The following is a 144179-nucleotide window of genomic DNA, read 5'->3' as shown; positions in this document are numbered from 1 at the left end:
AGACTACTTTACCCCGTAACTTAGCTTGATTCAAGCCCATGGCCCAATCCAAAGGCCCAAAAGTCTAATGATGGACCAAGGCCTAACTATGGCCCAATTTGTTCAATCTAGTCCAACATGTCTCATTCTAAGGGCCCAATATTATACAACCATCTAGGCCTAAACTATGGCCCAATTTTCTAAATTGGGTCCAATCCTTCATATGGTCCTTACCCTAAAGCCCAACTAATTACTCTAGTCCGTTTTATTATTCTCGAAGGGTCCATTAATAATCCGATTACCAAAGCCCAATTGAAAGGCCAAACACAAGGCCCAAGTGAAAATAGGATTTCACATAAAATGGCGATTAGGGTTAAGTGTTTCTTACTTAACCCATTAAGGACTTAATCCATTAAGTCCATCACTCTTCTAAATAAATCATATGGTGTGATTGGGCTTAACACACAATTCCATTCCAGTGGCCCAAAAGTGGGTCCCGATAGGCCCAAGCCCGTAAATCCAATATTAGGGTTTTCTAAACCCTAATTAGGGTTTCCAATCCCCAATAGGCCCAATAGCTAGGTCCTTAAGCCCATTAGGGTTTCCTAAGGTCAATTAGGGTCCATTAGACCCATTAGACACATGTTTGGGCTTTAATGTCAGTAAGGGCTTTATTAGGCCAAATAGGGTTTCACTAAGCCCAATAAGGCTTCTTTGGGCCCATTAGGGTTTCTTAGCCCCTTTGACCAACCATCTAAACAAGTCAAAACACCATCAAAGCACACCGCCACCTGACACGGCAGCCGGTGGCGGCAGAAGGCGGCCGCCACCACCTCACGGTGGTGGTTAGGGATTCGTTCTCATTATTTCATTTCCAATTACATTTTACAAGGCTAAATCTCAAGATAACACACACACACACACACTAAACAAAATAAGCACACACAAGCAGCACATGGTGGCAGCCACCACCTCTCGGTGGTGGTGGCGGCTTTTCCCAAGAAACCTGGCTAAACAAAACCCCCACTAAACTGAAATGAACACACACAAGCACTCTTTGCTTGGAACAATAACACAGCCACCCACCTGGTGGCGCTTGGCGATGACAGAACCACGGAGATGCGGCAGCAGGAGTGATTTTGCGAATACAACCACCACCTCACGATGGTGGCGGCGGTTCTTTTGTTTCACAGCCGAGAAGCACACTCCCACACGAACGTACTTGGAGAACGGCGGCAGAACAACAACGTAACAATAGAGCCTATGCAAATGAATCTACACCGGATTCAACCTTCTTTTCTGATGGAGAGAGGTGGTCGGATGCAGCCCGATCGTGACGAACACTTGGTGATGGCGCTGGCGGTCATGAACTGTCGTGCAGCGGCTGGAGAAACAGAGGAACATCAGCTACAACAAGCGCAACCCAATTCTATGAACATGACATCAGGAAACCGACTCTCCCTCCTTGTCGGCAGTGAGATGGCGACGGTGCTTCGGGTGGTCTTCTGTTTTAACGACGGCGGTGACAACCTTTACGGAAGTGGTGGAGCGGCGCTGGAAATCAAGAGAGGGAAGGTGGCGGCTGGACATCACAGCTAGGGTTAGGGTTGGACGGGTGACCCGTATCCCATTGACCCATATCCCATTCAAACTTATGCCCAAATATCCATTTCTAGTCCTTCCCCATCCATTCTTTTTCAAATGAAGTCCAAAACTTACACTTCATCCCCTGCCTCCATAATATCTATTCAATTTGAATCCAAAATTAACCAAACCACCCTCAACCTCCATAATACATTACGAACTAGTTCGAGGATTACATTTATCAATTTATTTAAATAAACGGGGCGTTACAGGCTGCCACCCTCTACCACCGTCTGCCTCCACAAGGTGGTTGTGTGTGTAATTATTGGATGTTTATTTTTGGCTATTGTGTGTATTATTGTAATGTGTAATTGGAATAATCAAGAAAACCTATAACCACCACCTTAAGGTGGTGGCTATCGCCTCCTGCTGCCACCGGCTGCCGTGTTGGGTGGCAGTGTGCCTCGTTTAGGATATTTGGACAAAGTGGGCCCACTAAAACCCTAATGGGCCCAATGAAGCCCTAACTAGCCTAAAAGCCAAACCATTTGATTAATATGCTAGTATTGGGTTGGAAACCCTAATTTTGGTATTTATCGAGACTGCATCAGAATTAATTAATAAACTTACAATATTAAATTATAATCATTGGCAAATTAACCTAAGGCAATAATGGACTTAATGGATTAAGTCCTTAATGGGTTAAGTAGGAAAACATAACCCTAATTGTCATTTCATGTGAAAACCCTAATTTCACTTGGGCTTTGATTTGGGCCTTCCTATTGGGCCTTGGTGGTTGGACAATTGATGGGCTATCTCAGAACAAGTAAATGGACCAAAATAATTGGATGAGTTTTAGGGTAAGGCCCATGTGAAGGACTTGGGCCCAATTTGGAAAATTAGGCCATAAGTGGGCCATTACTGGGCCTTTATGATTATGAGATATTGGGCCATTGGTATACCATTAGTTTGGACTAGAGTTAATGGATGGGCCTTAAGGAAAGACCATGTAGAGGTCTGACCCAATTTGGAAAATTAGGCCATATGTTGGACTTTGGCCCATTACATGACTATTGGGCCTTTGGAGTGTGGGTTGGACCTTGGGCTTGGAACTCAATTATTAATTGGATTTTTTTTATGTTGGCAGTTCGAATTATCTATTTGTTGTTTTTTTTGTTCGGACTATCCATATGTTGTTTTTTTCGTTTCGACTATCCCTATATTATTTTTTCATCCGGATTATGCATATGTTATTTCTTCGTCTGTAGTGTTATTAGTGTTATTGAGTTACTTTTTTTGTGGACTATCGTTGTGTTATTTTCTTTAGTCAGATTATCCCTAAGTCATTTTTTTGTTCCAACTATGCAGATGTTATTTTTTTGTTCAGACTAACCATGGTTGCCATTGTAGCAAAAGTTGGGTGTTTGGCAATGGCTTCTCGGAGGTTCTAGTTGATATAGATGATAGAAACTGTTGTGTGCAGCAGGTGGCTACGGGTTATTATGGTGATTTTTCGGTGGAAAGAAGATGTGATGTTGGTGAAGTAAGTCATAGAGGATGGTTGTGGTTCTCAATATAGCATGGAATGGGTGTTAATAGAGATGTAGGTGATCGTGTTGCTCATGCTTTTCTCTAGTGTAGAATCTAGTGCTGCCCTCGCATGCCTTTTATAAAGTCTGAATCCTCGGACTACGCTGGGTGTACCGAGGCATTACACTGGGCGTAGTTCGGATCAGGCTTCCAGGTGGCGAAGTCTCGATGGAGCGACGTGGACGAAGCTGGACATAGCAATGAAACTGTATACGGGGCGTACTTCTAGGTACGTTGGGCGTACCCTTGGATAGGACCGAATGACTCCTCGGTTTCAGATATTATCCGAATTAAAATTTATATATTTTAATTATTTAAAAACTTCTTAAATTCATTTCTTCCTCATACGTGTTCTGTTTTCAACGTTCTTTATATCCTCGCATAGGTGAGACTATACTCTACAACTTTCGTTTAGACTTCGTCGACTAATTTTGAATTTATTTTTATTATTTATTTTTAGTAGGCCGTTTCCGTCTGTCTTTTTACTGTTGCACTATCATTGACGAGATCTTGCATTCTTGTTTTGATTGTTTCGGCTAAAAACCGCTCGATCTCAAATCGAGTGTTCGGGTTGCATACTGTTAAGTTGAAACTTCGGAAAATCATATATTCCTCATACGAAGTCAGATTTGGATGATCTTTTTATGCACACTCTCGGTTTAACGAACTCTACGACTTTCGTTTAGATCACTAAGACTAAATATCGCTCTATCATAAATTCACATTTTACATCATTCGGCGTTGCCGGTTCCGTCGCGAAACTTCGACAGGTCATAACTTCTTCGTTATAACTCGGATCTCGGCATTCTTTATATCTTCGGAATCCTTGTTTCGACCACTACAACTTTATGTAAACATATCGGGTTTATCTCACATTTTAATTTTGACGCTTATTTTTATTCTTAATTCAATTAAATCACACAATTAAGCAATAAACACATAAAAACACAATTCATATTTATAACTTCAAAAAGAGTTACAAAGGTTAACCTAGACTATTACATATACAATAATGCCTAGCCTGGAAACGCGGGCGTTACAATTCTCTCCCCCTTAGGATGATTCCGTCCCCGGAATCACACATCAACAAACAAATGCGAATAGCGACTTAACATGTCACTCTCCGTCTCCCAAGTGAGGTTTGGCCCATTCGTATGCTTCTAACGAACAAGCACTAATTTCACCATCTTGCGTCGAAGTTTCTTAGTCTTTCGGTGAACAATTGCCTCAGGTTCTTCAATTAACCTCTTATTTTAATCCAATCTTAAATCAGAAATTGGAATTATGTCGGGAACTGAAGATGCCTTTGGATCAATCGAAATATCAAACAATGACTATGAATAAGAACAAGAGAGATTCACGAAGAAAAACTTTCACTAAGAGAGATAATCTCACAAAGAGATTATCGTGTGCACAAAGCGATGATTAGGGTTTGTGAAAGGCGTGTCCATTCACAAACCTATACAAGATAATATATACTGCTATTCTAGACGATCCCTACAATTCAGGGATACGCTAGCTAATAAATCAAGATAACTAAGGAAACAGGATAAATACAAGATTTGTTACAACGTACTGAATACACTAAACTATTACAAACTGAACTGCTGATTCGCTGATGCTGACGCTGCGACATACGCTGACGCTGAGTCTGTTTTAAACATTATCGTATTTCAAGGCTTGACCTTTCAATCTCCCCTAATATGATGATGTTCAAAACAAAATAAATTAAGACACCTCTGGAAAGGAATTCTTCATACTCAGCTTCAGCTTCAATTTTAACTGGCCAGTAAGGACTGTCCAGCAACTCCTGTCTTCTGTTCAGCAGCTCCATTGCGATAAGAATGTGAAATTCTCCTGATAGATCTTGATGAATCATGCACATTTTCCTTAAGCCAACAAGGTGAGTGGTGGGAGCTTTTGGGATCTCAAAAGTGCGCTGAAAGCACATCCTCCTGTTTTTATCGAGGTAGAACATTCCGTGTTCAGGAGCTGAGATGAATTGATGCTGAACCGGATCAACACCGAGAGGAAGAGAATTATTAATCACATCAGCACCGAAGTCTAAAACCAGTACTTCTTCACCATCAACATGAAACTTGGTCCTTCGAGATCTAGGAACTGACGACCTTTGGCCTTGATGCTGAGGTCGTTCTTTAGGAACAAGATCTAAACGCTGAACTTTCTTGATCAGTAGATGAAGAGCACAAATCAGTTTGGAAGAGTGAGCTGAGGTTTGCTTGGATGCTAGATCGAGCAGTTCCATCCATTCCGAATACCCATATCTGATCAGTTCATCTCTTTTGACAACTTCAGAATATGAATGCTGAGGACCTTGACGAGTAATCAGCAACGTAAGGATTTTCTCGTTTCAAGGTTTGGAAGCTTTGACCTTGATGATCTTGTCACCATACATTCGCCGATCGAAAACATCTTCAAATCTCCGTCGATCAATCCGGTCAAGAACACTGTCAGCCTTAGGCTTACTAGGGCCAGTAGGAGGTTGAGAAGACTGAGCCTTGGACTGAAATTCCAGGAACTTCTGCATCTGAGCTTCAAACGATCCCTTGGCCTGAAGTTTGTGCTGAATAAGGGATTCATCAGCTTGAGCAATGTTCTTTAGAAGCTGAGCTCGATTGGCTTCATCAAGAATTTGTTTGACTTGGTCAGGGGACATGTTCCATTCAGTGACAAGGTTTGAAATACTGACAATGGACTTGGGTTTCTTCACAGTTGAAGAAGTATCAGTTTGAGAATGGTCCAAGTCAGTATCTGCTACCTTTCGCTTTCGAGACAACGGATGAGATTCTTCACTGGCAACGTCCGAATCCTCTCCTTGGACCGGAATGATGGGATCAGCAATATCATCAGCTAGTATCGGATGAGATTCTTCAAGGTCATCTGAGCTTTGTTGCTGAACTGGAATGAGAGGATCAATGAAGTTCATGTCAAGAATTTGACATTCGTCATCAGGTTCATCATGCTCACTATCTTCAAACAACTTTTCAGTAGCTGCTGGACTATTATGCCCTGCAGAATCAGATTCACGAACGGGAACAGGGTTGGGAGATTCATGCTGAATGGTAGTGTTGTCAGCAGCATGTTCAGTGTCTTTCTCATTTGGTTCACCATCAGCATGAGCGTTTGGTTCACCATCAGCATGATCATCAGCGTCAGCATCATCATCAGTATCTCCCCCTTTTTGAACATCATCAGAGTTGGGACTAGCGGGAGGAGTAAGGAAGAGAACCTCCTTGATTTGTTGAACATCAGCCTCAATTCGAAGCAGACGCTGAATCATGTCCCGAGTCAGTGACATCAGTTCAGAAAATGCTGAAGCTGGAATTTGAACCATTGAGGTACTTGGTGCAACTGGAGAGCTAAGATGCATCCTTGGAGAGAAATGGTGAGTGGCCGGTGATTGATGCTCCCCCTGAGACTGATGCTCCCCTTGAGACTGATGCTCCCCCTGAGATGGATGCTCCCCCTGAGGCATCGAATCCTGTGGTGCTGAGAAGGCTTTGCCAGAGTCTGAGAGGATGTGATGAGACAGTTAAGGGGAGAAATGATCCCCATCATGATGCTCCACCTCTTGATCAGCATGATCCGTATGAGTACCATCAGCACCTCCTTCATCAGTGTCAGCGGTGAGAGAAGGCACAGTGTATGGATTGGCAATCCATTCTCTCATCCGATCGGAGATTCCAATGTCGGTATCTAAAGGATCATCCTGATACATACGAACTGACATTCGAGGACATTGGATTGGATTCCCAGAGTGAGAAAAGTAGTCAGCAACGAAAAACTTGTCGAATACCAGGGCAATCCAGCGTGGAAAGGGAACATGATCAGCACGTACATTTGCACGTAGAAGCTGAACAAGCTGATCAAAGAATAGTGCCCCATAATCCAACCTTTTGTTGAGAAGAAGAGAGCAGACAACTTGTTGCTCATAATTGCTCAGTTGATCACCACTGCGAGACTTGTGACCCACACACTTGCATAAGGCACCAGTGAAAAACTTCCAGCCTGGGGTCATGCACTGACGCAAAATAAGAGCTGAGCGAGTTCGAGCCTTTGAATGATCATAGCCCAGTTGATTAAACATGCGTTTACATCTTTCAATGGTAGGAGGTTCAGAAAAGGGTTCGAAAATCGGTAACCTTAACGCAGCACTGAGTAATTCTGGGGTGATGAAGACAGAGTGTCTGCCATGGCCAATGGTTCCGGTGATGGCATTGTTTTCTTCATTAACTGTTGCAGTATAGTAGAACTCACACACTTGTTCTGGGAAGAACTCGGACGGTACATCACTGATTGCATATCGAAGGCGGCAAGAGGCCAAGAAATTGACGAAATCATCGAGTCCAAGACCTCGATGAACCTCTGGAATGTCAGGGTTGAAGACGACATTGGTTGCCTTGATGTGAATTGGAAGTGGGGGAGAGTTTGGGGCAGGAATGACTCTTCGAGAGGTTGAGGAGTATGTGAACAGAGATGCTGCCATTGGAGAGTATTTGAGAATTCTAGGGTTTTTGAGAGAAGTTCAAGGTTTTGGAAGGAAAAATTAAACCAAAGGAGAAAGAGATTTAAATATGGAATGAAAAAGGGGGTTTTTAAAAGGTAATGATTATCTTCATTAAAAGGTGATGATTATCTTCTGACCTGCTTGATTATCGTCATTAAGGATAACGGCGCATTGTAACAACCTGTCAGAGTAGAATATAGCCGTTGGATAAAAGAGCCGTTGACTGAAGGTGAAACGTCAATCAGTGTTTGCGGAAGCGCTGAGCTCAGTGTCACAAAAGTTACATGCTGAAGATATTTCTCCGTCAATTCAAGGTACAGCTTGCTTATTCAGGGCTAGCAAGGAGAGTGGTGCGTGTAATAGATACTAGTTACATTATCTAACCATCGGCATAGAGTTTTGTGACTTCATCAGTGAGTGGTTTAACTTACTGAATCATTAGACACCGAATAAGAGGAGGGTAAAGAATGGATTGTTGCGTGTGATAAACCTTGGTGTTTTGGTCTAACCATCGGCAAAGATTTTTAGACTCTCATCAGCGTGTGTTTTTTGCACACTGAATCACAGAATCAGTGTAAGATTGGGAAGAAGGGATAGTTGCGTGTGATAGATCTTGGTGTTTTGATCTAACCATCGGCAAAGATTTTTAGATTCTCATCAGTGTGTGTTTTGGCATACTGAATCACAGAGTCAGTGTAAGATTGGTAAGAAGGGGTAGTTGCGTGTGATAGATCTTGGTGTTTTGATCTAACCATCGGCAAAGAGAGTCAAGTTGTTATCAGTGTATGGTTTAATACAGTGAATCATGTAACTTTTATTTAGAAGATTTGAGGAAGAGATAGAGATAAAAAAATTCAAACCAAGGTGCGCAGTAGCAAATATCATCAGTATGTCATCATCAGCACAATGTACATCAGCTTATAAGACAAAATCAAACATTAGTAAATTAAACATCAAAATTAATTACAAGGAAATCATTCCCAGCTCTCCAATAATGTAAGCAGTTGATTGAGAATCCAGTGCCTTTGTAAAGATATCAGCAAGTTGTTCCGAAGTCTTGACATGTTCAAGAACAACTTTTCCTTTTTCAACGTTATCTCTGATGAAGTGATGTCTGATCTTGATATGCTTTGTCTTTGAGTGCTGAATAGGATTTTGTGTCATCTGAATGGCACTGGTGTTGTCACAATAAATGGGAGTCTTTGAGAACTTGAACCCATAGTCAAGAAGCTGATTTTGAATCCATAAGAGCTGAGCACAACATCTCCCAGCGGCAACATACTCAGCTTCGGCAGTTGAGATAGCAACTGATGTTTGCTTCTTGCTAGACCAGCTTATGAGACGGTTGCCAAGGAAGTGACATCCACCAAATGTACTCTTTTTGTCTAAATTGCATCCTGCATAATCTGAGTCAGTGTATCCATAAAGTTCAAATGCTGAGTCGCGAGGATACCACAGTGCAAGGTTTTGAGTTCCCTTTAAGTATCGAAAAATACGTTTGACAGCAATGAGGTGAGATTCCTTGGGATTAGCTTGGAATCGAGCACAGAGAATGGTTCCAAACATGATATCAGGACGACTTGTTGTGAGATATAAGAGAGATCCAATCATTCCTCGATACAGAGAGTGATTGACATCAGTTCCAGTTGGATCAGCATGTAGCTTATCAGTCTTAGATACTGGGGTAGAGGCTGGTTTGCAGTCACTGAGAGAATACTTAACAAGCAGGTCAGAAATATATTTACTTTGACAAATGGAAATACCTGTCTTTTGTTGCTGAACCTCAATACCTAAGAAAAAGGTCATCTTTCCCATCATGCTCATTTCGAACCTTTGAGAGATGATCTCTGCAAATTCCTTGCTCAGTGTCTCATTTGGAGAGCCAAAAATAATGTCATCGACATAAATTTGAACAAGAACCATATCTGAGCCTTTGTTTTTGATGAAGAGAGTGTTGTCGATTGCTTCTCGTCTGTATCCATTTTCAAGCAGATACGATGTCAGCGTCTCATACCAAGCCCTGGGAGCTTGCTTCAGTCCATAAACAACTTTGTCTAACCGGTACACGTAATCAGGATGATCTTTGTCCACAAAGCCTGGGGGCTGATTTAGGAACACTTCTTCCTCTAACACACCATGAAGGAAAGCTGTTTTCACATCCATCTGATAGACAATGAAGTTCATGTAGGATGCGTATGCGAGAAACAGCCTGATAGCTTCAATGCGAGCAACTGGGGCAAAAGTTTCCCCGTAGTCGATGGATTCAATTTGAGTAAACCCTTGGGCTACAAGCCTTGCCTTGTTGCAAGTAATGATTCCATCTTTATCAACCTTGTTACGATAGACCCAGCGAGTTCCAGTGATAGTCTTTCCGGATGGTCTTGGGACAAGAGTCCAAACTTTGTGCCTTTCAAACTCATTCAGTTCTTCTTGCATGGCTTTGATCCAATCAGCATCTTGAAGAGCTGTGTGTACCTTATCAGGTAAGATCATTGAAACAAAGTTAACATACATGCAAAAGTTATTAAGTACACTAGATCTGGTTCGGACACCATCATGAATATTCCCTATAATTCGATCATCAGGATGATCTCGATGTTCAATGACTGATGCTGATTCCGGAGAGATAGACACTGACACATTATCAGTTTCAGGAGAGTTTTTAGCTTCAAGGGTTTCATCAGCGTCTAATGAGTTATCTGCTGATGTGGCTGCAGTATCTTGATTCAAGGGACAAGGAACTGGAATGATAGGGTCAGAAGAATCGGACTTCTCCTCAGCACAAGGTGATTCATCGAATGGACAAGAGAGAAGCTCTTGAAAGATAAAAGGAGAATGAGTGACTTTTTCATCAGTGTATGATTCCTCATCAAACTTCACATGAATGGATTCTTCAACACATTGCCTGTTTACATGAAAAACATGAAAAGCCTTTGAAATAGATGAGTACCCAACAAAAATACCTTTATCAGCCTTAGGTTCAAACTTGGATCTTGGGTCACGCTGATTTAGAATATAGCAAACACATCCGAACACATGAAAAAAAGATACGTCTGGTTTTCGATCTTTCAACATTTCATAGGGAGTCTTCTTGTGAATCCTGTGAATTAGAGATCGATTCTGAGTAAAACATGCTGTATTGACAGCTTCAGCCCAAAACGTCATAGGAAGACCAGCATGGATCATCAAGGTCCTTCCTGCCTCAATCAGTGTTCTATTTCTTCATTCAACAACACCATTTTGTTGAGGAGTACGTGGAGCTGAGAAGTTTTGTCCAATTCCTTTATGATCACAAAATTCTTCAAGAGTTGAGTTTCGGAACTCAGTGCCATGATCACTTCTTAGTTGCTTAACTTTAAGACTTGTCAGTGTCTCATTTTTACGAATTAGTGAGATGATTTCCTGTGCAGCATGACTTTACTTCTTCAAGAAAATTACCCATGTAAATCGAGTGAACTCATCAACGACTACTAGAGTATACTTATTTCCACCTAGAGAACGAACAGGAATAGGTCCAAACAAGTCCATGTGGAGTAGATGAAGAGGGACTGATATACTGGAACATGACTTGGGTTTGAAGGAGGACTTGGTTTGTTTTCCTTGTTCACACGCTGAACACATCTTGTCTTTCACAACGCTGAATTTTGGGAGCCCTCTAACAAGATCTTGATTGGATATCTTGGATAGATTCTTGAAGTTCAGATGAGAAAACCTTTTGTGCCAAATCCAGCTAAGATTCGTCTGAGACTTTGTAAAGAAACATTGCATCAGTGCCTTGTCACTTGAGAACATGTCAAGAACATAGATATCATCTTTTCTACTTGCTGAGAGTACGATGTTCTTGTCAGTGTTTACAACTCTGCCTTCTTTCTTTGTAAAGTGAACTTCATAGTTAGCATCACACAATTGACTGATGGAAATAAGGTTGTGTTTGAGACCCTTAACATATGAAACGTTTTGGAAAACCACGTTATTGCATTTGATGTTTCCATGTCCCTTAGTGAACCCCTTTCCATTGTCTCCATAAGTAACTGCAGGACCAGTTTTCTTAACATAATCTTCCAGGAGAGACTTTGATCCTGTCATATGCCTTGAGCAACCACTGTCTAAGTACCAAAGATGCTCCTGACCCTACAGTGCCGAGAAACTAGTTAGAACACACTGACCCATTCGAAGATGGGTCATTCACAAAGTTATTTGATAATAAATTATAACACTCCTTAGGAAGACAGTTTAAAGAGTTTAACTTAAGAGTCCATTTTTCATTCCTAACTTTAATATTTTCAGCTCTTGAGGATGATTTATCAAAAGAACATTCACTGATCTTGTGAGAGGAGTCACCACATCTGTAACATACTCTAGTTCCAAAGTTCTTCTTGGTGAGCAAATTTTTTGATTTAACACATTTTGACACGTAAGATTCACCAATAGAGCCTTGTGTCCTTTTGTTCATCACTGAGTCACTACTGAGTTCAGTGTCAGAAGGAAATTGATCAGTGTTAGGAGATGAACTATCAGTATCTGATTTTGACTCATTCACAGATGGGTTGCAGTCAGGGAAGTGCTTGAGTTGTTCATGAACAACATGAAACACTCCATTAGAGATAGGAAAAGCAATAATATTCTCAGTTAGAGGGGTTGGTCTAACAAGATGCGCAGGATAAGAGGTAGGATCAATTCCGGTAATTTTAACATTACACTCAGTGATACCATCAGAATTAATAGTACAATATTCATCAATTAAACTTTGATTAATAAAAGAGTTACTGACAAACTTATTTTTGAAATTATTTTTCATCTCATTCATGGAATAGACCTCAGATTCCTTTTCTTGTGATTTAAAAACTTTTTCAGCTTCTGCAAAATTACCCCCAAGAATTTTTTTCACAAGAATGTGGAATTTGAGCTGAAATAATATAATTGGCATTCTTATGAGATTTTGCCCAAGTGTGAAGCACAGTTTGTTCTTTGACCAAAAGACTTTTAACATCGTCAATTTCAGCAGACAAGGATGAATTTGACAATCTAGTAACTCTAAGATTTTCCTGAGTGGACTCAATAATGCTATTTTTTATGGATATATCAGTTTCAAGAAGATCAATTTGATTTTGCAAATTTCTTATGGTTTGATTCTTCTTAGAATTAATGACACCCAAATACTCAAACATTTTGATTTTTTCATTCATTGAATAGGAAACAAAGTTTTTAACCTGGTACATTGAAGAAGAGTCAATGTTGTGCTTCCTGGAATTTTCAGCATCAGACATATCAGTGTCAAAAGTACTTTTGTCTTTATCGGGAAAATCCGGGTCCTCTATTTTGACCATGAGACACTTGACTTCATCATCTGATGACTCTTCATCAGTTTTCCATTTTTCTTCTTCAGCTACAAGCACTTTATGTTCCAAATTTTCAGCTTTCAGCTTCTCAATCAGCTTGTTGTACTTCTGCTTCCAGTATTCATCTGAGCCTTGTTTCTTTTGTTTACAATCCTTTGCAAAATGATCAGTGCTCCCACAGTTAAAGCACTGAGCCTTCTCTTTCTTATCAGCACCATGCCTTTTATCAGCTCCTGACCCTTTTGAGAACTTTCCACCAATCTTCTTTTGAAACTTTGAGAAGTTTCGACCTGATTTTTCAAAAGTTTTCACAATCAAGGCTGCACTAGCAACAACCTTTTCAAGATCATCAGTGTCAGTTTTAGATGAATCAGTGTCTGAATCACTTTCAGTGTCTGAGTCAGCCACCAGCTTTTTGTTGGAGAACAAGGCTACAGAAGATTCACGCTGAGAATCCTTCATCAGTTCCTTTCTTTGAAGCTTGGATTCTTCATAGTATCGAAGATTCCCATAGAGACTTTGTAAGTCCATAGAGTTGATCTTCTCACTGTTTTTCAGCACATCAACATGATTCTCCCAACCTGCACCTAGAGAGTCCAAAAACTTTTGCACTAGAACAGTTCTATGCTTCAACTGATCTAGTCTCCGAAGATCGCTAACAAGAGTATTGAATCTGTTAAAAGTTTGAGTCAAGGTTTCACCTTTCTTAGCAAAAAAATGTTCATACCTTCGGTTAAGATCATTTATTTGAGTAGCCTTGACTTCTTCAGTTCCTTCAAAAGATACAGTCAGCGTATCCATAATCTCCTTTGCTGAGATGCAATTTTGAACCAGCCCAAAGATGTTGTATGGCAATGAGTAGCTGATAGCGGCACGAGCACGAACATCCAAACCATGTTTTCTCTTGTCGTCTGCCGTCCAGTTTTCTTTTGGAGTTTTCTTCATAGTGCCATCAGGAACATTGTTTTTAAGAGGCTGATACATCGGAACATAAGGACCTTTTTCAACGATGTCCAACATGTCTTCATCAACAGACTCCAAGGCATACAGAGCCTTTATTTTCCACATAGCAAAGTTAGTTTCATCGAAGGGAGGGATTTTAGCAGAAGGATGATTTGACGAGTTTGATGAAGAAGAAGATGAAGCCATTTGTTTGATAAAAGAAACCTGCTCTGATACCCATTGAAGATGCCTTTGGATCAATCGAAATATCAAACAATGAATATGAATAAGAACAAGAGAGATTCACGAAGAAAAACTTTCACTAAGAGAGATAATCTCACAAAGAGATTATCGTGTGCACAAAGCGACGATTAGGGTTTGTGAAAGGCGTGTCCATTCACAAACTGATGTGTGTAAAACCAACTAGTTTTAATCCTACTAACTTAAATACAAAGTCAAACACACGAAAGGCAGTGTACCTATCGATTAGCAGTTTAGTTCAGGTAAGTAGGGTATCGAACACAGGGAACGGTAAACAATTAAAATAAATGCTAATATTATCTAAATAAAACAATTAATAGAAAAGGGGTTTTCTCTAGTTTTGCAAGACTAGAGACTTAAAGAAACTAATTCAACTAAATAACTAAAGCAACAACTACTTCACCAAATTTGGATAAAATGTTTCTATTTAGGTTCAACCAATTCACTCCTATGGTTATTTGGATTTACGTTGTATTAATTGCTATTGGTTACCAATTATAATGGTTAGGTTCATGTTCATTACTCCTAACCCTTAGACAATTAACTAATTTAAGCAGTGATCAAGTGTTTAAACTAATTAATTCCCTAGATTAACGATTTGGATTAAATAAGATTTGTAATGGTTAATTAAGTTATCAATTCAATTAACCTCTTGTTGATGGTTTCTCAAACAAGCTCACACATTAATCTTCCTATTTTCTTATTAATCTTAGTTTCATAATCATTACTTCTAAGCATATGTTTTAGCATTCACATAGACATATGAGGTTAACAATTAAGTGATGTTCATGCAACCTAATTGCCTTCCAATTAACAGAAAATAGTAGTGATTAACACATAAGGTTCTTTAACAAACTTAATTTAACAAATCACCAATAGACAATTAACCAAAATTCAATAATTAAACCATAGGAGTTCTTTGGTATTCCCCAAACAGAAACAAAAACGAGTTTAGCTCATAGTTGCAGTAGAAACAAGTAAAGAAACAAAGTTTATGAAAGCAAACATGTTTAATTCCTAAGTCTAAGTGGTAGAATTAACCTAATTGCTTGAATTCTTCCAACTCTTGAAGCTTAGGGTTCTTCAACACCTTCTGAACCTTTTAGTCGCAGCTAATCCTCTAAAATTTGCCAGGAATGCCTTCCCATGGGATAAGGAGTCGTCTTTTATAGATATCCCAAAACAGAGGGTACTCGGCGAGTAGCAGAATCAACTCGCCGAGTAGGTCCATACTTATCCGTCTTGAATTAGCAGTCGTATTTATCTTCTGGCATATCGTCGTGCACTCGCCGAGTAGGGTCGATCTACTCGCCGAGTAGAACTCCTTCTTTCACTCTTTAATCTTCACTTGCTTTCCTTTTCTCCTTTTTGCCTCCAAGCATATCTTTTGGACTGAAAACACAATTCACAACATTTTAAGTACCTTTTGTCCACATTATTCTCATAATTAATCAAAAATAACTAAGAATATATGTTAAATAATTAACTAATTATGCACATATCAAAATACCCCACACTTGACTTTTGCTTGCCCCCAAGCAAAACTAAATTTTAAACACATTAAAATCACATTAATAACTCCAATCCAACCCAGCCATTATGCCAAGACCGCAACGCATGCATTTGTGTCTAAAATTCCTAAAAACCCCCCATACTTCAAATACTCACAATCCTCATAAACATTCGCCCACTCACCCTGAACTATGCTCATTTTATGCAACCCTCCGAATCCATCCTCAGAAAATCTCTTTACCCTCAAGGTATTTTTAATTGAGCAACCCAAGCATACATAATCTAGATAATTACAATTTATGATACCACATTGGAGCTCTTTGGAATTCTTCACTTCTTTGACATTTGATCTTTAATTTCTTTGAATTCACCACCTTGTTGTTTGATTTTTGGTATATTCAACTTTTTGAATCTTCGGAATTTTGATCTTTTGATCTTCACTTTAATTGCTCCAAAATTCTTACAACTTTTCTTGCAATTCTCTTTTTTTTTTTTTTTTTTTTTTTTTACATGTACCTCACTTTTTTTTCACTCAAATCCTACATGCTTAAGCAGGGGCGCTCAATCTCAACCTTTATTGGCTAATGATAAAAATCTTCCTGGATACATTTCAGGTTTAGGCTGCTAAACATATTGCATCCCTCAGGCTGAGCAAGGTCGTGTTTTTGTCTCATGATTTCACTGAAATAAGGAAGCCACAAATGCACTAGAACGTGTATAGGCTCAACTAAACATTTGGGTTGTCATGCAATTATTAACACAACTTTAATATGGAATCCTAATTTTTACCAAAAATTTTTAATTTAAGACCTAAGCATTTTTGATATGCAAATTTTTTTTAAAAATTAGCCTAAATTAAGATTCTAAGTGTTCTAAGATGTGACTAACCCCCTACCCCACACTTATTTTATGCAATGCCCTCATTGCATATTATAACAACTAAAAATGCAAATAGAGAGAAAGTTGGAACAAACTCCCCTGGGGTAGCAGTCGCTAGGTTGACACTCTCTTCTTCAACTCCTTCTTCTAGTGACTTTAACCATGGGAACAGCTCATCCATGGCACGGGCGTCATACGTCTCGTGTGGTTGATAGCTCGAAAACTCCAAGGAAAAAGGGTTATTGCACAATCCTCAGTAGTAATTCATAAAGAGTGTATGAATGGCGCAGAAAAACTAGCCAGAACAAATCAGAAACTCCTCTTGCAGCAAGCTACTCGGCGAGTAGGTGATCAAACTCGGCGAGTAGAACTCGATTGGCAAAGTAGTTCGTGCAAAAGCAGATGTACTCGCCGAGTAGTGTTAGTGCACTCGACGAGTAGAGCTTATATTTCCAGAGTTTTATGAACCGCTGTCTCTCTTTACGCTAGTGTTGACATGGAAACATAAATGTACTCTCCCGTGAACTTCCTAAGCAGCAACACTTCAATAAACTCTCGATTCGTACGGACTCAATCCTAGGAACAAGACTCCATAATCACTCATAAAGACTCTCATTCCTCTCTTGACCCTTCCTAAATAGCATGCTTCCTAGCTTCAATACCTGAAAAGAAAACTAAAAGTAACACTAATATTCCAACCACATAGCCAAATTCAACATGTCCACAATTATCTTAAAGCAAACATCAAAAATAAATTCCTAAATTACCCTAATAAACTAGAAGTTTAGAAAGAAAAAGAAAAGAAAACTCTAATGACGGGTTGCCTCCCGCAAGCGCTTCTTTTTGTGCGAGTCTTTAGCTGGACTCTCAACTTAATAAACTTCCAATGAACTCAAGGCCAATCCATCCGTTGCATTGAATATCTTCTTTGGTGGACCAATTTGTAAAATTTGGCTATTTGCTTCAAAAATTGGCCAAACGAGCTTCAATTCATATAACCCAAGAATCTTGATAAGGGTTGGAACCGGTTGGATACTAATAAAAAATGGATCGTGCTTCAGAACATTCTCCAAAGTTGGAGTTGTCACCCCATGCTTCGAAACACAAACCGGAAGAACAGGGGACCATGTCGTGGTAATGGTCAAACCACAACTTGGTTCCTGCAATTCAGCTTGTTCTTGTTCTTCGTCTGACCTCTCTGCTAGCAACCTTTGCAGCTCCTCCAAGTCTCTTTCTGGATTAAATTCATCATCTTGTAACTCTAGCTCTTGTGACTCGGATTGTTCTTGTTCGTTAGACAAGATGTTATCTAACCATCTATCAAATTTCTTCAAATCTTCATCCGAGTCATATTCCTCATCTTCCTGCTCAATTTCCTGTATTACTTCCTCAAGAAAAGCATCAAAAGCATCGAGATTTGGAAAATACATACTAAATAAAAATAAAAAATTAAACTAAATAAAAAAATTAATCAACAAAAAAAATAAATAATAACAATTAGCAAATAAAATTAACTATTTAGAACCGTTCCCCGGCAACGGCGCCAAAAACTTGATGTGTGTAAAACCAACTAGTTTTAATCCTACTAACTTAAATACAAAGTCAAACACACGAAAGGCAGTGTACCTATCGATTAGCAGTTTAGTTCAGGTAAGTAGGGTATCGAACACAGGGAACGGTAAACAATTAAAATAAATGCTAATATTATCTAAATAAAACAATTAATAGAAAAGGGGTTTTCTCTAGTTTTGCAAGACTAGAGACTTAAAGAAACTAATTCAACTAAATAACTAAAGCAACAACTACTTCACCAAATTTGGATAAAATGTTTCTATTTAGGTTCAACCAATTCACTCCTATGGTTATTTGGATTTACGTTGTATTAATTGCTATTGGTTACCAATTATAATGGTTAGGTTCATGTTCATTACTCCTAACCCTTAGACAATTAACTAATTTAAGCAGTGATCAAGTGTTTAAACTAATTAATTCCCTAGATTAACGATTTGGATTAAATAAGATTTGTAATGGTTAATTAAGTTATCAATTCAATTAACCTCTTGTTGATGGTTTCTCAAACAAGCTCACACATTAATCTTCCTATTTTCTTATTAATCTTAGTTTCATAATCATTACTTCTAAGCATATGTTTTAGCATTCACATAGACATATGAGGTTAACAATTAAGTGATGTTCATGCAACCTAATTGCCTTCCAATTAACAGAAAATAGTAGTGATTAACACATAAGGTTCTTTAACAAACTTAATTTAACAAATCACCAATAGACAATTAACCAAAATTCAATAATTAAACCATAGGAGTTCTTTGGTATTCCCCAAACAGAAACAAAAACGAGTTTAGCTCATAGTTGCAGTAGAAACAAGTAAAGAAACAAAGTTTATGAAAGCAAACATGTTTAATTCCTAAGTCTAAGTGGTAGAATTAACCTAATTGCTTGAATTCTTCCAACTCTTGAAGCTTAGGGTTCTTCAACACCTTCTGAACCTTTTAGTCGCAGCTAATCCTCTAAAATTTGCCAGGAATGCCTTCCCATGGGATAAGGAGTCGTCTTTTATAGATATCCCAAAACAGAGGGTACTCGGCGAGTAGCAGAATCAACTCGCCGAGTAGGTCCATACTTATCCGTCTTGAATTAGCAGTCGTATTTATCTTCTGGCATATCGTCGTGCACTCGCCGAGTAGGGTCGATCTACTCGCCGAGTAGAACTCCTTCTTTCACTCTTTAATCTTCACTTGCTTTCCTTTTCTCCTTTTTGCCTCCAAGCATATCTTTTGGACTGAAAACACAATTCACAACATTTTAAGTACCTTTTGTCCACATTATTCTCATAATTAATCAAAAATAACTAAGAATATATGTTAAATAATTAACTAATTATGCACATATCACAAACCTATACAAGATAATATATACTGCTATTCTAGACGATCCCTACAATTCAGGGATACGCTAGCTAATAAATCAAGATAACTAAGGAAACAAGATAAATACAAGATTTGTTACAACGTACTGAATACACTAAACTATTACAAACTGAACTGCTGATTCGCTGATGCTGACGCTGAGACATACGCTGACGCTGAGTCTGTTTTAAACATTATCATATTTCAAGGCTTGACCTTTCAGGAACTTCTCCCGTGAATTTCCTCAGACAACACACATGAAATGTGTTATGAATACTATTAAGTTCTTCTGGTAGTTCGAGCTTGTAAGCTTGGTTGCCAATCCTCTAAAGAACTTTAAACGGTCCAATAAACCTTGGACTCAACTTTCCGCTTTTACCAAATCTTATAAGTCCCTTCCACGGCGAGACTTTAAGCAAAACCGAATCTCCCACTTCAAAATTCATCGGTCTTCGCTTCTTGTCAACATAGCTCTTTTGACGATCCTGAGCGGCTAACATTCTTTCCCTGATTATTTTCAGCTTTTCAGCGGTTTGATGGACCATCTCTGGTCCCATAAACAGCTTTTCCCCAGCCTCAAGCCAACAAGATGGCGTACGACACTTCTGTCTGTACAAAGCTTGATAAGGTGTCATCTTTATGCTCCAGTGGAAACTATTATCGTAGGAAAATTCTAGCAAAGGTAAATGTTCATCCCAGTTACCTACGAATTTCAGGGTACATGCTCTAAGCATATCTTTAAGTGTTTGTATCGTTCTTTCACTCTGACCATCAGTTTGTGGATGGTAAGCTGTACTTAAACACAACTTGGTACCCATTTCCTCTTGTATACTTTTCCAAAATCATGATGTGAAACAACTATCACAATCTGATACAATTGTTAGAGGAACACCGTGAACTCTCACAATTTCCTTCACGTAAGCATTTGCAAGCTTATCCATAGACAATTTTTCATTGGCTGCTATGAAGTGTGCAATCTTGGTGAAACGATCCATGACCACCCAAATCATGTCGTGACTGCTCTTTGTCCTGGGTAGTTTAGTGACAAAATCCATTGCGATGTCTTCCCATTTACCCATAGGTACATGCAAAGGTTCTAAAATCCTATATGGTTTCTAATGTTGTGACTTAACCCTCGCACAAGTCACACACTCGGCCACATACTTTGCTATATCAAGCTTCATCGTCGGCCACCAGTAATAGGGTTTCAGGTCCCTATACATTTTAGTGCTACCGAGATGAATCGAGTACATGGTTTTGTGAGCTTCTTCCATCAGCAGATCTCTTACTCCTCTTGTCTTAGGTACCCAAATTTGATCTTGGAATACCTTCAGTCCGTGACTATTTATACTGAACACTAACACTTTTCCCAAACGTTCTCCTTTTCGGTCATTCTTTTCTGAAGCTTCTTCTTGAGCTTTCTTTATACTCTCCACAATTGTCGAGACAACTTCTATTCTCAATCCCCTTGGCCTTTTTCTTTTAACATTGACTTTCCGACTGAGAGCATCGGCAACAACATTAGCTTTACTGGGGTGGTAAAGTATCTCACAGTCGTAGTCCTTAAGTAATTCTAGCCAGCGTCGTAGCCTCATATTCAATTCTTTCTGATTAAAGAGATATTGGAGACTCTTATGATCAGTGAAAAGCTTTCACTTAATGCCATAGAGGTAATGCCTCCATATTTTTAGTGCAAATATTACCGCGGCTAGCTCCAAATCATGAGTGGGGTAGTTCTTTTTGTGCACTTTAAACTGTCAAGACGCATATGCTATCACATTTTCTATCTAGGTCAAAACACAACCCAACCCAACACCTGACGCATCACTATAAACAGCGAAGTCTTCAACTCCATTGGGTAGAGAAAGAATCGGTGCCTCGCATAGCTTCTTCTTTAGCAACTCGAATGCTTCCTTATGTTTATCACTCCAAGCATAAGTAGCTCCTTTGTGGGTCAAAGTTATTAATGGAGTAGCGATCTTTGTGGGACTTTTCGGTTGTTCCCATTTCATCACAGCTTCGATGTTTGCTGGATCAACCATGATTCCTTCTTGGTTGACCACATGACCTAAGAATTGGACTTCTCGAATCCAAAAATCATATTCGGAGAACTTTGCATACAACTTCTCCTTCTTCAAAACTTCTGACACTTCTCGCAAGTGTCTGCCATGCTCCTCTTGGCTTTTCAAGTAAATCAGAATGTCATCTATGAACACTATCACAGATTTATCAAGGAACAGATTACAAACCCTGTTCATTAAATCCATGAATGCTGCTGGAGCATTGGTTAGTCCAAACGACATAACCAAGAACTCGTAGTGTCCATATCGTGTTCTGAATGTAGTCTTCTCTATATCCTGCTCTCTTACTTTCAGCTAATCATATCCTGACCTCAATTCGATCTTTGAAAAATAACTTGAACCTTGTAGTTGATCGAACAGGTCATCAATCCTCGGCAATTGATATCTATTCTTTATTGTTGCCTTGTTCAACTCTCTGTAATCGATGCACATTCGCATACTTCCATCTTTCTTCTTCACGAATAACACCGGAGCTCCCAAGGGTGATGAACTAGGTCTAATGAAACCGTTGTCCAACAACTCAAGAAGTTGCATCATCAGCTCCTTCATCTCCGTTGGTGCTAATCAATATGGTGCTTTTGCTATTGGCGTGGTTCCTCGTAACAATTCTATTCCGAACTCCACTTGTCTAACAAGTGGTAATCGAGGAAGATCTTCGGGAAATACTTCCGGATAATCACACACCACTGTAATGCTCTGCATCTCCTTCTTTTCCTTCTTAGCATCGATTACGAATGCTAGATACGATGTACATCCCTTGGCTAAACACTTTTTGGCTTTCATTAGCGAAATGATTCCATAATTCACTCTGCGTTTGTCCCCATACAGCATAAAGGACTCTTTCCCTGGCGGGTTTACTTTCACTATCTTCTTTCTGCACAATATATGGGCATCATTGGCGATAAGCCAATCCATTCCCAACACGATGTCGAAACCATTTAGTTCTATAGGCAATAATTCCTCGTGGAACTTATTCCTATTCAAGTCAATGAAGATACTTTTCATGCGATGGCTAACAGGTACAAACTTGCCACTAGCAACTTCGACTAATAAATCATTATCTAGTCTATCAATATGCAAAGCTAGTTTTCTACCAAACACATGCGAAATAAAGGAGTAGCTGGCTCTAGAATCAAACGAAATTTGAGCAGGTAATTCGTTTACGAGAAAGGTACCTAAAGCGACATCAGCTTCATCCTTTGCAACCTCAAGTGTCATCTGGAAGGCTCTCGCTTTCAGCTTTGGTGGAATGTTGGGTTTTGCTGCCTCTTTCTTTTTCGGACAGTCTTTCAAAATGTGCCCCTCCTCATTACATCCAAAGCACATCCTTTTGTTGGACGGACACTCGTTGGCATAATGTCCCGTTTTTCCACTTGTAGCAACTTACCTCCTCACTACATTTCCAAAGTGCTTTTTCTTGCACTTCTCACACCATTTCGCTTCGCCTCCTTTTCCTCCAAACTTCTTCGAATTAGACTTCGAAAATTTAATTTTCTTATTGGAACTTGAAGTTCCTTCAAATTTTCTTCTTTCGCCAACCTCAACCTTGCTGGCAGTTCTCCCCTTTATCATATCCTAAACAGACTTAGCAACCCAAATAGCCGCCTCTAGAATAAGTGCCTGACATACTGGCACTGCGTACTCCCATGGGAGTCCCTTTGCGTATCGGTCAACTTTTGTCAGCTCGCCCGGGACGATGCGCAAAGCAAACTCCATCTTGTTTGTGAAAGAACTTGTGTATTCTTCAATTGACATGTTGTCTTTCGTCAATGTTAGAAACTTGTTCTCCAATTCCAACAGATTTTGAGCCGAACAGAACTTGCGCTTGAATTGTACCAAAAATTCTGCCCAAGTCAATTGCAGTGGCTCGTTAGGGCTTAGGGTTTTCCCCAGAGTGTTCCACCAATGAACAGCTCCACCCCTGAACTAACGTACAACAAACGTAGTCTGCAACTTGCCTCTGCAACCACATCTCATGAAGGCTAGCTCCATTTCCGATATCCAATCCATGACTCCGATCGGATCCTCTTTTCCAGTGAAGGTCGATGGTTTGCAAGTCAGAAAGTCCTTGTACTTGCATCCCATTCTATCATTCCTTCCATCCTGGTTGTTTTGCCTAATTATCGGTGGGTTGTCTTGACCAACAAATCCACTGAAGTTTCCTCCTTTCGAGTACCCTTCATTTAATTCGGGCTCTTCCACTTGAATTGACAGTTCTTCACGAATTTGTTGAAGCAACCGCCTGGTCTCCTCCATCTGTTGATCCAACATTGTTTGAATCATCATTTGTCCACCAGCCATTGTCATTGGTGCAGGTGCTGCTGCTACAACAGGTATTTGCTCAATCACTGGTGGTTGAGGCTGTTGATTCCTGCTTTTGTTTGCGTTTCTAACTCCGCTTCTAGTTCTTGCCATTCTTGATCTATACACCAAATAAGGTGAAATTAGATCCTCATCCACGATAGATATTACAATCCTCCATATCACTCCGAAACATTTACATGCTAGTTCTAATATCGTAGACGTACGCTTAGAATCCTAAACACATAAGGTTTCTCGATCTGGTCGGCAACAGACCATATATCAGAACAAATAATATCATATATGGTAACACATAACATTTAGCACATAAAAGCATATTAGGCAGCTTTCCTAATATATACTAGTGCTCGTATCTAAAATATAATAGACACACATCTCACAATCTTCACTTAGCATTCTAAGTTTAAGTCTAGAAATCCTACAAATTTCTAGTTTGCTTAAACTAATGCTCTGATACCAACTGTGACATCCCCAAAACTCACGGCCAGAAAAGACCGGTTTAATTTATGTGTTTTAAAATAATTTCAGAGTAATCCTTTGATTAAAAGAGTTGCAGAATTTGTTCCCAAAACGAAATATGATAAAAATAAGATTTACCAAAGCATTTCTTAAAGAAATGTATTTTCATTATATAACAAAACTCGGGATTTCATGTTCCGATAAACAGACCAAAAGCATAAACATTTCAATACAGACCTTACAACAGTTATTTACAACAATAGGTCTATAATCCAAAATATCCTGACAAATCATCCAAATTATGCTCTGACACCACTACCTGTAATACAAACAAAACTGAGTGGGTCAGGCTTGGGTGCCTGGTGAGCATATTGGGTTTTCAACCCATAATAAATAATTAATTTAATTTCATCAACCAACAATAACCCAATTACCCATTCCCGTTATCCTCACTTTACGTCCCTAAAACAACTAACACAAGGGACCTAGTCTAAGAATATTTCATCGGGGCAACAACATATGCTTCGGGGGTTTCCCAACAATATATGTCAAATAAGGCAACCATGAGGGGGATGGAGTACAACGAATGAACACCCAAGTTCATTAACACCTACAGGTGGCGAGCTTGCTAGCGTTCCACAGGACTGTCTAGAAAAGTCTGTGGTCGTCATCTAAACTCCACTAGATGACTGAATTAAAAACAACATCGAGGCCTCTCTTCATTTTAACACACACCAACTATCTACCTATGCTTTACCCAACACTTTGTAGATAAATAAATATATATATATATATATATATATATATATATATATATATATATATATATATATATATATACAACATAAAACATGTATAAAACATTTGACAATACTCACTTCAAATAACACATAACATATAAACACATAACACATATTTTATAGAGAATACTTTGTATTTATGTGTTAGAAGAAAGTAACTACACACTCACTTGATTAGAAGATGATCGGACAACACTACGGCTTGTAATGGTAGTATTCTTCGGTGAAACCAGGTGATCTCTACAAAAACCAGGCTTCTCGCGGGCAGAGCTTCGGCTCGGGAATTTTACTTCTCGCGATCTTCTGGGCATCGGGACTTGCTTCGGGTCTCGGGAATGATACCGAGGCTTTGGGATATTTGTTACACGAGAATTGAGGTAAAATAGGAGAGAGAGAGAGAAAGAGAGAAGAGAAAATGAGCAACAAGGCCGGCTGCCCTCGCATGCCTTTTATTGAGTCTGAATCCTCGGGCTACGCTGGGTGTACCGAGGCATTATGCTGGGCGTAGTTCGGATCAGGCTTCCAGGTGGAGAAGTCTCGGTGGAGCGACGTGGACGAAGCTGAACCGAGCAATGCAGCTATACGCGGGGTGTACCCTTCGGATAGGACTGAATGACTCATCGGTTTCGGATATTATCTGAATTAAAATTTATATATTTCAATTATTTAAAAACTTCTGAAATTCATATCTTCCTCATACGAGTTCCGTTTTCGATGTTGTTTATATCCTCGTGTAGGTGAGACTACACTCTACAACTTTCGTTTAGACTCCGTCAGCTAATTTTGATTTAGTTTTATTATTTATTTTTAGTAGGCCGGGACAGGAAAACTCCGTTATAAATTCATAACTTCTTCGTCTGACTTCCATTTGCGTCTGTCTTTTTACCGTTACACTATCATTGACGAGATCTTGCATTCTCATTTAGATTGTTTCGGCTAAAAACCGCTCGATCTCAAATCGAGTGTTCAGGCTGCATACTGCTAAGTCGAAACTTCAGAAAATCATATATTCCTCATACGAAGTCAGATTTGGACGATATTTTTATGCACGCTCTCGGTTTAACGAACTCTACGACTTTTGTTTAGATCACTAAGAATAAATATCGCTCTATCATAAATTCACATTTTATGTCATTCGGCGTTGCCGGTTCCGTCGCGAAACTTCGACAGGTCATAACTTCTTCGTTATAACTCGGATCTCGACATTCTTTATATCTCTGGAATCCTTGTTTCGACCACTACAACTTTATGTAAAGATATCGGGTTTATCTCACATTTTAATTTTGACACTTATTTTTATTCTTAATTCAATTAAATCACACAATTAAGCAATAAACACATAATTCACATAATTCATCTTTATTACTTCAACAATAATGCCTAGCCTGGAAATGTGGGCATTACATCGGAAATGGAAGCAGATGGTTGTTGAGGATGCTTTCATAGTAGAGGCACGAATAAAGTCAAGACCACAAATATGCAGTCTCCATCCTTGATCAGAAATTTTTCCCGATTAAAGAGAGCCTAACCAGAAGCAGAAAAGAGAAGCGGAAAGAAATCAGAACATGTGGGTTTTGATTTGGCTTGCTCACAGCAGGTAAAAGAAAATAGAAAAAGCAGGAGCTTTGTTTTCTTGACTGGTGGAAGAGGACTCTCGATAGGAATAGGTTAGATCGGAAAAGGTTGAGACTATCATAAACAAGACAAGGTGATGATTCCGGCGGTAGGTTGTGGGTATGTCACCGGAAAATGGAGAGAGTTACCGAAGATGCGTGAGAAAACGAAAAGAAAAGATCCGTCAAAGCAGGTGGCTTTGGGTTTGTTTCGTTTTGCAGGTGAAAGAAGACGGGAAAAGCGGGTTGCTTTGTTTTCTTGATAGGTGGAAGAAAGCTCTCGTTTCACAGAAGTCTTAAGTGAAAATGGATTCTGTGTGGTGACAAACAACAACCGGGTATGGAGGACTTTGGACGTGACCGAGGTGAAGGTCGGGTGTACGGGAAAAGTCGGGATTGGATAAAGACTTTGGAACAGACCGAGGTGGAAGTCAGGTGTCCGGGAAAGGTCTTGAATCGAGATGAAAAGAGGGTGATTAAAGACTGCTGTGAACAACCGATTAAGGGGGTGATTGTTGGGTTAATCGGTTGATTTAACGGGTCATGGTTCGGATCTAGTTCATGATCCAGGAGTGTTTGATTGAGTCATGCTAAAATAAAGGGATTATACCCATGTTTTAGAAGGTGCACAACAGAAAACGTCAAGTTTGACCAAGTTTATTGGAGATAACGAGATGTGCATGTGCATGTTTAGTATAAATAGGTGTCTTATTTCTTTTGTTCTGCATCTCTATTTTTATTGAATTGAGAAGCTTTCTCCCAACAAGTTTACTTTCAGATACATACGTGAGTAGTGTGTGTTGTGTGTGTTTATTGTTAAGGACATGTGCCAACATATAGTCTATAAATATGCTATCAATAGAAGCATTGATTATCATCTCCAAGACCTATAGATAAGAGGCGCAGCATAACATGGACACATCGCCTGAAGATTTGCATAAGGGGGCTCGATTACCTTCACTGGGGTCTTAAGGAGCACGAAAGAGTTATACATAGAAATGGAAAGAGTGCTAACATATTGTTAGATGAGATTTTGGTTGCAAAAGTTTGTGATTTCGGCTTGTCAAAATTGGTACCAAAAATCAGCCAAATACCCAACAGTACACTAACACCAAGGTTGCGGGGAATCGCTTTTATCTGGATCTTACCTACTATGAAAGTGGCATCCTCAGCAAAGAACCAGATGTATACTTATTTGGGGTGGTACTGTTTGAAATCCTGAGTGGGGTGTTGGTTTATTCTAAATGGAACATTGGAGATGACAGACCTCGTGCTCTCATGAATTTTGTGCGACAATACCATGAAAACGAACCAGAAAAGTTAATTGATCCATTTATAAGAGATCAGATTGATAGTCTTTCTTTTAATACTTTCACAGATATTGCATATCAATGCATTAAGTTTAAGTTTAAAGGAGCGTCCTCCGACAAACACAATCATCGAGAGGATTAGAGAAGCATTGATTATTCAAGTAAGTATTTTTCTTTTTATATCTAGTTTCATACAGAAGAGTGGAAGGTTATCATGGTTCATAAAACATGATAAGTTGCCTTGAATGTTCTTGGTTATGGGTACTGTTTGCTTTCAAGCAAATACTCATTTGGCCTCAAGATAAACTTAAAGATAGTTTGGGTCCATTGTGTCAATTCATTTGTTATGCATCTGTTGTACACTTGTACTTAGTATCAACCTTTCCTTGTTTGATATTGGATTTGGCTTACATTGTTGATATAATATGATATGCATGAGAATTTTGATGCTTTTATTAAGTTTGTTACATTAGACATGGGATTCAGTCATGGTATACCTATCACAACTTTTACCAAATACAAATACATTCTCCATTGGAAATATCTTGAAGCTGAAAAAACAAACATCTTTAAACGGCTTATTCAGATTTATATTTCAGCAAGTGAGGTACTTCCTCTAGTAAGTAGAAATCAAGGGCGTCAACTATTCATTAACCTAGTGATGTTGACTCTAAGAAAGATACCAAGACTTTGTTTGGAGTTAATTACTTATTCAATAATTTGTATTTTAAAGTTAAAAGATGAAAATATTTATGTAACACTCTTTTGCACAATGGTAAAAGAAGTCATGGATAACAAAATAGAACGCAAAAAACACTTGCAAAATGCCATACCACATTTAACTCAGAGGCAAACCTATTCAATAAAGATCTTAAATGGCCCAATTAATTTGGAAATGTAACTGTAAATAGTTCCAACTGATATTGATAATATTTAATTGTGAGGGGCACACATATAGTTATAGAAACTAATAGACTTGTTTTGAAAAAAAAAAAATATCATTTCAAGGGCTTTTATGAAACATTTTTAAACTATATATATTCTCTAAACTAATAACCTTCGTGGCCATTTCTTAAATTTTATGCCAATGTACTAAATTAAAACATGATAGGATGCATACGTTTTCTCTCCCACTCTTATTCTTTGACTTGACACTTTCATCTATTTTCAGATTCTAAGCATCCAACAGATGTATAGAATATCTAGTTTTTATTGGGATGATGAATTCGATACAAGCTCTGTATCTGAAGATGTAAGTGTTGTAAACTAACAAGTGAAATACATATAACTACTAGGGTTTCATATTATTATCAAAGAGAAGTACAAAAACAATGAAAAGGAAAGACATAATATATATACAAGCTAATTAGGGTTTCCTAGCGAAAAGGCCCAATCATAAAACCCAATACAAAATAAAGCCCAAAATCTTATTAGGCTAACATCCCCCTTCAAACTCACAATGCAACAACAATAAGCATTGAGAGTTTGTCAGACAGAAAATGGAATCGAGGAGTAGTCAACGACTTCGTAAGAATATCAGCAATCTGCAAAGAGGAAGGAACATAAGGAAGGGAGATAGTGCCCTTTTGGAGATGATGACATGTGAAATGACAGTCAATCTCAATGTGCTTTGTGTGCTCATGAAACACTGAATTCTTGGCAATCATTATCGCACTCTCGTTATTACAATACAAAGGGGTAGGCTGAGAGATGTGAACACCCATATCTTCAAGAAGCCATCTCAACCAAACTATCTCACAAGTGGCGATAGTCATGGATCGATACTCAGATTTTGTAGAAGATCGAGAAACAACATCTTGTTTCTTGCTTTTCCATGATATCAATGAATCTCCAAGAAAAAAACAATACACAGTAGTGGACCTACGATCATAAATATCACTATCCCAATTTGCATCACTGTAGGCACGCAACTCAAGAGAGGATGAAGAAGAAAACATCAAAGTGCGGAACTAATTACCACGTAAATATATCAAAATACGAAGAACATCTCCCCAATGAACAGTAGTAGGAGCAGTGACAAACTGGCTAACCACATGAACTGCATGAGCAATATCCGGTCTAGTGATAGTCAGGTAAACCAAACTCCTAACAATGGTACGATAAAGACTTGGATCTGATAATGGGACACCATCAGTTTGAGAGTACTTTGCATTACTTTCGATAGGCGTATCAATTGTTCGATTATCCGTGAGTAAAGCATGTTCAAACAAATCTGAAATATACTTCGTTTGAGATAAAAGATGACCCTTTGGAGATTGAGAAACTTCAATCCCCAAGAAATAACGAAGTAATCCCAAGTCTCTCATACCAAAACGGTGAGCCAAATCACGCTTTAAAGACTCTATACCATCATGATCATCACCAGTAATAATCATGCCATCGACGTATAAGGAAAGAATAATCCGACCTACATTCGTACATCGAATAAATAGAGCTGAATCATGGTTACTTGGTTGAAAACCAAGAGAAGTAATAAATTTAGAAAATTGCTCAAACCAAGCACGAGGGGCTTGTTTGAGGCCATATAGAGCCTTCCGAAGTCGACAAACTTCACCTGGTCGATGAGCAATACCAGGGGGAGCAGACATGTATACTTCTTCATGAAGATCACCATTCAAGAAAGCATTCTTGACATCCATTTAGTAAATCTTCCATTGGCGAATCGAAGAAACTGCAATCAAGGTGCGAACAGTCGTCATTTTTGCAACAGGAGCAAACGTCTCCTCATAATCCATACCATACTTTTGCGCGTACCCTTTCGCAACAAGTCTGGTTTTATAACGCTCAATGGATCCATCAGACTTTGTTTTGATTTTATAAACCCAACGACAACCTATCGTGTGTTTTCCAGGTGGAAGCGGAACCAGGTCCCATGCATGAGTCTGATAAAGAGCTGCAAGTTCCTCAGCCATAGCGGTCTGCCAAAGGGGATCAGAAATGGACTCTTTATAGGATGTTGGCTCAGAGAGACAATGTACATTAGCAATAAAAGAGGCAAAAGCCGGTGAGTAAGAGGAATAGACAAATTCAGGAAGCTTTGTGACCTTCTTATTACGATAAGGTCTCGATGGAGAGGGCTCTTGATGATTTACAGGCAGAGGATCAACGATAGGTGTTGGATCAGCAGCAAGTGGTGGATCAGTGGCATGTGGTGGATCATCAATGTCAATGCTAAACGGATCAATAGTACGAAGCTCCTCTCGGGTGGCATCATGTGACTGAACAGGAATGCTATAGAATGGAATATGCTCCAAAAAGGTGACATTGCGAGATACATACAGTTTCTGATTTGAAGGATCATAGCACCGATAACCTTTCTGACCAATACCATATCCCAGAAAAACACAAAGAGCTAATTTTGAAGACAACTTATCTCTCTCTACATGAGGCTTCAAGACAAAACATGTACACCCAAACACTCGTAATGAAGACTAATCTGGGAGTTGTCCAAACAACATTTCATAAGGAGACTTCCCCGAAGGGTAAGCAGTACGAATGCGATTAATAACATAAGTAGCGGTATGAACAGCTTCTCCCCAAAACTGTAACGCCCGGGTTTCAGGGCTAAGCATTTTTGTCAATTTAATAGTCTAGGTCAACTCTTGTAACTCTTTTTGAAGTAATAAAGATGAAATATTTGAGTATTATGTGAATTATGTGCTTATAATTTAATTATAAATGTATAATTAATAAATAATAAAAATAAACGTCAAAATTAAAGTATAAGATAATCCCGATATCTCTACATAAAGTTGTAGAATATGTCTCAAGGTTTCCGTACATATAAAGAATGCCGAAATCCGAGTTATAACGAAGAAGTTATGACCCGTCGAAGTTTTACGGTAAAACCGGCACGGCACCGGGAAGCGTAAATAGTGAATTTACGATAGAGCAAGATTTAGCCTTAGCAATCTAAACGAAAGTCGTAGAATATGTTAAACTAAGAACATCGATAAAAAGAACGCCCAAATCTGACTTCGTATGAAGAAGTTATGATTTTTCGAAGTTTCGGAATAGCAGTGTACAACCCGAAATTCGAATATTAGATCAAGCGGTTTTTAGCCGACACGACCTGAACGAGAATCGGAGATCTCGTTAAGGGTAGCGTAACGAGAAAAAGATGGGTGAAAACGGATGTCGGATGAAGAAGTTATGAGGATTTAACGGACCAATCGTGTCCTGGCCCGTTAATAATATAAAATTTAAAATCGAGTCAAAATTAGCCGACGGAGTCTAAACGAAAGTTGTAGAGTACGTTCCCACCTTCGCGTGGATATAAAGAACGTCGAAAACGGAGGTCGTACGCGAAAGTTACGAATTTTTAAAGTTGAAGTGTGAAAATGCGAAGTCTATTGCGAGGCTGATGACGTGGCTGCATCTGGGCCGCCCATCGCTGATGAAGGAACGCGCTTCGGATGATGACACCTGCCCTCGCTGTACGCTCCGCGTCCGAATCCAGTACGCCCCGCGTACCCTCGCCCTTATCTCTTCCGGAGTGCTAGCCAGCTGGTCCGAGGTGGCGCTCCTATCCGATGACTACGCCCCGCGTAGGTCCGAGGTACGCCGAGCGTACCGAGGCCTCGCAGGGCTATAAAAAGGGGCCGATTTTCCTTCATTTCTCACACCTTTTTCACTTCTCTCTCTAACTTCTTTCTCTCTCTACAACCCCAAAACACCTCTAAACCCTAGTTAAGCCCCTTAGCACCCTAGGGAAGCCCCGAGGCTCCCGGAGTCCCGAGAAAAAGGAGTTTTTCGGTTTCGAAACGTTGCTCCAATCAAGTCCCGGTTCTCGATAAAAATCGCTGTAAGTGTGCTACGCTTACGCAATTTTTAATATAGCTTTCAAATAATTATAGGAATGTTATTAGGTCCTTAAAATAATTATTTGGGCTATTATTATGAGTTATATCGAGTATTATTAACGCTTAATAATACTCGGACTAATTAATTTGTCGCGGTTATCGTTAAACTAAACCCTAGTGGTATCGATACTAGGTTTTATCAAGGAATATCGTTTTGAGAGTATCGAAGCGCTGTCCGAGTGCTGAGTCACCACCTAATCAGGTGAGTGCATAGTTACTTTCAGCTTACACATAGATATGAAGTATTTTATATAAATTACGTGCTATGTGTGCATATTATCTGAATACTTGCTATCTATGCTGGATGAACATTGTTATACATGTTTTCAATGATTTAAACTGTATATGTATTTTATATCTACGAAAATGTTGGGGTAAAACATGGGTAGATATAATAGCTGATGTGTGATAAAATGATGAGAGGCCTCGATGTTGATGTTGTTGTTTCTGTCATCTAGCGGAGTATGGATGACGACCACGGACTCTTCTAGACAGTCCAGTGGAACACTAGCAGGCTCGCAACCTGTAGGTGTTTGTGAACGACGTGTTCACCAGTGTACTCCATCCCCCACATGGTTGCCTTTAGGACATTTATTGCTGAGGAATCCCCTTAGTAGTAGTGTCCGTCCCGATGATGATCCTTAGGCTAGGTCCCTTATGATAGGTGTTTAGGGACGTAAAGTGAGGATAACGGGAACGGGTAATTGGGTTATTATTGATTGATGAAATTAATAAACTTAATTATTGTGGGTTGAAAACCCTATGTGCTCACCAGGCTCCCAAGCCTGACCCACTCAGTTTTATGTATTACAGGTAGTGGCGCATGAGCATAGATGTGATGTTTTGGACGAGGGATTACGGATATAGGCCTGTAGATATGAAATAATGTAGTAAGGCTTATATTGTACTGTTTATGCTTTTGATCTGTACGAACATGACATCCCAAGTCTTTTAATGAAATACATTTCTATGGAAATGCTTTTGATAAATCTTTATCATATTTTGTTTTGGGACAAATTCCGCAACACTTTCATTTAAAATGTAACTCTGATTTTTAAACAAAGCATAAACAAACCGGTCTTTTCTGGCCGTGATTTTGGGGATGTCACAGTTGGTATCAGAGCATTAGTTTAAGCGAACTAGGAATTTGTAGGATTTCTAGACTTAAACTTAGAATGCTAAGCGATGATTGTGAGGTGTGAGCACTAGCTTATTTTAGGAATTGTGCCTAAAATACTTTTATGTGCTAAATGCTTTATGCATGATATGCTGTTATTTTTTTCGGATCTATGGTCTGTTGCCGACCGGATCTGGAAACCTTATGTGTTTAGGATTTTAAACGTACGACTACGCTATTAGAACTAGCATGTAAACGTTTCGGAGTGATAAGGACGATTTAAAACGTCTCTCCTAAATAAAGATCTGAATTCGCCTTATTCGGTGTATAGATCAAGATGGTAAGGACCCGTAGCGGAAACGTAAACGCAAATGGGAACGGACACCAACCCCCAGTGGTTCAGCAAATACCTATTGTTGAAGAAGTTGCACCTGAGCCAGTTACCATGGCTGGAGTTCAAGCCATGATTCAGGCTATGCTAGCTGAACAAAGGGAAGAAATGAGACGGATGCTCCGCGAGAATAGGAACGACCCTACCATACATGTTGAACCGACGGAGCCAGTTCCCGAGCCATCTGAGGAAGGGAACTACAGCCGTCAAGTGATTCAAATAGGGACTCAAGGTGAACAAAGGGATGGCCCAGAAGGGAGAAACAACAAGGATGGGCGGATGTACAAAAATTTCTTAGGTGCAAAACCACCAAGTCTCTCAGGAAGCCCAAAGCCTGTTGAGATTATGGACTGGATCTCCAAGATGGAGATGGTGTTTGAGAGCTGCGACTGCAATGAGAAGCAGAAGACTGTCTTCGCTGTGAGACAATTGAAAACTGGAGTCTTGAGCTGGTGGAAGCTATTGGCAGATACGATGCCACGAGGAGAAGCCCTGAAAATGTCATGGGATGAGTTCTTGGAACAACTGAAGGCACAGTACTGTTCAGAGATAGACCTGATTGATCTGAACAATGAGTTCCAAAATTTGAAGAAGGGGAGAATGAGCATCGATGACTATGCTGCTGCATTTACGGAAAAGATGAAGTTGTTTCCATACCTAGTGCCAACCGAACTTTCTAAAATTGAGAAATTCGCAAACGGACTGCCGGCTGACTTTGGCCCAACAGTCAAGATGGCAACCACTCTGAAATCAGCTGTTCGAGCAGCTAAGAATGTGGAGACCCAACAAAAGGAAAGGGGTCTGGAAAGGGCTGAGGTCGGTGAGAAACGGAAGTTCGATGGATCCTCGAAGTCCAACAAGAAGAGTAGATTCTCGAAACCTGGTTCGAGAGGAGGAGGATCAGAAACCAAGTGGTGTGACAAGTGCAAGAAGAAACACTTTGGGAAGTGTGATGGAGGGGTCACTTGTTACAAATGCGGAAAGCCTGGGCACTATGCCAATGAATGCACCCTCAACCAGAAGGCCTGTTATGGGTGTAATGAAGAAGGGCACATTTTGAAGGACTGCCCGAAGAAGAAGGAGACAGGAAGACCCAACATACCACCGAAGCCGAAGGCGAGAGCCTTCCAGATGACGCTCGAGGCTGCAAAGGAGGCAGCAGACGTCGCTTCAGGTACCTTTCTTGTAAATGGTTTGCCTGCAAATATACTATTTGATTCCGGAGCCAACTACTCCTTTGTGTCGCATAAATTTGGTGGGAAATTAGCATTGCCTGTAGAAAAACTAGATAATACCCTAATTGTAGAAGTTGCCAGTGGCAAATTCGTACCTGTTAGTAATCATATTAGGAACATCGTCATTGACCTAAACGGAAACGAATTCCACGAAGAGCTATTACCCATAGAGTTAAACGGTTTCGACATCGTTTTGGGTATGGATTGGCTTAGCGCTAACGATGCTGAGATTCAATGCCGAAAGAAGATAGTAAAGGTAAACCCACCCGGAAAAGAATCATTTATGGTGTACGGGGACAAATGCAGAGTGAATTCTGGAATCATCTCCCTGATGAAAGCCAGGAAATGTTTGTCAAAGGGATGTGCATCATACTTGGCATTCGTAATCAATGCCAAGAAGGAGAAGAAAGAGGTGCAGAATATACCGGTTGTGTGTGATTATCCGGAAGTCTTTCCCGAAGATCTTCCCGGATTACCACCTGATAGACAAGTGGAGTTTTGTATAGACTTGTTACCAGGAACAACACCAATAGCAAAGGCACCTTACCGATTAGCACCGACGGAGATGAAGGAGCTCATGACGCAACTTCAGGAGCTGTTGGACAACGGTTTTATTCGACCTAGTTCATCACCCTGGGGAGCTCCGGTGTTATTCGTAAAGAAGAAGGACGGAAGCATTAGGATGTGCATAGACTACCGAGAGCTGAATAAGGCAACGGTAAAGAACAAGTATCCATTGCCGAGGATTGATGACCTATTCGATCAGCTGCAAGGTTCGAGCTACTTCTCAAAGATCGATCTTAGGTCAGGATATCATCAGCTGAAGGTGAGGGAGCAGGATATTGAAAAGACTGCATTCAGAACAAGATATGGACACTATGAGTTCTTGGTTATGTCATTCGGACTAACCAATGTTCCCGCAGCATTCATGGATTTAATGAATAGGGTTTGTAAACCATTCCTCGATAAATCTGTGATAGTGTTCATCGACGACATTCTCATCTACTCGAAAAGCCAAGAGGAGCATGGCAAGCATCTACGGGAAGTATTAGAAGTGTTGAAAAAGGAGAAGCTTTTTGCAAAGTTCTCCAAATGCGACTTTTGGATACGGGAAGTCCAATTCTTGGGTCATGTTGTTAACCAGGAGGGAATAATGGTTGACCCCGCAAAGATCGAGGCTGTAATGAAGTGGGAATGCCCAAAGAGTCCCACGGAAATTCGAAGCTTTCTAGGATTAGCCGGATATTATCGACGATTTATCCAAGGCTTTTCTTCGATAGCTGCTCCATTAACAGCTTTGACTCATAAAGGAGCTATGTATACGTGGAGTGAGAAACACGATGAGGCATTCGAGAAGCTAAAGAAGAAGTTATGTGAAGCACCGATACTTTCTCTACCCGATGGAGTCGAAGATTTCGCGGTTTATAGTGACGCTTCTGGAGTCGGGTTGGGTTGTGTTCTGACCCAAAGAGAAAAGGTGATAGCATACACATCTCGACAATTGAAAGAGCACGAAAAGAACTACCCCACTCATGATCTGGAGTTGGCAGCGGTAGTTTTTGCCTTAAAGATATGGAGGCATTACCTCTACGGCACGAAGTGCAAGCTCTTCACTGATCATAAGAGTCTCCAGTATCTCTTTAATCAGAAGGAGTTGAACATGAGGCAACGACGCTGGCTAGAACTTCTCAAGGACTACGACTGTGAGATACTTTACCACCCAGGTAAAGCAAATATTGTCGCTGATGCTCTCAGTCGGAAAGTCAATCTGGAAAGGAAAAGGCCAAGAGCGTTAAGAATTGAAGTCGTTTCGACGATTGTCGAAAGTATCAGGAAAGCTCAAGAAGAAGCTTTAGAGAAAAATGACCGAAAGGAAGAACGTTTGGGAAGAACGTTAGTGTTCGGTACAAACAGTCGAGGACTGAAGGTATTCCAAGATCGAATTTGGGTACCTAAGACGGGAGGAATAAGAGATCTTCTGATGGAAGAAGCACACAAGACCATGTACTCGATTCATCCCGGTAGCACTAAAATGTATAGGGACCTAAAACCCTACTACTGGTGGCCGACGATGAAGCTCGATGTTGCGAAGTATGTGGCCGAGTGCGTAACATGTGCGAGGGTTAAGGCACAACATCAGAAACCGTATGGGAGTTTAGAACCTTTACCTGTACCCATGGGTAAATGGGAAGACATCACCATGGATTTTGTGACTAAACTGCCCAGGACGAAGAACGGTCACGACATGATTTGGGTAGTCGTGGATCGTTTCACCAAGAGTGCACACTTCATAGCAGCCAACGAGAAGTGGTCTATGGATAAGCTCGCAAATGCTTACATGAAGGAAATTGTAAGACTTCACGGTGTTCCTCTTACGATTGTATCAGATCGTGATAGTCGTTTCACGTCAAGGTTTTGGAGGAGTCTACAAGAGGAGTTGGGTACAAAGTTGTGTTTGAGTACTGCTTACCATCCGCAAACTGATGGCCAGAGCGAAAGAACGATTCAGACACTGGAAGATATGCTGAGAGCATGTACCCTCGAATTCCAAGGAAATTGGGACGAGCACTTACCTCTGGTAGAATTTTCCTACAACAATAGTTTTCACTCGAGCATCAAGATGGCACCTTACCAAGCCTTGTATGGACAAAAGTGTCGTACGCCGTCTTGTTGGCTTGAAGCCGGAGAGAAGCAGTTTATGGGCCCCGAGATAGTCCATGAGACTGCCGAAAAGTTGAAGGTGATTAGGGAAAGAATGTTAGCAGCTCAGGATCGTCAGAAGAGCTATGCTGACAAGAAAAGACGACCGATAACCTTCGAGGTTGGGGATTCTGTTCTGCTTAAAGTCTCACCATGGAAGGGACTTATACGATTTGGGAAACGAGGAAAGTTGAGTCCAAGGTTTATTGGACCGTTCAAAGTTCTTCAGAAGATAGGGAACCAAGCTTACAAGTTGGAATTGCCCGAAGAACTCAATGGTATTCATAACACTTTCCATGTGTGTTATTTGAGGAAATTCACGGGAGATGTTCCCGACATAATTCCAATCTCAGAGTTAAGGATGGATGAGAATAAAAGGCTGATCGAAGAGCCTGAGGCAATTGTTGACCGTAAGACTAAGAAGTTACGACGCAAGATGGTCGACTTGGTGCTAGTCCGATGGAAACATTCGAATGGGCCGAATCTCACTTGGGAAACAGAGGATGACATGATGAGTCGCTATCCACATCTGTTTGCTGATGCATGATTCCGGGACGGAATCATCCTAAGGGGGAGAGAATTGTAACGCCCGGGTTTCAGGGCTAAGCATTTTTGTCAATGTAATAGTCTAGGTCAACTCTTGTAACTCTTTTTGAAGTAATAAAGATGAAATATTTGAGTATTATGTGAATTATGTGCTTATAATTTAATTATAAATGTATAATTAATAAATAATAAAAATAAGCGTCAAAATTAAAGTATAATATAATCCCGATATCTCTACATAAAGTTGTAGAATATGTCTCAAGGTTTCCGTACATATAAAGAATGCCGAAATCCGAGTTATAACGAAGAAGTTATGACCCGTCGAAGTTTTACGGTAAAACCGGCACGACACCGGGAAGCGTAAATAGTGAATTTACGATAGAGCAAGATTTAGCCTTAGCAATCTAAACGAAAGTCGTAGAATATGTTAAACTAAGAACATCGATAAAAAGAACGCCCAAATCTGACTTCGTATGAAGAAGTTATGATTTTTCGAAGTTTCGGAATAGCAGTGTACAGCCCGAAATTCGAATATTAGATCGAGCGGTTTTTAGCCGACACGACCTGAACGAGAATCGGAGATCTCGTTAAGGGTAGCGTAACGAGAAAAAGATGGGTGAAACGGATGTCGGATGAAGAAGTTATGAGGATTTAACGGACCAATCGTGTCCCGGCCCGTTAATAATATAAAATTTAAAATCGAGCCAAAATTAGCCGACGGAGTCTAAACGAAAGTTGTAGAGTACGTTCCCACCTTCGCGTGGATATAAAGAACGTCGAAAACGGAGGTCGTACGCGAAAGTTACGAATTTTTAAAGTTGAAGTGTGAAAATGCGAAGTCTGTTGCGAGGCTGATGACGTGGCTGCATCTGGGCCGCCCATCGCTGATGAAGGAACGCGCTTCGGATGATGACACCTGCCCTCGCTGTACGCTCCGCGTCCGAAGCCAGTACGCCCCGCGTACCCTCGCCCTTATCTCTTCCGGAGTGCTAGCCAGCTGGTCCGAGGTGGCGCTCCTATCCGATGACTACGCCCCGCGTAGGTCCGAGGTACGCCCAGCGTACCGAGGCCTCGCAGGGCTATAAAAAGGGGCCGATTTTCCTTCATTTCTCACACCTTTTTCACTTCTCTCTCTAACTTCTTTCTCTCTCTACAACCCCAAAACACCTCTAAACCCTAGATAAGCCCCTTAGCACCCTAGGGAAGCCCCGAGGCTCCCGGAGTCCCGAGAAAAAGGAGTTTTTCGGTTTCGAAACGTTGCTCCAATCAAGTCCCGGTTCTCGATAAAAATCGCTGTAAGTGTGCTACGCTTACGCAATTTTTAATATAGCTTTCAAATAATTATAGGAATGTTATTAGGTCCTTAAAATAATTATTTGGGCTATTATTATGAGTTATATCGAGTATTATTAACGCTTAATAATACTCGGACTAATTAATTTGTCGCGGTTATCGTTAAACTAAACCCTAGTGGTATCGATACTAGGTTTTATCGAAGGAATATCGTTTTGAGAGTATCGAAGCGCTGTCCGAGTGCTGAGTCACCACCTAATCAGGTGAGTGCATAGTTACTTTCAGCTTACACATAGATATGAAGTATTTTATATAAATTACGTGCTATGTGTGCATATTATCTGAATACTTGCTATCTATGCTGGATGAACATTGTTATACATGTTTTCAATGATTTAAACTGTATATGTATTTTATATCTACGAAAATGTTGGGGTAAAACATGGGTAGATATAATAGCTGATGTGTGATAAAATGATGAGAGGCCTCGATGTTGATGTTTTTGTTTCTGTCATCTAGCGGAGTATGGATGACGACCACGGACTCTTCTAGACAGTCCAGTGGAACACTAGCAGGCTCGCAACCTGTAGGTGTTTGTGAACGACGTGTTCACCGGTGTACTCCATCCCCCACATGGTTGCCTTTAGGACATTTATTGCTGAGGAATCCCCTTAGTAGTAGTGTCCGTCCCGATGATGATCCTTAGGCTAGGTCCTTTATGATAGGTGTTTAGGGACGTAAAGTGAGGATAACGGGAATGGGTAATTGGGTTATTATTGATTGATGAAATTAATAAACTTAATTATTGTGGGTTGAAAACCCTATGTGCTCACCAGGCTCCCAAGCCTGACCCACTCAGTTTTATGTATTATAGGTAGTGGCGCATGAGCATAGATGTGATGTTTTGGACGAGGGATTACGGATATAGGCCTGTAGATATGAAATAATGTAGTAAGGCTTATATTGTACTGTTTATGCTTTTGATCTGTACGAACATGACATCCCAAGTCTTTTAATGAAATACATTTCTATGGAAATGCTTTTGATAAATCTTTATCATATTTTGTTTTGGGACAAATTCCGCAACACTTTCATTTAAAATGTAACTCTGATTTTTAAACAAAGAATAAACAAACCGGTCTTTTCTGGCCGTGATTTTGGGGATGTCACAAAAACATATTGGGAACTTGAGTAGAGAGTAGTTGTCACAACCAGGAAATTCGATGCCTTGTAAACATTTAACAATGATAACAATGTGAACCAACAATGTGAAAGCATGTAGGATGCTTATTCAATAACAACAGAATTCCAGTCAAACACTTCATACAAGCATTGCAAATGGTCAACAAAGAATTGGAAACCTTTGAAATCTCGGTTAAAGTCCATTTTGGACTAGGATTTCCTTATTGGACCTAATTGACCAATAAGCTTCCAATTTGACTACTTTGGACTTAGAACTCTTAAATGGGCTCTAATTGGACACACTTCTATTTATTTTAATATTTTAGTCCATATTGGGCCTAGAATGAAATAAAATACTTTAATGGACCTTATTGGGCCATAACTAACCCAATTAGCCCTAATGGGCCATAAAAATCATTTCTTGATTTACTTTGGGCCAAAAGTTATCTAAATTATCTATAATTTGGGCTTAGGAATTTAAGGGCCCAATCCTTTCCTTTTCCCCCCTCCATTCTCGGCCCAAGCCCAAAAGAAAGGAAGGGTTGACTTTTTGCATGCCACATCATTTTTGTTTGTGGGATAATTAGGTATTACACTTCAAACATCCATACACTTCTCATATTTCCATGCAACCTCACTCTTTATTCTCCTTCTCTTTTCTTCTCTCGACCGAAGACACAAAGAAACACACACACCTCACAATAAAAAAAATTCTCTCTAAATCACTTAAGACACATCTCTTCTTCTTCATCCAAAAATCTCGAATTTTGCTTGTGATTCAAGAGGTTTTCATCAAGTAGTTCACATCTTTGGTAAGTTATCTCTTTGATTCATAACATATCTTCTCCATTTTACCAACAATCTCTCATATCTCATACAAAACTTGTGATCTTGCACCTTAGAAACATCTAAGTTCGAGATCCTCCAAGAAAGCTTGCTAGGATCGAATCTTCTTCATCTTTTCCTTCAAAAACTGAAACCACACTCAAGGTGAGCTTCATACCCCTTTATTTTCGGTTTTCATGAGTTTTATGGGGGAGAATACAAGAAAATGTGTAGATCTATGTGTATGTGTATGCTATGTGTGATTTGATGCATGTATGTGTGTGATTTCATGTGCTTTGTGATAAATATGTTACCAAAAAGGGTGTAAACCCGAGATCTATGACATGAGAAAGGAAACAAACATAATCTAAGCTATTTTTCACAAAACAAGTCAAGAATAATAGCTTATAAGGTCATGATCAACATATTCTAACATAAAACCCATTTTTGGGCTTAAATTGTCAAAAATACAAAACTTGGGACACAAATCGACAAATCATAGTTTCTTGAAGGTCAAAAGGGTCAAAATAGTTTCTATAATCATTTTTCTGAATACAGAATTTTCAAGGGACTTAAAATGTAAATTTTTAGCTTAATGGGCTAATTTTTGGGCTTTTCGGCCCAATAAGCCTAAAAATGCGAAAAAGGATAAATTATAGGGGCTGAAATGAAACTTTTTGTAAAACAGGGGGTAATTAGCATAACCAAATCATTTTATGAGTCAAAAATGCTTTTCACTATCAAAAAGGACCAAAAATGTAAAGTTTATAGATTTTAGGCCAAAACTGTAAAACTTGTGAAAAATGGGTTTCTAACCGAGAAACACCATTCTGGAAGGGCAAAAGCTGTCAACAAAATAAATTTTGGGTTGAAACTGTGTTTTCATCAAATAAATGATACAAAAGTGTCAAGAAAACGTTTTAAGGACTAAAAATGAAATTCTTTTATATAAAAGTACCAAAAGGGTTATTTTTATAAAAGAAGGGTAGTGAAAAGGTCAAATCCCACTTTTAAACAAACTAATTCATTAATACAAAATACAAAACCCACAACTACTGACGATACGAAAAACAAATACACTTTCAACAACAAATATCGTTACAAACGAAGTGATTCGGTCTCGAATCCATACAAAACAACAAGCGTTGAACAAAACCATCTAAATAAATACGCAATAACTACGATAAGCAAGCTTACAAACTTTGGGCTTGGAAGTTTCAAATCATGCTTGTTGGGCCTTGCTAGCCCATTAACATGATCTTTGGGCCCAAAGGGAATATGCTTATGTGCTATTGGGCCTCCTATGACCTGATTTCATGTAAAAGGACTTTTAATGGCTATGATGTGCTATTGGGCCCTAGTGGCCCATTAGTATTGCTAGTGAGGTCAAGAAATCAAATGCGAGTTGGGACAACATGCCTTTCGCATTCCCGACAGCCTAAATAACTCACGGAAATAACGGGACTTCGTACTCCCCTTTTTCCTCGTTTGTTAGGCTTACGAGAAATCAAGGTAAACAGATTTAGGACGTTAATCAAAAGTAATCATGGTTGTTGGATTAAGTGAGTAGTAACGGGCGACGCCTTTAAGGATCGTTCGAAACCTGTAGTTATAAACTAGTCATTTTCTAATGCATGATTATAACGACTCACAAACCCTAATTAATCAAACGCCACGCAAGAAATCAAAATCATTCGTTGTGATGGTATAACAAATTGAGAATTCACTGTATTTTATGTATTGGGGAAAACAGAAGTTCAACATTTTTGATGAGATTAAAACTTAATCTTGAAGATCGATTAGATCTTAAATAGGTAAATAAATATTAAACAGCAAGAACACGAAAACAATAAACAACTCAAGAATGAATCAAACGTGTCGAATGATTATAAAATAACCCTCAGAAGAGCTCGATCAAGAACATCAACTGTAGAGGGTTAGAAGGTTTACAGGAACGATAACGAAAGAACTATGTAATGCTGTCTTCTTGTATCAATCTTATTCTCTAAATCGTTAACCTAATATGCATGCAAGCATATTCTTATATAGTAAACCTAACAGGCTCATGGTTGGACAGGCCCAAACCGGAGTACAAAACAATTGGACTAATAACCGAGCCCAATGACGCAATACTTAAACGAATCTTCAACCCAACAATTTCCCCCTTTGCGTCAATTGGAGCGAGATCTTCACTTGTTACTTGGGCCAGCAGCAGCGGCAGGTACCTTCTTCTTTACAGTCTGAAACAGACGAGAGATAAGAGCAAGTATCGTCTGTCTGAATCTGATGTACCATTGGATCATATCGTTGAAGTATTTGACATCGTCCGATGCATTCTCTTTACACCGATGGATGATCGACAGCACATGCTCAAGACAAGCATTGGTATAAAGATGTTTATCCGCTAAATCAAAGAGACATTTCTGTCCTTCTGCTCTAGTGAACATGACCGAATTACGCTTCGGGTCAATCTTGCCCATCTTCATTTGATTGAGATCACTGGCCGATCCAACAGGAGATATCTTTGGTTTCTTCTTGAAGACTGTGGCTATCTCCTGATCCATCAAGGCGACCTCCATGATGTAACAGACTATCATCCTTTTGAGATGGTCTATAATTGGACCATATTCAGCTTCATTCGTCAAAAGGATGTTATGCAAAACGATCCAATCATGAGGGTTGAGGTTCGGTAGATCTGCTAAGGATATAAGATGTTCGGTTCTTGCAGACCCTCTGATCACCCTGAACCGAACGTTGATGAATCTCCCTTCGGTATACGGCTTTAAAACCCGAACATTAACGATCTTCTGAGCGCTCCATGTTTGGTACTGTGGTTGAGCGGCCTTCAGATAGAATTCGATTAACTCCCTATCGACCTCAGGATTAGGATGAGGGACTTCAAAAATGTTGGAGAAGGCGTGGAAGATAAACGCCTTTCGAGTCAAGGGCATATCGAACTGCGAATCGACAGAATTGTAGCAGTCGAAGGAGATCACCGGTTCTAGCCATAGGATGCTAGGAGTATCTATGGCCTCCTTTATCATTCTCTCCCAAGTCCAAGCAGGGAAAAGAGTCTTCTTGCTCTCAAGGAGATCGTGGGCTTCTTTCTTCTTGCGTTCGGCTTCTTCAGCTTCTCGTGCCACACGAACATTATCATTTTCAACATTGCGACTGTTTTTGCGTTTAAGCAAGTCAGCAATGGTTTCTTTATCATCTTCATCTTCTTCCTCAGCTATTTTCTTTCCTTTATCCTTCACACCCGAACCCGAAGTTTGACCAGTCGGAGGAGGTTCGGTTGTGTGAGCAGCTTTTGAGAAAGGAGGTGGTTTCGATCCGGACTTCACTTCTCCCCCTTGTTTCGGATTGGACACGAAACTAGGTAGCCCTTCAATTTTGCTGAGAAGGTCCATGGCAGGAGTAAGTTTTTCAGCAAGGGTGCGCCTCACCGAATGATTGAGAATCGGATCGTGTGCTTCCAGGATGTTGGATAGGGCAGAGTGTACATCCGAAACACATGTTTTGATAACCTCCCGTTCGGATCGAAGAGTTTCAATCTGTTGCTGATAGTTTGAAAGCTGAGTGCTCTTGACCTTAAGGGTGGTGGTTTTACTTGCCAGAATGTCCATTAACGAGTTTTCGGCAGCGAGATCCTCTTGAAGTTTAGCGAGGCGCTCGTCAATGGAGGCACGAAGGGCCGAGTTGTCGTTGTTGATGGATTGGCGAAGGGTAGCGAACGACTGCAACTCCGTTGAGACGAACGTGGCCAATTGTTGAACGATTGGTTCCAACGTTGTCTTTGTAGCATCAGCGCTCTCCTGTAAGGACTTCAACAGGGAAGAGGCTTCAGAGAATAGTTTATTGACTTTTGCGGTCGCAGCCTCACAAACTCTTGTGGAGGCGTCTATGGCGGCAGTGGCTGAAGCGACGGAATCATGCTGAGCCCTGGAGAAGGCATCAACAATCTTCTGAAGAGCGGCTTCAGAGAGAGAGGACTGAGTGTTGGAGGATGAAGCAAGAAGCAAGTCAACCTTCTCGTTTAGCTCCTTAAGATGCTTCTTTGTTACTGGAGCATCGTCCTCGTCGTCGCTTTGAACCTGAAACGGACTAAAGTAGACCGAATCGAAGGTCAAATTTTCCCCTCCAAGGAAAGGGTTATCTCCATCAGAGGCATGCTCTGGAGATGTTGGGGGTGGGGAAGCTGGGGGTTGTAACAGCCCGGAATTCCAGGTATTGTTATAATTATGATTTTGGGTGTTTTAAGAGGGGACTCGGCGAGTTGGAGCTCAGACTCGCCGAGTAGGATCGCGGATCTGGTCGCAGGTTCGCGACTGGACTCGACGAGTCAGGATATGGACTCAGCGAGTCCGCGCTGTTTAGCGAAACCCTAACCGTCCAGGTTTGGGACATATATAAGGGGCCTTATGGCCGTCATTGTTCACCCTAGTCCTGTGAGTGAAGCCCTAATTCGATTGAGAGCATCTGGAGCAAGGTAGAAGGCCATTATTGATCTTGGAAGTGTTATTTTGCAAAAAGGAGGAGGCTTGGTTAAGGGAACATCAGGAGAAGCCATATTCTGAGAGTTGGGGACACAGAGCAACGTTATTCAGGTAGTATTTCGAGTTGATCCCTTCTATGTTGATGTGCATATGGATTTAGGGTTTATTGAACCCTTTTGTGGCTAGATTGAGTGTTTCCTTAGTCCCCCAAGCGATTGGAACACTATATTGGGACCTTTGGAAGTCCAGAGTGTCCCATGCCTGAGCATTTCGGGAATCAATGGAGGTTTTGGATTGGAATCCTTATGCCTTAGGTCAAAATGTGAATTATGAGTCATGGGGTGTATTATGAGCACCGAAATAAGGACTTTACGTGATGAACCAGTCTAGGAAGGTCAGACCTATGAATTGCCGGAGCAGATCTGACCTCAGAAAGCAGTTTGAGCGGTTGCATGGCATGGACTCGCCGAGTCCGATGAACAGACTCGGCGAGTAGCTTGAAGGTTAACTGGGACTCGCCGAGTTGTTCTTCAGACTCGGCGAGTTGAGTCGGGGTGGCCCCGCGATTCTTTCAGGAGAAACTCGTCGAGTCAAGGGGGATACTCGACGTGTAGAAAGGGAATCTTAGAGAATCGGTGAGTTGAGGGCGAGTGGACTCAGAGTTGTTGAACTCAGCGAGTCTCGGGGTGACTCGGCGAGTTAGATCGCGGATTGAGTGAAGTTCTGATTATGGGGACTCGGCGAGTCATAGGGTTGACTCGGCGAGTAGGGTCAGTCAGGGGTTGACTTTGACCTTGTCTTTGACCAAGGGTTGACCAGTGATTCCAGGGGTATTTTGGTAATTGTTGTTTATTGTTTGAGTTCAGTGCATTGGTGGCTGTCCAGAGGTGGAGATCATATCAGTGATCGGAGCAGCTTGAGCTATATGTTCAGTCGGCAGTTTCAAGGTGAGTTATCCTCACTATATCGCTAGGGTTTATGGCACCAAGGCCAACCTTTTTATCGGATGGAAATCCGGGTAGTTGTCAGTTGTTATGATATGGGTTGGAAGGCGTTATATGTTGTGGGCCGGAAGGCATTACGTGTTGTGGGCCGGAAGGCATTGCTATGTGGACCGGAAGGTCATGGCCTGGAAAGGCGTATGTGTGCATTTAGTATGTTGACTGATTCGTAGGGTGATGTTATGCTAGTGACTGGCTAGGTCGGTATCTTGAATAGAGTAATGCTATGTTATGTGGTCTGTTGATCAATTGCTGACTGTGAACTGTTATATGATTATGTGTTATGCGTATGATTGCTAGACCTGGGGTGTGACCCGGTATGCAGGGTCGTTCTATGTCCTGTTAGGTTATGTATGCTTTTATGCTGATATGTATGCTTATTATGTTATGGGCCGGAAGGCAATATGTTATGGGCCGGAAGGCATTGCGTTATGGGCCGGAAGGCGATATGTTTTGGACCGGAAGGTCGTGGCCTGGAAAGGCGTATATGTGGTTGGTATTTTGGGGGTATCTCACTAAGCTTTCGGGCTTACAGTTGTGGTTTTATGTTTTCAGGTTCTCAGGAGTCTGTGACAAGGCAAAGGCATGATCGTACCGTTCCTCGCGTTGATGTTTTATGATATGAACCTGGGAAAATACTCTGTTAAATAATGTATTGAAAACCTTTTTGTAACAATGTTATTAAAATGAGTGGTTTTTGAAAAGTTTTAATTGTTTTGAAATTTTGGTCGTTACAAGTTGGTATCAGAGCCTTGGTTTGAGTGAATTGGGGGAACATTCGTGTGACTCCAGTCTCAAATCGAGGAGGATTTTAAAAAGAGAAAATTTAAAATGGTTTTCAAATTAAGTAAAGGGAGGACGCGGAGGTACGATTAGCCGGAGCCAGTAAGTAACCCCAAGATACCATACATGATATTGTTTTATTTGAGCTTGATAGAACAGCATGCTAGAGTTAGGGTAGGGATCTTCAGGAATTCATGATAATGCTGCCTGATCTGTGATGCCTGTAGCCTAGGGTCCCTTATGGGAAATTCTCAGTGTTCCTCTAGTGGTGAGGGTTGATAGTTGTTATGCATGTTCTCTAGGGTATTGTGGTAGTACTTCATACAAATATGGGTAGGTGTGGAAGGCAGTATGGGCCCGTACTACTGAAAGCACGGGACCCATACACGTATCAAGGAGACCATGATCTCTAGGGTTGGGTTGCGAGAGTTGGATCCCAGGATTGTGGGGAGTGTCTGAGATTGGTATGGTGTCTTCGGTATGGAGATTTCGAGGCATGATGATAGTGGATCCGGATCAGGATCGGGAGCTGGAGAGCGAGTTCCGGGTGGATCGGTGCCGTCTGAGGTTATCGATCAGACGAGCACGAGCGAGTTGGATGCGAGGATTCGCGAGATCCTACGTGATGGGGTTGCTGCATTGTTCCGGGCTGAGTTGCCGGAATTGTTGGGTCTATCAAGACCGCCATGATTGAGTATTTTGATGAGCGATATGCGGCTCTCGCAGAGACGGCTGCCGCGGCGGCTACAGCGGCAAGGGGAGGAGCTAGTCGGGGTTTTCAGTATCGGGACTTCTATTATACGAAGCCTCCCACATTCGATGGAGTTCAGGACCCGATTGTTGCTATGAGATGGTTATTAGACATGGAGGGCTGTTTCTCCACGAGTTTATGCCCTGCTGATCAGAGGGTGAGGTGTGCTCTGAACCTATTGAGGCTCGGGGCAAAGGATTGGTGGAGATTGACCACGGGGTCATATTTCGATGCGCAGAGGGCTACGGTTTCATGGGATCAGTTCAGAGAGATGTTCAATCCTCGTTATGTTCCACGGGATGAGAGGGAGAGATTGGCTCGGGAGTTCCTTGAGCTGAAGCAGGACTCGGAGTCGGTGACTGAGATCACTAGGATGTGTATTGAGAGGGTGATGTTTTGCCCTAAGTTCGCTTCGGAGCAGGCTCAGATGCCCCGATATCTGAGTATGCCCAAGGGGGATATCAGACAGTTCGTGTCTGCGCAGAGGTGCGAGACCTTGTTGGAGTTACAGGAGGCCGCCATGCGGCGTGAGTTAGAGGTTGAGTTGCAGTTGCGTGAGCTGAGGCAGGCTCCGATGCAGTCGCAGCCGGCGCCGAAACGGTCCAGGACCGTTGATGTTAGAGTGGGGGATCGGAGCGGCCACACCTGTGGGAAGTGTGGGAGGGGTCACACCGGAGTTTGTTGGTCCGGTGGTGCATGCCGCAAGTGCGGAAAGGAGGGGCACTATGCGCGGGAGTGTCGGCAGTCAGTGCCGATTCGGGATTTGAGGATTTGTTATCGTTGTCGGCAGGTTGGACATTTGAGGGTCAATTGTCCACAGCTTTCTGCAGGACCGGTGCAGGCTCTAGCACCGGCCACCTTGAGGAGTTCAGGAGGAGGACAGGATGGAGCGGAGCCCCAAGGGCTCAGGGTCGTGCTTATCAGCTTGCGGCAGAGGGAGTCGGAGCAGTGCCGGAGGCAGCTGCGGGTATGTTGCTTTCTTGATGTCTTGTTATCTTGCGTTTATTGTGGCGTATTGTTTGTGCTGGTATCTTGTGTGGATTTCGATGCGGTATTCGTTGTTTCGTGGGTTTGGCATGGTTATGGATTTGTGTTTCGGGTTTTCGTTTTGGTATCCGTTGTTCCCTGAGGGTTTAATATGATTATAGTTTGGTGTTTTGTGCTATCGCTGGTTATCGTTCGTGAGGGTTATTAGTGGAGATGCGGCATTGGGTTGAGTGTCGGGTAGCATCTACAATCATGGAATGGATAATTGGAGATCGGATTCTTTTGAGCGGATTGATCAGTGAGGAGATGTGTTTTGCTGAGGGTTGTTTATGCTTGTGGGAAGCAGCCAGTGTGTAAGTGTTCTCTTTGTGTAGGGTTGTTTTGGAAGGTCGTTGTTGGCGACTGGTGGTTGTTAGTCAAGGCTTTAAGTGGGGGAGAATTGGAGAATTCTCCGGGAGATCGATGACTATGTGAGGGTGCTTAGCTGTTGGGAATCAGCAGTATTCTGTCAGCTCAGAGTATAGGCTGACAAGAGCGAGTGTCGGGTATGCGGGGCGGGATACAGACCTAGGGCATTTGATTGTGGAGGCCTGGGAGCAGGCCGGGATCAAGTTTGAGTAGGTAACCGGGGTTACGTGATCAGAGTATTTGTATGCTTAATGTACGTGATGGGTTGTACTGCATTAATCCCACGGGATTTATGTTGTGCATGTTTCTAGAGTTGGAACCGGAAGGTTCCCAGAGTTAGAACCTGAGGGGTCGCAGAGTTTGGGTGTACGGACCCACAGAGATATAGCCTCGAGTGGCTAATATGTGTTATGTGAGTCGGTCCAGTCATGCTGGAGACTCTGCTGGTATTGTTGGATCAGTTTGAGATTACGGATTGTGTATGTTGAAGTGTATTTGCAATGGAAGGTCTGGCCCCGGGTAGCGATCTTGTTTAGTTGAGGTAGTGCATGGGCTTGAGAGTCCCTGCGAGGAGAGTCAGAATAAGTGTATTGGATGGATAGCGGACACGCTAAGGGTGGTGTAGCGTCGGGCAAGCACCATGGCATTTGTCGGAGTGACATTGTAGCCGGGTGGATTCCTTGGTAAAGGAAGAGAGAAAGGTAAGAGGTGTGTAACTCCGAGAGGGAGTACAAGTCCACGGAAGTGAAAGTGGCAGAGCAGAGTTATGTTAGAGCAATTCGAGTATGGTTAGCGAGCAGCGTGTTTGCGGCAGTGGATTAGAAGCTCATCCGGTTTGGAATGACCGCTGAGGTCGCGGAGGGAAATCCGCAAGTGTAGAGCCAAAAGGCTAGGAAGGGATGTAGAGAGAGAGTCTTGAACTCTCAGTGTGATTCTGATCAGGGTATGGGGTGTATATTAGTGATTCATTCTGGGAGATGTTTGAGGATATTATCAGTGCGTCAGGTTTTCCCAACCTGAGGGTGTAGGAGCTAGTCCAGCATGAGTATGCGGTTGCAAGAGGGGAACTCGTGAGAGTTGCTCTGAGATTGAGGATGGGTCATTCCGTCATCGCGGAATGGATAGAGTGGAACTCGGATTGGGGATTCGATGGTTCAGGGTTTTCTAGCTCTTATGGGTCGAGTGATTGTTGCGATTTAGAGCAGAGTTGCATCTTGGGTAATTCTCGGTTATTAAGAGTGATGATCAGGGGTACAGTCGATGTCCGGTTCGAGATGGTGATCAGGACACCGTGAAGGAGGGGAATGTATGTTCGAGTTTCGATATTTATGCCTTGAGAGACCTGGGCCGGTTAAGGCCCGGTGGACCGTTGTGGGAATATCCTTGGAGTTGAGTTGCCGTAGGCTTCGAGGGCGAAGCCTAATATAAGTGGGGGAGAATTGTAACAGCCCGGAATTCCAGGTATTGTTATAATTATGATTTTGGATGTTTTAAGAGGGGACTCGGCGAGTTGGAGCTCAGACTCGCCGAGTAGGATCGCGGATCTGGTCGCAGGTTCGCGACTGGACTCGACGAGTCAGGATATGGACTCGGCGAGTCCGCGCTGTTTAGCGAAACCCTAACCGTCCAGGTTTGGGACATATATAAGGGGCCTTATGGCCGTCATTGTTCACCCTAGTCCTGTGAGTGAAGCCCTAATTCGATTGAGAGCATCTGGAGCAAGGTAGAAGGCCATTATTGATCTTGGAAGTGTTATTTTGCAAAAAGGAGGAGGCTTGGTTAAGGGAACATCAGGAGAAGCCTTTTCTGAGAGTTGGGGACACAGAGCAACGTTATTCAGGTAATATTTCGAGTTGATCCCTTCTATGTTGATGTGCATATGGATTTAGGGTTTATTGAACCCTTTTGTGGCTAGATTGAGTGTTTCCTTAGTCCCCCAAGCGATTGGAACACTATATTGGGACCTTTGGAAGTCCAGAGTGTCCCATGCCTGAGCATTTCGGGAATCAATGGAGGTTTTGGATTGGAATCCTTATGCCTTAGGTCAAAATGTGAATTATGAGTCATGGGGTGTATTATGAGCACCGAAATAAGGACTTTACGTGATGAACCAGTCTAGGAAGGTCAGACCTATGAATTTCCGGAGCAGATCTGACCTCAGAAAGCAGTTTGAGCGGTTGCATGGCATGGACTCGCCGAGTCCGATGAACAGACTCGGCGAGTAGCTTGAAGGTTAACTGGGACTCGCCGAGTTGTTCTTCAGACTCGGCGAGTTGAGTCGGGGTGGCCCCGCGATTCTTTCAGGAGAAACTCGTCGAGTCAAGGGGGATACTCGACGTGTAGAAAGGGAATCTTAGAGAATCGGTGAGTTGAGGGCGAGTGGACTCAGAGTTGTTGAACCCGACGAGTCTCGGGATGACTCGGCAAGTTAGATCGCGGATTGAGTGAAGTTCTGATTATGGGGACTCGGCGAGTTATAGGGTTGACTCGGCGAGTAGGGTCAGTCAGGGGTTGACTTTGACCTTGTCTTTGACCAAGGGTTGACCAGTGATTCCAGGGGTATTTTGGTAATTATTGTTTATTGTTTGAGTTCAGTGCATTGGTGGCTGTCCAGAGGTGGAGATCGTATCAGTGATCGGAGCAGCTTGAGCTATCTGTTCAGTCGGCAGTTTCGAGGTGAGTTATCCTCACTATATCGCTAGGGTTTATGGCACCAAGGCCAACCTTTTTATCGGATGGAAATCCGGGTAGTTGTCAGTTGTTATGATATGGGCTGGAAGGCGTTATATGTTGTGGGCCGGAAGACATTACGTGTTGTGGGCCGGAAGGCATTGCTATGTGGACCGGAAGGTCATGGCCTGGAAAGGCGTATGTGTGCATTTAGTATGTTGACTGATTCGTAGGGTGATGTTATGCTAGTGACCGGCTAGGTCGGTATCTTGAATAGAGTAATGCTATGTTATGTGGTATGTTGATCAATTGCTGACTGTGAACTGTTATATGATTATGTGTTATGCATATGATTGCTAGACCTGGGGTGTGACCCGGTATGCAGGGTCGTTCTATGTCCTGTTAGGTTATGTATGCTTTTATGCTGATATGTATGCTTATTATGTTATGGGCCGGAAGGCAATATGTTATGGGCCGGAAGGCAATATGTTATGGGCCGGAAGGCATTGCGTTATGGGCCGGAAGGCGATATGTTTTGGACCAGAAGGTCGTGGCCTGGAAAGGCGTATATGTGGTTGGTATTTTGGGGGTATCTCACTAAGCTTTCGGGCTTACAGTTGTGGTTTTATGTTTTCAGGTTCTCAGGAGTCTGTGACAAGGCAAAGGCATGATCGTACCGTTCCTCGCGTTGATGTTTTATGATATGAACCTGGGAAAATACTCTGTTAAATAATGTATTGAAAACCTTTTTGTAACAACGTTATTAAAATGAGTGGTTTTTGAAAAGTTTTAATTGTTTTGAAATTTTGGTCGTTACAGGGGTGTTATGGGATGTGTAGGTTCAGGTTGTGTGTTGGTAGGGGTAGTTTCGGGTGATGGTTGAGTGTGGGTAGGTTTGGTTGTATGCTGGGTTTCGGTTGTATGAGGAGGTTCGGTTACAGGTGGTGTTTCGGTTGCATCGGTATGAACCCCCGTATCAGATATGTTGGTTGTAACCTTTGCAGTTGTTGTAGTTGTATCTGTGAAAATGGGTGGTGGTATAGGGAAAGAGGTTTTAGGAATGGTGGTAGTGGGGTTTATGGTGGGAATGGAAGTAGGAATTGTTTGAGTAGGAGAGGGAATGGGTGAGACATGAATTTCCATGTCTGGGGTAGGTGATCGGGGTGGGGTGTTGCCTCTAGGAGGGGTTTCGCCTCTTTGAGAGCCGTCCGAACCCGAACTCTCGCCTTCTGAGTCACTCGAAGAGGAAGCGATGACAAGCTTTCGCTTCGGTTGAGTCTTCCGTCTCTTCGGCTACGGGGATTGTGCAGCTTTGGTTGGTTTCCTCTTCCTGGGAGAAGGACCTTTTGTAGCTTTGGTCACTTGCTTCCCTTTATCCGCCTTTTTGCCCCTATTAACAGGCTTGTCAGCATCATGGATGGACTTGAGCATTTCCTGTGTGAGTTCCCTCGGTCCAGACGCCTTGAACTCCTTAATCGTCCGGATGAGCCTGCTGTCAGATGAAACATCGCCGTACATTGTCTCCGGAATGGAGCCAATGAAAGAAAACTTGGATGCATCAGAGACGATGATCTTCGTGGTATGAAAAGTACCAATCGAAGACATCGATGCACCGGCAGCAGTGGGAACATCAAATTTATCCATCGACCATTTTGTGATGAGAGTCCAGAACCGGGCATATGACACCTCAGAATGTCGTGAAGAAGAAGAGAGGCTCTGGATGAGTTGTTTCCAGAGAACAAACCCATAGTCAAGATTGACTCCGTTGTAGACGCCATACATAATCGACAAGAACAGTCGACTAGAACCATCGGATCCTGAGCTCCGTTCAGATAAGCCCTTGAAGAGGACTGTAAACATGTCGTTCCACTGTGGCGGCAAGCAGGATTTTTTAAACTTTGCGACGGAGGGGAGCGCCTCCGTGTACCCCATATTGTAAAACATGTTGTAAAGATGCCCAATCGGAATCGTCTCCGGATTAATTCTTGAAGGGTCAACAGCTAACCCTAGCAGTGTGCCAAATCGTTGTCTAGAAATGGAGGTCTTGTGATCAGAAACCTCGAAGAACACCCTGTCAACTGCTTTATCATAATGTGCAGTCGCATACACCTGGGATAGGAGGTCCATGGGCACAGACTCAACCCTAGAAAGTGCAGGAGCGATTTGTGAGTACTTCAGGCACTCGATGATCGGAGATATATAGGAATCGTATGCCAGAGGGGTTAGGTCAATCACCAAACACTGTTGAGGGCGAATGGGAAGGATGTGTGAGGTGGCATGGACTGAGGATGATTCTGCCATTGTTGAAGGTAGGAAGAAGAAGATGAACAGGAAAGCTTTTGGGAATTTTTGCTCTCTTGGAATTTCGGATGCAGTAAAGAGGTAAATGGGAGTGTAGACTGCCTTTTATAGTGGGTGAAAGGAGAGAGAAAAATCGGTTCAAATCTTCTATGGAAATACGAAAAGGTTTTCCGGAATGACAGATGCGTGACAGTTAAGGCATGCGATGATCACGTAGGAGAGAGAGTGTCAGATTCCTAGGAACACCCCGCCCAACAAGCGTCGTTTCAGAACAAACCGTTTCAAATCCACACGCGCCTTTAAGTGCCAGAGAGGAACCGCTTAAAATTCACACACGCGTCCATTATGTCAGTAAAAGAATGAGCGTTTCAAACTCGCGCACGTCCCTTTTTAACCGCCGTTTGAAATTTAATCATTTGATCTCCCGCCTGAGTCAGCAACCCTTAATCTTATCTTTTAAATGGCATCTTTTGAATTAACTTCCCACGTGGATGATTTTTGACCATAACTCGATAATTAACCACCAGAGCAATAATACAGCCTGTAATTATTAGTACCAGAATTTTGGAAAATCAAAGATTTTCGTGCTAAGAGTGTAAAAAGGAAAAGAAATAAAGCAACTCTTTTTAGGAATAAATGTGATGTCAATAATGACACGAAACAAATGATCCCTGGCACAAATCTCTTCCTTCAAGATCAAGAGAGGCCTTAAAGTGTTTATGTGGTTTCCTGTTGAATGACGATCAAACACTTATTAATAAATGTTGAAAGGCTTCTTTTAATTAGGCTACGTAAGGGTGGCTTTCGCTTTGATTCAGCAGTCCTAATCTTGAAATAAGATAGAAAGTGAACAAAGTACTTGTGAGACCGGTGTAGTCTTTTGAACAAGTAGGTAGGAATTAATTTTAAATTGGCTTGGAAAATATAAAATCTCAAAAAAAAAAATTAAAAATTGGATCCCAAGGGAAGAAATGTTATGGTGTTTAACAATTTCATAGGAATCACACAAAAATAAAAATTTGAGATTTCAGTAAGATACATCCGTCAATTCTTTGGTGAAAACTTGAGCAAATTTATTGTTCACCGTCAATTCAGATTTGGTGTTGAATTTTGGGTTTCACTCAGCTCGTAGTGGCACGAAATTGAGATCATAAACACAGTTGTTGTGTAACCATAAACCTCAGTGGTAATTTCTGAGAGTCTCAAGGGTTACGTTGATGAAGCGAATGTAATGGAGAAATGTAATGGAGATGGTGTAAGAAATTAAAGTACCTCTGCTGCGAAAATAAGGACCAAGCAGAAAACTCTTATCTCATGTGAGAAGAGAGTGAGTTAGCTCATGATTAGAATAAATGGGATAGCCTAATTGGGAAGACAAAGTTTGTTTATACCAAGTCATTAAGGCGATTATTCAGAATCTTATGAGGCTTGGGACACATACAACAGCATGCTTCTAGGGACACTTAAGTAATCCAATAATTTTATCCCCATAAACGAACGAACACATGAATTAAATAAGAAAATATTTTTGGAGTTTTTGATATATAAAAAAATAAATAAGAAAAAATTAAGCAAGAAAAAAACTTAGTAAGAGAAAAAAAACTTTGAAAAAATTTGGAAAACCGAACCCGAACGTTCGGTTGGTTTCGGTTGAGAAAAATTTGAAAAACCGAACCCGAGCGTTTGGTTGGTTTCGGTTTAAGAAAATTTTGAAAAACCAAACCCGAGCGTTCGGTTGGTTTCGGTTAAAGAAAATTTTGGAAAACCGAACCCGAGCGTTCGGTTGGTTTCGGTTTAAGAAAATTTTGGAAAACCGAAACCGAGCGTTCGGTTGGTTTCGATTTTGGAAAATTTTGAGAAACCGAACCCGAACCTTCGGTAGGTCTCGGTTTTGAAAAATTTTGAGAAACCGAACCCGAACCTTCGGTTGGTTTCGGTTTTGGAAAATTTTAGAAAACCAAGGAATTGAGACATGCAATCAGAAAATACTTTTGACAATAAGATAAACAACTTTGTACAAGAAATTTACAACCAAGAAATCTACCATTGTAGTGATGAGCGAGTCAGATGATTTAACCGAACCTGAACGTTCGGTCAATTTCGCTTCTTACGTTTGATGTTGAGAGGTAGTTTGAGGTACTGACTCTGATTCCATCATACCTAGCCCTTGTAAAATTCTGTTGAATGATGCTTCAGGAAGAGCTTTGGTAAAGACGTTAGCCAGTTGATCAGTGATTCGAACAAAGTGTACTTCAACGTTTCCATCTTCCACATGATCTTTGATGAAGTGATACCTCAGTGCTATGTGTTTGGTTTTAGAGTGTTGCACTGGGTTATGACAGATCCTAATTGCACTTTCAGAGTCACAATATAGTGGGATCTTCTTCATATTGAGTCCATAGTCTCGAAGTTGACTTTGGATCCAAATCACTTGGGAGGTGCAGGATGCGGCGGCTATGTATTCAGCTTCGGCAGTAGACAACGACACGCACATTTGTTTCTTTGATTGCCAGCTAACCAACTTCCCGTCAAGGAATTGACAGCCGCCAGTGGTGCTTTTTCTGTCGAGTCCACATCCTCCAAGGTCTGCATCTGAGTAGGCTTGAACGAAGAAGCCTGAGTTGGAAGGATACCATAGACCTAAGCAGGCAGTTCGCTTGAGATATCGTAAAATGTTCTTCACTGCAAGCATGTGAGGTTCGCGTGGGTTTGCCTGAAATCTAGCACAGTAACACATAGAAAACATGATGCCAGGCCTGCTAGCAGTAAGATACATCAGTGAGCCTATCATTTGACGATAGAGCGTGATATCAACAGCCGGTTTGTCTAGGGATGGAGTTAGCTTGGTGCCGAATGCCATTGGGACTTTGACTTTGGAATCTCCCATCATACCAAACTTTGCTAGGAGAGTCTTCGTGTAAGCTTCCTGATTGATAAAGATGCCTTTGGGTCCCTGTCTAATATTTAAACCAAGGAAAAAGTTAATAGGACCCATTGAGCTCATTTCAAATTTAGTCTCCATCAGCTTTTTGAATTCAGCTGTTAGGCTGGGATTCGTTGAGCCAAAGTTGATATCATCGACATAAATTTGAACGATCATAAGGTGGTTACCTTCCTTTTTGCGAAAGAAGGTTGGGTCAACCGAACCTTGTTTGAATTTGGACATCTTTAAGAATTTAGTTAGCGTTTCATACCAGGCTCTCGGAGCTTGTTTGAGTCCATACACAGCTTTATCCAGAATGTAGCAATGATTGGGATACTTTTCGTTCACGAAACCAGGAGGTTGCTCCACATACACTGTTTCTTCGAGTTCTCCATTAAGAAAGGCACACTTGACGTCCATTTGGAAAACTTCAAAGTTTTTGTGGGCAGCATAAGCAAGAAATATTCTTACAAATTCCAGCCTAGCTACAGGAGCGAAAGTCTCTTCATAATCAATCCCTTCCTCCTGACAATATCCTTTTACTACCAGTCGAGCTTTGTTCCATATAACGTTCCCTTCCTTGTCCATTTTATTCCTAAAGACCCATTTGAGACCAACAACCGAGGCATCTGGAGGAGTTGGAATGAGGCGCCAGACTTTGTTCCTTTCAAATTCGTTCAGTTCGTCTTGTATCGCTTGAACCCAATCGGAGTGATCGAGAGCAGTGTTAACTGTCTTCGGTTCAACTTTTGATACGAATGAGTTAAACATGCAAAATTCAACTTTGGAAAATAAGGATGTCTGTTTTTCCTTGAGTTGTGATCGGGTTAGAACCTTTTCAGAAACATCACCAACAACTTGAGAGATAGGATGATCTCTGGTCCATTTGGTAAGAGGAGGATAGTTTGGATCAAAGGTTGGGTCCAGTTCAGCATTGATCATTTCTTCTGGCTCGGATTGGCTTTCGTAGTCGAATGACATATCAGCTTGCTCCCCCTCGATAGATGAGCTTTCTGGAATGCTTTGAGAAACTTGAGGTTTAGAGGTTTCTTGTGGTGCTGGGTTTTCAGGCGTTGATGCACCTTCGGATGGTGAAGAACTTTCCGTTTGAGAAGTACTTTCGGGAGCAGTTGGAGAGCTTGGCTCCCCCTCAACATGTGAGGTCGGCTGAGTTGATGTCGGTTGTTCCTCCCCCTCAACTGAAGCATCGTTTGATGGAGGTTCGTCAGAATTCGATCCTCCTTCGTTCATTCTCCTGGCAGCTTCTTCGACAATTTGCTTTATATGGTCTACCTTGTTGTCTGCTGCGCCTGCTTCTGAGAGAGTAGCTTTCTCTGGTTCGTCAAATAGCTCCATAAACTTCTCGAATAGATTAGCGATCGAGACTGTGACTTGGCCAGTTTGAGGAAAGATTTCCCCAGCTGTGTCTTCTTTGGCCTGTAGCTTTTTAACATAGCTATCGTCGAAAGTCACGTAATAAGCCTCTTCGATTTTTCTCGAACGGTTGTTTAGAACTCTATATGCTTTGGAAGTGAGAGAGTAGCCCAAAAAGATTCCCTCGTCGGCTTTGACATCAAACTTGTTGCGGTGTTCTTTAGAGTTAAAGATGAAACACCGTGAGCCGAACACGTGGAAAAATTTCACATTGGGCTTCCTGTTGTTGAGAATCTCATATGGTGTGAGCGTGAATCGCTTGTTGAGATATGACCTATTCTGTGTAAAACAAGCAGCAGAAATAGCATCAGCCCAAAAATAAAGAGGTAAGGAAGCGAAACTTAGCATGGTTCGGGCAGCTTCACACAAAGATCGGTTTCGTCTTTCGACAATTCCGTTCTGTTGAGGTGTGTAGGGAGCTGAGAAGTTGTGACTTATTCCCTTTTTTGCCAGGAATTCTTCAAATTCTCTATTTTTGAATTCCAGACCATTGTCGCTCCTGATGTTGCGAACGACCTTCTTGAGCTGTACTTCAATCTGCTTGATGAACACTTTCAGCTTATGAGTCGCTTCAAATTTGAGCTTTAGAAAGAACACCCATGTAAACCGCGAAAAGTCATCAACAATAACAAGAATATACTTGCTACCACCGATGCTTTCGATAGATGATGGACCACACAAATCAATATGAAGTAATTCGAGTGGTTCAACAACTTTAGTGTTAATTATAGATGGATGACTTTGACGACTCTGCTTCCCCATTTCACATGCAGCACACAAATGATCTCTGTCGAACTTGAGCAATGGAAGACCTCGAACATGACCTCCAGTGACAAGTTTGTTGATATCTTTAAAGTTGAGATGAGAGAGTCTTCGGTGCCACAACCAGCTTTCATCAGATTGTGCTTTTGACAACAGGCATATAGCTGGGTTTCCTTTGATGGGTTTGAGGTTTAGAGGAAACATTTCACCCTTACGCTCTGATTTGACAATTACTTTCTTTGTCTTCTTCACAATAATTTCAGAACCTTCATCGTCGAATGAGACTTTGAGACCTGTACCTCCAACAAGCTGAGATACACTGATGAGGTTGTGTTGTAGTCCTTCCACGTATGCCACCTTCCTTATAGTAAAATCACCATTAGTAATCATTTTGTATCCCTTTACGGTGCCGAAGGAGTTGTTTCCAAACTTGACGTTGCCACCATTTGAAAGAGACCTGTATTCCCTGAGCTCTTCTTTCCTCCCTGTCATGTGACGCGAGCAGCCACTATCGATGTACCATTCTTCGTCAAACTGCTCGTCACTTATAACCTGCAAAAATTAAGCAGATTTAGGAACCCAAAGTTTCTTGGGTCCATGTGAGCCTTTCACAGGTACAGGAATAGTAAGAGAGATGTCAACAAGATGTGTTCGTTTTATTAGTGTTGTTTCATCTTTCTTTTTGATGGTAAAAACTTTGATTTTATTAGGATTAGGTGTGTTCGGTTTAGATTCCGGTTTGGATGCTGAAACCTTATGTTTGCCTTTTTGTTCAGCTGACGAATGAGATTTTTGAGAACGAACAGAATGAACTTTTGAGTGAGATGGAGATGAATTGGAAGAATTAGAAGAATTAGATGAGTGAGAAGGAGAGGGCTTAGATGACTTTTTGTCTGGAGACTCTAGGTGACCCTTTTGCTTTTGATCATTGGTGGGACTGACCTTAGAGTCTTGATCTCTTTTGATTTCAGAACCGAACCTTTGCTTTCGGTTGGATTCGTTCTCTGTACCGAACCTTTGCTTTCGGTTGGAGTCATCCTCAGAACCGAACCTTTGCTTTCGGTTGGTATTCTTTTCCGAACCGAACCTTGGCTTTCGGTTGTTGTGGCTCTCGTGCTTTTTAACAGGTTTATTCTCAAACTTTAGATTCTTGTCTTGATGTGAGAAATATGCATTCTGGGATTGCCAGAATTGTTTCCTTTTAGAGAGATTCTTCCTGTATCTTTGGTTCCTTTGACGTTTCTGATTCCTCATCTGCTTCGGTTGATGATGGATATTGGCTTTCATTTTCGGTTTCTCTTTGGCTGGTTCACTTTGAACTGTGGAAGTTTCACTTTGAACTGAGGAACTAGAGGGAACGTCTTCTTTTGTCGAACTTCCATTTTCTTGAGGAATGTCTTTCGTACCACTGGTACTTGGCACATCGAAATTATCTGGCTTGTTCAAGGGTTCTGGTATGTATCTACCTTTACTTATCCATGAGGTCCTTTCTGATAAGCCTACCGTTTCATCTGCATTATCGATTGGAGCTGACCAGAAGAACTCATCGCAGCCATCAGCATTGTCTTCGTTTACAATTGTTGTGAGTTCAGCAGTCTGATCTTCGGTTACTCCTGTGACCTTGTACACTTGATTTGGAGTGGTCCTAACCTTTTGATATACAACGGCTTTCTCTGCTAAGATCGGGGACTTTTGTTGGGACAATCGAGCGAACTCCACTGAATTTTATGAAATTAGATTCTTGTGGTTTTCAGGTTCGCTTTTCACAAATTCTGAGCAGTCAACCGTGTCCTCTACAGAAATTTCACTCATATTGTCATCCTCATTAAGCTCAGATGCATTTTCAACATCAATTTTGTTTTCTGAGCTCAAGTTGGCGTTTAAAGAGTCAAATTTTTGTATGGTTTCGGTTCTCAGTTTAAGTCTATCATTTTCATCCAAAAGGTTTTTAAGCATGTCCTTATGGTCCTTGGATTTAATGAAAGATTCTATTTTGTCCAGTCCATACATATAGGTCGGATTGATGTCATCAGATGATATCACACTCTCACAATTATAAGCTTCAGCATCAATTTCATCCTCCTTAAACTCAAGGAAGGGCAAAATCATGCGATGAATCTTTTGTCCTATTTCACAGTCCAAGTGAAGCTGAGTAATATTAGTGTAAAGACGTTTTGCAATCAAACAAAAAACATTTCGCTGTTTTAACAGCTTTAAATTGTCTCTTTGTAAATAAATGTTTTCATCTTTTCTTTTAACTAATTCTGACTCCTTCAACTTGATCCACATGCGCCGTTCCTCACTCTTCGAAGACACCCTGCTTAATTGATCAGTTAGGTTAGAATTGGTGACTCGAGTTTGAGTTAAACTACTATCTAGATGAGAGATTCGTGAATTAACACTTTTTAGTTCTTTTTCATATGAGCATTGTGGTACTTTAAATGAAACAAAAACCGATTGTACCTTCTTGATCAGTTCATCGAGCTCGTTGAACTGCACGCTGAGCGGTTTGGCTGTAAAGCACATATCCTGCTGCTCCTTCGGTTCATTGCTTCCACCATCAGTGTTGTATCCCCTCATCTGAGATACTTCGGACACCATCAAGCACCTTCCTCCACTGCTCTCCTCTTTTGCCACACAAGCCTTTCCATGAGAAGGCTTCCTCACTTCATCGTCTTTAGAGTCTGTTGACCAAACTTCCACGCCACCGAACTCGTCATCAGCAACCGAACCCTGCACAATTAGAGCATTCATGGAAGGGTTAGCGGTAGATTTCTTCTTCCTCATCTCATCAAGCTTTTTCTGCAGCAAACCTTCCTCATCCTTTTCAGCCATCTTTTTGAGGACACAATCCTTAGCATAGTGGTTTTTCCCTCCACAGTAGTAACAGCTTACTCCAGAATCACCTTCTGCCTTCGGTTCCTTCTTAGACTCTTCAACCTTCGGTTCATTGTTAACCTTTTCTGAACTATAACTCCCCTGCCAGTTTCGGTTTTTGTTGCTGGGGAATCTCTTCTTAATGAACCTCTTGGGGTTAGACACCATCATAGCATAACCCTCAGACGTGAGGTCATACTCCTCCAAGTTGAGGTCTTCGTCCTCCATCACAGCTTTACTTTTTGACAGGAGGGCCAGCGAACCTAGGCTTGAGACAACATTCTTTTCCTGCAGCACAATCTTCTCTTGAGACTTGAGAATACCCACCAGTTTCGCCAAAGAATACGATTTAAACTGCTCATGGGCTTTAACTGTAGACACCACTGCTCTCCACTCTGATCTTAGACCATTTAAAAACGTAACCTTCTGCTCGATAAGCTTCCTTTCGATGTCATGTTTGATCATCTTGCTGAGAAGATGATTGAAGCGATCGAACGTTTGGGTCACAGTTTCTTCGGCTCCTTGCCTGAATTCTCCAAACTCAGACAAGAGTAAGGTTTGGATAGAGTGTTCAAGATCCTCTTCTATAGAGTACAATTCACGAAGCCTATCCTAAACTTCCTTTGTCGTCGTGCATGAACTTACTAATCTGAAAGTGTCGAACTGAAGGGCGAATATGATCAATCTTAACGCCTTGATATTGCACTGGAATTTATCTTTTTCATCTTGCGCAATATCTTTGACATCCTTCAGTAGATCATTATACTCCTTTTGAGTTTTAATAATCCTTGAAGTTGCAGAGTGAGAAAACGGTCCATTGATAATTGCTTCCCAGATGAGGTATCCATTATCCTCAGATCCTATAACATAGTCTTCAAAGTGATGCGCCCAGACTTCATAATCATGGGTGTATAGGATGGGAATCTTCGCGGTTGATCCAATGTTGTTGGAAATATTGATGGGATTCGATTGCGACTCGTCCATTATGATCGAATAACCTGTTCAAAGATCAGACTTGTAATAAATCAGATTAAGGCAAAACAATAAATATCAAGATACGTCAATAATGAGATGACGGCTCAATAAATATCAGTAATTGCGGAAAACCCTAATTGAAACCTTTTTCACAGAAAAGAAGTGTATCGATTACACAGCCTCCTGCTCTGATACCAATTGATGAGATTAAAACTTAATCTTGAAGATCGATTAGATCTTAAATAGGTAAATAAAGATTAAACAGCAAGAACACGAAAACAATAAACAACTCAAGAATGAATCAAACGTGTCGAATGATTATAAAATAACCCTCAGAAGAGCTCGATCAAGAACATCAACTGTAGAGGGTTAGAAGGTTTATAGGAACGATAAAGAAAGAACTATGTAATGCTGTCTTCTTGTATCAATCGTATTCTCTAAATCGTTAACCTAATATGCATGCAAGCATATTCTTATATAGTAAACCTAACAGGCTCACGGTTGGACAGGCCCAAACCGGAGTACAAAACAATTGGACTAATAACCGAGCCCAATGACGCAATACTTAAACGAATCTTCAACCCAAAAATTTTCACTTGCGTGATTAATGCTAAGGTTCAACATTTATACATGTTTTAAAAATCAACAAGCATATATTTACGGATCTCCACACTTTTTATAAACAATGATCTTTTCAGAAAATATCGGATTTTCTGGGTTTTACAAACTACACAAAATCATTTTATCACAACATTGCTTATGAACTCACCAACATTTCATATGTTGATGTTTTTCAAAATTAACTTGTATTCTCAGGTAACAGGTAAACCGAATGATAAGTACCAAGTAATATCAGGGTGTTTTGCTTATGATATCTATCAGATAATTATGTTATGAATTTGTAATGTTTAAAGACAAAGTACTGGATGTAAATAATATCAGTTGTATTATTTTAATGCGTGGTGATGATTTATGTTATGATTCATGTATATTCATTGTGATGGTATTCAATTTAAGTCACAAGAGCCCTTGGACATTTCCGTCGTCTGGTTCGGGGGTGTGACAGTAGTAAGGATCTAGCAGTTTCTAGGAGATGTCGATGTTTTCTTTCTGCAATACCATTCTGCTGAGGAGTGTATGTACATGATGATTGACGTATAGTGCCATCAGATGCCAATAATTGTTTAAAATCATTGGAGGTAAATTCTCCTCCCAGATCACACCGAAAACATTTTATGATAGCAGAGTGTTGAGTCTTGACAATGGCTCTGAATTCACTATATATTGTGAAAAAGTCAGACCTGCGCTTCATAAAATAAACCCACGTATAACAAGTGTAATCATCAATGAATGAAACATAATAGTTAGCTCCTGACTTGGAGGTTATCGGAGAGGGACCCCACACATCAGAATGCACAATATCAAATGGAGCAACAGAACGAGTGACACTTTTATTAAACGGTAAAGCATAAAGTTTTCCCAGTTTACAACAACAACAATAAAAAATATCATCAAATTTCAAAGAGCCTAACACACTAGTGGAAACAAAAAAATTATAAACGAGACGCTGAAACATGTCCCAAACGAGAATGCCAAAGATAAAAGGAGACGATGAAGGGTTTAAACGAAAAGATGAAAAATCGACACTAGATGCAGCAACATCAACAACATGTAGCTGCTCCAAGACATAAAGCTCCCCAAGTCTACGACCTATCCCAATCACCCTCCGAGACCGAATGTCCTGTACACAGCAGAATGAATCAGAAAAGAAGACCCAACAACCAGATTTACACAACTGACCGACCGATGCAAGATTCAAAGAAAGTGTAGGAATGTAATACACATCTGCTAAAGATATATAAGGAGTGACAATAGAACCAACACCCTCTATTGACATGGGTGTAGCACTAGTAGACATAACAGAGACAGGTGTACGAGAAGATAATGAAGCGAAAGATGAAAAATGTGGTGACATGTGATGAGATGCACCAGAATCCAATATCCACAAGGATGAAGGAATGCCTGACGTGTTGGATGAAGACAGACCTGAATGAGACATGGAAGCTGACATGGCAGTTGGATTGGTAGCTAAGAATTGTCTGAACTGCTCAACAATCTGTGGATCCAAGGCTGATGGTGGTGTGAAATCTGTTTCATTCTCAACTAAAGGTGTAGCAGCAGCGTACTATGGTGGCCTAAAAGATGAAAAAGAGGGACATGACTGTCCAGAAGACTTGTTCCGCTGTGAAGACTGAGAGTGTGCCGGTGATCTTGTTTGTTGTTGCTACTGATTTCCCTTGCTTGTCAGCAAAGGACAATTTTCCTTCCAATGGTTCTTCTTCTTACAGAAATCACACTCATCAAATGCAACTCTGGGATGATTTTGGTTTGAAGATTGAGGTCGTTGTGAAACAGCAAAGACAACAGGAGTGGCTTTCTTGGGAGCTTTGTCATCATCGAACTTGATACGAGTTTCTTTAGCAATCAACTCGTGAACAACCAAATCAACAGTGGGAAGAGGTGTACGATGCAAGATTGATCCATGCAGACCTTCAAAATCTAAACGTAATTCCATCAAGAACTGAACCAAATGTTGCTCTTCCCTTCTATCAATATAAGGCTTAAAAGCCTTCAACACATCAGGTTCTGTAAGAGCTAATTGATCCCACCCACAAATCCGATATAGCTGCATAAAATTCCTAAACACTGAGATTGTTCTGTTGGAGGGCTCGAATATCAAACTCTAACTAATATTGCTTTGCAAAGTTAGACTGAGTATGCAACCTATCCAAGTTATCCCAAACCTCCTTTGTCGTGTCATACTTCTCCAACTGAGTACCAATAGACTGGATGACAGAATTATTAATCCAAGTAATGATCTTGGAGTTATCAGTCTCCCATGAATACAGTAAGGTTGCATAATTAGCGGCCTTCTCGTTTGTTAGTTTCTTCTTGTCACCTGTAACAATCCCCCACATAGTCTTGCCCTGCAAGAAATTTTTCATAACATAACTCCAATAGACATAGTTTTTGCCATCAAGTTGAATACTAATGGACTGAAGAGAATCATCTCTTGGAGCCATATTTCAATATCAGTCAAATAGTAAATACGAGTAGCAGCAAAAAACGATCAAGATCTCGAAATCAACAAAACCCAAAATTGCAAATGGTGGCAATGAACAGTACACGTGAACAGTATCGATGAATAGTGCGATGAACAGTAGCCGTGAACAGTACTCGTGATGCACAGTAACGTCGATGAACAGTAATCGTCAGGTGAATAGTAACACCGATGAACAGTATCGTCGGTGAACAGTAACGCCGATGAACAGTAATAACGATGAACATTAATCGATGAACAGTAATCGTTGTGAACAGTATCACAATGAACAATAATCGATGAATAGTACTCCGATGAACAGTACTCTGATGAGCAGTAATCGCCGATGAACAGTACTCGCCCAAAAAAAAACGAAAAACTACAGATATTCAACCGAGCTCTGATACCATGTAAACTAACAAGTGAAATACATATAACGGCTAAGGTTTCATATTATTATCAAAGAGAAGTATAAAAACAATGAAAAGGAAAGATATAATATATAGACAAGCTAATTAGGGTTTCCTAGCGAAAAGGCCCAATCATAAAACCCAACACAAAATAAAGCCCAAAATCTTATTAGGCTAACAAGTGCTACATGTGAAATTTCATCTTTAAGGAACTAAAACTATTTTCTTAATATGGTATATATTATATAAATGAATTTCATCCAAAAAGAATGAATTCAAACACAAATTCTTTTAATAACTTTTTCTTTACTAAAAATGTAACACAATGACTCATTGAGTTTTCAAATGCACCTCTCTAATTCCTTCGAATTAGGAAATTTTGCAAATATTAAACCTGCTATACAACTTGCCACGTATCCAGCCTTTGATTTTTTTCTGTACAAGTGAAGATCGGACTTCTAACATTGTATGTTTTGCCAAGGTATATAGCATAATCTTTGCATGTGTGCATTCAAATGTGTAAAGTTAGGACTGTATAAAGTTAGGAGACAAGTGTTAGAAGTTCCCTTTAATTGTATTATATATAATCCTGTAGTTTCAGGACTTGTAAAGTTTTAATTGAACTTATGATAAACTGCTACAACCGATTATATGGAGTCCTTAAATTTTAGGTCTTGTAATGGAACTTATTATGAACTGCTACACCCAATATGGAATAGTTTTTGAGATTGTTTATTGGTTGCATTTGCTGAAAAGTTGATCTTCAGTCCGGATCTTTAGGATTTGTGTTTTTTTCTGCATAGAATAAAATTACAAAATAATGGAATCTACAAGGTAAAGAAATGGATAAGTACCAATTATTGTAGTTATCAAAGTGTCCGAATAACAGAAAATAAGGTTATTGCTATAATTGAACATCAAACATATTGTGATATAGTTCAAAACATGCAAAATTAGATCTTAAATATATGTTTTTGTTTTCATTTGACTATTATGGCCCACTATAACAAGTTACAAAGTTAGATTGTACATGACATTTTATGTAAGTATCCAACTTTATCCATCCAGAGCTGACGTTGTGTCTAAATGGATTTTAAAAAAATGATTTATATTTATTGTTAAAAACAACCCTCCCCCCTTTTTATAACCCATGAATGCCCTTACCGCATGTCATAACAAGCAACTCATCAGCACAAATTTTGAATCAAATTGTTTTCATCATCGATTCCAAAAATTTTGAATCAAATTGTTTTCATCATCGATTCCAAATAGATTAAGTATTAAAAGGTGACGCATGTCATCGGGGGATGATATCGTGATAGATCAAGGGCATAACCGCATAAGAAAACAAAGTGGGTTATGGCGATGTTAAAACTTGCACCTATTTTTTATCAACATGGTGATCGGTGCGGTCGTTTATTTGATCTTCCAATAGTTCGATAAATCCAAAAATTTGTTGTCCTATGAATGTGGTTTCGATCCTTCTGACAATGTCATAAGTCGTATGTTTTATGAATCAAATTGCCTTAATCTTCGTCAACCGGAAAATTTCCAATTGAAAATTTGTTGGGATCTCACTTATATGTAGGTTTGAGCAACCGGTGTGAGATTTTCACCGACAACCGATATTGCTCTAAAAAATGCTTTTTGATTTCATATGTTAGAGTGTAGTCTTCAGGTCCTAACACCAATCGTTGCTTCCTCTAAGAAGACAAATTTTTAGTACAAAGAACAATAGAAAAGGAGTTGGAATGTGGACTTTTTGTAACGCCCGTAGATCCGGGCTAGTCAATTTAGAGATAATAGGGGTTGAAAACGACTTTTTGGCAAAAGATTATTTATAATAAATAATCTTAACCAAGTTTTAGTATATTTTATGAGGTTTCCGTGCATATAAAGAGCGCCGAAATCCGAGTTATAACGAAAAAGTTATGACCCGTCGAAGTTTCGCGACGGAACCGGCACGGCACCGGGAAGCGTAAATAGTGAATTTACGATAGAGAGACTTTTAACCTTAGAAATCTAAACAAAAGTCATAGAAAATGTTAAACCGAGAGTGTCTATAAAAAGAACGCCCAAATTTGACTTCGTATGAGGAAGTTATGATTTTTCTAAGATTTGGCATAGCGATACATGGCCCGAAACTCGAATTTTAGTTCGAGCGGTTTTTGGCTTACGCGACCTAAATGAGAATTTAATATCTCATTAATAGGAACTCAACGACAAAAAGACGGACGAAAACGGAGTCCGTATGTAAAAGTTATGAATTTTATACGGACATTTAACAGTGTAATCACCTCTTACTGTTAAATTTAAGATCAGTCGAGAATTAGCCAACAGAGTAAAAAGGAAAGTTGTAGATTTTAGTTTTACCTACACTTGGATATAAATAACGTCAAAAACGGAGCTCGTATGCGAAAGTTATGGACGAAGCTTAGTCTCTACTTTTCGAGCGCGGCGAATTCGATACAGTTTTGTAAATCCGAGATAGAATGAGAATTAGCCAACGAGGTCTAAATGAAAGTTGTAGTACTCGTAAACACCAACGCATGGATATAAATAACGTCAGAAACGAGCTCGTATGCGAAAGATATGGACGAAGCTTAGTCCCTACTCTTCGTGCGCGATAAATACGATACAGTTTTTGTAAATATGAGATAGAAGGAGAATTAGCCGACAGAGTCTAAATGAAAGTTGTAGTACTCGTAAATACCAATGCGTGGATATAAAGAACGTAGAAAACGGAGCTCGTACGCGAAAGATACGGACGAATCTTGGAGACTAATTTACTATAAAATTCCTATAAATAAGAGATGAACTCTTCATAATTTCTTCACACCATAAGCCTTTCTTTCTCTCTCTAACTTGTCTCTAACCTCCCTAAACCCCTCCCAAGTCTAGGGAACCTCCCTAGCACGAGAAGAAAGCCCCTGAGTGCCTGACGGCTCCGAGAAGAAAAGCTTTCGGCTTGGAAACGCTGCTCCAGCGAAGCCCGGTTTTTAATAAAAACCCGCTGTAAGTGAGCTATAACTATACTATATTTAACATAGCTTTTATTTAATTATAGTAACATTATTAGGACCTTAAAATAATTATTTGGGCTATTATTATGAGTTATATTGAGTGTTATTTAACGCTTATATAATAGTAATAATAGCTAGACTATTAATTAGTCGCGGTTAACGTTAAAAACTAAACCCTAGTGGTATAGATACTAGGTTTTGTCGAGGAAAATTGTTCTGAGATAATGAAGCGCTGTCTGAGTTCGAAATCACCACCTAATCAGGTGAGTGTATGGTCCCTTTCATCTAACACATAGATATGAAGTATTTTATATACATTACGTGCTATGTGTGCATATTATCCAAATACTTGCTGTCTATGATGGATGAATGATTTTATACATGTTTTAAATGATTTAAATATATATTTATTCTATATCTACAAATATGTTGGGATAAAACATGGATAGATGAAATAGTTGGTGTGTGATTAAATAAAATGATGAGAGATAGGTGATGATAATTAGGTGATGGATAGGTGATGACGAATCGGTGATGTAGGATGAAAGATAATATAACCTTGTCCGGCAATTTGGAGATGTAGTCATCTACTAGAGTATAGATGGCGACCACGGACTATTCTAGACAACCCGTGGAAACACCAGCAGACTTATAACCTATAGGTGATCAATTATGAGTCTCGGTGATGTTGTGACTGTATATTCATGTGATGATACTCTAACCCTTACTATGAATTACGAGTTCAGGCGATGTTGTAACTACGTATTCATGCAATGATGCCCTAACCCTTGTTGGGCACGTATTGAGGGAGAATCCCTAAATCAATATTGTTTATGTGATGTAGGCGATGATCCTTAGGGAGAGTCCTTAGGAACAAACATATAAGGAAATGCGATGTAAGGAGATGAAAGGTAAATATGATGAAGGAGACGATCCTTAGGATAAATCCTTAGGGAAGGTACTTAGGAATAACGAAGATAATGGGGATGGGTAATTGGGTTAATCGTTTGATGATTAAACATAATAATTGTATTATTGTGGGTTGAAAACCCTATGTACTCACCAGGTTTCCCAACCTGACCCACTCAGTTTACTTGTATCACAGCTGTCGATGTGAAGTTACATTACACTGGGAGATTAAGGAGATAAAGATCACTAGTGTAAATGAATGTAAGTTCTGTTTATGCTTATGTTTTTGTATTGACGATGACATCCCAAATGTTTTAAAAGGAATAAAAATACATTTCTTTGGAAATGCTCTGATAACGTATTTATCATGTTTTACTGGGAACAAATTTCGCAACCTTTTGATTAAAAGATATACTTTGATTTTTATAAAGCATAAACAAAATCGGTCTTTTTTAGCCGTGAAAATGGGGATGTTACACTTTTTTAGTGAACGAGTTTTGTATTAGGTGCTAGAGGGATGTGTTTGAAGAAGATGAAAGTGCAGTCTATATAGAAAGGAAATAGAGTGGCGATGGGGGACAGTGTCTCCGCTTACCGGTCACCAAAGGAGGACATGAGGTGGTAGACCAAGAGTTTGGTCAAGTTAATAAAAAATTGTTTTTTTAATAATAATAATAATTGATTGACTTAAAAATGTAACGTCTTAAATATATCAATAAAATTTTCATTTTTAAACCATCAACCCATACAAACTTTTGTTTCAAAACAAATCATAGTAAAATATATCTCTCATACATCAGAGTAAAACAATAATAGGTAGTGCAGAAAAAGCCATCAAGGGATGTTGTGCAGTTAAGTCAGACCCTTCCCTTTGGAATTGGAAGTACCTAAAAATATTTAAGCCACAAAACCATAAGCATAAAGCTTAGTAAATTCCCCAAAATATCACATACCATACATATTAGTGGGCCCATCCCTAGGGGTGTATTTCAACCCTATATGAATGCTATGATCTAACCATAGTCTTACAATCACTTCCAGACTATATCCCAACCATAACCTTTTTGCCGTGATCCAACCATGGTCTTCCATGCAAGTCACAAAGACAAACAAGTGATGTGATCCAACCACAGTCTTTCATACATGTGTTGTGATCGAACAATAGTCTTTCATACAAGTTTTGTGATCCAACCATAGTCTTTCATGCAAGAGTCATAAAGACAATCTAGATATCTACACAATATAGTGAGAAGACTCACCTCGCGACATGGTCAACAACTAACAACTCTCACAACCAAAGAACGGGTGCTATACACCTCCTACTAAACCACACAAGGTAAACCCTTAGCCCCCTTTTCAAAACTAGCCAAATGACCAAAAGTCAACTAAGGTCAAAAGTCAACGATTAAAGTCAACTTCAATGAGTTTCCATGTTGTGACATCCCATTGGTCATGTCGTGGAAGAATAATGACAAAATAGACGGGCATCCCCCCAGTCATCACGTCGTGGCGGCCAAAATGCCACATCGTGGAAATCGGGTCTCAATAGCTTGATGGATTAAGCGGGTTTCCTTCGACTCCAAGAGCTCCAAAGCTCAAATCTAGTCCTTTCCAAGGTCTTGATGGATAAAGTTTCTGACTTTATCCATTAAGGCATCCAATAAGTCAAGATCTTTAAACCTAGATCCTTAATAACATGTTAAGGCATAAACTTAACCATTAAGCACTTAATTACCAAAGCTACAAGTCCATAACTTCGAGAGGGACTTCCTACACCTAAATCATCATAAAAATCAGTGCTTTATAGACATGCATATCCAATGAATGTCTCTTCCAAACTAGGTCAAAAACATGAAGAAATTAACTCAAACTTGTTTATGAGACCAAATACACCAAAACACTCTAGATCTGGATCATATAACCCCAAAAGGACCTCAAGGATCCATAAAGTTGCAAACTTTATGAAATCCATTCCATTACATGAAGAAAAAGGGACAATAACCCTAGATCTAGAAGCATGCAACATAAAGTTTGGATTTTGAACACTTACAATGGTCCATAAATTTCTCAAATGAAATATCTAAGCTTGCCAAGAGGTTCTCTACACCACAAGGATCTTCTTCTTCCTTCCAAAAGCACCAAATCACCAAAGTTAAGCTCAAATAGGAAGGAGAGGGTATTAGGGTTTGCTTCAAGGTTCTTGGAGGTGATGGAGGCTGAAAATGATGCCCTAAATCTGAGGTTAGAGGCTTATATATGGAGGAAACCCAAAAATTATGTGCTTGGGCCAAACAGTCGCATGTTGTAACGTCTCAAAAATTATAAGTGAAATTTTTTCTTTAAATCGATAAAAACAACCATTCATTCAATTAGAAATCCCATCAGAGTATAAAAAGATGTCATATAGTCATAAGAGTACAAAACAATTCAAATCATGTGGAACACTAGTGGATGAGGTACAGTCACGTCAAGCTCTTTCCCTTGGAACCGGAAGTACCTGAAACCATAAAAATAAAACCATAAGCACAATGCTTAGTGAGTTCCCTAAATACCTTATAACATACAAACATATCAACTCGAAGCTGCAATGGGTCTATTTCATACTCGCGTCTATTTCACCCTCGAGTCTATTTCAACTCAATCGGTAGTTTTGAACCGAACGAGTCTACTTCACTACCGTACCTATTTCACCCTCGATTTTAGTTCAACTCAATTGGTATTTTTCAACCAAACGGGTATATTTCACCCTCGGGTCTATTTCACTCCACATACAATTAACATACAATCATATCAGTAAGAGTCACAAAGACAACAAGCACATATAGGCATATCAACAAGTGTCACAAAGACATCTATCATCCTACAAACTTATTCTAGTGGGTTGAGATTGGTGACTTTGACCCACGAGTATAGTGAAGAGACTCGCCTAAATCGGTCAACGAATAGATCTTACACACGCCCGTTGGCGCTAAAGTCACTCCTACTAAACATATCCAAAACCAAACCCTAATTAGAAAATAAGGATAAATCCCCAACCTAGAAAGTCCAAACACCAACAAAAATCCTCATTTAGGCAAAAGACCAATTTGCCCATCTAAGTCCTCAACTCTCATAGTTGACCAAAAGTCAAACTGGTCAAAAAGTAAAGGGTCAAACTTTTGTTAACCTACACACTGCGTACATCTCATTCTACTCAGGGCGTAGATTCTTATCTTGAAAACGGGCCAAAATCTGGCTACGCTCAGCGTAGCCCAGATTACGCCATGCGTATAGAGCTGTTAAGTCGTTTTCACGTCAAGCTCTTAATCCGTAGAGAAAAATCATCAAGTGCCCAAATATGGTCCCAATAAATGTCTAGAGTGATAAAATTCATAACTTTATTCCCTTGTATGGCTACATGGAGCTCAAAATCAAACCCTAGCTTTTAACCTCTTCTAATGTCCAAAATCCCTTGCATGGATAAAAGGTAGCAACCAAGATCCAATTTTTATATCCTAAAAACCTTAGAAACAAAAAAAAAATAGCAACCCTAAGGTCTGGAGTAGCTCCTAATCATGAGACTCAAGATTATGGGACAAAATAACATGAAAATTAAGAATCTAATGAGATCCAACACATAGACCAAAAAGATTCAAGCTTTATACCTTCTGGAGTTGAGAAATGCAATGTAGATTCTAGATCCACAAGCTTGGGCTTCAACAATCAACATGCTGGGACTTCTCCTTCTTCAAAATGCACCAAAAACACATAAGAGGTTTAAGATTTGCTCTAAGGGATTAGGGTTTCGAGTTAGATGCTCAAGAGGGTGGAGGCTGGTGATAAGAAGAGCCTCAAGGGGTTAATATCCTTAAATAGTGTTCAAGACTCTGAAATTAAGGTTTGCACCCTTGCGATTATGCCCTGCGTAACATGGGTTATGCCCCGTGTAGGGTAATAAACCCTCGTGTCCATTTAATGAGTTATGCCCTGCATAATTGGCTATCTACGCCCCGCGTAGAGCCAAAATTCTCAAAAATAATAATCTTAAAAAACATGAAGGAATGTACCTAAGAAACGAGTGTTATAAATCTCCCCCACTTGAATCATACTTCGTCCTCAAAGTCTGTTGCTGTAAATAACTTGGGGTAATGCTCAAGTATCTTCTCATCGGGTTCCCATGTCCTCGCGGAACCCTTCCAGTTCTGCCATTTCACCTTAACCAACTCCACTACCTTGTTGAGTAAGGTCTTGGTCTTCTTATCAAGAATCACAACTGGTCTCTCCATATGGTTAATGCGCTCATCCACCGACATATCACCTAAGGAACCATTACGAAATCATTAGCCAGACACTTCCATAGTGTAACATCCGAATTTTCAGGGTTATTATTGTGTAGTTTAATCTTTTGATTAAAGGAGAGACTCGACGAGTTGAGGATCCAACTCGCCGAGTTGAGTCGGGTTTCTCACACGGATTTAATGAGTGGACTCGACGAGTCAGAGGAGGGACTCGCCGAGGAAGTGCTCGGCAGAGAAACCCTAATTTCTCGGGTTTGGGACCTATTTAAAGGTCCTTATGGCCTTCATTTGTGGCCACTACACCCTGAGAAACCATAGAGAGCAGAGAGGAAGCTTGTGGTGCAAGAGGAGGGCTAATTCATCATCCTATGGAGTGTCTTAGCAAGGGGAAGGAAGGATTTTGAGTTGGGTTGTCTTGTGGGGCTCAAATCTTCCATCATTTTGTTCAGAGTTGCTGTGAGAGGAAAGGATTCATGTCCATCTTCGTTTGATTTCATGAATCTAGGGTTTCTTCATGCTTTATTTAGCTTGAATCTAGGGTATGAGAGGTCCCATGGTGAAATGATTCCTAGATCTGGACCTTAAGAGGTCCAGAGAGTCCCTTCCATTCTTCTTTATGCCTTTTCCTTGGAGTTATGAGCTAGGGTTGTCATGATGTGAAGGATTTCACCAAAATAAGCATAGAGAGCCTTGCATGTGTACCAAGATTCAACCTTTTCGTGGTTTTTGGTCATAGGGAAGTCAGATCTATGGATTAGAGGAACGGATCTGACCTTAGAAGGCCAGATGAGTGTTGTCATGGGAGCAACTCGCCGAGTTCATGAGAGGGCTCGACGAGTCTAGTCAGGGTTGCCCCGCGATTCATACCAGGTATAACTCGTCGAGTAAGGGGTTGGCTCGATGTGTCAAGTGAGGCTAGAAGGAGGATTTCGTGGACACGTGTGGACTCGCAGAGTTGCCCATGTGCACTCCACGAGTTGGGTCAAAGTTTGACCGTTGACTTTCGTTGACTTTAGGGTTTTGGTCAAGACTGACTTAAGAGAGTTCAGGGAAGGGTAGAATGGTCTTCTACCCAATCTTTAGAGATGAGACAATGAGAGAGTGTTGATCGGGGATGTTATTTGAATAATAGGAAGAGGCCAGGTCGGGACGTTGAGCACGAGAGTTCATCCGACTTCATTTGAGGTGAGTCTTCTCACTATACTTTACCTAGAGTGGTAACAGAGTTATGTGACAGAGTTATTGTATGCTATCTATGCGATGTGTGGCACTGCATTATTTCTATGTGATTTATGTTGTGTGTATATCAGAGTTAGGACTTGAAGGCCCACAGAGCTAGGACCAGAGGGTCCACAAAGTTAGGTTTAGAGTTATGTGCCAATGTATTTGTATGCTATTTATTTTATGAGATTTATTGTGATATGTGATACGCATGATTCAGAGTTATTAGAGTTAGGACCGTTGGGTCCATAGAGTTAGGGCCAGAGGGTCCACAGAGAGTTGGGACTGGAGGGTCCCATTGAGACACACTGACCAGAGGGTCAACAGAGTTATAGCCTTGAGTGGCTAATATGTGTTAGAGTGGTATTTTGGGGAACTCACTAAGCTTTGTGCTTATAGTGTTTTGTGTTATGTGTTTCAAGTTTTCTCAGGATCATGGGATGGCACCGGCTCGGTTGTACACACCAAAAGAAGCGTTGGTTTTGAGGATCCTGGTCTATTAATTGATTGAACAAAAGAGTCCTGTATTGTAATTTAAACAAAAAGGGAGATTTTTATGAAAAGTGTTAAAAAGATAAACGATTTTAAACGAAATTTTTTTTAAAAAAATTTTCGGTATTACAAGTTGGTATCAGAGCCTTGGTTTGAGGGATTCAGATGCACCTTTGGGTAATCTGGACTCAAACTAAGGAAGTAAGAAGAGTTTTCAAAGAAATGATTTTCTAAAAGTGAATAAGAGTTCAAAGAGAAAGCAAGAAAGAGCAGTGTGTACAATCAGCCAGAGCCCTAACGGTGATTTCCCAAAATACCCTTACTTTTGTATTATGAGATATTTATGATACATTTTATGAGATATTATGCATGCTAGAGACAGTCTAGGTATTTCATATCTTAGGACTAGAGTGGCCTCATTTGTGATGCCTTAGCCTAGGAGTTGTTGTTATATGTGATGTGCTTTTGAGAATGTGATGAGTGAGAGTATTCAGTTGGAATCCTTTTAGGGGATTTAAGTAGAGGAGTAATCTAGGAGAGATGCCTAGATGAGTATTGTGGTGCTTATCGAAAGAATAGTTAGAAACCGCGAGGGGTAGAGTTGCAGAGTTTGGTGGTACTTTCAAGAATGAGCAGAGCAAGCGAAGTTACCACCCAGAGTGAGTTCTATGTATTCTTCGATGCCCGAATGTTGCTTGCTTCGTGCTTTGTGGAACTCTCGATGATGGGAGTCAGCTACCAAGTGAATATGAAGATATTCAGGAGGTAGATGGCTGGCATTTATAGGAGCTCTTCAGCGGCTGATGGCATTTATAGGAGCTCTTCAGCGGCTCATAGCTGAGAGACCTGGAACGTGTTGTGGATCCGACACAGTTCGGCTGGTAAATCTAACTGATATGAAACCTTGCTCACCCAGGTGGGGATCCTGAAAGGACCAAATCAATCTGGGGCCCAACTTGTCCAGATTCCTGAACCGAATGACGCCTTTCCAAGGAAACACATTTCGGAGCACAAAATCCCTGACCTGAAACTCAAGGTCCGAATGATGTATGTCTGAATAACACTTTTGATGGCTCTGTGCCGTCTAAAGTCTCCCATACACCTGTTAAATTAGTTCGGTGGTCTTGAGTACCACTTCGGTACTCCCCATGACTCACTATCCAACCTCGCTCCAACAAATTGGGGTCTGAAACTTCCTCCCATAAAGCGTCTCAAAAGGAGGCCAGTCAATGTTGACGTGATAGCTTTTGTGTAACATCCTCCTCTAGCACGTATCACAATATTGTCCACTTTGGGCTCCCGGCACCAAAACCTCCCAGGTGGTCACTCATCCATGGATTGCTCTCGCTTGGACACTCTTAACTGCAGAGTTCTTATGGGATCTGCTGCCCTCAGGACTTCAAAATGCATTGTGATGCTTACATTTGTAACATCCCCTCTGGCACGTATCACAATATTGTCCGCTTTGGGATCCCGACACAAGGACTTCCCAGGGGGTCACCCATCCTTGTACTACTCTCGCCCAAGCACGCTTAACTGTAGAGTTCTTATGGGATATGTTGCCCTCACGACTTTAAAACGCCTTGTGACAAGGAAGGTATCCACACCCCTTATAAGGCGATGCTTAGTTCTCCTTCCTAGTCGATGTGGGATCAGGTGCAAGCCCACCTTCAGCCCCCCTATTATAGGGTTCAACATCCCTATTTAACACATCGACCCCCTTGGAAGTTTTTGTGCTAGGAGCCCAAAGATGACAATATTATGATACGTAATAGAGGAGGATGTTACAAATGGTATCGGAGCTGGGGCACGGTTCGATGTGTTCGACAGGGACGTCGAACCCTATAATGAGGGTGAAGGTGGGCTTGCACCTGATCCCACATCGACCGGGAAGGAGAACTAAACATCACCTTATAAGGGGTGTGGATACCTTCCTTGTCACACCACGTCTTAAAGTCGTAGGGGCAGCAGATCCCATAAGAAATCTTCAGTTAGGCATGCTCGGGCGAGAGTAGTCCAGGGATGGGTGACCCCATGGGAAGTTTTCGTTTCAGGAGCCCAAAGTGGACAATATTGTGATACGTGCTAGTGGAGGATGTTACATGTTGTTGTAGGATAACTCAGCCAATGGAAGATACGTATCCCAGCTGCCACCAAAATCTAGCACGCATGCCCGGAGCCTATCCTCCAACGTCTAGATAGTCCTCTCGTTCTGACCGTCAGTCTTTGGGTGGAAAGTCATGCTAAAGTGTAGTCATGTACCCAACTCATCGTAGAATTTCTTCCAGAATCTGGAAGTGAATCAAACATCCTTATCCGAAACCACTAATATGGGAACTCCATGACATGTCAAAACCTCTCCGATATAAACATCTGCCAATTTCGCCGCGGAGATGATCTTTTGAATGGGCATAAAATGTGCACTCTTTTTCAATCGATCCACGATAATCGAATCGAATCCAACCCGCACGTCGTCCGTGGTAATTTCATGATGAAGTCCATCATGATCTCTTCCCATTTCCAAACGGGAATACCTAACGACTCCATCTTAATGTGAGGTCATTGATACTTGGCCTTGACTTTCTTGCAAGTCAAGCACACATCCCACTTTATGCAGGGCCACCAATAATCAGGTATGAGGCATTTGTACATCTTTGTCGCACCCAGATAAATAGAAAACTTCGACTTATATGCCTCTTCCATCGGTATCTATTGTGCACCGCCCCAATATGGAACCCAAACCCTCCGATGCAAGGTCGACAATCCTCTACTATTGTAATCAAAAGAGGAGATCTGACCCACAATGCACTCAGTCTTGCGGTGCTCCTCTTTCACGGCCTCGACCTGAGCCTTGCGAATCCGCTCCAACAATAGGCTAATCACATTCATCCTCAAACATAAATCCCGAATAGGTGAGCTATTCACCTTACTACTCAATGCATCGGCCACGTGTTGGCCTTCCCGGGGTGGTATAAAATCTTGTAATCATAGTCCTTCACCACATCAAGCCACCTACGCTACCTCATATTCAGATTTAGCTGATCCATTAAGTACCTCAAGATCTTTTGGTCTGTATAAATGGTGCAACTGACCCCGTAAAGATAATGTCGCCAAATCTTGAGGGGTAGATCATGTGTGGGATAATTCGTCTCATGAGGCTTCAGCTGCCTCGACACACAAGCAATCACATGGTCCCACTGCATAATCACTGCACCCAACCCCGTGATCGAAGCATTACAATAAACTACAAAGTCATCAACGCCCTTGGGTAAGGTTTGAATCAGATCCTTGCATAATATCTGCCTCAAAGTCTCAAATGTCGCCTATTATTCAGGCACCCAAGGGAAGGTAACTGTCTTCTTAATTAACCTGGTCAAAGAAACTACGATATTGTATAAATTCTCAATAAACCTTTGGTAATACCCTTCTAGGCCAAGTAAACTTTGAAAGTCGGATGGAGACCTCGAAACCTCCCACTGCATCACGGCCTCGATCTTAGCCGAATCAACCAATATACCCTTCTGATTAACGAGGTGCCCCAAGAACTGCACCTTGTGTAACCAGAACTCACATTTAGGGAACTTGGCACAAAGCCTATCCTTCATTAAATTCTCCAAAACCTCTCGCAAGTGGTCTTTGAATAGAGAAATATATCATTAATGAAGACCATCACCGACCGATCCATCATCGGCCAATAAACTATATTCATAAGGTCCATGAATGCTTCTGGTGCACTGGTGAGCCCAAAAGGCATCACCACGAACTCGTAATGACCATATCGAGTTTGTAAAGTTGTCTTCTAAACATCCTCATCCCGAACCCTCATCTGCTGGTAGCCTGAACACAAATCAATCTTGGAAAACCAAGAAGCACCCTATAGTTGGTCGAACAAATCATCAATCCTTAGGAGTGGATAACGGTTCTTCACTATTAACTTGTTTAGATCCTTACAGTCGAGTCACGTGTTGTGAGAACCATCCTTCTTCTTCACAAACAGGAACGGTGCTCCTCAAGGTGAACTATTCGTCCTGATAAACCACTTGTCTAACTGATCCTGCAACTGTGTAGACAACTCATGAAACTTAGGTGGTACTAACAGATAGGGTCTCTTGGCTATTAAAGTTGCACCAGGTACCAAATCAATCTGAAAATCGACTTGCCTCTCCAGAGGCAATCCAGGCAGATCCTCAGGAAATACATCGGGATACTTCCGGATGACCAGTACATCATCAACCATCTTCTTTCCCTTATCCCTAGTATCTAACACATAGGCCATGAATCCAAAACAACCCAGCTAAAGATACCTCCTAGCTCTTGCAGTTGAAGAGACGGTTGGTCCACGTTGAGCACCCTCGCCATAAATAACTAGTTCTCTGCCACTTGGGGTTCAAACCCGTACTAACTGGTGCTTGCAGTCAGTCATTGCCCCATTGGGGCCTAACCAATCCATCCACATGATAACTTTTCTCTCATGCAAAGGAATAGGAACCAAATCGTTTGGATACCTCACCTAAAACAACTTAAGAGTACAACCCTAACAAACCCTCGATACTCTCATTGGACGATCGTCGACGATATCCACCTCTAACGGATAATCAAGCTCTCTAGGGGTTTCACCAAGCCTCTTGTTGAGAGCAAGAGATACAAAGGATCGAGTGGTGCCTGGATAAAAAAAAAGAACCAAGGCCGAAACACCATTCACCAAGAACATCCATAAACAACCATATACACATTAAGCATAAACAATAAAACAATAAAATGAAATAAGGAGGAGATACATACCACTAATAACATATGGTGTTGCACGAGCCTCCTTAGCTGTCAGTTGTAAAGCTCGACTCCTCACAACTGGATCCTTTACTTTGGCCCCGACGATCGTCGTTTATCCTCAATGTCACCGGAGCGGGTGTTGCAACCACTCCTATTTGCAAACTTTGACAATCAACCTTCTTATGGCCCCTCTGATTGCAATGGAAGCGAATCAGACTTGAAACCGGGGTGGTGGTAGTATAATCCCTGCTGTAATGACTAGTCTTGTCGCACTTATAATAGCCCGAACCACCCACCCTAAAAACCCCATCGTACGTCATGTCGTACTTCCGTAGCGGCCTCGGCCCTGCTGACCCCTCGATCGATGATTAGAAGTCTTCGGTTTCTTCGTAGGATCCCAACTGTTTGCACCTTCTCTGTCTTCCTCTTCCTGAGGTGCTCCAAGTCAATCTCCCATTCCCGGGCTCTGGGTATCATATCTTCCGATATCTGACAAATTGAAAAATTAAAAACTCCCTGATATCCGCTCTCATCATGTTGTGGAACCGAGTCTTCTTCATATCCCCGTATGTAGCATATTATGGTACCAAATAAGGCTCTCTCCCACAACTTGGCAATGATCTCCGCCAAAGTCTCAATCGTCTGGCATAGGTCTTGGAACTCCCTCACCAGCTGTTACACCTCGATAGTTGCTACAAACTCCGCTTGAAATCGGGTCACAAAGTCAGGCCAGGTCATGGCCTCAATAGTTGGTGCTCCAAGAGTATATCCAACATCCTCCCATTAATCCCGGGCTAGCTCCCTCAAACTGCTTGCAACGAACCTCACCTTCGACCCCTCAGGGCAGAAGCTCGGCATCTGGGCTTTAACTCCCAGGTCATGGAAGTACTTAATTATTGATTTATAGCTTTTAGATGAAGGTCAATATGTAAGACATGGTGGTTACATCGTGAGTGTCCATTGACTAATTGACCTGTGTTTTTGAGTCTCATAACATGAGACTTTGGGTACTCATGATGTGAGAACGGTCTGATGACCAGAACCCTAATATTTTGGGTATTTAATGGAATGAAAGGGCTAGGGTTGCCCATCCTTAGCCTCTCTCACTCTCTTGCCTCCTGAAAATCCTAATATCGACCTACTTGAAGTCCTTAGCCATTTTTGTGACATGGAAGCAATCTTTTATGGTTTTTAAATCATTGAAGTGCAAGAAGACCTTGGTGGAGCAACCTCTAGGCAATCCAGCTTCTACCTCACTTTCTTGCAGAGCTTTTGGACCATTGTAAGTCATAAAGCTCTGACCTTTTTACCTCATGCATGCTAGATCTAAGTTTTAAGCTCCTTTTTTCATGATTGTGAAGGATTTCATGCATGGGATCCATAAAGTTGGCAACTTTATGGATCATTGAGGCATCCTCTGTAGTATAATCTTTGGGTCTGAGTTTTCGAGTAGTTTTAGACTCCAAGCAAGAGTCTTGATCTCATTTTCCCCTCTTTTGTCCTAATGAGTGTTTGAGTCATGCATTTGACATGCATGACTAAAATGATATGATTTTTATCATCCATTAGGTGAGGGAAGGCCCTTTTGAAATTCCTAAGTAATGGCTAAAAGGAATAAGAGCTTAATGCTTAGAGTTGGCCAGTACAGCGCTCACGACGTGAGGATAAGCTTGTCACATTGTGAGAATGCTTGACATCCCGACTTTTTTTCCATATTAAGTCACAATGTGACTTAGAAAATTATCACGATGCGATGTGTGACATCCCCATTTTCATGGCCAGAAAAGACCGGTTTTGTTTATGCTTTATAAAAATCAAAGTACCTCTTTTAATAAAGATGTTCCGGAATTTGTTCCTAGTAAAACATGATAAATACGTTTTCAAAGCATATCCGAAGAAAAGTATTTTTATTCATTTTAAAACCTTTGGGATGTCATCGTCAATATAGAAACATAAGCATAAACAGAACTTACATTCATTATCACTAGTGATTTATATCTCCTTAATCTCTTAGGGTAATGTGACTTCATATCAACACCAGTGATATAAATAAACTGAGTGGGTCAGGTTGCGAAACCTGGTGAGTACATAGGGTTTTCAACCCACAATAAATAAGTTTATTAACTTTATCAAACCAAACAAACCCGATTACCCGTTCCCGTTATCCTCACTTTACGTCCCTAAAACATCTAACACAAGGGACCTAGTCTAAGGACATTCATCAGGATGGACACTACAGCTAAGGCGATTCCTCAGCAATAAATGTCCTTAAGGCAACCATGTGGGGGATGGAGTACACCTAGTGAGCACACGGTTCAAATAAACACCTACAGGTTGTGAGCCTGCTAGCGTTCCACTGGACTGTCTAGAATAGTCCGTAGTTGTCATCTATACTCCGCTAGATGACTGGATCATCAATAACATCTATAACGAGGCCTCTCATTATTTTATTTTGTCACACAACAACTATTACATCTACCCATGTTTTACCCAACACATTTTGTAGATATAAAATACATATACAGTTTATATCATTTAAAAAAAATTATAAAATCGTTCATCCATCATAGATAGGAAGTATAAAGATAATATGCACACACAACACGTAATTTATATAAAATACTTCATATCTATCTGTATGCTCAAAGTAACTATGCACTCACTTGAAAAGGTGGTGATTCCGAACTCAGACAGCGCTTCACTTCTTGAAAAAAAATAATTTCCTTCGACGAAACCTAGTATTATTACCACTAGAGTTTAGTCTATTATTCGCCGAGACTAATCAATAGTCTAGCTATTATTACTATTATATAAGCGTTAAATAATACTTATATAACCCATAATAACAGCCCAATTACTTATTATATGTTCTTAATAACGTTACTATAATTAAATAAAAGCTATATTAAAAATAGCGTAGGCGTAGCTCACTTACAGCGGGTTTTATAGAAAACCAGGCTTTGCTTGGAGCAACATTCCTGTGCGGAAAATCTCTTCTTCTCGGAGCCGTCAAGCACTCCGGGGCTTCCGCCTCATGCTAGGGAGGTTCCCTAGGCTTTTCGGCGGGTTTGGGGGCTAGAGAGAGAGTAAAAAGAACAAAGAATGAGAAAGGTGTGAAGAAAATGAGGGTGGGAGAGGTTCTATTTGTAGGGTGAAAATGGCTGAACTTGGTGCCACATGTCACCATCTAGTGGCAAGACTTGGGGAGAAAACAATAGCCAAGATTGTGTCACATCACCCATTTTCGCACAGCACACTTCCGACTTCTAAAATCCGTAACTTTCACATACGACCTCTGTTTTTTACGTTCTTTATATCCACGTGTAGGTAAAAATAATATCTACAACTTTCATTTTTACTTTGTCGGCTAGTTATCGACCGATCTTAAATATAACAGTACGAGGAGATTATACTGTTAAATGTCCGCATAAAATTCATAACTTCTACATACGGACTCTATTTTTGTTCGTATTTTTACCATTAAGTTCCTATTAATGAGATCTTCAATTCTCATTTAGGTCGCGTAGGCCAAAAACCGCTCGATCTAAAATTCGAGTTTCGAGTTGTGTACTGTTAAGCCAAATCTTAGAAAATTCATAACCTCCTCATACGAAGTCAGATTTGGGAGTTCTTTTTATCGACGCTCTCAGTTTAACATATTCTATGAATTTTGTTTAGATTACTAAGGCCAAAAAGTCCTTTATCGTAAATTCACTATTTATGTCTCCCGGTGCCGTATCGGTTTTGCCGTAAAACTTCAACGAGCCATAACTTCTTCGTTATAACTCGGATTTTGGCATTCTTTATATGTACAGAATCCTTGAGAAATATTCTACATCTTGGTTAAGATTATTTATTCTAAATAATATTTTGTCGAAAAGTCTTTTTCGACCCCTGTTATCTCTAAATTGATTAACCCGGATCTACAGGCGTTACTTATCTCCCCTTAGGATGATTACGTCCCAGAATCATCAACAAAAAAGGGATGTATAATGACTTCATACATTATCTTTTCATCCTAGGTAATAATCGTAACTTCTATATTGGTTCGAACAAGTTTCTAACTCTTGGACTCCTTAACTACAGGCGGTGCTTGATCTTGCACTTGCTCCCTATCTCATGTTAGACTCTAGATTATGACCTTAAAGTCACGGTCTTGATCCTTAATCGAGACTCCTTCTTCTTCTTAACAAACTTAAGATAATTATATTTGATTACTATAATAGGTCGATGTGTCATGTTCTAATGACCTCTCATCGTATGTTGCAACGCTTAGACTCAGGTCTCTTAGAGTCAAATTCCAGAACAGACTACACCTTCCTTCATATTCTAATGGGATACAATCACATTTCAACATGTAGCATTTCTAGCTACCTACTTCTTTAACGATCATCGCGATATTTCTACTGATCGCCTTGGTTAGCTTTCATTTCAATCTTCTGGTTTAAGTTAGATGCTACCTCGAACTTGGTTCTCTGAACCACGTATCATGCTCATCGTAGTCGGACTCAATTTGATATGACCACTAGGGTCAGAATAGCAACAATCTTCTTAGTCATTACCGAAACGATGGTAACGACATGCTTGAATAAAATAGAATCAATTATTGGCTTCTTGGTAACCTTGTGACTTTACCTGATCCAAGTGTGAGTCTTGTGCTTCCGATAGTATATGCATCTCGTCCCAAGTATTGTCTCGCAGTCCCCAAGTCCTAAAATCACAAAACAATTTAACACATACGAGTGTGTCCAAATAAATATAAAAATTTCCCTAGACTCTACTAGGACTTCTTCCATGCGTATCTTCAATCATCAATTCTGCTTCAACTCGGTTGGTGATGGAAATTCTAGATGATAGGAAAACTTTAGGAACTACACCGATCGTTCTATCATCCCGCGAATCAAATGTTTACATTCAGATGTACCGTACTTCTCTAGACGTACTGCTATTTTATCAGACGTATTCTAAAGGCAAGATACCTCTCTTATGATATCTTCCGATGGGTATCATTCACTATCGTAAGCCATCTCATTTCCTCTATTTTCTCAGTCTATCATGGTTCGCATCACTTCCTGAACTTCTGCCATTGTGATAGGTTCGGGTGCAGGCGCAACGACCGATGCATGACCCATCACATTCTTAGGTTCAGGTTGTCATCTTCCTCAGATATTTCCTAGTCTGTCTTCACCATGACGTTTTGTACTCCAAAGTAGACGTTCAGTGTACCGAGGAAAGAATTTTAAGATAGGAAAGAATTTATTTACGATAGACATATAGATCTCCTTGTCACACCGAAAAGTTATATGCCAGTTCTAATATCGTAATCAAACGTTTAGAAATCTGAACACATAAAATTTCCAGATCCGGTCGGCAATAGACCATAGATCCGAACAAATAATAACATATAAGGTATTTTTATAGCTATAACATAAAACAATTAGCACATAAAACATTTTAGACATATTTCCTAAAATAAACTAGTGCTTGTGTCTAAAATATAGCAGACACTCATCTCACAATCATCGCTTAGCATTCTAAGTTGAAGTCTAGAAATTTCCTACAAATTCCTAGTTCGCTTAAACTAATACTCTGATACCAACTATGATATCCCCATTTTCACGGCCAGAAAAGACCAGTTTTTTTATGCTTTATAAAAATCAAAGTACCTCTTTTAATAAAAATGTTGCGGAATTTGTTCCCAGTAAAACATGATAAATACGTTTTCAAAGCATATTCGAAGAAAAGTATTTTTATTCATTTTAAAACATTTGGGATGTCATCGTCAATATAGAAACATAAGCATAAAAAGAACTTACATTCATTATCACTAGTGATTTATATCTCCTTAATCTCTCAGTGTAATGTGACTTCATATCAACACCTATGATATAAATAAACTTGAGTGGGTCAGGTTGGGAAACCTGGTGAGTACATAGGGTTTTCAACCCACAATAAATAAGTTTATTAACTTTATCAAACCAAACAAACCCGATTACCCATTCCCGTTATCCTCTCTTTATGTCCCTAAAACATCTAACACAAAGGACCTAGTCTAAGGACTTTCATCGGGATGGACACTACTGCTAAGGGGATTCCTCAACAATAAATGTCCTTAAGGAAACCATGTGGGGGATGGAGTATACCTGGTGAGCACATAGTTCAAATAAACAAACAACTCAAATAAACACCTACAGGTTGCGAGCCTGCTAGCGTTCCACTGGACTGTCTAGAATAGTCCGTGGTTGTCATTTATACTCCGCTAGATGACTGGATCATCAATAACATTTATAACGAGACCTCTCATTATTTTATTTTGTCACACAGTAACTATTACATCTACCCATGTTTTACCCAACACATTTTGTACATATAAAATACATATACAGTTTATATCATTTAAAAAAATTTATAAAATCGTTCATCGAGCATAGATAGCAATTATACAGATAATATGCACACACACCACGTAATTTATATAAAATACTTCATATCTATGTGTATGCTGAAAGTAACTATGCACTCACTTGAAAATGTGGTGATTTCGAACTCAGAGAGCGCTACACTTCTTGAAAAAAAATAATTTCCTTCGACGAAACCTAGTATTATTACCACTAGAGTTTAGTCTATTATTCGTCGAGGCTAATCAATAGTCTAGCTATTATTACTATTACATAAGCATTAAATAATACTTATATAACTCATAATAATAGCCCAATTACTTATTATATGTTCTTAATAACGTTACTATAATTAAATAAAAGCTATATTAAAAATAGCGTAGGTGTAGCTCACTTACAGCGGGTTTGATAGAAAACCAGGCTTTGCTTGGAGTAGCATTCCCGTGCGGAAAAGCTCTTCTTCTCAGAGCCGTCGAGCACTCTGGGGCTTCTGCCTCGTGCTAGGGAGGTTCCCTAGGCTTTTTGGGGGGTTTCAGGGCTAGAGAGAGGTTCTAGAGAGAGTAAAAAGAAGAAAGAATGGGAAAGGTGTGAAGAAAATTAGGGTGGGATAGGTTTTATTTATAGGGTGAAAATGGTTGAACTTGGTGCCACATGTCACCATCTAGTGGCAAGACTTAGGGAGAAAGCAATGGCCAAGATTGTGTCACATCACCCATTTTCGCACAACACACTTCCGACTTCTAAAATCCGTAACTTTCACATACGACCTCCGTTTTTGACATTCTTTATATCCACGCGTAGGTAAAAATAATATCTACAACTTTCATTTTGACTTCGTCGACTAATTCTCGACCGATCTTAAATTTAACAGTACGAGGAGATTATACTGTTAAGTGTCCGCGTAAAATTCATAACTTCTACATACGGACTCTGTTTTCATCCGTCTTTTACCGTTGAGTTCCTATTAATGAGATCTTCAATTCTCATTTAGGTCGTGTAGGCCAAAAACCGCTCGATCTAAAATTCGAGTTTCGAGCTATGCACTGCTAAGCCAAATCTTAGAAAATTCATAACCTCCTCATATGAAGTCAGATTTGGGCGTTCTTTTTATGGACGCTCTCAGGTTAACATATTCTACGAATTTTGTTTAGATTACTAAGGCTAAAAAGTCCTCTATCGTAAATTCACTATTTATGTCTCCCGGTGCTGTGTTGGTTTTGCCGTAAACCTTCGACGAGCCATAACTTCTTCGTTATAACTTGGATTTTGGCGTTCTTTATATATACGGAATCCTTGAGAAATATTCTACATCTTGGTTAAGATTATTTATTCTAAATAATATTTTGTCGAAAAGTCGTTTTCGACCCCTGTTATCTCTAAATTGATTAGCCCGGATCTACAGGTGTTACATGATGATGATTGGAATCGAGACTAGGCGAGTTGATTGGCTAACTTGGGACCGGGTCAAGTTAATGCTCACGACGTAACCATCACGACGTAAGGGTAAGCTATTGGAGTCTAGACCATTGAATTGAGGCCACTTTGGAACATTTAAGCCTTAGGGTTCCCTAGATCGGCTGGGCCATTAGTGGGCCTAGTTTGGACTTGGGCCTCATGATTATGGGCTTAACCTTAGAAAGTAAGGGTTGGTATCGATTGTGTTCAACGTGAGGAGTTTGTGCAACAAACTTGGGTATGGGATTTGCTATCTTCTATTTGAGGTGAGTTTTCATTACTATAATTGTAGGTTGAAGACACCAATGCCAGCCCAGTAGATTATGTATCCTGGTTAGGATGTTGCTATACTGCAATGATCTATTAAGATCTTCATGTTTATCTAGTTGTTGTTATATGTTATCTATTATAAATATATCGACATAGTATGGTTGGGGTGAGGTAGTACTGCTTCGTGCGGTAACCAAAAAACGAGGGAGAAAGCCAAACATAAGCTATAGGCCTAAAGGGAAAGACATACTTATATTGTAGGCTCGGGAGAAGGCCATATAGGAGCTATAGGCCTGAAAGGCAAGCCAGACTCATACTGTGGGCTGATGGGTAATCCATTTTGTTAGCTGTGGAGCCAATATATGCTGTTATATGTTATGTGTGTTGGTACTTTGGGGGAAATCACTAAGCTTTGGCTTATAATTTCAGTTTATTGTTTCAGGTACTTCAGATGACATTGGCAAGGCGAAGGCGTGACTGTGCACATCCTTCAGTTCTATTTTATTTGGATTTTGGGATACTCTGATTACTGAAATACACTTTTAGAACAATGATTTGTAAAAAAATATGTTTTTGGGTTATATTTTTGAAAAGTTAAAATTTGTCGTCATTTTTTAAAATGTTACATGGGCACACACTATATCTGATAATGGGCTTTGTACTGCCTTGTGGATATCTCGTCCTGAAAGGCCTGGAAGCGCTCCTCTATCATCTTAATGATTCCCTCCTTGATCGTCTCGAACATCATCGAGGTCGTATCAAGGATACCTCGCGTAATCTCCAACGCGATGAATTTGCGTAATCCCTCGTTAATTAGTTTGGTACCCGCGCCCAAACCAGAACCAGATCATGAACCTCCTACTCCACTGTATGTCATCACCATACTGAAACACAATATGCAAACAATCAGTTTACACAAGAAGAGGTTCAGACTCTATAAGTTCCTTAGAACCATCATGATAATACTTGACTCGGGTACATATCATGTGTTTTTAGTAGTACGGGACCAACACTACCTTACACACTTATCTATACCTTGCTCAAGGATTGCTACAAATCCTCTAAGTCACTTCCCTATTATCAAGATACTTTACTTGCACTACAGAGCGCCATATGCACTAAAACATCTCCTAGGATTTCCTAGGGATCTCTCCGCTCCACTCTCCGCCATCAGCTGCAGAAAGACTCCCTTTAATACCTTCTAACTACCTCATGGAAACAATTACATGTCATTAGGACTAGATAATTCTTCGACTGCTAGGTCCCACCCTACAACGGTTGGATTCAAACAAGAGTTGTGCAATAGGATTAAACCTAACCTTCTAAAATTATCTAGTCCCCACAACATGTAATTTAATGTATTCGATTAATATTTAGCAGATATCATTGGAGTTTCTAAAAAGCACAAAGCAAGTAGCATTTGAGCATCAAGTAGTCCAAACAAGTGTATCACCTAATCAGACCATTATATCCATCATTCGAAACCCAAACTAGCATGTAGTTATACAAGCTCAATCAATAGGCATATAAAGGAATCTCTCCTAGCATTATATCATGCATTCCTGAATAGATCCTTAGCCCTAATCTAGCATGCAATTCTCATATACTCATACCAAAACAATAGCATAACACAGGTATGGGTATTTTGAGAAAATACTTACTTGAGCTCGGTTGATTGCATGCATCACACCCCTTTTTCTTTGTAGAAATATTCTTAGAAAAATTGTTATCTTCCAAATTTTTTTACCAATTCCTTAGTTTGAGTTCAGAAACACCCGAGAGTGTGTCCGAATCCCTCAAACCAAGGCTCTGATACCAACTTGTAACGTCCCAAAAACTTATAAGTGAAAATTTTTCTTTAAATCGATCAAAACAATCATTCATTCAATTCGAAATCCCATAATAGTATAAAACATGTCCTATAGTCATCACAGTACAAAACAAGTCAAATAATGTGGAACACTGGTAGATGCAGTACAATCATGTCAAGCTTTTTCACTTGGAACCAGAAGTACCTGAAACCATAAATATAAAACCATAAGTGAAATGTTGGGCTACAAAGTTGTCCCTTAGATGACTAGTGAAGGCTTGGCTTGAGAATACACACTTACACATGTGGGATTGAAGCCTTATGACATGAGATAGAGAGAGAGAGAGAGAGAGAGAGAGAGAGAGACTAGTTGTAGAACTTCTATAAATAATGGTTTGCATATCACTATTAGAGTGTGCTTGAGAGATGTAACATTGAGAGTGTGAGTGTGTGTTAATTATATAGATTTAGATCTAGATCCTTTTTTGTAACACCTTTCATAATCAAATACATCTCTTAGACACCCAAATCACCATGTTCATTGTGTTCTTTACAATTCTGCATGTCAAATCAAATGTTCATAACTCTACAACAAAGCTTAGTAAGTTCCCTAAATATCCCATACCATACAAACATATCAGCTCAAATATATAACGAGTCTATTTCACCCTTGAGTCTATTTCAACCCTAAGTCTATTTCAACTCAATTGATATTTTTCAACCGAACAGGTGTATATTACCTATGAGTCTAGTTCAAATCAATCAGTATTTTTCAATCGAACGGGTTTATATCACCCCCGGTTCTATTTCACCCCACATACAATCAACATACAGTCATGCCATCAAGAGTTAAAAAGACAATAAACGCATACATGCATATCAGCAAGTGTCACAAATACATCTATCATCCTACAAATATAATCCAGTGGGTTGGCATTGGTTCCTTCGACCCACAAGTATAGTGAAGAGACTCACCTCTATCGGTCAACGAATAGATCTCATACACACGTTGTAAGCGCTGAAGTCTCTCTCACTAAACATATCAAAAAACAAACCTAATTAGTAATTAGGATAAATCCCAAAGCTAGCAAGTCCAAATACCAAAATAAATCCTCATTTGGGTAAAAGACCATTTCGCCTTTTTAAGTGTTCAACCCATTACAGTTAGCCAAAATTCAAATTGGTCAAAAAGTCAATGGTCAACCTTTCTTTGACTTATGCACTGTGTACATCTCACTCTATGCAAGGCGTAGAGTCTTATCCAGAAAGCGTAGCCCAGATTACGCCCCGCGTACAGAGCTGTTAAGTTATTTTCACCTGAAGCTCTTAATCTGTAAAGACGAATCATCAAATGCTCAGATCCAGTCCCAATAAACGTCTAGAGTGATAAAGTTGATAACTTTATGCCTTTGCATGGCTACATGGATCTCAAAATCAAACCCTAGCTTCCTAGCCTCTTCTAATATCCAAAATCTCTTGCATGGATGAAAGGTAGCAACCAAGAACACATTTTTATCTCTTAACAACCTTAGAAACAACATAAAATAGCAACCCTAAGGTCTGGAGTAGCTCCTACTCACAAGACTCAAGATTACGGGACAAAAGAACATACAAATCAAGAATCTAATAAGATCCAACACATGGCATGGATCAATAAGATTCAAGCCTTATACCTTCTTGAGTTGAGAAATGCAATGTAGATTCTAGATCCACAAGCTTGGGCTACAACAATCAACAAGCTTGGACTTCTCCTTCTTCAAAATGCACTAAAAATACACAAAAGGTTCAAGATTTAGTCTAAGGGAATAGGGTTTCGAGTTCAATGCTCAATAGGGTAGAGGTTGGTAATAAGAAGAGCCTCAAGGGGTTAATGTCCTTAAATAGGGTTCAAAATCTCGAAATTAGGGTTTGCACCTTATGTAACTACGCCCTGCGTAACTTGGGTTACGCCTCGCATAGGGCAATAAACCCTTGTGTCCATTTAATGATTTACACACTACGTAACTAGCTATTTACACTCTGCATAAAGCCAAAATTCTCAAAAATAATAATCTTAGAAAACATGAAGGAATGCACCTGAGAAACGGGTGTTACACATGTCGTGACCCTTCTCTTGCCACGTTGTGGGACTCATTAGAAGGATACAATCATTTAAGCCATGCCACGTCATGGGCATCCTTGCGCCACGTCGTGGCATAAAGTTTTTCCCAAAAACTTCATTTTTATCCCTCTAAGCCTTTAGATAAATCATTCTAGAAAATGGGCGTTACAAAAAATAACTAAAAAAAAATTAAATATCCACATAGACGCACATCAGAACCATGTGGATGTGGTTGCATCAAAATTCGCCTATGCGGATGCAGATACCTTGTTGGCAGTGATCACTTTGCTATAATAGTTGTAGTATGTGGTTACATGAAGCTAAAATCATCTGTTTAGGTCTAATTTAGTAGGTTTTAAAGAAAGTAGTATATTAGAAAAACATAGGGCAAAAATTGAGCAATCTAACCAATATAATTTTTTTTTTGACAAAAATAAGCATTTTTTGTTTTGGTTATATGACCAAATTGTTCGGAACATGAATGAAGTTGAATTCAGAATTCCGGACAAGCCATTGTGGAATGTCATTTCGGAGTACTATTTTAATGTTTTTGTTTTATGCTAATTCTACTTATGGTTGGTGATTTATAGTATGATTTTATGTATTTATATGAATAATTATGGTCTAGTGATCTTTTCTAACTTTATATGATTATTAGTGAAAATAATTTATATTTTTCAAATGAAACAAATAATTATGGAATTGTATGAAAAAAAAAAAAAAAAAAAAAAAAAAAAAAAAAAAAAAAAAAAAAACCTCTAGTGCAAAACTAATAATTACAAAAACTCAAATATATTTAAATCACAATATAACATACAATAGACTCATACTTTTGTCATGTACCTCATGCAATTTGTGCAAATCGGCTATGGTACGAGTTGACCGATGTTTTGGTGCAACCCTCTAATGCTCACTAATTGACCAACGGTCAATCTCCTTAGGAACCAACATAAGAAAACTTCATACTTCCATTTATCACCAGATTATTGTAGTGCGTCTATGGTCTTAGCATGGTGGAGTGTGAAACTATCAAGAGGATTACATTAATGAGTTTGGTACCATATTACTTGATAGTTACTAGGATTTCGTGGATACATGTTCGTATAGCTGTAAATGAAGATGCAAATTTTGGAAATTATAAAAATAGTTTCCAGTCCAATAGACATCATATATAGCGAGAGTGAACATACAAAAATCCAAATACCCCAAAAATCAATATGGGCAATCGGTATATTAATAGGGATGTATAATCGTAGAAAAGGTTGTAAATAAGAAATCATCCTATAACATTTTCTTATAAGTGTAATGTAATCGATAACAACTATACTATTAAATAATAACAAATATTATAATGGTAGACAAATGAAGTAACATTGAAAAAAAATCCAAAAAAACTCATGGTTTCCCTATAGATATCAGTTGAGAGGCAAAAGGAATGTGGGCCGATGGGGGTATGATTGCAACATTTGAGAACCACACAACATTCATATATATGCACACAAAACAAGAGAATATATATGTGGAGTGGGAATTGCAATCATATGGTCTAATGCATCATCCCATATCTATAAACCATGCCTGATCTATAAAATATAACCACTCTCCCACACCAAGTCAATAGTTGTTCTATACATTTTAAAATATAACATTCAATTTGATATATAATTTAGTAAATAATTAGAAATAATCTAACAACAAAATATTTTATGAAACATAATCAATATTACGAATTCAAGATAATGCTAATTTAAATTTAGAAATTTAAATTAAAAACAAAATTGTAATTTTTGAAGTGAAGAAATAAACTTGATATATATATATATATATATATATATATATATATATATATATATATATATATATATATATATATATACTAATTAATCATATGATTTTAATACAAAACAAAGAGCTTCATAAAAGTATAAAAAGTATATGTTATATTACTAAATATAATTAAAAAAAAAACAATAATAAGTAAATGAGGAGCATTGGATCAATCACCTTCACCATGAAGTGCATTTGACCAAGACCACAATATTAATATTTTGTATTTTACTCTTTTGACTTTAGTCTCTTCTCAATTGCTCATTATAGTTTTTTAAATCATGGTATCAACTTGGATTCCTTAATAAATTTATCACGCTTATATATATATATATATATATATATATATATATATATATATATATATATATATATATATATATATATATATATATATATATAGTTAGGTTCAAATGTTTTCACTATCTATTGTGTGCCTGTATCATTGATTCTGGACCAATCATTTTAGTTATTTTAAGAAAGTAATTAATGCTTATTAAATGTTGAAGATGTAATTAATATCTATTATATCTTCAACATGTAATATGCATTAATTACTTTTTTAAAATAACTAAAATGATTGGTCCAGAATCAGTCATACATGCATACAATAGATAGTGAAAACAAAATAACCTAACCCTATATATATATATATATATATATATATATATATATATATATATATATATATATATATATATATATATAAGTCTCTTTTACTAAAAAGCACATACTAGTATCTTTTGAAAACCAACATACGTCTTCATGTTACGTAAATTAACCAATTTAAATCCTAAGATCGTTGCTACTCGTCACACTTGTATACTCAAATCTAGATATAATATCTAAAAAATGCTCCTTTTAATTCTAGCATAAGTCATTGTAAAGTATGAAATACTAACCAAATTATAACTGCTAAGTTATTGCTACTCCTTACACTTGGATTTGCAAATCTAGATATAATTGGCAATGATCCCATAAGGGTCTACGGAATGATGTGAAGAATGAGCACGCCATCTATATCCCTTTTTCTTTTATAAAAGAAACTTTTGAAAGGTCAAAATCAAAATACATTGATAGTTTGATGGATCAATCGACAAAAAGATATCTATTAGTTTGCATCCATATCCTTCCTACAATTTGACACATATATATACATATCACCTTTTCTTGTTCTTGTCAAGAAGCATCGTGTTCCTCAACTCATTTCTCCAATGGTGGTCAACGTATTACATCTCTACCTCTATTCATGCATAGCTCTCACTTCCATCTTATGCGAGTTGGGTTCCAGTTTGCGTCCACGTTCCATAGTCAAACCAGACCCCTACAGGTCATCATCCGCCATTAAAACGGACTCTGAAGCTCTGATTGAGTTCAAGAACATGATCGAAGATGACCCTGATGGCGTTCTTTCAAGCTGGCAGCTCACCATGTCGCCATGCAAATGGCATGGCGTGACATGCACCCAAGGTCGAGTGACTCAACTTGACCTGAGCGATTCTGACCTCGAGGGTTCAATCTCTTTCTCTCCCTTTTCATCTTTAGATATGTTAACTCTCTTGAATCTATCAGAAAATAAACACCTGTTCATCAACTCAACTTCCATTTTTCAACTCCCATTTGGGTTAGAACAGATTCTACTTTCGAATTCCGGAGTCACAGGCTCCATTCCCGATAAATTTCTCGTCAAATTCAAGAATCTTGCTGTTATCAATCTCTCCCAGAATAGTCTAACTGGTGTTTTACCTGAAACCCTTGTGTCTAATCCTGATATCGTTCAAGTTCTTGATCTATCTTCCAATAGCATATTCGGAACCATTCCTGTTTCATTTTCGAATTATACCAATCTCAAGAACTTGAATCTTTCATACAATGTGATCACCGGTAACATACCAAAATCTTTTTCGAAACTCAAAAACTTACAGGTTTTGGATTTCTCGCATAATCTACTCACTGGTTGGATTCCGGAGGAGTTGGGTAATTTATGTGAATCGTTGCTAGAACTCGGGCTTTCGTTTAACAACATTACTGGGACATTTCCAGCTTCGTTTTCTTCATGTTCATGGTTGCGGGTTCTTGATCTTTCCAACAATAATCTTACAGGTCCATTGCCTGATTCCATATTTCAAAACATGGGTTCTTTAGAACGGTTGATCTTGAGTAATAACAAGATTTCTGGGCTGTTTCCAATCTCCATTTCGTTGTGCCAGAAGCTAAAAGTTGTGGATTTCAGCTCTAATATGTTTTCCGGAACCATCCCTTCTGGGATATGTCCGGGAGCATCTTCACTTGAAGAGCTTCGAGTGCCGGATAATCTGATTTCAGGCGAAATCCCGGAGGAACTGTCGCAGTGTTCAAAGCTAAGAACGATCGACTTGAGCTTGAACTATCTCAATGGCACGATCCCTGCAAAAATCGGGAATCTGGAGAATCTTGAGCAGTTTATTGCTTGGTACAATGGATTGGAAGGGAATATTCCGGTGGAGCTTGGAAAATGCAGGAATCTGAAGGATCTTATTCTGAATAACAATCATCTCTCCGGGAAAATTCCGGTGGAATTGCTGAATTGCAGTAATCTTGAATGGATTTCATTCACAAGCAATTCACTTTCCGGTGAAATCCCACCTGAGTTCGGTTTGTTATCGAGGCTGGCGGTGTTACAATTAGCAAATAACAGCCTGAGTGGTAAGATTCCGGTGGAATTGGGAAATTGTAGCAGCCTTGTTTGGTTAGATTTGAATAGTAACAAATTAACCGGTGAAATCCCACCTCGAATCGGGAGGCATATCGGAGCACAGCCATTGATTGGAATTCTATCAGGCAATACTGTAGTTTTCGTCAGGAATATCGGGAATTCTTGCAAAGGAATCGGTGGTTTACTGGAATTCGCCGGAATCCGGCCGGAAAGGTTATTACAGGTTCCGACGTTGAGAACTTGTGACTTTAAAAGAATGTATTCTGGTCCGATTTTGAGTTTGTTTACACAATATCAAACTCTAGAGTATCTTGATCTTTCGTACAACGATCTCACTGGAAACATTCCTGATGAATTTGGTGAAATGATTGCATTACAAGTTCTTGTGTTGTCACATAACCAATTATCCGGTGAGATTCCGGCGACACTTGGCCATCTCAAGAACATGGGTGTTTTTGATGCATCTCATAACAGGCTTCAGGGTCATATTCCAGAATCATTTTCGAATCTAACCTTTCTTGTTCAGATTGATCTTTCAAACAATGAGTTAACCGGGCAGATTCCGACAAGAGGGCAACTCAGTACATTGCCAGAGACTCAATACGCGAATAACACGGGATTATGTGGTGTTCCGTTGCCGGAATGCAACATATACAATCCGGCGGCGGATGCTGGCGGTGATGTTGGGAGATACGGTGGCGGTGGTAGGCGGTCATCGGCTAAAACTTGGGCTAACAACATTATAATGGGGATTCTCATCTTGGTGGCTTTGGTTTGTTTGTTAATTGTCTGGGCGATAGCTATGCGAGTGAAACGAAAGGTGATCGAAGAACAGCAAATGCTTGAACAACTAAAAGCTTCACATTCAGCCACAACATGGAAGATCGAGAAGGAGAAAGAGCCGTTGAGCATAAACGTTGCAACATTTCAAAGACAACTGCGAAAACTGAAGTTTTCGCAGTTAATCGAAGCAACCAACGGGTTCTCGTCAGAGAGCCTGATTGGTTGTGGTGGCTTCGGAGAAGTTTTCCGAGCAAGATTGAAAGATGGATCAAGTGTTGCAATCAAGAAACTTGTTCGGTTGAGTTGTCAAGGCGACCGGGAATTCATGGCCGAAATGGAAACCCTAGGCAAAATCAACCACAAAAACCTTGTACCGTTGCTTGGATACTGTAAAATCGGTGAAGAACGTCTTTTGGTTTATGAATTCATGAAGTTTGGTAGCCTCGACGAGATGTTACACCGACGCACATCCGACCGTAGAATTTTGAATTGGGACGAGCGCAAAAAGATCGCAAGAGGTGCTGCGAAAGGGCTATGCTTCTTACACCATAACTGTATTCCTCACATTATCCATCGGGACATGAAATCGAGCAACGTGTTATTAGACCATGAAATGGAGGCTAGGGTTTCTGATTTTGGTATGGCGAGGCTAATCAACGCTCTCGACACACATTTAAGCGTTAGTACATTGGCTGGTACCCCAGGGTACGTCCCACCGGAGTACTACCAAAGTTTTAGATGCACCGCAAAGGGTGATGTATATTCATTAGGCGTGGTATTTTTGGAACTTTTATCTGGAAAAAGACCGACAGATAAAGAGGATTTTGGTGACACGAATTTGGTCGGGTGGACGAAAATGAAGGTCCGAGAAGGGAAATCAAGAGAAGTTATCGACCCGGAATTGTTATTGAGTACCGATGAACAAGAAAGGGAAGATGTTAAAGAAATAATTAGGTTTTTGGAAATAACATTGCAATGTGTTGATGATTTCCCTTCAAGAAGGCCAAGTATGTTGCAAATTGTGGCATCGATAAGAGACCTAAATGTGCCTAGAAATCCTGTTACTTAAAATATTCTTCTTGTCTATATACCATTAAATTTGTGTTTTTGAGTTGTCTTTTATTTGAATGTAATACTTTTTTTAACAAGATCAAATGTTGTTTACCATATGTATTACTTGCTTTTCTTTTTAAGTAATTAGATTGACTTTCAAGAGTCAAAATAATCTAATCGATATAAGAAGATTAATGATTAAAACATGAGTACGCAAAAAACATTCAAATGTTATATGGGTTAACCTGACTTCTGACATCACTATATGTTAAATAGACAACTTTGTTGGTTATTTTTCGTGTGTATATTATATGGGCTAAACATATGTATGTGTATTGTAACCACATTTCATGTATGTGTTAAACATATGTATGTGCATTGTAACCACATTTCATTTTCTCAGTGTAATACAATGGACTTCTATTTATGAAAATGTTTTAATATCAATTTTCATTCAAAAAAATGTAATAAGCTTTGAGTATTTAAGGGTAATAATTAAAGTGTATAGGAAGAGGTAAATGTGTTTGCACGCCAAGCGAAGGTATAATGATAACATGGATGATTAAGAGGGACACGAAGAATGTGAAGTGGTGAAGGCGTGCCATTGACCGCATTTTGTCTCCAAAAGCCCATTCTCTGCTACTTTTCAATCTTTTTTAGAGTTGCATTCAAATTACAATAGGTTTTTATAGAATTTTTCTTATTTCATAAAAATTATATTGATTGGATTTGGAGTTTATTGGTTTTTGGGACTTTTTTTTTTTTTTTTTTTTTTTTTTGATTTTATGTGTTGGCACTGTTTCGTTTGAAATTTTAAATGCAATTTAGAAACGAAAGTAGATTGGATTAACGTGGTTTAGTAACTTCTTTCGGAATGTCCATTTGAAGTAACAATGTAACATATTATTTAAGTTAATACGTATGAGGCCCAATATATAATAAATATACTCTAACAAACATATGGTTTAGTTCCAGTTTTATATTTTGGAAAATCGTAGAAACCCAAACCTATCACCTTCCAGGGGACGAAAATATTGTTATGTTACCGGTTTGTATAATAAAAGTTATTTATGTCCGGAAGGATAAAATGGTTGAGGCTTGATACTTTAAAGGAAAGGTTGGACCGTTAGGGTTTCTGTATTATTCCATTGTTTTATATAGTACAACATGTATAATGATAAATTACATAAAGGACCCTGCAACGATATGAAATCACCTACACAAAACAATATATATAAACTAACATACCCCCTCAGTTTAAGCAAGGGGTCACGAATGCTTAAACTGTTCCGAAAATCTAGAAATAACTGTGTAGGAAGTCATTTTGTGAATATATCAGCAAGCGAGCAGATGGAACATGTAAAACATGAACTTGTCCAATGGCAACATGTTCCCTAACAAAATGAAAATCGATTTTTACATGTTTGGCTCTTAGGTGTCGAACCGGGTTAGAAGCTAAGTAGATACCACTCACATTGTCACAAAACACGACAATATAACGATATAGAGGGCATGAAAGTTCGAGAAGAAGATTACATAGCCATGAAGATTTAGCAACGACATTGGCTACTCCCTATACTCAGCTTCAGCACTAGACCGAGAGATTATGTGTTGACGTTTTGAAGACCATGAGATAATACTATCCCCAAGATAAACACATAACCCATAAGTGGATTTGCGTGTCTCGGGACGATCAACCCAGTCAACATCGTAATAAGCAACCAAACGATCAATATAAGACGGGCGGATAAAAAGACTGTGATCCAAAGTACCCTTGAGATAAAACAGAATATGTAACATAAACATCTATTTCATTTATAGATAAAACGTTATATCGAATTTATAAGGTTCCTATTAAAGAAGGGTGTCTTAATAGATAGACATGAACAATAAACTACAGGGGTTTCCTAGTTGCTGCTTCCGGGGGTGTAGGCTTCCATCTCACGGCTTCCTAGGAATACATGCGGTTTTGAACACATCAATGTAATGTTGGTGAACTCACAGGTTTTTAGAGTTTTCGATTTTTGGTAACTTTTAAGAATCCATTTTCTTTGAGAAAACCTTTTTTTAAATAATTTTATTAACCTAGCTTTCTATCTTTTTAGGATATCTAACGATCCTAACGTATTTTAATTACCATTCCAGGCATCCCTAATGGTAATCTAAATTCTAAGGCGATTTTTAATGTATTACCATGAGCTCCTATAATCGACTATATTTCAATGTGATCTAATGTAATATCGTGAGTCCTTATAATCGACGCTTCCAGTCTCTAGTAGGATTAACGATTATAGGTATCAGGCAAATGCCGAATTTAATCAATGCCTTTGGACGAATTATCAACTCACTAACGCATTGACCTTAGGTATTTATCTTTTATCTTTAATACTTTACCTTTACATAATTACCTATATATATATATATATATATATATATATATATATATATATATATATATAACATAATTATGGTTACTTTAATATGATATTTGGGCAGCGTAACAATTAAGTACAGTGCATATTGTAACACCCGTAGATCCGGGCTAGTCAATTTAGAGATAATAGGGGTCGAAAACGACTTTTCGGCAAAATATTATTTATAATAAATAGTCTTAACCATGTTGTAGAATATGTCTCAAGGTTTATGTACGTATAAAGAACGCCAAAATCCGAGTTATAACGAAGAAGTTATGGCCCGTCGAAGTTTTTCGGCAAAACCGACACGGCACCGGGAGACGTAAATAGTGAATTTAAGATAGAGGAATTTTTAGCCTTAGTGATCTAAACAATAGTTGTAGTAAAAATTAAACTGAGAACATACAAAAAAAAGAACGCCCAAATCTGACTTCGTATGAGGAAGTTATGATTTTTCTAAGATTTGGCATAGCAGTGCACGACCCGAAACTCAAATTTTAATTCGAGCAGTTTTTGGCTTACATGACCTAAATGAGAGTTGAAGATCTCATTAATAGGAACTCAACGGTAAAAAGACAGACGAAAACGGAGTCTGTATGAGGGAGTTACGAATTCTTCGCGGTCATTTAGCAGTCTAATCTCCTTGTACTGTTAAATTTAAGATCGGTCGAGAATTAGCCGACGGAGTCTAAATGAAAGTTGTAGATCTTGTTTTTACCTACGCGTGGATATAAAGAACGTCAAAAATGGAATTCTTATGAAAAAGTTATGAATTTTTGAAAATCGGCTGATTTCCACCCTGTGTGTGATGCCACGTGTCAGCACCAGGCTGCGCCTGGCTGTAGCCAGCCTAGCTCACGACGTGAGCACCTTAAAACTCAAGACGTGAGTGACCCTCCAGCCTCCTATAAATAAGAGGTGAAGCCCTCTTCATTCCTCACACCTCCCCTCACTTCCCTCTCTCTCTAGAACTTCTCTCTAACCCCGAAACCCCCCGAAAAGCCTAGGGAACCTCCTTAGCACGAGGCGGAAGCCCCGGAGTGCCCGACGGCTCTGAGAAGAAGAGCCTTTCGGATCGGGAACGCTACTCCAGCGGAGCCCGGTTTTGAGAAAAACCCGCTGTAAGTGAGCTACGCCTAACCTATCTTTAGTATAACTTATGTTTTAATATAGTAACATTATTAGGACCTTAAAATAATTATTTGGGCTATTATTATGAGTTATATAGAGTGTTTTTTAACGCTTATATAATAATAATAATAATAGCTAGACTATTAATTAGTCACGGTTAACGTTAGACTAAACCCGAGTGATAATGATACTAGGTTTTATCAAGGGATAATTGTTTTGAGATAACGAATCGTTGTTCGAAGGCAGAATTACCACCTTTTCAGGTGAGTGCATAGTTACTTTCATCTTACACATAGATATGAAGTATTTTAATATAAATTACGTGCTATGTGCATATTGTCTGAATATTTGCTGTCTATGCTGGTGAAAGATTTTTATACATGTTTTAAATGATGTAAATTGTATAAAGTATTTTATATCTACAAAATATGTTGGGTAAAACATGGGTAGATGAATTATGAGGAATAAAATCTGAAATAGAGGAACATTAGTAGTACGGACCTAGTGCCCTATAGGTATACATTGGCAACAGTGGACCTAGTACCCTATAAATGAGCACTGGCAGCTGCGCCACAACCCGTAGATGTTTTAGATCTACGGTAAACGTCCTAGAAGTTGCGCTCTAAGGACAGTATCGGCAGCTGCACCTAATAGGGAGCCTTATGACCATGACAGTAGTGTTTAAAGGTCAATACCGGCAGAAGCGCCTCATAGAAAAAGTCCCAATTCTTGCAGTTGCGCCTAAGTGATAACATTAGCAGCTGCGCTTGACCACTGTGTCATTGGCAACAATGAACTTCATGTTGTTTCCTTAGGAATAAAGGAACGAGGGTTAGCTGATCCTTAGGGTAAATCCTTAAGAAGATAATGGGAATGTGAAATTGGGTTGATTACTTGATGTTTAAATATAATGATTATATTATTGTGGGTTGAAAACCCTATGTACTCACCAGGTTTCCCAACCTGACCCACTCAGTTTATTTGTATCATAGGTGTCGATATGAAGTTACATTACACTGAGAGATTTAAAAGAGATGTAGATCACTAGTGTAAATAAATGTAAATTCTGTTTATGCTTATGTTTCTGTATTGACAATGACATCCCAAATGTTTTAAAAGTGAATAAAAATATATTTCTTTAGAAATGCTTTGATAACGCGATTATCATGTTTTTCTGGGAACAAATTCCGCAACATTTTTATTAAAAGAGATACTCTGATTTTTATAAAGCATAAACAAAATCGGTTTTTTCTGGCCGTAAAAATGGGGATGTCACACATATCCTAAATCTTGTCTAGCATAACTCCTAGGTACTTATAGTTTTGTAGGGATTTGACCATTATAACATCTAGGTAATACTTAATCCTAGATTATCGGGCATCATATCTTTTAGACATTGATCATAGCTTAAATGGGAAAATGTCACTATGACCCAACAACCTAACACCTTTTGTTTTAAAAGGTCCTTGATCTATTTTTGTTTTGCATCTTAGGGGTGTAAACTTGATTTTAACTTTAGGTAACTTACCTCCTACTACCGGTTTCCCATGCCATATATAAATAATATCAAATGATGTAGCTTGCTTATTTCCACCACTGATTCCCTTTTCCTGCTGACATTAGGACCCACAGTTTAAATCACTTCATCAAAATTCAACCATCACCTTATTTTACTATACTCCTCTATTCACCTTCATCTCTAGAACTCTCCTTAACCACCCAACCGCCACCACAGGTAATACGCTTCTGCCCCCAACGACCCAACCAGCTTATCAACCACTGACAAATTGATACCATTGATTATGCATCCATTACACATAATCGTTTATGATTTGGGAAAGAATTCAATTCTAGCCCTAGTTTTACCAGATCTGAAGGACAGAAATGATGGCAGCGATGCTTATTGATCTGCCACAGACGACAGTCATGGTTGTTGATTCGCTACAAAACGAAGATGATGATGGTTGTGATCCACCACAGACAGAAACGACAGCGACGCTGGTTGTTGATCCGTCACAGACAACATCGATGGTTTTTGATCCGCTACAAACGACGGTGGCGATGGTTGTTAATCTGCCACATATGGTGGCCACTAAGAACCTAGTCATGGTCATGGGACAAGTATTGAAAGGTTGGTTTTTGTTTCAACCCTTCACTTCCAAACAATAGGATTATTGGTTTGATTTTTGTTAGATATTGTGGTGGCTTGGATTAATGTTTGATTGCAGATGATCTAATTTTTTTTGGGCTTTTTAGTCTTTTGGGTTTATTAGATTTTCAATATGTGTTCACAGTGATCGGTGGATGATGGTGGGAGAGGTAGGTATCCGATGGTGGTGATTTGAAATCTTTCATGTAGGTGTAGATTGATTCCATTACAAATCTTTCATGTCCTTCCCATATAATCATTTATGATTCAGGATTTTGCTGCAGATTGATTCCGGATAGATGGAATTACCAAGTTTCAATGTCTCTACTACCATTAATGTTTTCTTTATCGTTGTTGGCTTCTGGTAGTTGTTAGCTTCTGGTGGTTGTATATGATGGCTTCAGTGGCTATGGACGGTGATGGATAAATCATTTAATGAAATGGATATTTTAGTTGCTGACTGGACTTCTTATGGTAACAAGTTAAGAAATTTAAAAATAAGGACCTTTTAAAACTTAAAAATCAGTATACACCCCTAGGATGCAAAAAATAAGACAAGGGACCTTTTAAAACAGAGTGTGTTAGTTTATTGGGTCACAGTGATATTTTCCCTAGCTTAAACCTAGGCATAGTATCTACAGTTATACTATCCTAACGTATTTTACTTATAACATCTAAGTATTATCTATTCCTAAACTATCATAACTCTTAGGCACAATATCATAACTTACAAGTAGGCATAGTGTTTATAGCTAGGTTATCCTAAGGCATCTAGCTTTATAAAATGATTTAATATTTATAACATAAACATTTTTATAAAACCATTTGATAAGCATGTATTCCCCCTATATTTTTATAAAGCGATAGAAAAAGGGGTCGTGAAATCATTTGTGAAGTGTGAAACCACTGAAGTAGGGTAGAATTGGGACTTGGGACTCGAAGATTGCATTGGGATCACCTGGGCTCGAGAACTAGCTTACTAATAGCTAAAATGTATAACTGAAGAAGTGTCCTAGGCTTCTTATGAGAATTTTTGTAGCAAGGACGAGAGAAGAAAGAATTCCAATGTGTGGGACGAAATGAGGGGCAACAACCCTCTTTTTATACTGGAGGTGCGCATCATGCAAGGGCCTCGTGGCTCCACCCTCCTTTCAACACATATCCGAATGTTGCTGGTGCATCATACCTCCTTGTAGAAGAAGGTGTGCACAACGCATACCTCTTGCGTCGGACGCTTCTCGCAAAAACTTCAAAATCTGTATCTCGTTCATGCGAGCTCCGTTTTCGACGTTCTTTATATCCACACGTAGCTCTTAACGGGTACTACAACTTTCTTTTTGGTTGTTTTGGCCAGTTTTGACTTTCATATTCGAGCCCAACGGAGGTAAGAATTAATGATTTTATAAAAATCATACCTTACTCATATGAATCCTCTTTTCGACAAACTTTTTCCTAAAGTTTATATCTCGAGGAGTACTATGAAACTCTTTTTTGCACTTTTAGTTAAAACTCAACCAATCTGTAAGTACCGTTTTGACGTAATTAATTTTAACTATGCGACTGATTTTTATATCATAGAAAATTCATATCTACTTCATATGAACTCGGATTTTTACGAAATTTATATTTTTGGGATCGGGAAGACATGTAATTTCAAAATATATAATAAAATATATATATGTTTCAACGCACTTATTTTAACGATGTATGAGCGATTTGGTTGGTTTTTACTATTTTTTAATATGAAACTTTATATATTTTTACGATATTTCGATATATATGACATATTTAGCCTATTAAAATCGATGTTGACCACTTTTTGTTAATAACGATCATTGCCAAAAGTCGCAATTGTTACAAAGTTCAAGAGAATAAATGCAAGAGAAGATGCATTTTGTCTAAAAGAGTAAAATGGGGAATTTTATGCTTTTTTGGCCGAGTTTGTGACTTAATAGATTAAGACCCATATTAAGTCAATGAGAAGTGACTTAATAGAGTTCTAGAACTCATCCCCACCTTGATGTGGATATAATGATAATAGAAGATGGGTTTGAAACTAAGAATTTATATGCATTAGAAGATTGGAAGAAAATGTCCCAAAGCTTCCATATTGAATCAACTATGAATGTTGTTGTTATACAGCCACCGCGACATGGTAGCTCTATTATCACAACGCGGTGAGGGTGATGATGATTCAGTTAAGGAGTCTCATCGTAAGTGGAAGGCAACATACTTTACACCACAACATCGCGTATGGGTGCCCACAACACGGTGGAAAAAGTAGGTTGCTATGTGAGAGAAGCAGCACAAACTCGGTTAGAGGCTGATTGCGGGTTCATTAGACGCACCACAACGCAGTGAACATCCCACCACGATGCTTTTTCACATTCAAAGTATATTAATTAAAAGAGTATAAGGGCTGATTCTCACACCAAATCCTTCCCCAATCGATAGAGAGTTGTCATGGGTCGATTTTGGTGGCAAGATGATGCCAAGAAAAACTAGAGATGGTAGATTGATAGGATTATCATGCTCTCCACATTAAGGTAAATATTTCTCCATTTTATTAAGCTTTGAGCTTTAATAGTAAATGTGTTAGTTTGGTTAGAATGCTTGGTTTGATCAACCTATAGCTTAAGTATGATGTTATTGAGAGTGTATATAAGCTTTTACCAAGCTTTGGAAGTGATTTTCATGGTGAAATCAATCCATTTAGAGTTAGGTCTTGAAACCCTAACTAGTGAAGTCATGATTGATGCATTAAGTATTAGAGTATAATGAATTAGGTATAACAAGATACTTAATTTGTTGGTTAGAGTAGATTTAGAGGTAGAAAATGAAAATATAGAATGTTGATCCCTTGAGTGGTCATTTTGACATAGAGAGTCGATAAGCTCTTAATAGTCTAAGACAAGTTTTAATAAAGTTGATATGTTGTATGAACATGCCTTGAGCAAAGAAGATGAATCAGGATGTATCAATGGAAGAATTAAAAAAAAGTGTAACGACCCAATTTTCACGTCCAAAAATTTCGTTTTTAAAACATTACTTTTAGAAAAATCACAATTAAAACATTGCTTAATTAAACCATTCACAACGAAAACCAAACTTGAAATCCATAATAGTTAAACAATCAAAATATCAAAGTATCAATCCCAGGATAAACTCATAAGTGTGGAAACAAGGAGTGTGTGTGATGAGCCGCTACCGCGCCTGCTCCTTCCCCTTGGCTGAAGAGTTACCTGAAACAACAACTGAAAAACATAAGCACAAAGCTTAGTGAGTTCCCCCATAGTACCACATACCATACAAGAATATAACATACCACATTCAGCTAGGAGTTACGGGCCTCGCCCACACTCATGAAGATACGGGCCCTGCCCACACTTCACTAGCCGGGAGATACGGGCCTCGCCCACACTCTACTATCTGGGAGATACGGGCCTAGCCCACACTCCACCCTCGGAGAGATACGGGCCTTGCCCACACTCAACCGCTAACCCATAACATACAAGTATCACACAGACAACAAGTACGGACAACTCTAGCATACTGGCACGTATATCATAATTGACTAAACCAAGAGATACGGGCTCGACCCACACTCTCGTGCTAACATTTCATCTACACGGGTCGGCCTTGGTGCCTTAGACCCGTTCCTACTGGGAGGAGAACTCACCTCGAAGTAGCTGCTGGGCTGTGTGGGAATTGACTGTCTGCTGCTGCCGCTGCTCCGGAAATCCCCCGGCTATCATTCCCACAAAACACTCAATCAAAAACTGTTAACTGACCCTCGGGCAAATTAACCATTATACCCTTGGTCAAGTTAATAGTCAAGGCCAGAGTCAACTTTCGGTTGACCCGACTCGCCGAGTTGGCTCTCCAACTCGCCGAGTCTTTGTCCAAACAATTGTTCTGCAACCCGTCTCGACTCGTCGAGTCGGGCGTTGACTCGACGAGTTCTCCTTCTAAGCTGATGTCCAAGTCCTTCATCCTACTCGCCGAGTTGTATGAACAACTCGCCGAGTTCATCTTCATCCGATGAACAATTTATGTTGTGACTCGCCGAGTCGTATGAACAACTCGCCGAGTTTGTTCTTGATCTAAGGAGATTGCCTTGAACTCGCCGAGTTCCTTCATGGATGAGTTCGGCTTCCAACTCATTGAGTCGCACCCCGACTCACTGCTCACACTCAATACTACAAAAAGGGGACAAACTCGGAGACTCGCGAGCAGACTCGCCGAGTCAGATGAACGACTCGCCGAGTCGTTGCCATGCAGTCACTAAATATGCGGTTTTGCTCGATTCCAGTCCATTCCATTCACAGATCCGGGTTCCAAGAGCATGAATAACACGTAAAGTTTCCAACTTTACGTGTATATATTCACCAATGAGAGTTTTAGGGTTCAAAATGCACCAAAAGAGTAGATTTAGGGTGAACAAGCAACATGGGTCCATAAAGGCAACGGATCTGAGCTCCTGGAGTTCAATCATGCCTAGATCTAAAGGCCATTCAACTTATTACGAATTATATTGCACATACAAGCTTAGGGAAGGGCTCAAGAAAGACTTAATGGAGTAATAAGCATAGAATCAGAGGGAAAACGGGTTATACCTCAAAGGAATCACTGAGAGAACACTAAGATGCTTGGCTTCCTTCCCTTCCTCTTGATCTACTCCACTTCCTTCTCAAATCCTTCAAGAACACACAAAAATGCTTCAACTCTCAAGGAAATAAGCTTTGAACGAGGGTTGGGAGTTCTGAGGGTGAATGGGGGCTGGCTTGGGGCGGACATGAGGCTTAAATAGGGTGCAAACCCCTGAAACTTAGGGTTTCATCCAACAGCGGTGACTCGCCGAGTCGCCAACTTAAACATGTCCCAGGTCCCGACTCTACTCGGCGAGTCGGACCTATGACTCGCCAAGTCCAAGGCTAAAAGAAAAGAGAATACTCAAATAAGATTTACGTACCAGGAACCAGGTGCTACAAAAAGAGTAGTTAGTCTTCCCAAACTAACAAGGTGAGTTATAGGTCTCAGTATCTCTCTAGATAATGTTACACTCTTATGTATGAATATATTTTTATGCATGTATGTATGGTTAGATGTAGGCGGAGATAGACTATGGTTATACGTTGAAAATCATGTATCTAAGCATGTTCGTATACCTAGAGTGTGAACGAAATTATATGTTTAAAATCATGTATCCGAGCATATACATATAACTAGAGTATGAATGAAACTATACGTTTAAAATAATGTATCTGAGCATGTATGTATAACTAGAGTATGAATGAAATTATACGTTTAAAATCATGTATTTGAGCATGTACGTATAATCAAATTATATATAAGATGAAGAGAGGGATTAAGTACTTAATGTGTTAAGTACTAGATGAGTAGTAGATCTCTCGATGAGACAAATAGATAGAATGTCCATGAGACAAGATTTATAAAAGACTATGGTAAGACCATAACAAGTGTTGAGAAAGATAATGAGAATGGTAGAAAGATAATTCCTTTAGGAATAAGATAAAGGTTCATACGGGAATAAAAGTATGATTCCTTCGAGAATAAGATTATGATTCCTTCGGGAATGTAGATAGATAATTCCTACGAGAATGAGATTGTAATGGTTAGAAGAGATAGATGAAGGGTTTTACAAGTGGAATAAGATAAGAGAGTTCTTTAAAAGAACTTGGAGATAATTCATGAAGGATTAAGAGTAAGGAATCCATGAGAGATCCAAGGGAAAAAGAATTTGAAAGGATTCGTGACGGATCAAAGGAATATGATTAAGTCCAAATGAGTGTACTCGGTAATGATAATGCAATCTCGTTCCCTATATACATACATACACACACACACACAGATATATATATATATATATATATATATATATATATATATATATATATATATATATATACTAGGCGAATGCCCGCGCATTGCACAGAAACACTTATATAGTTGAAGTCTTTACAAATATATGCTTTTTTGAATATAAAAATAACGTTGTTGTTAAATTTGATATAATAATTTGTATATACTAAATTGATATAATATATTTATTATTTTGAATTATATTATAATATATTTATTTATTATAACTTCATAATCTCAATCGTTTGAATGACTTCTACCTGCGAGTTACACATGAATAAAATTAAATATAATATATGATTTGATGTTATTTATAGTTGTTTTTATTGTTAATTAATTTTTTAAAATTTATTTGCTTAATGTTTTAATTTCTATCATTATAATTATTTAAAACATTAAACATTGTTTTTTTATTTTAAAGCTAACAATATAATCATTTATATAGAGTTGTTTTTAACTATTGTTATTGTAAGTTATTTTAAGCTACTTATTTGGAAACTTTTAACGATTATAAAAATATATTTAAGAAATATTTTAGTTAAATTGAAATTACAATTTAGTTTTTGCTTTTATCACTACAATTTATCACTTTTAACAATTTACAAAATATTCTTTAGTTTTTTTAAATGGAACTGAAATTTATATTTAAGCTGACATTGTAATGCATAGAAACACCTATATAGTTGAGGTCTTTACAAATATATATTTTTTAAAATATAACGCTAACGTTGTTGTTAAATTTGATATACTAATTCGTATATTAATTTGATATAATATATTGACTATTTTGAATTATATGATAATATATAAATCTATTATAACGTCATAATCTCAATCGTTTGAATGACTTCTACTCGCGAGTTACACATCAATAAAATTAAATATTATATATAGTTTAATATTATTTATAGTTGTTATTTTTAACTAATTTTTTAAAATATATTTGCTTAATGTTTTAATTTCTATCATTATAATTATTTAAAACATCAAACATTATTTTTTGATTTTAAAGGTAACAATATAATCATTTATATAGAGTTATTTTTAACTATTTTTATTATAATTTATTTTAAGCTACTTATTTGAAATTTTTTAACGATTATATAAATATATTTAGGAAATATTTTAGTTAAACTGATATTATAATTTAGTTTTTTGTATTGATCACTATAATTTATCACTTTTAACTATTTACAAAATATTATTTGGTTTTTTTAGTAGAGTTGAAATTTATATTTAAGTTGACACTGTAATGTTATATTTAAATTAACAATTTAAGTATTTTGTCCAAACTGTTCAAAAATTATAGCTTTAAACTGATAATGGTTTACATGCAACAACATTTTAAATCTAATAAATTAAGTATAATATGTTAAAATTTAAAGGTATAACTTTATAAATAGAAGTAAAGATATTATTTTAAAATTAAAATTTAGTCTATTTATGATTACACTTTAGGTTTGATATTTATTTAACCTTATTAACCAACTTACAATCATTATTAGAAAGACACTACAATTTATCACTTTTAACTATTTATAAAATAATCTTTGGGTTGTTTAAGTTAAATAAAATTTATATTTAAGTTGAGCCTATAATGTTATATTTTAATTAATAATTTAAGTATTTTATACAAATTGTTCAAAAATTATACCTTTAAAATGATAATGGTTTACATCCAACAATATATTAAAACTAATAAATTAAGTATAATATGTTAAAAGTTAAAAAACATAATTTTATAAGTAGAATTAAAGATATTATTTAAATATTGAAATTTAGTTTATATATGAATACACTTTAGATTTAATATTTATTTAACCTAACTACCAAATTATAATTATTATTATAAAGAAATTGAAAAGTCATGGGAGTTTCAAATGAATGTGGTGAAAGGAAAAAAATGGGAGCTGATCCGTACACAACAATTTTTGTCCATACACAATAATTGGTGCTTTAAAATGTTGTATATAGTTACATCGTCAAAATTATAACAAATAAATTTCGTTAAAAATATATAAGTCAATGTCATTAACTCTAAAATAAGAATTTTTTTTAAACTAAATTAAAATGTTGATGTAAAACATTATCATTATCTAGAATAATATGATAACATAGACAATAATTACAGTTAATGTTTAACCATCATAGTAATTAATGGTCGAAGATGATGATGGATAATATATATATATATATATATATATATATATATATATATATATATATATATATATATATATATATATATATATATATATATATATATATACAGTGTTGTAAAACTAGCCGAGTTGGCCGATTACTCCTCCGAGTACTCGCTACTCCCCCTTTACCGAGGCGAGTTACATAATCTCGAGTACTCCCCGATCGACCCCTTACTGAACTGAGTAGTGTTGTGAAATTCGGTCAACTCGGTGATTAATATGTATAATATACTTAATGATTTATTGTTTAACACACATACATGCGATTTTTACTATATATATATATATATATATATATATATATATATATATATATATATATATATATATATATCTTAAATTTTCAGTCATTATTCACGAAATGAGACCATTATGTTTTTTATTTTTCATTTTTTGTGTATTCATATATATATATAATATATATATATATATATATATATATATATATATATATATATATATATATCCAATTTTGTTATATATTTCAATCAACTTATGATTTTTTCTTATAATTTTGACATATATAATTTCCCTAAAAATATTTCTAGACAAATTTTCAAATCCGAATACTCCCCGAGTACTCCCGAGTACTTGCTATTCGGTAGTCGGCCAAACAGGTACCGAGTAACGAGTTCTACAACCTTATATATATATATATATATATATATATATATATATATATATATATATATATATATATATATATATCTTCTCTAATAAATGAAATTTTTTTTGCCACTTGTCACTCTTACATTAGTTTGGACACATGTCATTTTTTGGTATTTTTGAATAATTTTTTTTTCCATTTGTCATTTTCTCATTTTTTTTTTATCTTTTCTTAATTAACAATCAAATTTACACACCAATTACTAATTGCCTTAATTTAAAATAGTCAATAAATTACAATATTAGTACTTATATATTGTATTTAATATGTTTCCTTTTAAATTCAAATTTTAAATTTCAAATTTAAATAAACTTTTGTTTAAACATTTATATATATTTTTTGTTTTACCAAACCCGTATAACATACGGGTCTCACAACTAGTATATATATATATATATATATATATAGAGAGAGAGAGAGAGAGAGAGAGTTAGGTTCAAATGTTTTCATTATCTATTGTGTGCATGTATGATTGATTCTAGACCAATCATTTTAGTTATTTTAAGAAAGTAATTAATGCTTATTAAATGCTGAAGATGTAATTAATACCTATTATATCTTCAACGTGTAATATTCATTAATTACTTTCTTAAAATAACTAAAATGATTGGTCCAGAATCAGTCATACATGCACACAATAGATAGTGAAAACAAAATAACCTAACCCTATATATATATATATATATATATATATATATATATATATATATATATATATATATATATAACCGATGCACATGTAAATTTTGGTGTTAAAATTGCGGGATATATACAGTAAAGCCCCGATATTTTCATCCAATTGACACAAAAGTCCCAAACTAATTTTTTTTGACACAAAAGCCCGAATTACCGACATTTATTGACCCGATTGACCTTTTCTGCCGGTAACTCATTTAATAGCCGGTAATCGAGATGATGTGGCTACTAACGCTTACTTGGAAGATGACGAGGACATCATTAAATGAAGAAGGGTTAATCGAGTTTTTGATCCTTTCTACTGCGACAATTCTAGGGTTTTTACTGTGAAGGAGATACGAATTCGAGTCCAAGGGAGATACGAGTTGGAGCCTTGAAGATGGAAGGTGTGTTGGACTTTGACACGATCGACGTGGAACTAGATGAAGACCTTCTAAAGAAACAGAGTAGGAGATGTAGAGATGAGTTCTTGAACTCACTGTCTTGATGATGAAGATGAAGACTTCATTATCCCATTATTCGAGAATGTTGAAGATGATGAAGCACCCGTGGAAGAAGAACCTTTGGATGACGAACAGGAGGAGGAAGAAAATGTAGATGAAGTTGTGGATGAAGAGGAAAATGATAGTGAAGCTCAGTTTAAATATTCCACACATGATCCAAATGTGAAATGGAATAGAATGAAACCTCAAGAGGGAGAAAGGTATGAATCTCCACAGCAACTTAAACTCTGTTTAACAAATCATGCCATATCTAAAGGTTATCAGATTAGGTATAATAAATGTGATAGTGTTAGACTACACTGTGTGTGTGCTAGTGATCATGAGAAATTCGGTTGCCCTTATTATGTTAAAGCCTCTTGGATGAGCATTGAAAAGTCATTCCAAATAAAGAAAATGTATCCACATCATACATGTGTCAAGAATTTTAACAATGGAAAACTTATGGGACCAACATGGTTAGCTAGACAATTCCTTAAAGAACTTATTAGGACACCTAATTTGAAAGCTAAGGGAATCCAAGAAAAAGTTCAACACAAATTTCACACTAAGATTTCATGGGTAAGGAGTTATAGGGCTAGATGTAGGGCAATGTCCATGATTGAGGGAAAATTAGGTGATCACTATGCAAGGGTGTGGGATTATGGTGGTGAATTGCTAAGATCCAATCCAGACAGCACCATTAAAATTTGTGTTGAAGACAACAATGATGGTACAACTATTTTCAAAAGGATGTACATATGTTTCAAATCAATCAAAGAAGGGTGGAAGATGGGTTGTAGAAGGGTAGTAGGGATCGATGGATCTTTTCTGAAAGGGCAGTGTAAGGGACAATTATTAACAGCCATAGGTAGGGACCCAAACAATCACGTTTTTCCCATAGCTTCTGTAGTTGAAATTGAGAATAAGTTTAACTGGAAGTGGTTCCTTTAGTTGTTAGAGGTTGACCTTGGAATGGATGCAGGAAGGGGCATGTGTGTAATTTCAGACCAACATAAGGGTCTTCTTGAGGCAACAAAGGAGGTGTTACCATATGTTGAGCATAGACAGTGTGCACGACATATCTATGCCAACTTCAGAAAAGTATATAGTGGAATTCAGTTAAGGAACCTATTCTGGAAGGCTGCCAAATCAACTGTAGAGGGTGAATTCAAGAATCACATGGATGAGATTAGACAGATTAGCCCAGGTGCTTATGAACATCTAATGGCAAGGGAGCCAAATACATGGTGCAAGGCTTTCTTTTCCACTGGATTGGCCCGTGAGGCTGTAGAAAATGGTATGGCAGAATGCTTCAATGCAGTTATACTTGATGCTAGGAAGAAGCCACTACTGACCATGCTTGAAGAGATAAGGCTATATATGATGGACAGGTTTTACAACCTCAGGGAGTTAGCTGAAAAATGGGAAGGAGATGTGTGTCCATCTGCAATTAAGAAAATGGAAGAATTTGGTGAGGACTTGAAGTAAGTTCTCCTTGTTTTGTATACATTTATGCTAAGTTATTAATAACTTTTATGCTAATTTAGTAACAACTTTTATTTGCAGGTTTTGGAGGGTACACCCTAGTGGACAAAATGAATTTGAAGTTAGAAATGGTCTTGAATCATATGGAGTCAACATAGAGAAAAGGAGTTGTGCATGTAGACTTTGGGATGTATCAGGGATACCATGTGTCCATGCCCAAGCATCTATCATGTTAACTCATCAGGATCCAAAGACATTTATCAGCAAGTGGTTTGGTAAGGCAATATACATTTCAAGTTATAGTTATAACATTCTACCTGTTAATGGCAGCAATTTATGGACATAAGCTCCTTATATTAAGCCCTTACCCCCCTTAGAGAGGAGGATGCCAGGCAGGCCTACTGTGAAAAGGAAAAGGCATGTATCAGAGAGGGATGACAAGTTCTCTCAAGTGTCCTCAAAGGGCATAACTGTCCAATGTCAAAACTGTCAACAAAAGGGGCACAACAAGAAAACCTATAAAAATCCACATGTTGAACCAGATCCTAAACCCAATAAGAAAATAGGCAGGCCAAGATTGGACCCTAGTCTAACCCAATGGACAAGACATGGTAGAGGGGGGAAAAGGGGAAATAGAGGAGGTGGTAGGGTACCTAGAGGTGGGGGTGGCTTTCATAGCTGGTTTGAAAGAGGTGAAACCTCAAATACAGTACCACCCCAAAAAAGGGTCAATGAAGAATATAATTTTGAAAAGATGGTGGATGTAGATGTGATGAGTGATGGAGATAGGCTGGATATGGCAGATATGGACTACATTACACAACAAATTACAGAGTTGAGGAAATCAGGTTACACTGATGTAGACATTATGAGATGCCTTGGAATTACAAAAGCTCATTTAGAAGAGTTTGGATATGTGGTAAGGTTTCATTTAGTGTTTATGTATATGATTAAGTGTTTTTTACTATTTTTTTTTCTGTTTTAGGCTGCCAATGTTGAAGGTGGACTAGAAGGAGACGGACAAGGTAATGAAGAAGAAGGAGGACATGGACAAGGAGATGGAGTGGAAGGAGGTGGAGATGGACAAGAAGGAGAAGGAGATGGAGAAAAAGAAGATGGAGAAGGAGATGAAGGATATGGACAAGAAGAAGATGAAGAAGGTGTTCCAGTGAATGATCCAGTACAACAAGGGCATTTTGGGAATAATATGAAACAAAGAACAAGGAGACCCTCAGAGAGGATCATTCTTCAGAAGCTGAAAAAGAAGGTGGTTGACCCTCTTGGTATAGGAATGTGTGAAGATAAGGCATTAGTTATAGATTAGTGATAAGGGTTATCATCTTTTGGTTCATATTTTGTAAAAGGTGGTACTATGTAAACTGTTGCATACCATCTTTTGGTTCATATTTTGCATACCACCTTGTGGTTCATATTTTGTAAATGGTGGTACATATCCACTTATATTGGTTAATATTTTGTAAACAATTACTGGTAATTAAGCAAGGGCATTAAGCAATGGTCACAATTGATCAATGTCATATTTTATTTCAAGTTTGGTTGTGCAGGTTAGCCTTGGTTATTGACAGTTTTATTATTCATATGTGGTTCATAGTTGTGGTACTTTGATTTCACCATAATTCAATACAACATAAGTAAAATGTTCATTACATTGCAAAAGAAACAACATCGTACATAGTGACTACATATCCCAATACATTATCTTAAAATACAAACCAAAACATAAACCCAAAATAAACCAGAACATTGACCACCTTGGAACAACACCACCTGCACCTTGCACTTGAGCTGGAACAACTTCTACTACTGCTTCTTCCATTTGTTCTACAACATCTCCATTCCACCCATTGTGCAACTGTAAGAGCAAGTCCTTGTACCACTGATTAGGGAGTGGAGGATCCACCCAATCAAAGAATTTGCAATCTTTACTCGAATCCTGGATAATCCAAGATTAAAGAAAGAAAAAAAAAAACTAAAAGATGAAGAATTTCAACATTAACAACTAACCCTATAATTTGGGCATCCAATGAATCTTCTTCCAGGATTTCTTGTCTTCCATGAAGTCCACCTTCCAACTAAGTCACCGCAGTCGCAATGTGTCCTTTGAGGGGGATTAAACCTTCGCATAACCTTGCTTCCAACAGATGAAGAAGACGACATTCTCGTCTTTTCCTTTGAAAAATACGAAGCTAGGGTTCATGGGGATTGACGGTATGGTGCTTAAGTAAGGTCGACAACTCCACATAAGCCTCTCATTTAATAAATCAGTGGTCCATGTAAGCATTTGGTGCCACTTCACCAAGTAAACCGGATGCACCGGCAGAAAAAGGTCAATCGGGTCAATAAATGCCGGTAATTCGGGCTTTTGTGTCAAAAAAAATTAGTTTTGGACTTTCGTGTCAATTGGATGAAAATATCGGGACTTTACTGTATATATCCCTAAAATTGCATGTTGATAATTTTTTTTCCGATTCTCTTTAGGAATTTAGTTATATATGAATCTTGCCCCTATCTCTCTATCTCCACACACACACACACACACATATATATATATATATATATATATATATATATATATATATATATATATATAAATCATATTTTTACATATACATATACAACTTTTGTATTACATACTAAATTCATAAAACTAAACTATATTTTTACAACCGAACAAAAACTGAACAAAATTGGTTCAATCTTTTCATCATTAACATCCAATTATTTTTCAAATTTCAAGGATTGAAAATGACAATATCTTTAACACAACCGGTAATGATAATAGCCGCACAGAAACAAAAAATAAGGTCCATTGTAAGGATCAAAATTTCCAAAGATAACAATGATGGTATGAATTAGGTAACAATACACACTTATATATGTGAGAGGTTAAATGTTCATATCTTGAGAGTTTCAAATAGGAATGCATCATGAAAGAATATGTGACATGCATAGACATTGAATTAATTAGTGCACCTCTAGGGTATGATGCAATGTATGGTATATTTTGGGCCTAATTAGTAATAAACAATTCTTCAAGGGCCGGCAATGCGATACATTTCTTTCTTCAACCAAAACCCCACTACACCTTTCAACAGCACTCCTGGAGTTTCAAATTTAAAGTATTTTCTCAAAATTCTACCAAATTGCAGCAAATCTAACACTGATCGAAACAATTCATCATCAAATCGAGTGAAAAAGATGGCATCAAAGCAAATGGAAGAGATACAGAGGAAATTAACGCTGTTGGCTTACCCAAGAGCCAATGCCCCTTCTCAATCTCTCCTCTTTGCCGGCATGGAGCGTTACTCCCTTCTCGAATGGCTGTTTTTCAAGTAATTTTCACCTCTCTCTCTCTCTGTACATTTACTGTTGATTCATATACGGGTATGAATTCCTGTTAATGATTGATCAATCGCAGGTTATTGGGTGATAAATCTCCTTTTTCTCAACAAAATTTACACGGGGACGCTATGGATCGGGACGAAGAGACCTCTCGCATACAATGTAATTGCTTCAGCATTTCTCAAGCACTTACAATAATTTGTGTATGTAGACTGTGTCATCAGCAATCGAATCGTTTAATTCCAATTCAGTCAACCTTTTTTAGATTAAATCCAAGCTCACTGGCTTAGAAGAATCATACGTAAGATGAAGATCTACTCTCAGATGGTTTACCTTCGGATGCAAAGTGTTTTATAACAAATACTTTTAGTCATGCTGCAAAATTGATCACCCAATTCTTGATTTACCATGATTTGATAATTTTTGACACTTTTAGATCCTACCCTAATGTCTAGTTTCAACTTTTGGATTAGCCAAAACAGTGTCTCGATTCTCTAAATGAATATACATTCAAAATGCTGATATTTTCTCTTTTTATGCATAACATATAACTTGTTTTTATGTACAGATTTGGCAGAGATTGCAAAGTTTCTTGGCATAACCACTAGTGTAGATACAGAAGCTATTCAAGTGAGTTTGATTCTCATAATTGTTTTTAGTAGAATATTATTTGTTGGATGGTTTTTCTACATCATAATTACAATGTTTGATTGATGTTTGTTGTTATATTATATATGAATACTCATATACAGATGTTGCATATGTTTGTTAAATCCTCATTCTAAGCTTTGAATACGAAACCCTAATTTTGTTCAACACCCCATTGGTGTTTATAATCCAAAACCCAAACATATAACATTTCTCTTTACATTAACATTAATGATATGTCATTTACTAGCTTAGAATTTAGATGTTAAAGCCCATAAAACACCCAAACCCCTAAATGCATAACCATTATTATAAGTTTTAAATCACTAAATTTTGTTTTATTGGATGAATTTTATGAAACACAAGTCATATTTTTTTCCTTTTTCTGTATAATCGCATTGTCTGTTACTTCTTTTTTAGATATATTATTTTGAGTTTAGACCTTTACAAAAACAACAAGATGGAATATTTTTTAAATCTTTTTTGATTATGAATTTCTAATTCTTTATTGTAGGGGAGAGGAAGTTATGAAGAAAGGACAGAGATGCTTAGACTGATTGTAGATCTTGTGGAAGCTAGCATTTATGCTGATAATCCTGAGTGGAGGTTATTATCGTCATTTTCCATCACCTTTTTTTTACATGATCTTTTTCTTTATAAGTTGCATATAATCAAATACCCTTTTTTTGTAGTGTTGATGAACAGGTAGCAAAGGACATACAACTGATAGATTCTATTGCTGAAAAACAAGCTCAAATTTTCTCTGAAGAATGCAAATTATTCCCTGCTGATGTGCAAATTCAATCCATATATCCATTGTAAGATTATTATAATTTATAACAACCCGTTAAAAATATTATTTTTTGTAACCTTACATCTTTTAAATATTTTACAAGATTGTTGTTTAGAATGCATGGTTTAAGTAAAACTTTTAACATTTCATATAAATGATGAATGCTATGTATTGCTTAACTAACTTAATTTAAATATTTTATGATGAAATCATTTTTAAGTCCAAATTAATTGCAATATTTTAGTAATATTGGCTTTTGTGTACAAGATTCTTCCTATTTTGTCATAACTGAAGGGTATTTAAGACATTTCACTAGCATGCCATTTATCTGTGTCTTAAAGCATACTACTTTAATTTCTTGCAATTACAACATTATACTTCCAATCTTTTCTTATTAAGGCATTTTACTTTTATACTTTTATTTATTTATTTATTTTTATTATAATATCTGAAAAAATCTTCTCAATTATAGCAGTGAAAATTGTATTGCTATAATTTGGTTGATTTTTCAATGTAGAATGCTGTAAATTTGTAATAGGATAAATCAATAAAACTACATTGCTATTTCTTGCATTTAATCTTTTTTTTTTAAATGAAAATTCATTTTTAGGCCTGAAATATCAGATTTGGAGAAACAACTTGCAACTCAATCTAGTAGATTATCGAGTTTACAAGAAATGGTTGATGATTTGGCATCAAAGGTTTGAACTTTAAAATCTCTACATTCTTTTTTTCTTTAATGTATTTTATCAACATATTTATCTTTTTTAGTTTTTTTAAATGTAGCATTCATATAATCCTGATGAGGATTATGCTGAGGTGGACATGAAGCTAAGGGCACATCTGGAATCTTTCTTAGAAACTGCAAGATCCTTCAATACAATCTACACAAAGGTTTATTGTTTTTCTTTAATTATTTTTATAAACTTCTTATTGTAGTCTTTCATTTTCTGATTTTTCATTTTTCCTTGAGCTTTGTGCTTTTAAAAAAAGAGTAAATTACACGAATGGTCCCTATGGTTTTGGGTAATTTGCACGTTTGGTCCCTAACCTACTGTTTTAACTTGGAAGGTCCCTACTGTTTGTTTTTGTTGCACGCTTGGTCTTTGTCTTACCTAAAAAGACTATTTTGCCCTTGATTTTTTAATTTATTTAAATAAGGTGGGGTAGGTAAGGTAAGGTAAGGTGAAGTGGAGATGGGGTTGGGGGTGTGTTTATTTCAATAAATTAAAAAATCAAGGGTAAAATAGTCTTTTTATTTTTAGGTAAGACAGGAACTAAGCGCGCAAAAAAAAACAAACAGTAGGGACCTTCCGAGTTAAAAAAGTAAGTTAGGGACCAAACGTGCAAATTACCCAAAACCATAGGAACCACTTGTGTAATTTACTCAAAAAAAAAGGTAAAATGCATGTAATTACTAAACACTTTAATCTTTTTTTTTTGTTATAACATTCGACTTTCATTTTTTGAATGTCATCTAAATACACAACAATTTTTGTTGCTATAGTTATTAGTTTTTTAAAGTAAAGTGACTTAATAAAACATTACAATGATACAGTTTTGTAAAATTTTCAAAGTCCAATGTCTTAATAAGAATCTTTTTAATCTCAAAAAAGACTTTATATTTTGTTTTTTCTCCGAAAAAAACCTTCAACCTTCTAAATGCTTCCAAATAAACCCTCAACTTTCTTTTTCCTCGAAAAAATCCTCACATTTTACAAATTGTTTTGGCAAAAAATGACTAACAGTGCCAAATTTGGAAAAATGAAATAATTCAAGGTTTTCTTCAGGCAATTTTTTTTTGAGGTTTAATCCGGAAAAAATACAAAATATAAGGTATTTTTTTAGATTAACCCTTCAGAAAATAACACAATGTTGAGGGCTTTTTTGGAAAAATAAAAAAGTACAAGGTGTTTTTCAGGCAAAAAATAAATTCGAGGTTTAATCCGAAAAAAAACTCAAAATATAAGGTCTTTTTTTAGATTAACCTTTTTTTTTTTTTTTTTGTAAATATGGTGTTGTTATAGAAAGAAATGAAAGTAAGATGCCATAATAAACAAATCAATAAAACTACATCGCTATTTCATGCATAATTTTTTTTTTTTAAATAAATATTTGGTCACGTGTTACATATATGTATTAATTTTTTTTTTTGTAGGAAATACGTCCATGGACACATATGATGGAAGTACCACAATTGCATGGATTTGGACCAGCTGCAAATCGCTTATTAGAAGCTTACAAGCTGCTCTTAAAGGTAAATTACTAAATTACCCTTATAGTTATTCTTATTATCTTATAAAAACACTCTATTTAAAAGAAAAATCAATTAGCAATTTTATAGAGATGGTATTTTCTGACTTGCTTACATTTTGATAATACCTTATTATACGTGGTCAAATAAGTAAAAATGAAAATCTAAATAAGTTGATTTAAAAAAAAATTGTATTGTGAAGTAATATTTTATAAAAAGTAAAAACTCTGTATTTGCAAAAAGAAATAATTTTATTAACAATTTTGTAGTCTTAAATAGTCTTTGAGTATTTACATTTAATTTGTTACCAATGTGTCTTGTGTTATCGAGTAATTGCTTAATTCTAAAATATTAAAAAAAACATTTCACAAGATCATTTTTTGTTATATTTTATTATACATGATCAAGTAAGGGTTTTATGCAGTAAATTCTTATTATTTTGGGAATTTTTTTGATAAATTCTTAAATGTTTTTTTTTAATAGAAAAGTCCTATTATTTTAGAAAAATCACATAATCTGTCATTTCTTGTTAAAATAAAAAAATGGTTTTTTTTTGCTAATTTGGGTAAAATGTTAAATAATTGGGACTTTTCTATTAAAAAAAACAATTTAGGACTTTATCAAAAAAATTTCCAAAATAATGAGACTTTTCTGCATTAAACCTAAGTAAGTAAAACTGAAAATCTAGATAAGTTGATTTTGATTATTTTTTTAATTGTAAAGTAATATTTATATCTTATAAAGAAGTAAAAACTCTATATTTGGCTTTCGATAGTTACATGTAATTTGTTACCAACGTGTCTTGTGTTATCAAGTAATTTCTTAATTCAAAAAAAAAAAAAAATCATGAATAAAAAGTTAATAAAAGGATAATTTTCACAATGTCTTAAAAGTGTATTTTCAAACATGTATTTGACAAATTGTGGAATTGGATTTAGGGAACACGTGTCAAACAACAATGTCTTAAAAGTCTTTAGGTAATCATCGCTAACACGTGTCATCTTTTTATGACAGTTTTTAGGAAACTTGAGAAACCTACGTGACTCACATGCTGCGGTGGCCGTTGGATCATCGGAAACAATCTCCGGTCAACCATCGTCGGTGGCGAGAATAATATCCGAATGTGAATCCGCTTTGACTTTCTTAAACCGTGATCTTGGAATCCTTTCCGCTTCTATAGCTCGTGATGAAGCGAAAAAATCAGGGTCAACTATTGACTAAAACAATGTGTAGAAGTATAAGTAGAACCACATCAATTCTAAATTCATATTCTTTTTTGCTTCACCTAAACAACAATGTTTAGAAAAATGATTGATTTACCCTTTTTGTGTTTGAGGCTAATTCTTGATGATTTTTGGTTGCTAGGAAAATTTATTTTTTCATGTGTTTTTAATGGTTTATAATTGGCGATTAGTTTAATTAAACAATTGGTTGTGTTTGTTACATGTGACATAACTGGAATTGATGGGATTGAATAAGTCTTTTTAGATTATGATGCGGGTGATGAGGGTATTAATGTCATTTCATACACGTGAGAGAGGTGAGGAGGGTATTAATGTCATTGGAAGCAATTGTTATTTGATAATATTGTTTCTTATTCTTGTAATTGGTTTGCTTTTAGAAACACTAAGGCTATAAAAAATTGTAATGCATGGTGGTTGCATCAAATAACGTCTTAATTTGTTTTTGTTCTTATTTTTGTTAGTGTCTAGCAATCATTTTAGGACAAAAATTTGCAATTTTGATTTTATTGGCATAAGTTTAAGTCTAGGTCAAATGTAGTAGAATACAAACCAAACGATGTACAAGGTTGACATGTTCAATCATAAATTGTTTTACGTAACATTTGGTGCCTTGATGTATTAACATTTTTGTACAGTCATTATTTTTTTATTATGTATGGTCTAAATATGTAAGTTTACATGTTTGGTCTGTTTGCAAACTGGTTAAATCAAGCGCGAGCTTAAAAATTTTCTATTAAATAGTATATGTTTAGAGCATACTCGACTTAAAAGCTCAAATGGCTCGAAAAAAGGATCTACAAAAAGTATGTCTAGGTATATGATTTGAGTTTGACTCAAAAATATTGATACATGTTATCTAAAATCTCATAGCATAAGCTAAACATGGTGGGACAAAAAGCTTGGTTTACTGTCAAAAATCAATTTTAAAATGTCAAAAATCAATTTTAAAATGTTAAAAATAGCAGGGAAATTAATTTTTCACGGTAATTATCTTTTCATTTTATTGACATTTAGGCAAAAAAATTTGTACATTATCGACTATTAATCTTGTTAAATGTGTTCATATGTTAAGATTGTCACATGAGATCGCCGATGACAATGATAAATATAAACGCATTTAATAAGTTTGATGGTCAATAGTTTAAAAAAAGTTGTCTAAATATAAACAAAATAAAAAAAATAATTACCCTATTAAATCAATTTTTCCTATTTATCTCACTTTTAATAGATATTTTATTTTTCATATTTTTTTGTATTATTTTTCTAAGCGTTATTTTTAAAGCATCCATAATTACCGATTGTTCATCCTATTTACATCTGTTTGATATGACAAATCAATTCTGTTTTTTATTAAAAAATTGCTATCGTAAATGTTAATTAATCATTGATCAAATATTAAAGTTTTTTATTGATTAATAAATATATTTTTATTTTTATGAAATATTTTATGTATTTTCTTTATTTTTAGAGCATATTTAATATTTTTAAAATAAATAGTATCTAACAATAAAATAAATAAATTAAATATGTTACAATAAGTATGTAGGGTCTTTTAAAAAAATAAAAAGAAAATATTACGTAAAAAATAAAAAAGAAATAAAATTTTATAATGTATCTGTTATGAATTTATATATTTATTTTTCTACAACTTTTAAAAGACTTTTCTAGAATTTTTTATAATATTTTTGTAACGTCCCAAACTTCAAACCAAGATTTTCATTTTTAAATCAAGATAACTTATTTAAAATATCTTTTCAAAACATAGATAAAAACCCATTTGTTCAACTATCATACAACCAAGTTATAACCAAGTATCTAAAATCGAGTAATATCAATAACATTGGAATTCAAGACAAATCCATTATTGATGCATGTGTCATACTGTTCCTTTTGTTAGAAGAACATACTTGTTCTTTTGAAAAACATTTAATCAATAACCGTAAGCATAAAGTTTAGCGAATTTCCTAAAAACCACATACTATAATACACATACAAAAATTGCTCGTGATCTTCTGTTGTTTTGCCTGACTGATAGACTAGCGTCGTTCAACCATCAATAGTCGACTCATAGCCTAGCACCGTTCGGTCGATAAATTTAATTATCTAGGCTTGTAACCTAGTGTCGTTCCACCATTAACCCCTCAAATAGGACACATACACATATCATATAATCAAGCAATCAACGTATAAACAAAAAACTTATCTAGTCTATTTGTATAATCACAAACTAACAATACCTTCATCCTATCATACAAAGGACATATACTATCACGTGTAGTATAGTTAGAAAACTCACCTGATATGAAGAGAGGAAGTCATAAGCATGAGTTCTCGAAGGAATCAACTACATGAACTAGCTAAACGAAAATTAAAGGCCAAACCTAGATCTATAGCTCAAAGCCATCAAAGTTCGACCAAAAATCAAACTGGTCGCTTAAAGGTCAATAGTCAAATGGACAATGTGTGTGACCCAACTCTTGGTCGCCTCGCGGATACTAGGTGACAAAACAGTCATGATAATCCATCAAGATTCGTGTTGCGACCCTTCCATGGTTGCATCATGTTTTAGAGATCAGAACCAACTTCTTGTTGAACATTTATTCTCTAAAACCAAGGCTCACATTCTCATATATAAATCCATTAATGGTCTTAATGGATAAACTTTCCAATTTTATCTAGATCCATGACTCAAGATCCCAAATCCTAACATAAAAAGTAGTTCTAAATATCATGATTCCTCTGCATGGCTCCATGGGAACCCAAACATGCACTCAAATGACCTTAAAAACGTATAAAATCATCCTAAGTCAAACATATTATTTGGAGTTCTCCAAACTCCAAGAACATCATATAAAGGGACTAAGACTCATCTACAAGCCTAGATATATGAAAGAAATACAAAAAGGAAAAGAATTTATGAATTTCAATGGTCTAGAATCAATGTAGAAGGTTGGATCTTCTCTGGAATGAACTCCACAATGCACCAAGTGCTATTTTCTTCACAAAAACTCACTTAAATCTAAAGAACACAAACATACTGCTTGGAGTTCTCTAAACTCCAAGAACATCATATAAAGGGACTAAGACTCATCCACAAGCCTAGATATATGGAAGAAATACAAAAAGGAAATGAATTTATGAGCTACAATGGTCTAGAATCAATGTAAAAGGTTAGATCTTCTCTGCTCCACAATGCACCAACTACTATTTTCTTCACAAAAACTCACTTAAAACTAAAGAATACACCGAAAACACCTAAATGTGAAAGGGTTCTCTCTCGTGGAGGTGGAGGCGGAAGACTAGAGAGAACCCTAAATAGTAGTACATTTATATAGGGCCCAAGACCCGTGACCTAGGGTTTTGGGTTGTGGTAGACATGCATCGTGACTCATACTATTGTGTCGTTACTTATCAATGTTACTCGCATCGTGATGTCCATAGCTTGCACTGCGAATCTCAACACCCAAAATTTAATAACATCAAAAAATTTAACTTTTTTAAATTAATAATATCCCAATAGCGAGTGTTATAATTTTTAAGATTTTTTTTTCTTAGTTTAATTTATAAAATAGTTTTTCTACAACTTTTTAATACAATTGCTTTTACACAAAAGAATTTTAGAAATGTCTTAAAACATTTACAACTTTTATATATATATATATATATATATATATATATATATATATATATATATATATATATATATATATATATATATATATAATTAGAAGTTTATAAACTTTTAATTTTTTTAATAAAAGAATAAAAAAGTTAAACAAAATCTATGGAACGTTTTAAAAATGTTATAAAAACAGTTTACAAATGGTTGTTTGAAAGTTATAAAAAAAATTGTATGAAAATGTAAAAAAAAAAAAAAAATTAAAAACTTGTAAGTAAAGGTTAAAACACTTAGAAAATGATTGGTTTAAAAACAATTTTATTAAAATTATATGAAAGTATAAATAAATTATAAAATTATAATTAAAATTAAAACATTGCATTACGAAAACCTATAAAAAGAACAAAGAAAAAAATCTTAAAAATATTGTAATCAGTTATTAAAAAAGCCTTAAAGAATTTGTAGAAAAAAATATATTTGTTCAAAATCATGTATCTAAGCATGTTCGTATTACTAGAGTATGAATGAAATTATACGTTTAAAATCATGTACCCGAGCATGTACATATAACTAGAGTATGAAGGAAATTATACGTTTAACATCATGTATCCGAACATGTATGTATAAGTAGAGTATGAATGAAATTATACGTTTAAAATCATGTATCTGAGCATGTATGCATAAGTAGAGTATAAATGAAATTATACATTTAAAATTATGTAACTGATTATGTATATATTTTTAAAGTATGTGTGAGATTATACGATTAAAATTATGCATTTGTGCATGTACGTATAATTAGAGTATGTATGAGATGAAGAGAGGGATTAAGTACTTAATGAGTTAAGTACTAGATGAGTAGTAGGAGATCTCTTGACGAGACAAAGAGATAGAATGTCCATGGGACAAGAGTTATGAAAGACTATGGTAAGACCATAACAAGTGTTGAGAAAGATAGTGAGAAAAGTAGAAAGATGATTACTTCAAGAATAAGATAGAGATTCATACATGAATAAAAGTATGATTCCTTCGAGACTAAGATTATGATTCCTTCGGGAATGTAGATAGATGATTCTTATAGGAATGGGATTGTGATGGTTAGAAGATATAGAGAAAGGGTTCTACGAGTGGAAAAAGATAAGAGAGTTCTTTAAAAGAACTGAGATATAATACATGAAGGATTAAGAGTAAGGAATCAATGAGAGATTCAAGGGAAGAAGAATTTGTAAGGATCCGAGAGGGATCAAAGGAATATGATTGAAGTTTGGATGAGTGTATCCGATAACGATAGTGCGATGTCGTTGCCCTATGTATGTATGTATGTATGTATGTATGTATGTATATAAATCATATTTGTTATCCATCATCATCTTCAACCATTAATTACTACAATGACTAAACATTAATTGTAATTGTTGTCTATGTTATCATATTGTTCGAGATAATGATATGTTTTACATCTACATTTCAATTTAGTTAAAAAAATTCTTATTTTACAGTTAATGGCACTGGCTTATATAATTTTAACGAAATATATTTCTTATAATTATGACTATATAATACATTACAATTTAGTTAAAGAAAATTCTTATTTTACAGTTAATGGCATTGGCTTATATAATTTTAACGAAATATATTTGTTATAATTTTGACTATATATATATATATATATATATATATATATATATATATATATATATATATATATATTAAAAAGTGCATATGTTTATTTGTTTTAAAAATGTGCATATGGGTAAAAAATATAAATATGTATCAAAAAAATATATTTTTTTGATTTTTAAAAAAATAATAAATTCGAAATATATATAATGTTTTTGCTGAAATAAAAAAAAAATACTTTTTTAAATTTTTTTATGTATATGTATACATATGTTTTAATTAAACAATAATATATATATATATATATATATATATATATATATATATATATATATATATATATATATATATATCGAAAATAAAATTTAAAAATAAAATTTTTAAAAATATACAATTTTGATTCATATTTATATTATTTTGTATATATACATATTTTAAAAAAGATATGCATATGTACATGCATGATTTTCTCTTCAAATTCTCTTAAATGACTATAACTAATGCACACATGTAAATTTGGTGTCAAAACTATATATGGATAATTTTCTTCCGGTTCTTCTTCCAGAATTTAGTTATCTAAGGATCTTGCCTCACACACACACACACACACACTCTCTCTCTCTCTCTCTCTCTCTCTCTCTACACACAAAAACTCGTCTACACACAAAAACTCATACACACATATATTATGGTCATATTCAATGGTAAATGCACACGACCCAACTCTTGTTCGCCTCGTGGACATTAGGCGACAAAACAGTCGTGACAATCCATCAAGATTCATGTTGCGATCCTTCCATGGTTGCATCATGCTTTATAAGCCAGAACCAACTTCTTGTTAAATACTCAATCTCTTAAAACCAAGGCTCACATTCTTATATATAAATCCATTAAAGGTCTTAATGGATAAACTTTCCAATTTTAACCAGATCCATTGCTCAAGTTCTCAAACCCTAACATAATAAGGAGTTGTAAATAACATGATTCCTTTGCATAGCTCCATGGGAACCCAAACATGCACTCAAATGACCTTAAAAACGTATAAAAACATCCTAAGTCAATCATATTGTTTATAGTTCTCCAAACTCCAAGAACATCATATAAAGGGATCAAGACTCATCCACAAGCCTAGATATATGGAAGAAATGCATAAAGGAAGAGAATTAATGAATTATAATGGTCTAGAATCAATGTAGAAGGTTGGATCTTCTCTGAAATGAACTCCATAATGCACCCAATGCTATTTTCTTCACCAAAACTCACTTAAAACTCAAGAATACACCAAAAACACTTAAATGAGAAAGGGTTTTCTCTTTTGGATTTAGAGGATGAAGATAAGAGAGAACCCTAAATAGTAATGCCTTTATATTGGGCCCAAGACCCATGACCTAGGGTTTTGGGTTGTGTTAGACGTGGATCATGACTCATACTATTTGTGTTGCTACTTATCGACATAGCTCGCATCGTGAAGTTTATAGATTGCGCCGCGAATCCCATCACCCAAAATTTTATAACATCAAAACATTGAACTTATTTAAATTAAGAATATCCCAAAAGCAAGTGTTACCATTTTAAGATTTTTTTTCTTGGTTTAATTTATAAATTAGTTTTTCTACAACTTTTTTTTTAAATACAATTGCTTTTAAACAAAAGAATTTTACAAATGTCTTAAAACAGTTACAACTTATATATATATATATATATATATATATATATATATATATATATATATATATTAATTAGAAGTTTATAAACTTTTAAGTTTTTTAATAAAAGAATAAAAAAGTTAAACAAAATCTGTGGAACGTTTTAAAAATGCTGTAAAAACAATTTAGAAATGGTTGTACGAAAGTTATAAAAAAATTGTATGAAAATATAAAATAAAAAAATTAAATACTTTTAAGAAAAGTTTAAAAACTTAGAAAATAATTGCATTAAAAACAATTGTATTAAAATTATATGAACGTATAAAAAAAGTTAAAAAAATTATAAGGAAAATTTGAAACATTGCATTACAAAAACCTATAAAAAAACTAAGAAAAAAATATCTCAAAAATATTGTAATAAATTATAAAAAATCCTTAAAGAATTTGTAGAAAAAATATATTTGTTCAAATTTAACTATTTTTTTTACATATTCGACTATCAAACTTGTTAAATGTATGGACATATTACTATTGTCAAATGAGATAGTGTATGACAATGATAACATGTGAACACATTTAATAAGTTTTATGGTCAAATGTATAAAAAAATTACTTGAATAATAAAAAAACGAAAAGATAACTATTCTAATAAGTCAATTTCTTAAAATAATAAAGTAAATCTTTTTGAATATAAACTTTTGAATAATCTAGTGTTTTTTCTGTAACTCACACAAATAAGTTGGAATCTTCTTCTTCTTCTTTTTTTTTTTTTGGTATTTTGTCTAAACCTATTTCAACTACATCATTGATAGTTACATATAAACTTTATTTTATTGAAAAATGTTTTTTAAACAGCTAAAAATAGTATAGTAATTCTTTTGTAAAGAAAATAAAATAATGTAACGTTCGAGTTTCCGGTATGTATCTTGTTCTGACTTTTAAGTGCTTAATTCGTTGAAAATCTAAAATTCGAAAATATAAACATTTATACTAAAAGCGTTGGGTGTCCAGGCCCATGTGATGAACGTCGTTTAAGGGTTTTGGGGGCTATTTAAAGAGCATTAAGCCCATACAGTTTGTTATTCTTAGCCTCCTTTGAGTGTTGTGAGCTAATTATTCCTTCTTGAACCACTTTTGGTGCTTATTTGGGTGTTTTGGTGAAGCAATCAAGAAAGGTGGTGCTTAGAAGCTTGAAGCTTGAAGATCTCTACCTTCTCTACACTCTTGGACCTTTTCAACTCACAAAGATCCATGCTTTATTGTGTTTCATCATTAGATCTATGATTATTTGGTGGTTTGGTCCATTTTAATGATGTTTTTGTCCCTTAATGGCTTAATCTATGGATTCTGGAAAACTCGATGAACTTAAATCATGTTTTACTTAAAATATGATCTTATGGGACCCTTGAGTGCATGCATGTATTTGCTCAATGCATGAAGAAATATGCATTCTTCGACATTTTGAAAACTAGGGTTTTAGATCTAGTTGTCTTGGGGAGTTTTAATGGATAAAGTTTGAAAATTTATCTATTTAGACATCCTTTGGACCCAAATCAAAGAGTTGGAGGCATTGACTTAATGGATTTAGTCGAAAACCACTTGCTTAACCTGGTGGAACGTGACGCGTCGTCTAAAGGCGTGGAGGCGCTTTTGATTAGTTCTCAGGTATGTCTGATTTGAATGAAAAACCCTGACTAAATTGTCGTCTTTTGGATGTGGGGCATCCTATTCTGATGTTGGGAGCCTCTGGCTGTTAAGATTTTGATTTTTTGAACTTTTTGACCCTTGACCAATTTTGACTTTGGGTCAAAATTTAGGGTTGACTTGTAGACCGAGGTTTTACCTTTTCTGTGATTTAGGTGGTTTGTAAGCTTGACCTTGTGGGATTGCGTGTGTAGCACCTAGTTCCCGATACATATTCCTTGTAATTAATAATTCTTATTTCTTGCATTTTTGCCTTGGACTCGGCGAGTAGACCCTATTTGGGCAAAAACCATAATCCGGGTGTTTGCACCCTATTTAAACGGTCTAACTTGGCCCCCTTTGTCCCTAACACTTCCAGAGATCTATAGAGCGAAACCCTAGCCCCCATATTGTTCTTAAGAGTGTTCTTGGCTTTGTGAAGAAGGTTGGGAGCTTAGAAGAAGAAGGAAGAGGTTGAAGTGTGCAAGGAGGGGAGCTAGATCCAGAATCTTCACTGAGAAAAGCTTCCATTCAGGTAGAAAAGTTCTTACCTCGATCACTAGTTCATTAAATCCCCTTTTTGTCCCAAATTAGTGGTTTTCAAGCCCTAAAACCTCAAACTCCATGTATTTGTGCTCTATGTTCTGAAAGGACATCAGATCTAGACTATGGACGTATTAGAAGTATAAAGTTTCTGTGGTTGAAGTGGTTGAGGTCCTCATTGAGTGTATAACCTCATTAAGAGCTTGGTTTTGCCTTTTGGAGCTTATAGGGCCATGCATGCACGTAAAGTTTGCAACTTTACGTGATAAGCATGCCCTAGGAACATAGATCTATGGTTTGGAAGCGTTGCATGTCTCAGATTTGGTCTACATGGGAAATGGGTCGAAGGGACTCAGCGAGTCCCAAAGTGGAACTCGGCGAGTTCTATGAAGGTGGCCTTAGACTCAGCGAGTTGGATGAACAACTCGGCGAGTCCTATGAATATTGCCTGGAACTCGACGAGTTGTTCTTCAAACTCGGCGAGCCATATGAAATGTTACTAAGTAAGAAGGGTTTAAGTGTTGAAGGTTCAACCCTTCGTATCTACATGCGGAATTTGCAATTTAACGTGTAGCAATAGTCCTAGAAACCCAAATCCTCATAAAGGATGCTCTGATGAGGATTTGGAAGCGAGTGGGAGGTCTGCTCGTGGAGACTCGGTGAGTTGTTCTTGGACTCGGCGAGTCGGATCGCGAGTCGGTTCTATAATCCCAAGTAGTGAGTTGAGGGTGACTCAGTGAGTGGGAAGAGGGACTTGGCGTGTAGGAATAGGTTAGTAGGAGAAGGACTCGGCGAGTCTGTGCCATGACTCGGCGAGTCCAGTCAACTGGAAGTTGACTTTGACCAAAGAGTTGACCTTGGACCAGGGGTGGGTCAGTCATTTGACCTAAGGGTATTTATGAGTGGCTAATCTCTGTTTATGGATTTGTAGCTGGAGGATTACCGGTGCAGCAGTTAGACTTTTAGTAGCTACTTTTCGAGGTGAGTTTCCTTCCAGTAGGAACGGGTCTAAGGCACCAAGGCCGGTCCGTATAGATGATATGATAGTATCGGAGTGTGGGCAGTGCCCGTATCTCTTAGTTGAGTCTGATGATGAAATATGCTAGCGTGGTAGAATTGTTTATACTCGTTGTCTGTGTGATACTTGTATGTTATGGTTTAGTAGTGGAGTGTGGGCGAGGCCCGTATCTCCTAGATAGCGGAGTATGGGCGAGGCCCGTATCTCCTAGATAGCGAAGTGTGGGCGAGGCTCGTATCTCCCAGTTAGCGGAGTGTGGGCGAGGCCCGTATCTCCATGAGTGTGGGCGAGGCCCGTATCTCCTAGCTGTTCATTATATGATTGTATGGTATGTGGTATTATGGGGGAACTCACTAAGCTTCGTGCTTACAGTTTAGAGTTTTGGTTTCAAGTACCTCATCACCGAAGTGGAAGGAGCTGGCACGGTAGCAGCACATCATACACACCCCTTGTTTTTCCGCACTATGAGATTGTTCTGGGATTTGTACTCTGACACTATGGTTGATCCCATGTTTTGGTTTTCAGACACGTAATATGTTTTAAGAAACGATATGATCGAATGTTGTTTATTTTCAAATGTTTTGCAAAATGTTTAATTAAAAATGAAATTTTTGGCTGTGAAAATTGGGTCGTTAGAAGTTGGTATCAGAGCCCTGGTTTGTGGGATTCGGACACACCCTCGGGGATGTCTGAACTCAAATCAAGGGATTAAAGGATTTCGAAAAAAGAAAAAGTTTTCTAACGGATTAAGTAAAGAATTTTACGACAGAACGAAGTGTGTGATGTGCACGACCGACTGAGCTCAAGTAAGTATTCCCCAAAAATACCCATACAAGTTTATGTTATGTTTAACAGTTTCAATAGAACAACATGCTAGAATAGGACTAAGGATCTAGGAGTGATGCCTTACGTGCCTGCTTTAGGTGCTTCAGCTTATGAGAATTGCATGCTAGTATTGAGTAGACAGCAGTAGGATAGCCTGTTTAGGTTATGCCTGACAGTATGAGTTTAGCACTGTATGCTAGATCAGTTTCTCTCTATAAGAACGAATTTGCTTGAGGTTGTTCCCTTTTGTATGAATGCTGCTTGCTTTGTGCTTTGTGGGGCTCTGAGTAATGGGAGTTAACCATTAGGTGAATACGTCACGTCACATGTGACCAGGGTTAAATAAACTTAGAGTGCTGGATTTGGCCCTATTGCATAGCTCTCGTTTGAGTCTAACCGTTGTAAGGACGAGTCTGTTACTCGAAGGATTATCTGAGTCTCATCACATGTGATGGTATTCAGGTAATGGCTAATTGGCATTACAAGGAGGCCTTCAGCAACTGAGGACCAGGTAGGGTGGAGTCAGAGATTTCCCTAGAGCAAGCCTAGGATGAGTATATCAGTGATCAGCAGTAGTGAAAGGGATCTGGTGAAGTTGGGGCAGTCCTTGAAGAAGGTACGGATAGATGTGGAAGGTAGTATGGGCCCGTACTACTGAAAGCAGAGGATCCGTACCCGAAATAAGGAAGGCCGAGACAAGACCAAGGAACTTGAATTAGATATGGTCCCTTTAGAAGTATCAGTGTCACTAATGGTTGCCTGTGTCTATTGCAGAATGGTGGTGCTACGTCAGAGGCCAGCTGGTGGCAGTTCTAGAGAGGGATCGGGTTCGGGATCAGGTTCCGAGCCAGTAGATGAGAGGCTACGCGAGTTCATCGCGTCAGAGATCACAAGAGGCATCCTTGAGTCGATGTGACATCCCCAAAATCACGGCCAGAAAAGACCGGTTTGTTTATGCTTTATAAAAATCAGAGTACTTCATTTTATAAAAATGTTGCGGAATTTGTTCCCAGAAAAACATGGTAAATACGTTATTAAAACATTTTCGAAGAAACGTATTTATTTCATTTTAAAACGTTTGGGATGTCATCGTTAATACAGAAACATAAGCATAAACAGAACTTACAATTATTTACACTAGTGATCTACATCTCTTTAAATCTCTCTGTGTAATGTCACTTCACTTCGTCACCTGTGATATACATAAACTGAGCGGGTCAGGTTGGGAAACCTGGTGAGTACATAGGGTTTTCAACCCACAATAATATAGTTATTATGTTTAAACAATCAAACAATCAACCCAATTACCCATCCCCGTTATCTTCTTTTAGTCTTCCCTAAAGATATTATCTCAAGGGTCATCTCTTATATCATATTTACTTTTCATCTCCTTACATCGTATTTCCTTATATGATTGTTCTTACGAACTTTACCTAAGGATCATCGCCTACATTGCATAGACAATACTAATCCGGGGATTACTCCCTCAATATGTGTCTAGCAAGAGTTAGGGTATCATCGCATGATTACGCAGCCACAACATCGCCTGGACTTGTAAATCATGATAAGGGTTAGTCTATCATCGCATGAATACGTAGCCACAACATCGCCTGGACTCGTACTTCATAATAAGGGTTAGACTATCATCGCATGAATACGTAGTTACAACATCGCCTGAACTCGTAATTCATCACCTACAGGTTGCTAGCCTGCTGGTGTTTCCACGGGGTTGTCTATAATAGTCCGTGGTCGCCATCTATACTCTGGTAGATGACTACATCTCCAAATTGTCGGACAAGGTTGTAGTATCCTACATCACCGATTCATAATCACCTATTTATCATCACCTATCTCTCATTATTTTATTTCATCACTCACCAACTATTTCATCTACCCATGTTTTATCCCAACATATTTGTGGATATAAAATAAATATACAGTTTAAATCATTTAAAACATGTATAAATCATTCATCCAGCATAGACAACAAGTATTCAAACAATATGCACACATAGCACGTAATTTATATTAAAATACTTCATATCTATGTGTAAGATGAAAGGGACTATGCACTCACCTGAGTAGGTGGTGACTCAGCACTCGGACAGCGCTTTGATACTCTCAAAACGATATTCCTTCGATAAAACCTAGTATCGATACCACTAGGGTTTAGTTTAACGATAACCGCGACAAATTAATTAGTCTGAGTATTATTAAGCGTTAATAATACTCGATATAACTCATAATAATAGCCCAAATAATTATTTTAAGGACCTAATAACATTCCTATAATTATTTGAAAGCTATATTAAAAATTGCGTAAGCGTAGCACACTTACATCGAATTTTATCGAAAACCGGAACTTAATTGGAGCAGCGTTTCGAAACTGAAAAACTCCTTTTTCTCGGGACTCCGGGAGCCTCGGGGCTTCCCTAGGGTGCTAAGGGTTTAACTAGGGCTTAGGGGACTCCAAAAGGGTTAGAGAGAGAAAGTAGTTTAGAGAGAGAAGTGAAAATGTGTGAAAAATCCGGAAGAATTCGCATGGTATTTATAGGGACCGAAGCTCGGATTTATGCTGGGCGTACCGAGGGTACGCTGGGCGTACTCCTCGGATAAGATCACCAGCTCGGACCCAACTGTCTCGCACCCATCGGATGGATCAGATCGGACCTACGCGGGGCGTAACCTCTTCGGACGCGGGGCGTACTGCGAGGCTTCGTGGCATGATCCGAAGCGAGATCTGAATCATCATCCGACGGCCCACAACGTGCCACGTCATCAATCCTCATCAGCCTTCGCAAATTCGATTATAAACTTTAAAAATTCGTAACTTTCGCGTACGAGCTCCGTTTTCGACGTTCTTTATATCTACGCGAAGGTGGGAACGTACTCTACAACTTTTGTTTAGACTTCTTTGGCTAATTTTGGCTCGATTTTAATTTTTATATTATCAACGGGCCGAGACACGATTGGTCCGTTAAATCCTCATAACTTCTTCATCCGACATCCGTTTTCACCCATATTTTTCTCGTTACGCTACTCTCAACGAGACCTTCGATTCTCGTTTAGGTCGTGTCAGCTAAAAACCGCTCGATCTAATATTCGAATTTCGGGCTGTACACTGCTAGTCCGAAACTTCGAAAAATCATAACTTTTTCATACGAAGTCAGATTTGGGCGTTCTTTTTATCGATGTTCTTAGTTTAACATATTCTACAACTTCCGTTTAGATCGCTAAGGCTAAATCTCGCTCTATCGTAAATTTACTATTTACGCTTCCCGGTGCCGTGCCGGTTTTGCCGTAAAACTTCGACGGGCCATAACTTCTTCGTTATAACTCGGATTTCGGCGTTCTTTATATGTACGGAAACCTCGTGACATATACTACAACTTGGTTAAGATTATAATCTTTTGTCGAAAAGGCGTTTTCGACTCCTATTGCCTCTATTTTGACTAGCCTGGATCTACGGGCGTTACAATTATCTCCCCCTTAGGATGATTACGTCCCGGAATCATCAACGAAACATGGTCGTATAATGACTCCATACGTCGTCTCTTCATCCTAGGTAATAATTATAACTTCTACATTCCTTCAGGTCTATCTCTCAGACTTATTGACTGTATGCAGTACTCGATCGTGCACCCGCTCTCTACCTCAGGCTAGACTCCAAATTATGATCTTCAAGTCAAAATCTCGATCCTTATTGGATACGAACTTGAGACGACTTCTTTTATTACTCCTATGGATCGATGTGTCATATTCTAATGACCTATCATCGTATGTTGCAACACTTAGACTTAGGTCTCTTAGAGTTAAATTCTAAAACTGACTATGCCTTCCTTCATGTTCTAATGTGATATAATCACACTTTAACATTAGGCATTTCTAGCTACCAACTTCTTTAACAACGAGTGCGATACTTCTATTGATCGCTTTAATTTCAACCGTTTGGTTTAATGTCGGACGCTACATCAAACTTGTTTCTCTGAACCACACAACATACTCATCGTAGTCGGACTCGATTCGATATGACCACAAGGGTCGGAATATCAACAATCTTCTTAGTCATTACCGAAACGATGGTAACGACATACTTGAATAAAACGAAATCAATTTCTAGCTTCTCGGTAACCTTGTGACTTTCCCTGATCCAAGTGTGAGTCCTGTGCTTCCGGTAGTATAGGCCTCTACTACCATTCACACCTACTCATACTCGTCCCAAGTATTGTATCGCAGTTTCCCAAGTCACCATGCAGCGAATCAACTTAACACATCAGATAACGAAACAAAGGTTTTATATTATTTCTTGAAATGATTACATAGGTGTTCAAGTTCACCGTAGGCTATGCCTCTAATAGGCTACATCATACAATACTATGGCTACTACATAACTTGATCTTCGGATATGAAGTCCTCATCCTTGATTCCTCGCACGGTTTTCTGCTTCGTCGAGGATCATGTGAAATGCCCTTGGTTTCGGCGGTGCATTTGGTCTTGCAGCTTCGTTTTTCTTTGGACAGTTCTTTGAAATATGCCCATCATTTCCACATTCGTAGCACTTCTTGTTGTCGAATGTACAATCTCTGGAATAGTGACCGGTCCTACCACACTTATAGCACGTCACTTCACCATCGCATCTTCCGAAGTGCTTCTTCTTGCACTTCTCACACCACTTGGCTTCATTCCTTCGGTCGTCCAGGTTAGACTTCGAGAACTTTCCCTTATTATCAAGTCTTGAGGATCCTTCCGACTTCCTCTTCTCACCAACTTCAACTTTCTCCAGACCCTTTTCCCTTATTTGGGTCTCAACATTCTTGGCTGCCCAGATGGCGGCTTTCAAAGTGGTTGCTGGTTTGACCATTGGACCAAAGTCTGCTGGTAATCCATGGGCAAACTTATTGACCTTGGAGAGTTCAGTTGGAACTAGATAAGGAACAAGCTTCATTTTCTCCGTAAAACTTGCAGCATACTCGATGACACTCATCTTTCCCTTCTTTAAATTCTGAAACTCGTTGTTGATTTCCAGAAGATCCTGTTCAGAGCAGTACTGCATTTTTAGCTGCACCAGAAAATCCTCCCATGACATCTTGCTCGCTTCTCCTTTGGGCATCGAATCAGCTAGTAGCTTCCACCAGCTTAGTACTCCAGATCTCAACAGAGGAACCGCGAGAGCGGTCTTTTGCCTGTTGCTACACTCACAACTCTCAAACATCGTCTCCATCTCGGAGATCCAGTTTATGACTTCCACCGGCGTCGGGCTTCCAGATAGACTCGGTGGTTTGGACGCCATGAAATCCTTGTATTTGCATCCACGTCCATCATTTCCTCCATCCTGGTGGTTTTGCTTAACCATTGGTGGGTTGGCTTGACCAACAGTCCCACTGTAGTTTCCCTCCTCAGTCTGCCCCTCGTTCAACTCGGGCCGTTCGATCTGAATGGTCGCCTCCTCTCGATTTTGCTGGAGCAAACGCCTGGTTTCCTCCATTTGACGATCCAACATCGCTTGGATCATCGCTTGCACTCCGGCCATTGTGACTGGCTCAGTAGTGGCTTCCATCACCGGTATTTGCTCAATCACTGGGGGTTGGTTTTTGTTCCCATTTGCATTCACGTTTCCGCTACGGGTTCTTACCATCTTGATCTATACACCTAATGAGGTGAATCTAGACCTTTACTTAGGATTGACGTTTAAATCATCCTTATCACTCCGAAACGTTTACATGCTAGTTCTAATATCGTAGTCGTACGTTTAGAATCCTAAACACATAAGGTTTCCAGATCCGGTCGGCAACAGACCATAGATCCGATCAAACTATAGCATAACAAATCATTTAGCACATAAAAGCAATTTAGGCATCATTCCTAAAATAAGCTAGTGCTCACACCTCACAATCATCGCTTAGCATTCTAAGTTTAAGTCTAGAAATAAATCCTTATTCCTAGTTCGCTTAAACTAATGCTCTGATACCAACTGTGACATCCCCAAAATCACGGCCAGAAAAGACCGGTTTGTTTATGCTTTATAAAAATCAGAGTACTTCATTTTATAAAAATGTTGCGGAATTTGTTCCCAGAAAAACATGGTAAATACGTTATTAAAACATTTTCGAAGAAACGTATTTATTTCATTTTAAAACGTTTGGGATGTCATCGTTAATACAGAAACATAAGCATAAACAGAACTTACAATTATTTACACTAGTGATCTACATCTCTTTAAATCTCTCTGTGTAATGTCACTTCACTTCGTCACCTGTGATATACATAAACTGAGCGGGTCAGGTTGGGAAACCTGGTGAGTACATAGGGTTTTCAACCCACAATAATATAGTTATTATGTTTAAACAATCAAACAATCAACCCAATTACCCATCCCCGTTATCTTCTTTTAGTCTTCCCTAAAGATATTATCTCAAGGGTCATCTCTTATATCATATTTACTTTTCATCTCCTTACATTGTATTTCCTTATATGATTGTTCTTACGAACTTTACCTAAGGATCATCGCCTACATTGCATAGACAATACTAATCCGGGGATTACTCCCTCAAT

General features: G+C 38.3%; 5 protein-coding genes across 5 annotated transcripts; 3 read left to right on the top strand and 2 right to left on the bottom strand.

The window, feature by feature from the left end:
- Positions 1-30786: 30786 nt before the first annotated feature.
- Positions 30787-66563, bottom strand: LOC145060480 (uncharacterized). The gene is made up of 2 exons (XM_079008136.1): positions 65988-66563; positions 30787-31464 (listed from the first exon to the last, which is right to left on the bottom strand). Exons 1-2 carry the CDS (start codon positions 66561-66563, stop codon positions 30787-30789), a joined length of 1254 nt encoding a protein of 417 aa, XP_078864262.1.
- A 31251-nt stretch (positions 66564-97814) lies between these two features.
- BRL2 (BRI1-like 2) lies at positions 97815-101376 on the top strand. Its single transcript, XM_079035443.1, has one exon. It carries the CDS (start codon positions 97944-97946, stop codon positions 101274-101276), a length of 3333 nt encoding a protein of 1110 aa, XP_078891569.1. The 5' UTR covers positions 97815-97943; the 3' UTR covers positions 101277-101376.
- Positions 101377-117843: 16467 nt separating this feature from the next.
- LOC145070642 (uncharacterized) lies at positions 117844-119867 on the top strand. Its single transcript, XM_079017599.1, has 2 exons — positions 117844-118370; positions 118453-119867. Exons 1-2 carry the CDS (start codon positions 117859-117861, stop codon positions 118715-118717), a joined length of 777 nt encoding a protein of 258 aa, XP_078873725.1. The 5' UTR covers positions 117844-117858; the 3' UTR covers positions 118718-119867.
- Positions 119868-120070: 203 nt separating this feature from the next.
- On the bottom strand, positions 120071-120691 carry LOC145060472 (uncharacterized). The gene is made up of 2 exons (XM_079008130.1): positions 120397-120691; positions 120071-120325 (listed from the first exon to the last, which is right to left on the bottom strand). Exons 1-2 carry the CDS (start codon positions 120547-120549, stop codon positions 120071-120073), a joined length of 408 nt encoding a protein of 135 aa, XP_078864256.1. The 5' UTR covers positions 120550-120691.
- Positions 120692-121468: 777 nt separating this feature from the next.
- On the top strand, positions 121469-126780 carry AUG7 (nuclear matrix protein). The gene is made up of 9 exons (XM_079035431.1): positions 121469-121724; positions 121811-121896; positions 122303-122364; positions 122897-122988; positions 123075-123200; positions 123786-123876; positions 123962-124069; positions 125334-125432; positions 126444-126780. Exons 1-9 carry the CDS (start codon positions 121591-121593, stop codon positions 126648-126650), a joined length of 1005 nt encoding a protein of 334 aa, XP_078891557.1. The 5' UTR covers positions 121469-121590; the 3' UTR covers positions 126651-126780.
- The last annotated feature ends 17399 nt before the right edge of the window (positions 126781-144179 follow it).

This window comes from Lactuca serriola, chromosome 1, assembly GCF_051521515.1.
Source record: "Lactuca serriola cultivar US96UC23 chromosome 1, Lser_US96UC23_V15, whole genome shotgun sequence".
Taxonomy (NCBI): domain Eukaryota; kingdom Viridiplantae; phylum Streptophyta; class Magnoliopsida; order Asterales; family Asteraceae; genus Lactuca; species Lactuca serriola.
This window is presented reverse-complemented; position numbering and strand designations above follow the sequence as displayed.

Bases quoted from the DNA above. Each gene is read 5' to 3' on its own strand.
- LOC145060480 (XM_079008136.1), bottom strand. From the start codon at position 66,563: ATGTCAATAGAGGGTGTTGGTTCTATTGTCACTCCTTATATATCTTTA. The intron at 31,465-65,987 runs GTTTATTTTATG...GGTATTGGTCAG, and splicing joins ATTACACTTGTTATACGTGG to AAAGGTTATCGGTGCTATGA.
- BRL2 (XM_079035443.1), top strand. From the start codon at position 97,944: ATGGTGGTCAACGTATTACATCTCTACCTCTATTCATGCATAGCTCTC.
- LOC145070642 (XM_079017599.1), top strand. From the start codon at position 117,859: ATGGATGCAGGAAGGGGCATGTGTGTAATTTCAGACCAACATAAGGGT. The intron at 118,371-118,452 runs GTAAGTTCTCCT...TTTTATTTGCAG, and splicing joins GAATTTGGTGAGGACTTGAA to GTTTTGGAGGGTACACCCTA.
- LOC145060472 (XM_079008130.1), bottom strand. From the start codon at position 120,549: ATGTCGTCTTCTTCATCTGTTGGAAGCAAGGTTATGCGAAGGTTTAAT. The intron at 120,326-120,396 runs GTTAGTTGTTAA...TGGATTATCCAG, and splicing joins TTGGATGCCCAAATTATAGG to GATTCGAGTAAAGATTGCAA.
- AUG7 (XM_079035431.1), top strand. From the start codon at position 121,591: ATGGCATCAAAGCAAATGGAAGAGATACAGAGGAAATTAACGCTGTTG. The intron at 121,725-121,810 runs GTAATTTTCACC...GATCAATCGCAG, and splicing joins CTCGAATGGCTGTTTTTCAA to GTTATTGGGTGATAAATCTC. The intron at 124,070-125,333 runs GTTTATTGTTTT...TTTTTTTTGTAG, and splicing joins TCAATACAATCTACACAAAG to GAAATACGTCCATGGACACA.